Source organism: Dipodomys merriami, unplaced genomic scaffold, assembly GCF_024711535.1.
Source record: "Dipodomys merriami isolate MVZ:Mamm:240054 unplaced genomic scaffold, mDipMer1.0.p SCAF_21, whole genome shotgun sequence".
NCBI classification, from domain to species: Eukaryota; Metazoa; Chordata; class Mammalia; order Rodentia; family Heteromyidae; genus Dipodomys; species Dipodomys merriami.
The window spans coordinates 3374365-3497079 of record NW_027203493.1 but is presented as its reverse complement, the minus strand read 5'-3'; the positions used below and the strand labels follow the sequence as shown (position 1 = coordinate 3497079).

Genomic DNA, 122715 nt, shown 5'->3' with positions numbered 1-122715 from the left:
AGCCTGGGTGCTGTCCCTTAGCTTTTTTGCTCAAGGCTGGTGCTCTACCACTTGAGCCAGAGCGCCTCTTCTGGCTTATTTGGTGGATCATTGGAGATGAAGAGTCTTGCACAGTTTTCTGGATGTATTCCATAAGAAAAAGCAGTCTTGGGGGCTGGGAAGGTGGCTCAGTGGTAGTTTATTCTTTTAACTTTGACAGAAGATTCCCATTTCTCACGTGGCTGGCTGGTCACACACAATACAGATAATAGTTACCACTGCAGTAAAAAAGCAAAGGATTCCAGGAAATGCCAATACTATATGCAAAACAGAAGCACTTGACTTTGACAGTAAAGACTGCTTTTTCTTTTTCTTTTTTTTTTTTTTTTTTTTTTTTTGGTCCGGTTGTGGGGCCTGAACTCTGGGCCTGGGCGCTGTCCCTCAGCTCTTCAGCTCAAGGCTAGCATTCTACCACTTGAGCCACAGCGCCACTTCTGGCTTTTTTCTTTTTGCTTATGTAGTACTGAGGAATCTAACCCAGGGCTTCATGCCTGCTAGGCAAACACACTCTACTGCTAAGCCACTTTCCCAGCCCTAAACTTAATAAGATTAAAGAATAGCCTCCTTGCAGTTGCTGGTGGCTCATACCTGTAATCCTAGCTACTCAGGAGGCTGAGATCTGAGGATCACGGTTCAAGGCTAGCCCGGGCAGGAAAGTCCATGGACTCTTATCTCCATTAGTCCACTAGAAAACCAGAAGTGGCGCTGTAGCTCAATTGGTAGAGCGCTCACCTTGAGCTGAAGAGAGCAAGGACAGTGCCCAAGCCCAGAGTTCAAGCCCCCATGACTGACAAAAAAAAAAAAAAAAAAAAAGAAAAAGAAAAAGAAAAGAATAGCCTCCTTTCTAAGCGTTGGTAATCAATTGCACTTAGAATGTGAGCCTAACTCCTGGACAAGGAGGGATGGTTTGGATTGGGATAAAAGCCTAAGAAACTGCCCTGCCCTGTGTGCCTGCCTAGCTCTGGGTAGTGTAACAGTATTGCACCTTTTTCGCAAAAGCAAATTACCTTCACAAAATCTCCTGTATCTCTTATATGTCTATTCCTTTCTGACACCAGAGAGTCATTGTGTGTTTCCAACACTTCAAATCTTTTTGTTTTGGGGGGGGGGGGTCTGGTCCTGGGACCTGAACTCTGGGCCTGGGCGCTGTCCCTCAGCTCTTCAGCTCAAGGCTAGCACTCTACCACTTGAACCACAGCGCCACTTCCGGCTTTTTTCTTTTTGCTTATGTGGTGCTGAGGAATCGAACCCAGGGCCTCAGGCATGCAAGGCAAGCGCTCTACCACTGAGCCACCTTCCCAGCCCCAATACTTCAAATCTTGATCCTCAGATCTCAGCCTTCTGAGTATCTAGGATTAGAGGCATAAGCCACTGGCACCTGGCCTTCATTTAAAACAACAACAAAAACCCCACAAAAACCCTCATTAAAGATAGCATTAATATTAGTGCCACCTGCAGAAGTGTCATGAGAAGCTGGACGTAAACACGTAGAAGGCACTCAGTGAATGTTGGGGTCTTCCCCCACCCCTGCTTTTGGTTTGGCTCATCCACCTCCCAGAATCCACAGCTCAGACTTCCTCTGAATCCACCAAGTGATAGATCTATTTGAAAAAGCGGTACTACTTTTTTACTGCTTAAACTAGCAGATCTTGCTGGTGGCTGATACGCGTAATCCTAGCTACTCAGGAGGCTGAGATCTGAGGATCGCAGTTCAAAGCCAGCCCAGACAGGAAAGTCCATGAGACTCTTATCTCCAATTAACCATCACAATGTCAGAAGTGGAACTGTTGCTCAAGTGGTAGAGCGCTAGGCCTTGAGCATGCTCAAGGTCCTGAGTTCAAGCCCCAGGACTGGCACAAAAACAAATAAAAATAGAAGTAGATGTGATGTACCTAGCAGTTTCTTCAATGTACCAAGGAAGGTTAGAGGTCAGTCCTGCAAAAAAAGGATTGCAGAATATCAGGGCTTCATTAGATCATCTGAGAGAACCCCCTTGTGTTGTCAGATTCTGCAAATAAAACAGAATGTTCCCTTAAATTTACACGGCAGATATTTAACAGCAAATCATTCTATTCTAAGACTGCGTGGGATAAACTTAGACCAAAGTTTGTTGCTGTTGTTTCTAATGTAACTGGGCTTCTTGTATTTTATCTGGCCACTCTGAGAGTACAGCCAAGTACCAGTCAGTAGGCAAGTAAACTTGCCAGGGTCTCAGCAGAAAGCTGAGTCCCCCGGCCAGGGGTGTTGTGGCACTCCAGAACAAACACAAAACACACTTCAGCTTTCAGAGTTTGTGTTGAAGGTATTGGTTATTCTGGGGGTGTTGGTTGTTTTGTTTCAAATTTTTTTCCCATTCTGGGGTTTGAACCTAGGGCTCAAGTTTTATCTTAAGGCAAATGCTTAGTAAACAATAAACCTCCAATTTCCTTTTTGTTATACAAAAGCAAAAAAAAACCCCACTGGTTACATGTATCTCTAAGAGAAAAATCAGAGTACCATCCTCCAGAGACTTGGGGGTGGAGGGAGGGGACAGAGGTTAGCACTTTAGAGAGGCTTTAGTTCCAAGTCCAAGCTAATCTCCCAAGTGCTGCTGACTGTGAGCCAGACATTTATTTCACTGCTCTAAGTCCTGGTTTATCAATTGGACCCAATGAGGCCTGTTTCCAAAAAGAGACTACAACTGCCAACCCACCAAGACCAGTGATTCCGGAAAAGGGCATTCCCCTCAACGGAGCACATGTTTGTGATCCTGCTGGTATAATCCTGACACAGAAGTCAGGACACAGGAGGGAGTGTGGTTTGCTTCGGACTCAGTAGCTGCACCTCAAGTCTTCCTTCACCCCTCAGCAGGACTGGGGGGTGGAGGGCTTGGAGGGCAATTCCTAGGCCAGGAATGGCCAAAGCCTGTCCACTGGGTCCTGTTCCCTCCTGATTTACAGGAATTCACACCACTGATCGATCAATCATTCTTAATTTGTAACTGGGCCGTGTCCTGAGCCAGCCAATAGCTAAGGCTGCCCCCCATCCCCCACACTCACTGACCCCATTGGACTGTCCACTCTGTCTGCCCAGAAGCTGCCTGGTGACCAGAGTTGGGCTCAGGTTGGCTGCTGGGGGTGGGAACAGGTACTATGGTGTCCCTTTTAATATCTCTGCACTTGATACAAACTTACTTCCACTTGAGGCCCTCTCCCTCCTCCCCCTGCCCTCTCCTCCTCCCTCAGAGCTGTTGTGCGGGGTGGGGGGGCGCCCCCCATAGGCCACCCCTCCCTACTGCTCAGTCCTTATTGTTTGCCTAAGGAAGGACCCCCTCCCAGCCACCCCCTCCCCCTGCCTCCCATGATGGAACAGATGGACAGAGTCCCTGGCCAGGAGGGAGAAGATGAGCCAGACCCTGACGGGAAAAAGGGAAGCAGTTTGGGGAAAACAAAACAGAAGAACAGAAGGTGGAGCCAGGGAGAAGGGGGTGGGAATTCGCTGACAAGGGCTGAGACCCGGAAAGGAATGGGGGCGGACCCCGAGATGAGGTGGAGGCCTCCTCTTCTCCCGCCCCCCCCAACCTCCCCAGCTCTGGGGACCTCTGCTGCCTCTGACACAGGCTGGCTTTGCAGGCCGGCCGTGGCTGACTTTGCCTCCCAGATGGCCTCCAGGCTAACCCGGCTGACCCTCCTTCTGCTGTGGCTGCTTCTGGCTGAGGTAAGGGGCCCCCTCCCGGGTGGGGGAAATTGGAAGGTTAACCCTTGAGGCTCCGAGGAGTGAGGGGAGTTCCTCTTGGGGATTTGGCCAAGAGAGAGTGTGTGGGGGGGGGCCCTCCTGCATTCACAGGTGTGGAAAATTGAGGGGCTGAGATAGGTTCTGTCTGGTGGGTACACTAGCTGGGTGGCCTCCGAATAATCATTTCTCCCAGGCTCCTTGTCTTGGTCTATAGAAAAGAGAATAAATTGACCCCTACCCTGTCCACCAGCTAGGCTTAGCAAAAAGATCCCAGAGGGCAGAGCTGAGCAAAAGCCAGGGGGTGTTACAAAGGACAGTCTCAGTGACAGGCTTTGCAGATTGGGGTTGGGGGGCGGTGAGGGACTGTGAGAAACAGGTATTGGTACCAGATACAGTGGGGGATGGAGGGGGGGGTGGAGGTCCCAGTGGTGTCCAGGCCATGGATAAAAAGTATGGGGGGGGGGGACCATTTGCTGGTTGCTGGTGGCTCTCCCCTATAATTCTGAGCTAGCTACTCAGGAGGCTAAGATCTGAGTATCAAGGTTTGAAGCCAACCCTGGAAGACAAATCTAAGCGACCTGTGTCTCCGATTAAGCAGGAAAAACCCAGAAGCGCTGGTATGGCTTTGAGCGAATAAGCAGAGGAAGAGAGGCCCTGAGTTCAAACCCCAGGACCTGTGTGCACAGATGTATGCAAGTGTGCACGTGCACACACACACACACACACACACACACACACACACACACACACAGAGGAGGAGCCCAGGAGAAAGATGAAAGCTTGTTCCCCTGAGTTCTTAGTATGTGTTCTGTGTGTAAGCTGGCCTCCTCAGACCTCTAGAAAGTAGTTACAATGCAGTTATGAGCAAGGAGGAATTAAAATCAGAGACCTTTTCCTCCCATTTCTGTGAAACCTCAGACTTTATATGTTTTAGACTCAATTTTCCCATTTGCAAAATGGGGCTAATAAGGTGGTTTCTCGTGGGGGAAACTGACATTTGGGACGGATATTTTGCCCAAGAGGGACTGTCCTCTACGGTGTCAGATACCTGGTAGTATCTCTGGTCTTCATCTCTGGCCCCCCTGTTAGCTTTTTGTAACATCTTCCCTCCTCCTTCAGGGTCTTGGAGCCACCAAAACTGTCTCCAGATATTGCTGTGTGTTCTTTGGGAATCAAAATTGTCACTCAGAGCCAATGGTCTATATCAATTTTTCTCAGCCTCCTCCATATCCTTCCCTCCCTTTGTCTGTCCTTCTTTTGGGAAGGGCAATTGTTTTCAATATCCATTAGTGGATTACAACATACAATGTGAAAATTCACATGTCTATATGTCTGTATTGGCCAAGCAAGTAAATCAAGTCAGTTATATGTTTTTTGTAGGGGTGGGTACAGGGTCTTGAACTCTGATCCGTGCACTCTTGGTTGGCTTTTTTGCTCAGGCTGGTGCTTTGTTATCTGAATCATACCTACATTTCCAGCTTTTTATAGGTTACTTGGAGATAAAATTTGGCGGGGGGTGCGGGGGGGTGGTGGAATTTATTTCCCCAAGCCAGCTTCACCCTTGATCCTCAGACTTCAGCCTCTGGGAATAGCTAGGATTCTAGGATTACAGGGATGAGCCACCAGCACCCAGTAAATCAGGGAAGTATTTCCAAGAAAGCAACTTCCTGGTATGGAAGTGGTAGCTAAGGCAGGACTGCAAGTTCAGGACCAACCTGATCTCCATCATGAGTTCTACTCCAAGGTCTTGCCTTAAAAAAGGGAAGAGGGAGGAGGAGGAAAAAGAGAGAGAGAGACAGACAGACAGACAGACAGACAGAGAACTGCAGAGATCTGCAGAGACAGAGAGAAAAGAACAATGTCCTAAGTATTAGAAACTGGACAAAGGTAATCCCTTTTCACTCCTCCACCTTCTGCAAAGAATATCCCCCTCCAGCACTGGGTGGTCTCAGGCCCCCCCAGAAAGCCAGATTACACATCTTCTTTTTCTTGCCTTGCTTTGTGTTTGAGAAGACTTTCACTCAGTAAGAAAATGAAATCCAGTTTCTGTCTTTCGTGTGTGTGTGTGTGTGTGTGTATGTGTGTGTGTGTGTGTGTGCGCGTGCACGCGCGCCAGTACTGGGATTTGAACTCAGGACCTCATACTCTTGCTTTTTTCGTCAAGACTGGGGCTCTACCACTTGAGCCACAGCCCCACTGAAACCCACTGTCTTAAACCACAGGATAGAGCCTCCTCAATTCCAAATGCTACCAGCCAGAGTCCCAAGGATCCAGAGAGCACTCAGGAAGAAAACGATGGCGTCATCTTAGAGAGAAATGTCTTCCAGAGTCTTCCCACTCTATCCACTCAACACATCATGGAGTCTTCTACCGGTCCAACAACTGAGCAGCCAACAACTGACTCAACAAGCACATCCACAACTGACTCAGCCACTGAAATTACAACTGATACCACGATTGAACCCACCAACCAGTCCTTTACCCAGTACACCCAGCCAACTACCCAGTTTCCCCCAGACTCCCCGAGCCAGCCCACCTGCCCAGAGCCTGTTACTCTCTGTTCTGAGTGGGACATGGATTCAGCGAAGGCTACATTGGGGGAGGCCTTAACTGATTTCTCCTTGAAGCTCTACCATGCCTTCTCCGCCACCAAGAACACTGAAACCAACATGGCCTTTTCCCCATTCAGCATCGCCAGTCTCCTCACTCAGGTCCTACTTGGTAAGACTTTGACCTCTGTCTAGGTCATAGATCCCATAATTTCACCAACTTGACTTCAGACACTTGAGCCATACCTCCACGTCTAGGTTTTTGCTGGTTAATTGGTGATAAGAGTCTCATAGACTTTCCTGCCTGGGCTGGCTTTGAACTGCGATCCACAGATCACAACCTCCTGAGTAGCTAGATGTGAGCCACCAGCCTTAGTTCATTTTTCATTTATTTTCATTTAGAGACTAGCTTTAGTACTTTCTGAAAAATTTTTAAAAGCTTGTGTATATAAAATGTTACATATTAAATGGATGGACCTAGAACAAATCATGTTAAGTGCAGTGAGTCAAGCTCAGAGAGACAAATGGTACGTGTTTTGTCTCATATGTGGAATCTAAATCCATAATACACTGGACATTATAAATTATACAAGACTTTAGACATTCACACACAGTGAGACTAAATGAGGATACTTTTAGGAGAGGATCACAAAGGTGCAATGCCTATGTGCATCTGATCATATAAAATAATATTTATTGAAATGAACTCCAGGAAATAGAAATAAGAGGGTTTTTTCTTTTCAAAGGATTTTTTATTGTCAAGGGGATGTACAAAGGGGTTACAGTTACATAAGTAAGGTAATAAGTACACCAAACTTGTTACTCCTTCCCTTATTTTGCTCCTACTTTCCCTCCTCCACCCCTTATCCCCCCAAAGAGATTTTTCCTATTAAAAAATAAATAAAAAAGGCTGGGCACCAGGGCCTCACGCCTGTAATCGTAGCTACTCAGGAGGCTGAGATGTGAGCATTGCTGTTCAAAGTGAGTTTGGGCAGAAAGGTCTGTGAGACTCTTATCTCCAATTAACCACCAGAAAACCGGAAGTGGTGCTGTGGCTTAAGTGGTAGAGTGCTAGCCTTGAACTGAAGAGCTGAGGGACAGCGCCCAGGCCCAGAGTTGAAGCCCCATGACAAAACAAAACAACAACAATCAAAAGCTTACATTATTTAATACAGTGAATTAACCCTGCACAAATAGGGAAACAAATTAACATTTCTTGACTGATATGGCTATTCATTTCTGTATAATGCGAACTCAACATAATAAAGGAGGATGCTGTTTCCAAAGTTGACAGCTCAGTTTAAATTTCCAAAAATTGAAATTATATGTATTCATATTTATCTTTATATGAGAAAACCAATAATAGCACTGTGTGTGCATGAATAGCAACAACAGCTTCTCCAGTTTCTCCAGCCATCTGAACAAAATTGTAGACATATCTAGCACATCAATTAGCAAATAAAGAAAAAGAGAAAGGAAAAAGAAAAAAAGAACACACCAGAAATAGCAAGGTTCTTCTCAACTGTCATCTGGAAAGAAAACATTCTACAGCAACATAATTTAAAAACAGATCTGAAGCCAGTTGTCTTGGCTTACACCTATAGTCCTAGCTACTCAGGAGGCTGAGATATGAGGATCAGGTTCAAAGCCAGCCTAGGCAGAAAAGTCCCCATGGGACTCTTTTTTTTTTTTTTTTTTTTGGTCAGTTGTGGGGCCTGAACTCTGGACCTGAGCGCTGCCCCTCAGCTCTTCAGCTCAAGGCTAGCGTCCTACCACTTGAGCCACAGTACCACTTCTGGCTTTCTTCTGCTTATGTGGTGCTAAGGAATTGAACCCAGGGTCTCATGCATGTGAGGCAAGCACTCTACCACTGAGCCACCTTCCCAGCCCCCCATGGAACTCTTATCTCCACAAGAAAACCAGCAGTAGTGCTGTGGCTCAAAGTGGTAGAGTTTGTTAGTCTTGAGCAAAGGAGCTCAGGGACAGTGCCCAGGCCCTGAGTTCAAGCACCATGACTGACAAAAAAAAAAGATAACCTAACATTTTATAGTATATTATAAAACAAATATAAGGTATTTTTACACTAGAGGATTTGATAGATCGTGATTTATTTATTTATTTTTGGGTCCGGTCATGGGGCCTGAACTCTGGGCCTGGGCGCTGTCCCTCAGCTCTTCAGCTCAAGGCTAGCGCTCTACCACTTGAGCCACAGCGCCACTTTCGGCTTTTTTCATTTTGCTTATGTGGTGCTGAGGAATCGAACCCAGGGCCTCAGGCATGCAAGGCAAGTGCTCTACCACTGAGCCACCTTCCCAGCCCCTATTTATTTTTTTAGCAGTTGTGCAGCCTGAACTCGGCCTGGGCGCTGTCTCTGAGCTCTTCAGCTCAAGGCTAACACTCTACCACTTGAGCCACAACACCACTTCTTGCTTATGTGGTGCTGAGGAATTGAACCCAGGGCCTCTACCCCTAAGCCACTTTCCCAGCCCCGCCCCTCTTGTATCTGATATATATATGCACACTATCTTCCAAGAGAAAACTTCCTGCTCTGATGATCTCTGATCCCCGCATGACTGGGAACCTCCTCCATGTAAGCCAGATTTTCCACCTTACTCCCAAGTGATGGGTGCCTTGCTTCTCCTCCTCCTCTCTGTCCTTTGTTGCAGGGGCTGGGGACAGCACCAAGAGCAACCTGGAAAATGTCCTCTCCTACCCCAAGGACTTTGCCTGTGTGCACCAGGCCCTGAAGGCCTTCATGTCCAAAGGTGTCAGCTCCGTCTCTCAGATCTTCCACAGCCCAGGTGAGTGTCAGGGAAGGCCGCAGCCAAGGAGGGGCTTCCTGAGAATATTCTCCCAGAAGTCAGAGAGTCTTTGCAATTCTCTGGGGAAGACAGGACAGAGAGCTGAGTCGGGGGGTGGGGGTAAGGGCAGCTGAGGGCCTTGGCAGAAGTGCCAGATGGCTCCAGGAACTGGACTGCCCTCTACAGGACACCTGGGCAAGTCCTTGTCTACAACTACTCCTTTTAGAATAAGAATGTCCTTGTGTGTGTATTAGCAGATAGAACTAGGTGGCTAGAGAACTAGAAACATTATATGGCTTGAGAACTAGAAACATTAAAAAAAAAAATTGGGGAGTATGTGCCAGTACTAGAACTTGAACTCAAGACCTGAATGCTGTCCCTTAGTCTTTTCATTCATGGTTAGGTCTCTACCAGTTAAGCCACAGCTACACTTCTGGCTTTTTGGTGGTTTAATTGGAGATAAGAGTCTCATGGGCTTTCCTGCCAGGGTTGGCTTTGAACCTCTCAATCTTCAGATCTCAGCCTCCTGTGTTGCAAGGATTACAAGTGTGAGTCACTGGTGCCTGGCTAAAAAAAACAACTTTTTATAGTGCTCACTTGTAGATTGAGTCTTAGGACTCTCATTCTTTGTACTTTGGAGTTGAATGACACCATTACCATTTACATGTGTCATGCTATTAACTTGATAATAAGGTGTGGTGTTCACCGGAGTTAGTGTCCAGAGCCACGGGTCCAGTGCCCCCAGTCTTAAAGCTTGTTCTTGGAAGGAGTGGAGACATGCAAGGGCCTTATGCCTCCTTCTCTTTACCCACCACTCAGACCTGGCCATAAGGGACACCTTTGTGAATATCTCTCAGAGCCTGTATGGCAGCAGCCCCAGAGTCCTGAGCAATGACAGTGATGCCAACCTGGAGCTCATCAACACATGGGTGGCTGAGAACACCAACCACAAGATCAGCCAGCTGCTCGACAGCCTGCCCTCCGACACCCGCCTGGTCCTACTCAACGCTGTCTATCTGAGTGGTAAGGGAGATCTCAGCCCGGTAGTATGCTCCCCCCGAGGGCTTCCTCTCCTGTCAGCTTCAAGTCCATCCACCCCCAAGTTCAGTGCGCCTGTTCAAGGCATCCCCAAGCACCTGTCCCACACATTTGAGAACGGGACTCCTTACTCCTCAGTACCCTTTCTTTCCTCCCTTACATCTCTCTTTCTCTTTCTTTCTCTCCCTCTCTCTTCCCTTTAGCCAAGTGGAAGAAAGCATTTGGCCAAAAGAAAAAGATGGAGACCTTCCATGTCAAAAACTCTGTGATACAAGTGGCAATGATGAGTAGCAAGAAATACCCTGTGGCTCATTTTACTGACTCAACTTTGCAGGCCAAGGTAAATTTCTGACTCACCTCACTCCCATTTTAGATCTAGCAGAATGTCTCCTTCTTGCTATGGTCCCCTTATTTGGTGGTATACTCTTAGAAATTTACTATTTCTGTTCCTTCCATGTGTGTTGCCACTGTTAATCTTTTCTCCTCCATTCTCCAGCCTTGACTAAGGCAAGGATTCATCTCTGCTGCAATTTGATGCAAAACAAAGTGAACCACTAGTGCCCAGCTGTATGTAGAACTTAAAGCATTCATTGTGCCCTGCGGAATAAACTCTATTTAGGCTCTGTCATCAGGGACCCCATGTTCACCCTTCCAAGTTAATTCCTGTTTCCAACCCGCTTCTCTGGGCCATGTCTCCAGATTCTCAACAATGGTTTTGTGTTAGTTCATTTCTTTGTTGCCTAATTGAATCCAGAATTCTTCTATGTTCTTCCTGACCATTTTTCAACTTCAACCATAATGTAATTTAATGATAGTCTGATGTCTTATTAGACTACGGTTTCTCAGTCTTAACACTGACATTCACCATAGAGTGAGGGGCCCTATGCATTGTAGAATTTACCTTCACTCTTCTTTTTTTTTTTTTTTGTCGGTCATGGGGCTTGAACTCTGGACCTGGGCACTGTCCCTGAGCTCTTCAGCTCAAGGCACATGCTCTACCACTTGAGCCACAGAGCCACTTCCAGTTTTCTGGTGGTTAATTGGAGAGGAGAGTCTCACGGTCTCTCCTGCCCGGGCTGGCTTTGAACCATGATCCTCAGATCTCAACCTCCTGAGTAGCTAGAATTACAGGCTTGAGCCACCAGCGCCTGGCTTTTTGTTGTTGTTGTTGTTGTTTTTGTTTTTTTTTTGTCAGTCGAGGGGTTTGAACTCTGGGCCTGAGCACTGTCCCTCAGATCTTCAGCTCAAGGCTAGCACTCTACCACTTGAGCCACAGTGCTACTTCCGGTTTTCTAGTGGTTTATTGGAGATAAGAATCGTACAGACTTTCCTGCCCAGGCTGGCTTTGAACTGGGATCCTCAGATCTCAGCCTCCTGAGTAGCTAGGATTACCGGTGTGAGTGAGATTACACTAGTGAGTGTCCAGTCACTCTTGTTCTACTGGATGGAGGCCAGTAGCCCTGGAACCCCACCACCACCATATAGCAGGCGAATGCCTGCTGTCCCTGAAACAGAACCATGGGTCCTGCACTTCTTAAGTACTTTTTGGCCATCAGTTGAAAACCTTGCTGATGGCAAATTGGAAAGACAGGCTAAGATCAGCATACTATGAGACTGACACACTAAAGAAACTGGTACTTAATCTCATGAACCATCAGAAGTTTTTAAAGGGAGGGACTGGGAAGATGGCTCAGTGGTAGAGTGCTTACCTTGCATGCCTGAGGCCCTGGGTTCGATTCCTCAGCACCACATAAGCAAAAAGAAAAAAGCCGGAAGTGGAGCTGTGGCTCAAGTGGTAGAACAGAGTGCATGAGGTTGTTCAAATTTTTATAATTTATCTTAATTATGAGTCAGCTTAACTATTTACTCAAGAGCCAAAAACAATTAAAAGCTGTTTGGGGACACTGGTTACTACATACAGGACATACATATTTGAGCTGAAGAGCTGAGGGACAGTGCCCAGGCCCAGAGTTCAGGCCCCACACCGGACCCCAAAAAAAAAACGTTTTTAAAGGGAGTTTGGCAGGGCGGTTCATGCCTGTTATCCTAGGTACTCAGGAGGCTAAGATTGAGAAGAGTGAGACTGAAGGCCAGCGGGGATAAAGTTCTCAAGATCTCATCTCACCTTAACAGAAAAAGCTTGATAGCGATGCTGGTAATCCCAATTATGGAGGGAAGTATAAATAGGAAGATTGTAGTGTAAGCTGGTCCCAGCAAAAACAGAAAAAGAAAAACTCTATTTCAAAAAATAACAAAAGATGGGCTGGGAAGGTGGCTCAGTAGTAGAGCGCTTGCCTTGCATGCCTGAGGCCCTTGGTTTCAATTCCTCAGCACCACATAAGCAAAAAGAAAAAAGCCGGAAGTGGCGCTGTGGCTCAAGTGGTAGAGCACTAGCCTTGAGCTGAAGAGCTGAGGGACAGCACCCAAGCCCAGAGTTCAGGCCCCACAACCGGACCAAAAAAAAATAACAAAAGCATAAAGCCCTGGAGATAGTGTAAGTGGTACAGTACCTGCCTATGAAGTGTGAGTTCAAGCTCTAGTACCGCTCCCTCCTCTCCTGCCCCCAAAAATAGGTTTTTGAAGAGACTAATAACTCTGATGACACATACAGGTTGTATATTTCATAACTAACACTTTTGGGTAGAAGAGAATAGGACCCAGCAACCACCTCTCTGGCTATGATTACATAGCTAGTACATGGCAGTGAGCGACCAATCAGAAATGTGTACTTGTTCTTCTGTGTCTCCCCAGCACAGTTAGACATCACTTTTCAGTTGGACTAAGTTAGCATCCCCATTTCAGAGAAAGTCACACAGCTAGGCCAGGTCTGGCCGCTGGTTGTTGGACTAGGATAAGCCGAAGGACAGCCCTGGTACACTGAGGGTAGAGATCCAGAGAGTTCTGGGGTAAAAAGACTGCAAAAGCCCATTTCTTATTCCCTAGGTGGGGCAGCTGCAGCTCTCTCACAACCTGAGCTTTGTGATCATGGTGCCCCAGAACCTGAGATACCATCTGGAAGACATGGAGCAGGCTCTTAGCCCCGCTGTGTTCAAGGCCATCATGAAGAAGCTGGAGCTGTCCAAGTTCCAGCCCACATACCTGATGATGCCCCGCATCAAAGTGAAGAGCAGTCAAGATATGCTGTCGATCATGGAGAAATTGGGTGAGCCCTGGCAGTTTGTGGGCGATCTTAGGTCATCAGAGGAAAGGGGGGGTGGGAGAGACCTTAAAATGCAATTTGCATTCTTCTGTAATCCCAAATTATCTCACAAACCTATGATCTAGGGAGCCAGGGCTCACACCTGTAATCCTAGCTATGTAAAAGGCTGAGATCTAGGGGCTGGGAATGTGCCTTTGTTTTTGCCTAGCATGCATGAAGCTCTGGGTTCGATTCCCCAGTACCACATAAACAGAAAAAGCCAGAAGGGGAGATGTGGCTCAAGTGGTAGAGTGCTAGCCTTGAACAAAAGAAGCTCAGGGACAGTGCCCAGGCCCTGAGTTCAAGCTTCAAGACTGGAAAAAAAAAAAAAAAGAAAAGAAAAGAAGCTGAGATCTAAGGATTGTGGTTCAAAGCCAGCCCAGGCAGGAAAGTATTTGAGACTTTTTCCAATGAACCACAAAAAGCTGGAAGCAGAGCTGTGGCTCAAGTTGTAGAGTGCTAGCCAGCCTTGAGCAATGCTAAGGGACAGCACCTACTGCTCAGTACTGGCACACAGATGCACACAAGTCCTAAACACACACACACACACACACACACACACACACACACACACACACACAGATTAAAAATAGAAATGCTGCCGGGTGCTGGTGGCTCACGCCTGTAATCCTAGCTACTCAGGAGGCTGAGATCTGAGGATCGCAGTTCAAAGCCAGCCCGGGCAGGAGAGACCGTGAGACTCCTATCTCCAATAAACCACCAGAAAACCGGAAGTGGCGCTGTAGCTCAAGTGGTAGAGCGCTCGCTTTGAGCTGAAGAGCTGAGGGACAGCGCCCAGGCCCAGAGTTCAAGCCCCACGGCCGACAAAAAAAAAAAATACAAATGCTGCAGGGCACCACTGGTGTACACCTATAATCCTAGCTATTCAGGAGGCTGAGATTTGAGGATTGCAGTTCAAAGCCAGCCTGTGCAGGAAAGTCTCTTCTCTCCAATAAACCACCAGAAAACCGGAAGTAGTGCTGTGGCTCAAGTGATAGAGTGCTAGCCTTCAGCTGAAATGCTGAGGGACAGCACACAGGTCCAGAGTTCAGGCCCCACAACCATCCAAAAAAAAAAAAGTGCTATAATTTCATTGGATAATTGAGGAAACTGAGACACTTTTATGTTACTCTTAAGCTACTTAATGGCAAACCAGAAGACCAGCCTAGATCTCCAGATCTCTTGGCTGCTTCCACTGTGATTCACATAGATCCTAAGAAAGGTGACCAAGATGGCTGCAGATGCTCCTACCCCAGCCACCTTCACGGAAGTCCACCATCCTGTGGAAAATGCGAGAAGCCAGCTGGTTAAGAGGGTCAGAAGGCTTCTGTGTTTTGGACAGACAACAGAGGCTCCATTCCCTAACCTTTGACCTTGTGTCTGGATCTATCACTTCATTTCCTGTTATGAAACTTGACTGCCTGACACATGATCTCATTTCCTAGGATAGGGCATCTGTGTAGGAAAAACAAGCCGTTTTTCTCTACACTCCAATTTTAATATTTCTGGTGTTGTTTTTCCCACCCCCAAGCGATTCTCCACAGATGCAAGACTCAGTGTCTACAATTTGATTTAATATAAGCCCAGAAAGAGTCTCTTCATTAGAGGAAAAACTATTTCATACAAAGGACTTGGAAGTTGAATGTTAGGGACCAGGCCCAAAGACTAAATATTAAAACAAAAGACGCTAAGGAAAATTATAAGGATTTTAGCTACTTTTCTCAGGAATTGCAAGCTGATTATTTTACTACTTCACAGCATCAGGGCCCGCATGATCTCCGATTCTGTCTATCTACAGAGAGCATCAGATCTTATAGTTAAAGGGTTCACACCATTCTGCTATGAATCAAACATCCCCACAACTCTCTCTTAGGGTTCAATCTTTGCTAGTATGGCTGACCAAACTCAGAGAAACTCTCATTTACTAGCTTATTACATAATTAAGTATAAGATAAACAGATTAAGAGATTTGGCAAGATTTTTCTTTTGGCAGGACTGGGATTTTGAACTCATGGCCTTATTTACTAAGCAAGTGCTCTACCACTTGAAACACACCCCCAGCCCTTTTTTTCCCTTTCATTTATTTTTCCAGTGTCAGCCTTGGACCATGATCTTTCTACTTCTGCCTCCCACATGGCTGATAGTACTGGCCTAACCTATTACACCTGGCTTTTTGTTTTTAAGCTAAGGACTCAGTAAGTTTTATGTTCAGGCTTACCTCAAACAGTGATCCTTCCATCTTCCCCTCCCAGGTAGCTAGGATTACTGGTGTGTACTACCAAACTCTGCAGAAGGCAAAATCTTAAAGTCTCCTGATACAATTCTCTCAGCCTGTGCATGTCTTCACCAACTGGAAGCCTTTCAAAGAGGCTTTTTTTTTTTGGGGGGGGGGTCCGGTCATGGGGCCTGAACTCTGGGCCTGGGCGCTGTCCCTCAGCTCTTCAGCTCAAGGCTAGCGCTCTACCACTTGAGCCACCGCGCCACTTCCGGCTTTTTTCTTTTTGCTTATGTGGTGCTGAGGAATCGAACCCAGGGCCTAAGGCATGCAAGGCAAGCACTCTACCACTGAGCCACCTTCCCAGCCCTCCAAGAGGCTTTACCACACAGGTGTGATTGATTACTGATACCCTACTGCTCCTCTAACCTCCAGAGGGGACGTAGGCAGGGCTGAAAGTTCCCAGCTTCTCATCACGACTTGGCCCTTCTGGAGATCAGACCCCATCCAGGAGCCCACCAACAATCAGTTTCAAAGGATTTGGGGGTAGCTGGGTAGCTCTTGCCTGTAAAACTAGCTGCTCAGGAGGCTGAAATCTGAAGATCATGGTTCAAAGCCATCCCAGGCAGGAAAAGTCCATGAGACTTGTATCTCCAATTAACTACCAGAAAACCAGAAATGGAGCTGTGGCTCGAAGTGGTAGAGTGCTAGCCTTGAGCCAAAGAGCTTAGGAACAGCTCCCAAGCCCTGATTTCAAGCCCTATCACTGAAAGAAGAAGAGGAGGAGGAAGGGGAGGAAGCTCAGAGATAGCACCCAGGCCCTGAGTTCTGACACACACACACACACACACACACACACACGCACACGCACACACGCGCACACGCACACAACTTTGAGTGTAGTGTTAGGCACCAGGCTCAAAGACCAAATATTACAACTAAAGATGCTAATAAAATGACATTGGTTTTAGGTATTCCTTATTAGTAATTTGGGCACAGACCAATATACATACATTTCATTATTACACAGCTTCACACCCTGGGTATGATCTCATTCTCTAACACATGACCTATCTCTAATAGATTTCGTCTCTTCCAAGGTCCTTGAGACAAGGAATCAATGACATCATTTTTCAGAGATATTTGGGAAGTGGGTGGGGTAAGGCCCTCACCTCTTTTTGAGAGTGGTGTTTAGAGCCAAGTGCTTTTGACTCACCTCTGGAATCCTAGCTACTCAGGAGGCTGAGATCTGAGGATCACAATTCAAAGCGATCCCAGGCAGGAAAATCTGTGAGACTTTTGTCTGTAAATAACCAGCAAAGCCAGGTACCAGTGGTTCATACCTATAATCCTAGCTACTCAGGGGGCTGAGATCTAAGGATCATGGTCCAAAGCCAGCCTGGGCAGAAAAGTCCAATGAGATTCATCTCCAATTAACCTCCAGAAAACTGGAAGTGGTGCTGTGGCTCAACTGGTAGAGTGCTAGCCTTGAGTTGAAGAGCTGAGGGACAGTGCCCAGGCCCAGAGTTCAAGACCCATGACTGACCAAAACAAACAAAGAAACAACAACAAAAAAAATTAAGGGACAGTGCCTAGATGCTAAGTTTAAGCTGCAGTGGGTGGGTATGTGAGGGAGAGAGAGAGAGCAACACAGACACACACACAGAGAGAGAGAGAGAGAGAGAGAGAGGAGGAGGAGGAGGAGGAGGAGTTTGGGCCTACTGAAATAGGATTCCCACTACCAAATGAGGAAAAGGAAGAAAGCATAGGAACTCAAGATTAGCTCAGAAAATTGAAAACAAAGGTCTCATCAATTCTGTGTCCTGGTCTCTAACTCTCGTTTCTCTTTGCTTTGGGACTAGAATTCTTTGACTTTACTTACGACCTCAACCTGTGCGGGCTGACAGAGGACCCAGACCTTCAGGTGTCGGCGATGCAGCACCAGTCAGTGGTGGAGCTGACGGAGACAGGTGTGGAGTCATCTGCAGCTACTGCCATCTCTGTGGCCCGCAACCTGTTGACCTTCGAGGTGCAGCAACCCTTCCTCTTCCTGCTGTGGGATCAGGAGCACAAGTTCCCCGTCTTCATGGGAAGAGTGTATGACCCTAGGGTCTGAGACCTGCCAGGCGAGGGCACATCCTGCCACCACCCAAGCATCAGCTGACCTGGCTATAGCAGTCCTGGTGACAGTCCTGCTACTGCCTGCCCTGGGCTTGTCCCCAGCTGCCTCCCACTTGAGGAGCTCGCTTAGAGTCTGACAAAGGGGTCTGTTTTACTCAGTAATCCTCACGGCCCTATGATGCTCTTCGGACCACTTTTGCAGCTTTTGTTGGTTCAAGTTCACCACACTCTACAAATAAAACCTGCAGACTATGACTTCTGAATTCACTTGCCTTTGTTTGGTAGCTGCCTTGAAATCAGAGGTCAAGAGCTATCACGTTTCTTGTATCAGCCAGCTATTGCAGTGTAATAAGTTGTTCTTCACTGAATGGCTTAAAACAGCCATCTTAGCCAGGCACTGGTGGCTCACACTTGTAATCCTTGCTACTCAGGAGACTGAGATCTGAGGATCCAGGTTCCAAGCCAGCCCTTGGTAGACAAACCGGGAGACCCCTATCTTCAAGTAACCAGCAAAAAGCCAAAATTGGAAGTGGCTCATGTAGTAGAGCACTAGCCTTGAGTGGACAAAGCCAAGCAAGAGCATGAGGCTATGAATTCAAGCTTTAGTACCAGAACCAAAAGAGAAGAAAGAAGGAAGGGAGGAAGGAGAGAGAGAGAGAGAGAGAGAGAAAGAGAGAGGTAGGGACAGAGAGAGAGAGAGAAAGCAGCAATCTTTTATTCTGTCACCTAAGTCTCAGGATTGACCGGGGGCCTTGCTGATCTGGGCTGAGTCTAGCTGTGCCTTCCTGGGTACATGCAGTCATCTGTCATAGTTATCTAGCTGGTTGGGAGAGGAGGGGCTGACAGGCCTTTGATGATCTCAGCTGGCACTGCTTGGCCGTCCTCCATGTCTCCTACATCCTCCCACCAGGCTAGCCTGCCATGGCAGGGTTCCAAGAATGGAATCAGAAAGGCAAAGCCTCTTTTTCATATGTCCATTTGCCTCAAATTTACCATTGAGCCACCAGGCAAAGCAAATGACATGGCCCAAACTTTAGTGTGAGAGCAAAATGGTATACCAGAGTGACAGGGTCATACTTACCATCCGTCACACCCCAGGCCCTGCGCAGCACCGTGACTGTAGCAACAGTAAATCTTCACATGACTGAGGATTTACAGAGGCATTCTGCTAAGTTTTATTGACATTTCATCCTGTCAGTAACTTTAGAGGACAACAATTCAGGTTGTTCAAAGTCTTGTTCAAAATCATATCGAGCTAGGATTCGAAAACAAACTCTATGACTCTTTTTTTTTTTTAATTATTGCTATTATAAAGGTGATGTACAGAGGGGTTGCAGTTACATGTCAGATAAAGAATACATTTCTCTTTAGACAATGTCACCTCCTCCCTTGCTCTCTCCCAGTGTTGTGTTTCCCTCCTGTCCCCACCCACAAGTGGTCTAGTTCATTTTCAACATCGTGTCTAGTGAGTAACACAGCTGCGTTTGTTCCCCTTGGTCCTTCTAGTTGCACGATCTCTGTGACTCTTACATGGACATACATAGCTATGGTCTTCTCTCTTTTCTTTTCTATCTTAAAATCTTAACCTCTGTTTTTCATGTGGGTCCTGGGACTTGAACTCAGGGTATGTCCCTTAGCTTTTTCTCTCAAGGCTGGTGCTCTACCACTTGAGCCACACTTCCATTTCTGGTGTGTGTGTGTGTGTGTGTGTGTGTGTGTGTGTGTGTGTGTGTGTGTGTGTGTGTGTGTGTGTGTGTGTGTGTGTGTGTGTGTGTGTAAAACTGGAGATAATAGTCTCTAGGATTTGTTTACCTGGGCTGGCTATGAACAAAGATCCTAAGATCTTAGCCTCCCGAGTAGCAAGCTAAGATCATAGACATGAGCCACCAGCATCTGACCCTGTGTTTTGATTGAGGTGAAGATAAACTGAGGGAAGAAAGCCGGGCGCTGGTGGCTCACGCCTGTAATCCTAGCTACTCAGGAGGCTGAGATCTGAGGATCGAGGTTCAAAGCCAGCCCGGGCAGGAGAGACCGTGAGACTCCTATCTCCAATAAACCACCAGAAAACCGGAAGTGGCGCTGTAGCTCAAGTGGTAGAGCGCTCGCCTTGAGCTGAAGAGCTGAGGGACAGCTCCCAGGCCCAGAGTTCAAGCCCCACGACCGACAAAAAAAAAAAAAAAAAAAAAAAAAAACTGAGGGAAGAAAAAAAAAAACTAAGTGAGGGAAATCCTTGCTATGCTTCATACTGTCATTCATCTACCACCAACTCGCTCCTGGTCTCTACTTCACATACTGGCTCCTTGTTGCAAGGCAAGCTAAGTAGGCAAAATCTCAGAAGGCCAGGTTCCAAGTTAGATGTTCCCCTTGCAGTTCATCTTTCAGCCAAGGTTGAGAAGCAGACTTGAGCCAGAGTTCTGGGTGCCATGGAAAAATCACTGCTTCAGCACTGTTCGCAATAGCTAGGATATGGAAACAACCTAGATGCCCCACCACAGATGAATGGATCCAAAAATTGTGGTATCTATACACAATGGAATATTATGCAGCCATTAGAAATGACAAAATAATGGCATTTGCAGGGAAATGGATGGAGCTAGAAGGAATCATGTTGAGCGAGGTAAGCCAAGAACAAAGAGGCAAACAGTACATGGTCTCCCTGATAAGTGGATGATAAATCCAAAATGTTAGGTGATATGAGAAAACTAACAGGACTTAAGAAACAAAGAACTCCCACTCATCTGGTTGAACCACTACCAAATATCCCCATGCTGCTGATCACATATATGGTATATAACATGTGAGCACCGTTATATATTACAGACTGTGATAGACAATTTGCTCCAGGAAAGTTAGAATGAACTTGTGACTTTAAATGAGCATCATTATTCCACAATACTGTGAACTTCCGGAAATTAAGTAATCACTTAATCACAATCAAAAAAAAAAAAAAAAAGAACCTTGGGGAAGGGAGGGAGGGAGGGGATGGTAGGGGGAAAACAATGGAGGGGGTAACAATGTTCAAGAGGAAGTGTACTCATTACCTCACTCATGTAACTGTAACCCTCTGTATAGTATCTTTACAATAAAAAAATTAAAAAAAAAATCACTGCTTCACACCAGACTTGGGTGGAAGCGATCACTACATGCTCACTACACTCAAGTTCTGCAGAGAAACAGAGTCAACAGCAAATGCACTGATATATACAAAGAGACTTCTTTTGGTCAGTCCTGGGGCTTAAACTCTGGGCCTGGGCTCTGTCCCTCAGCTCTTCAGCTCAAGGCTAGCACTCCACCACTTGAGCCACAGAACCACTTCTGCCTTTTCCTGTTTATGTGGTGCCAACCCAGGGCTTCATGCATGACAGGCAAGCACTCTACCACTGAGCCACCTTCCCAGACCCAAAGAGACTTATTATTAGGGATTTTCTCACCTAATTACTGTGGCAAAGACCTTGCAATCTACCATCGTTAAGCTGGAGGCTCAAGATAATGCAGTCCAAAGCCAGAGGCCTGAGAACCAGAGGAACCAATGGTATAAGTCCTGGTTCAAGTTGATCTGGAAGTTAGGAGACTGGAAACTTGGTTAAAGGTTAAAACTTGGACTGAAAACTAGATTAAAGGTCAGTAGAGGAAGCACTCAGCTTCCTCTGTCTTTTGGTACTATCCAGGCCCTTGATCAATGGAATGAGGCCACAGATTAGTGAGGGCCATCTTTTATACTCAATCTGACTCAAATGCTAATTTTGTTATTGTAGTTCTGATACTGAGGTTTGAACTAAAGACCTGGGCATTGTCCCTTAGCTTTTTTTGCTCAAGTCTGGTGCTCTGCCACTTGAGTCACAACTCCATTTCTGGTTTTTTGCTGGTAAATGGCAGTTGAGTCTTATGGCTTATGTAGGCACTTGCATAGGTTTTTTTTTTATATATATTTTTATTGTAAAGATACTGTACAGAGGAATTAAAGTTAAATGAGCAAGGTAATGAGTGCATTTCCTATTGAGCATTGTTACTTCTTCCTTTGTTTTTCCCCTACCATCCTTTCCCTCCCTACCGCCCAAACTCCTCCCTCACCCCCTCAAATTGTAAAGTTCGTTTTCAACATAGTGTCTTGTACATCTCATTGTTACAATGGATGGGTCAACCTATATCCTTATTTAAGCATTTTGTTATTTCCCTTCCCCCCTCCCCAAATTAGAAAAATGTACATACAAGATGCAGGGCACCGGAATCAAATACAGTGAAAACAGGGGTTATATTATGGGGGAAGAACATACCAAAGGAAAAACATCACATAGTACATTATAAATACATTAAAAACAACAGCAAGAAAGATAAAACCACTTGTGTCCCTATCTTGGGGTTCATTTCACTTAACATCATCTTTTTTTTTTGGTAGGTCATGGGTCCTGAACTCTGGGCCTGGGCGCTGTCCTTCAGCTCTTCAGCTCAAGGCTAGTGCTCTACCACTTGAGCCACAGCGCCACTTGTGGCTTTTTCTGCTTATGTGGTGCCAAGGAATCAAACCCAGGGCCTCATGCACGCAAGGCAAGCGCTCTACCACTGAGCCACCTTCCAGCCCTTAACATCATCTTATATGGTCATATGTAACTTTTGACCTTTTCTGCTTGTCCTAGACATATACTAGTTATTGCAAATAAGGGATCTTGCATAGCTCTTGTGCCTTGATGGCCTGGAGTCAGTTAACTGGCTGCTCCATGGAGACCTCTCACTTTCCAGGAAGCTAGTCTGGTCTTATTCCTGTGGAGGCTGCATAAATCCTAGAAAATGAGAGGAAGCATGCAAGACCTCTTGAATATCAAGCTAGGAAATAATGCAACATCATTTTTACCTCATTCTGTTGGCCTATGTTACTCAACAGACAAGCTCAGATTCAAGTACGATCCATGTAGTAAAGAAAAAACCTAGGCTAGGTGCTAATATTCAAATCTGTAATCCTAGCTCCTTAGGAGGCTGAGATCTGAGGATCTGAGTTCAAAGCCAGCCCAGGGAGAGAAATTCAAGAGACTCTTATCTCCAGTTAACCAGCAAAAAGCTGTAAGTGGAGGCATGGCTCAAATGGTAGAGTGCTAGCCTTGAAGGAGAAAAGCTAAGTGAGAGCACTGAGGCCCTGAGTTCAAGCCCCAGTACTGGAACACACACACACACACACACACACACACACATCTTCAAATCTACTCTGCAAAGGGCATGAATATAAGAAAACAACAATAAGAATGGTAAGCATGATGCCTACCTTTGGTCCTCAGCTCCACCCAAACCTGAGCTTCTGCCCTGGAGTTCCGTCATACAGCTGGCCCCTCCCTCTCTCTGCCCAGACCCACCTGAGCTCCCATCTACCTCACTTCCTACCTCTCAGACCCTGCTGCCACCTAGATAGTGAAGGCAGCCATGTGTTCTCTCTCCGGGACAAATATGGCTCCTCTAATAAGCCTTGTAATAATCTTTCTCCTGTGCCTGTCTGCCTCCATGTGGTCCCCTGGGATGGATGTTTCGGATCCTTTCAAGAATAATTGTGGGCTGGGAAGGCAGCTTAATGGTAGAGTGCTTGCCTGGCATGCATAAAGCCCTGGGTTCAGTTCCTAAGTACCATATACACAGAAAAAGCCAGAAGTGCTACCGTGGCTCAAGTGGTAAAGTGCTAGTCTTGAACAAAAACAGCTCAGGGACAGTGGCCAGGCTCTAAGTTCAAGCCCCAGGACTGGCCAAAAATAAAAATAATCGTGTCCACATAAAAAAAATAATTCACTATGACCAGGTAGGCTTCATCCCAGAGACACAGGGATGGTTTAACATACGTAAGTCAATAAATGTAATCCAACATATCAACAGAGCCAAGGTCAAGAATCACATGATTATTGCTACAGATGCAGAAAAGGCCTTTGACAAAATTCAACATTCATTCATGCTAAAAGCTCTGGAGAAAATAGGAATAGAAGGAACATTTCTAAAAACAATAAAAGCCATTTATGACAGACCAATAGCCAATATTATACTTAATGGGGAAAAGCTACAACCAATTCTCCTAAAATCAGGAACAAGGCAAGGATGCCCACTGTCTCCACTCCTCTTCAATATAGTCCTAGAACCCTTAGCCAGGGCAATAAGGCAAGAAAAAGACATTAAAGGGATCCGCATAGGAAAAGAAGAAGTTAAACTATCCCTTTTTGCAGACGACATGATACTATACCTCCAAGATCCCAAAAACTCCATCCCCAAACTCTTAGAAATCATAAATCACTTTGGCAAAATAGCAGGATACAAAATAAACCCACAAAAATCAGTTGCCTTCCTATACACTGATAATGTACAGGAAAAGAGGGAAATAAAGGGAGCAACCCCATTCACAATAACCTCCCGAAAAATAAAATATTTAGGAATTAACCTAACCAAAGATGTAAAAGAACTATTTAATGAGAACTATAAAAAGTTAAAGAAAGAAATTGCAGAAGACACTAGGAAATGGAAAGACCTCCCATGCTCCTGGATAGGCCGACTTAATATAGTAAAGATGGTAATACTTCCAAAACTAATATACAAATTCAACGCAATTCCTATTAAAATCCCAATGACGTACATCTCTGAAATACAGAAAACAGTCCAAAAATTCATATGGAACAACAAAAGACCTAGAATAGCCAAAACAATTCTAGGGGATAAAGACAATATGGGAGGGCTATCCATGCCGAACTTCAAACTCTACTACAGAGCTATAATAACAAAGACAGCATGGTACTGGCACAAAAACAGACCCGAAGACCAATGGAACAGAATAGAAGATCCAGAAATAAATCCACAGGCCTACAGCCAGCTGATATTCGACAAAGGAGCCAAAGACATACAATGGAAGAAACACAGCCTCTTCAACCGCTGGTGCTGGGAAAACTGGGCAGCCACATGCAGAAAACTAAAAGTGGACCCCAGCCTATCACCATGCACCAACATCAACTCAAAATGGATTAAAGACCTTAACATTAAACCTGAATCTCTGAAACTACTGCAGGACAGAGTAGGAGAGACACTTGAACTAATAGGCACAGGAAGGAACTTCCTGAACAGAGTCCCAGGGTCACAACAAATTGGAGAGAGACTCGACAAATGGGACTACCTTAAAATAAAAAGCTTCTGCACAGATAAAGCTATCACAACCAAGCTAGAAAGACAACCAACTAATTGGGAAAAAATATTTACCAGCAATATATCAGACAAGGGGTTAACATCCTGTATATACAGGGAACTCAAGAAACTAATCCCTCCCAAACCTAACAAACCAATTACTAAATGGGCAAGGGAACTAAAGAGGGACTTCTCAAATGAAGAAATAAAAATGGCAAAGAAACACATGAGGAAATGTTCATCATCCCTGGTGGTGAAGGAAATGCAAATAAAGACAACCCTGAGATACCACCTTACCCCAGTCAGAATGTCCCACATCCACAAATCAGCCAACGACAAATGCTGGAGGGGATGTGGAGAACGAGGAACGCTATTACACTGCTGGTGGGAATGTACACTCATACAACCACTTTGGAAAGCAGTCTGGAGGGTCCTTAGAAAGCTAAAGATTGACCTCCCTTACGACCCAGTCATACCACTTCTAGGCATCTACCCTGAACAACAGGAACCAATATACAAGGACACGTGCACCTCCATGTTTATTGCAGCACTGTTCACAATAGCTAGGATATGGAAACAACCTAGATGCCCCACCACAGATGAATGGATCCAAAAATTGTGGTATCTATACACAATGGAATATTATGCAGCCATTAGAAATGACAAAATAATGGCATTTGCAGGGAAATGGATGGAGCTAGAAGGAATCATGTTGAGCGAGGTAAGCCAAGAACGAAGAGACAAACAGTACATGGTCTCCCTGATAAGCAGATGATAAATCCAAAATGTTAGGTGATATGACAAAACTAACAGGACTTAAGAAACAAAGAACTCCCACTCATCTGGTTGAACCACTACTAAATATCCCCATGCTGCTGATCACGTGTATGGTATATAACATATGAACACCGTTATATATTACAGACTGTGATAGACAATTTGCTCCAAGAAAGTTAGAATGAACGTGTGACTTTAAATGAGCATCATTATTCCACAATACTGTGAATTTCCGGAAATTAAGTAATCACTTAATCACAATCAAAAAAAAAAAAAAAAAAAAAGAACCTTGGGGAAGGGAGGGAGGGAGGGGATGGTAGGGAGAAAACAATGGAGGGGGTAACAATGTTCAAGAGGAAGTGTACTCATTACCCCACTCATGTAACTGTAACCCTCTGTATAGAATCTTTACAATAAAAAAATTAAAAAAAATAAAAAAAAAAAGAAAATGAAAAAAAAAAATATGAAAAAAAAAATAAATAATCGTGTCTCCAGTCTACCTGAGTGGTCTTACATATTTGTAGAGAATACTATTAGCCACTTTCCCTAGACTTGCTGTTCTGAGTTTTTCCTCAAAGAGCTAAGGGGCTTCTTGCCTACATTAGAATATTAGGATATTCTAATATTAGAATATTAGAATAACATTATTTCTTGCAGTTTCAAGTTACTATCTCTCTTCCTTTTTTCTATGTCTGTAGCATATTTAACAACTCCTAATTCCTCCACTAGCATGTGTCTTTCTTGAAAAAGATACTCAGATATACACCTGTGCAGTATAGGCACGGTCTTCTATGTTGGCAACCCATTTCTAGTGATTCTCTGTCCCCAAACTACATACCTAAGAATCCCCAAGGATAAGGTTTCTCTTGCAGTTAGTCATCTTGCCACTTGATGGTGCTGTTGAAGCTTTGTCCTGCATAGCCTCATGGACTTTGCTCTTCCTTTGAGAGACTTCCAAAAGGCCCAGATTCTTCTTTCCTTCCCTCCTTCCTTCCCTCCCTCCTCCCTTTTTCTTCCTTTCCTCCCCTCCTCCCTCCTTCCCTCCCTCTGGTTCTCTGCCTTCCCTTCTTCCTCCTTTTGTCTCTCTTCTTTCCTCCTCCTCCTCCTCCTCCTGTTCCTCCTCCTCTTCTACCACCTCCTCTTCCTCCTCTTCCTCCTTCTCCTCCTCCTCCCTCCTCCTCCTCCTCCTCCTTCTTCTCTTTTGTGCTGGTCCTCAGGTGTGAACTCAAGGGCGTAGACACTGTCCCTGAGTTTTTATGCTCAAAGCTATCACTTGAACCACAGCTCCACTTCTGGCTTTTTGGTGGTTAATAAGAGAGATAAGAGTTTCACAGACTTTCCTGCCCAAGCTGGCTCAAAATCCCAATCCTCAGATCTCAGCCTCCTGAGTATCTAGGATTACAAGCGTGAGCCACCAGCACCCAACTTCATCCACCAATTTTGAAATTTTGCAATAGCCAGGCACTGGTGGCTCATATCTATAATCCTAGCTACTCAGGAGGCTGAGGTCTATAGATCGTGGTTCGAAACCAGCCTGGGCAAGAATGTCTATGAGACTCTTATCTCCAATAAACTACTCAAAAAAGTTGGAAGTGGCACTATGGCTCACGTGGTAGAGCACTTACCTTGAGTAAAAGGAGCTCAGGGACAGGGATCAGGCCCTGAGTTCAAGCCTCAGGATTGGCAAAAAGAAAAAAAAGCAATTTTGCAGTCTTCAAAGATTTAGGGAGATTTGTAACCTTTCAAATTTATAGGATTAAAATGTATACAATTTATAATTATGTAAATTTTACATAATAAATATATGCAATATATTTTTAATTCAAATATATTTTGAACTACAATTATTACAACAGAAACAGCAACTACCCAACATGTTGTAAGCATTTACCATGCTGTCAGGCAGTGCTAGAAATGAGCTATATGTAATGATTAATATTAGGTGCCAGTTTGATGGGATCAAGAGATTATTTCTGGATATGTCTGTGAGGGTGTTTCCAGAGGAGACTGGTATGTAAGTCAGTGGCACCAACCAATTTTTGGTTAGGGACATAGATAAAATTAAAAAGTGTAGGAGAAGCTGGGCACTGATGGCTCTTGCCTGTAATCTTAACTACTCAGGAGGCTGAGCTCTTAGGGTCAAAATTCAAAATGAGCCCAGGCAGAAATATCCAGGAGACTCCTGGATTTCTAATCAACCAGGAGAAAAGCCAGACCTGAGATGTGTTTCAAGTGGTTTAGTGCCAGCCAGGAGCAAAAACGCCAAAAGAGTATGACTCCTTGAGTGCAAGCCTTGATGCTGGCATTCTAAAACAAAAACAAAAACAAAAAAAAAGGTAAAGAAGACAAAGTAGATGGTCAGAGTCAGCCCTTCAGTCATTCTTCCCATCCCTCCTACCCCTTCCTCCTGGACTCGTGTCACATTTCCCACTTCCTGGATCACACATGTCCATGGAGTATTCTGCCTGTACCTGTTCCTCCTACCTTTTCCCACTCATCTATTGTCCTCCCTAAACCCTCACTGCCCAAACTTGGTTTCAGCTTATTTTTTTTTCCCCATGCAAGCACTAAACTCTGCTACTACCGCGCAGAGTAAGACACTCCTAAGTTAACTGCTTGGCATGCTGTGATAGTTATTTGGCTTTTTGTCACAGTGTTTTTAGCATACCTAACTTCCAGGACAAAGCTATTGATTTTGGAGCGGCTTTTTGGCACAGACACCGTAACTTAATGAACTCTGAGATAACATCAATCTGGGATTCAGAAAAATGTTTAAAATGACTGTGCTGAATTTTTAAAATCACACCATTAATATTATATCATTGTTATGATTTACATGAACAACACCTTGGCTCACGTGACCTGAGCTATCTCTCATTGCGGCTAATATACTGTGCCTTTAGTAATAACTGTGATTATACACTGTATGATTCTACTCATCCATCTTTTTTTTACAAAGCCTGTCATAGGACTTAAACTCAGACCTGGACACTGTCCCTGAGCTTTTTTGCTCAAGGGTTGTACTCTATTACTTGAGCCAGAGCTCTATTTCTGGCTTTTTAGTACTTACTTGTAGATAAGAGTCTCACAGGAACTTTTCTGCCTGGGCTGACTTCAACCCATGATCCTCAGATCTCAGCCTCCGGAGAAGTTAGGATTACAGACATGAATCACTGGTGCCCAGTGTAAGTTGTATAAATTTTATATAATAAATAAGGTCATATATCATTAAGACTTCATAATTTCAAAATTACTGAATGGAGCTGGGAACCAGTGGCTCAGGCCTGTAATCTTAGCTACTCTGAGATATAAAGATCTTGGTTCAAAGCCAGCCCAGGCAGAAAAGTCCCCGTGAAACTCTTATATCCAATTAACCACTCAAAAACCAGAAGTGGTGCTGTGGTTCAAAGTGGTAGAGTAGTAGCCTTGAACTGAAGAGCTCAGGGACAGCCCCCAAGCCCAGGGTTCAAGCCCCACGACTGCCAAAAAAATGTTGGGTACCAGTGGTTCATGCCTGCAATCTTAGCTGCTGGGTAAGATCTGAGGGACAAAAAAAAAAAAAAAAGATCTGAGGGACAATGATTCAAAGCCACCTAGGATAAAAAGTCTGTGAGCCTCTTATTGTTACCAGCAAAATGCCAGAAGTGGATGTGTGGCTCAAGTGCTAGAGTAGCACCCTTAAGCCAAAAAGCTAAAGAAGAATGCTCAGCCCTGAGTTCAAACCCCCAGTACCTGCACAAAAAAAGGTGAGGGGCGGGGGAGAAGAAGAGAAAGAAAAGCAGGAGGAAGAGCAAGATTGTGGAGATTAAAGGTAAGACACTAAAACTGGATTTGAGTAAGCTGAGCCCGTCTCTAAGACTTTTCTCTCTCTCTCTTTCATAGACATTTTATTAGTCAATAATCTTTGTTCCAACAGAATTCCAACAGAATCTGACATAAGAAGGAACTTGGCTTACACAACCAATTCTTGGACTTTAGCTGTAGGCACTGCCTTATCAGATTCTGCAGCGATGTCTTCTCCATCTCATGCCTCTGCTTCTCTTAAGTATGTTGTCACTCTAGGCAGATTCTCCCACACGTGGCAGCAGACATCGCTGCTGGCAGGCAGTGTGCTTTCCTTTACTGATGTTAGTATTCCTGGACCTGCTACTTCCCCCAAAGAACATCTCAAGCCCAGTTATGGTTGATTTTAACTGGTTACGCACCCTTGATTGTCCACTATACTTATAAATCATTGTAATCAATCATTATGATTTAATTAGTAAAGTCTTATGAGATTGGCAGCCTTTAAGATCGCACCGAGTGATTCTGTTGCATAGTATTCTGATTCTTGTGTATTTCTCTCTTTTTGAGTAACTTTTTTTTGGGGGGGGGAGGGGCCCGGTCGTGAGGCCTGAACTCTGGGCCTGGGCGCTGTCCCTCAGCTCAAGGCTCTACCACTTGAGCCACAGCGCCACTTCCGGCTTATTTCTTTTTGCTTATGTGGTGCTGAGGAGTCAAACCCAGGGCCTCATGGATGCAAGGCAAGCGCTCTACCACTGAGCCACCTTCCCAGCCCCTTGAGTAACTTATTTTTAATCAATAGTACTCTGTCAGTGCTGAGGGGTTGTCACTTGCATGATTAACACTTGCATCAGAATAGCAGGCTCTCTTTCTTGTTGGCTTGGATGATGCCAGTGTCAATGAGAGCGAGCACAAAGAACTTCAGCTAGCAACTACCCAACAAAACAAAACAAAACCAAGGCCATCAGTCTAACCACAGCCCTGGAAGAATTGAATCTTGCTCCAAACTGTGAAAATAAACTTGAAAACAGAGCTTTTCTCCCTTCAAGCCCAGCCCTGATTGCAGCTTCATGAGAAGCTATGATAAGAAGACCCAGCTAAGCCTTGGCCAGATTTCTGAGCCACAGAAACTCTAAGAAAAATACATGTGTGTGGTTTGAAGCCACTAAAGTTTTGGACTAATTGTTGCATAGACAATTAATACATCACAGCTGAATAACTGTCTGTGCAGGGGCAGGTGAGGACAACTCTCCTGTGGAATGGAAGGCAAAGCAAAAGGAAGGTGTAGCCACCAGAAGCAGGGGTGGTGGTGGTGGTGGTGGTGGTGGTGGTGGTGGTGGTGGTGGTGGTAGAATCTTGTCAGGCAAAATCAGCAGCTGTTCACACACCTGTCTGAGAATATCAGAAGACAGCTACAAATACATACAGAGCTATAGACCCGATTCATGACTAAGCAATAGTACGGAATTGTGTAAGAATGGATGAACTGTCCACCAAAAAGAGAACAGTCCAGGGCAGACCTCTTGGGAACAGAGACAATTAAAGTGCAGATAGAAGAAGAGATAAAAGGGGCTGGGAAGGTGGCTCAGTGGTAGAGCACTTGCTTTGACCTGAAGAGCTGAGAGACAGCGCCCAAGCCGAGAGTTCAGGCCCACGACTGGAACCAAAAAAGAAAAAAAAAAAAAAAAGAAGAAGAAGAAGAGATAAAAGGAATAGGTGAAGGCAGAGGTAGAGGAAGGTTTGTGTTTGATGTTAGACAAATTCAGTTTGGCTGGTAAGAGATGTATCTGAGGAATCCCAGCCTTCGGTTAGACATTAGTTGTAATCCTAGTTACTCAAGAGACTGAGATCTAAGGATCACACCTTGAAACCCATTCAGGCAGGAAAGTCCAATAAGTCTCTTATCAGTGCTGTGACTCCAGCAGAAGAGTACAACAACATCCTAATGCTGATGGTGCACACTAGCTATCACAGCTACTCACAGGGCTAATAACTAGAGATCCAGGTCAACCTGGGCAGAAAAAAAATCTGTCAGACTTCATCTCCAATAAAACAATCAGCAAAAAACCAAATTGGAGTTGTGATTCAAGTGGTAGAGTACCAGCCTTGAGCATGCAAGCCAAGTGAGAGATGATGAAATGAGACAATTAGTTATTCAGATCTCATCATTGCACATTGTAAACACATTACTGAACTTTTCCACACCGTACCACATACATAGGTACGATCATCAGGTGTGGATTAAGAATAAACAAAACTAAGTAAATAGGTAAGGTTACAAAGGAGAAATTCAGGGAGTGGACTAGCATCACAAAGTGTTTTGCAACAGGTTGTGTCCTTCTGTGAACATCTGATTTCATCTCAGTTGCTTTTTCTAAAGTCCTCAGATCATTCTGGGATAACAAGACCTAAACCTGCTCGTGAATTAGATGCATGCCAGGCTTCTGAAAAGAACCAGATAGTAAGTACTCTAGGCTTTGGCTAGCCATATGGTCTCTGTTGCAATCACTCAACTCTGCCATTGTGGTGCCTGCAGAAGCATCCAGGGCAATACATCAACAAGTGAGTACAGCAGGGTTCTGGTGAACTTTATGTTCCCAAAGACAGGCAGAGGCAAGAGTTGGCCCTTGGGCTTGGCTGACCCTTGCCCCAGGCTCATGGAAGGGAGGTGTAAACACAGGAACTAGGGCACTTGCTGTAGCCAGGTTAGGATCTAGACCTCAGGGAAAGGACATTCCTGGGAGAGCAGTTTCTTGCATCAATTTGGACATTGGTTACCATGAGAGTCCTCTCTATGTACCTGCCTCTCCTCATCCACTGGGAGCATCCTGGGACCAGTCATGTATCCCAATGATGATACTGAAATTTCCCACATCGTCAGTTCCCAACACATGAACATTTGTGAGAGAAGCACGGTAGTAAAGATGAAGGCACTGGTCTGGGAATGTGGTTTAGTGGTAGAGTGCTTGCCTTGCATGCATGAAGCCCTGGGTTCGATTTCTCGCCACCACATAAACAGAAAAAGCCGGAAGTGGCACTGTAGCTCAAGTGGTAGAGTGCTACCCTTGAGCAAAAAGTAGCTCAGGGACAGAGCTCAGGGGCTGAGTTCAAGCCCCAGGACTGGCAAAAAAGAAAAAAAGTTGAAAGACTCCTTACTGAGGAAGGAGGGGAAATTAAAAGAGGCCTCCATAGAGAACTCTAGCAGTGAGTCAGGAGTCTTGTTAGACATCAGTTACTCCACTGATGTATAAACAGAGAGGCAACCCTTCCTCCCAGTCCTCCGATGGTGAGACCATCTGTTTAAAACCATGGAGATTAATGAGAAGACTGAGAGTGGATGCAGCCAGGTGCATTCTGAAACTCTGGTAGGAGGAGAGAAGAATGTGGAGGTGGAGTAGGGTGGCTAGGAGCCAAGTAGCTCTTTGGTACATTTCTTTTGCACTCCCATAACAGGTTGGACCGTATCTAGTTGTTCGTGGCTTCCATTTCAGAATCTTTCCTGAGAAGGGAAAGAGTCAATTAGATGACTGCCTGCCTCGATGTCCCCTTCCTTCCTTCCTTCTGTGGACATCTGATTTCATCTCAGTTATCTTTTCTAAAGTCTTCAGATCATTCTGGGATAACAAGACCTAAACCTACCTTCCTTCCTTCCTTCCTTCCTTCCTTCCTTCCTTCCTTGCCTTCCTTCCTTCCTTCCTTGACTCTTTCCTGAGATTGTGAGTGGAAAAGGAAGCCCCTGTGCAGCTCATGCTGGACACTGAGGATCCAAAGTCAGAAGACTCAACCAGGAAGGACCAGAAGAGTCTACCCTCTCATGGAGTCCACCCCACTGTAGGGAAAGATGCTTGTAGACCCCAGATCAGGGGCCTGAAGGCTAAGATAAATGCAGGAGAGAACAGAAAGTAGAGGCACTGGGGCTGTTCCATGGAACGGGTGGGAGGTATGTCTTGGTAAGAATAAGGGGATGAGTAAAATGTCTTTGGAGTTGAGTAATGTCGACAGGAATGTGCTCAAAACCTCCACAATCTGTCTTAGCCTGCCTGTCCATTCCTCCCTTTATACTTCCTAGTTCCAGGTGAATTTCTAGCCAATCCTGAATGCATCCTGCCATTTTCCCACCTCTCAAGCCTTTATGCTGCTCCCTTTCTTTGGCATGTCCTGGCCCTCCTTCTTCCCATCTTCTTGCGTCTGTGTGTGTGTAAAATACTAGGGCTTGAACTTGAGCTCTCCTTTAGGCTTTTCACTCAAGGTTTTTCATTGGATTCACACCTCCATTTCCAGCTTTTCGCTGATTAATCAGAGAGAAAGACTCTCACAACTTTGTCTACGGCAGCTGTCCTTGAACCTTGATCCTCCGATCTCAGCCTCCTGAGTAAATGGGATTCCTGGTGTGAGTCACTAGTGCCCAGCTTCTTGTGTTCTAATCCTTTCTTTTTTTTTCTATCCAGTCTCAGATGCTACTTCCCTCAGGGAAACCTCTTGGACTCCATCTCCCAATGGGAGAAAGCCTTTCCTCTTGTGACCTCTTTGCCTGTCTCTCTCAACAGAAAAGTGACATGGCATTCTCATCTGGGAATATGTAAGTATTGGAGGCAGAAGCTATTTCCCAGGCAGTTCCTTGTCTTCCTGTAATCCACAGTACAGGACTGAGGGTGGAAGCCAGGCTGGACAGGAAAGTCTTTGAGACTCTTATCTCCAATGAACCACCAAAAAGCTGGAAGTGGAGCTGTGGCTCAAGTGGCAGAGTGCTAGCTTTGAGCACAAAAGCTTAGGGCCATCCCCAGCCCCACAGCTAAGAAAAATGTCATAAAGAAAGGCCTTTTGGTCAAGTAACATACACTAATAAAAATTTTACAGTACAAAATTTTCTTCAAAGGAGAACACTGAGGCTCAGGGAAGAGACATGACCTCTCCAAGCTTGTTATGGGCAGATCTGGGTCTAGCATCACCGTAACCCTACTCCCAGCCTGCCTCGATGTCCCCTTCCTTCCCTCCTTCCTTCCTTCCTTGACTCTGGCCTCCCTGGAGCTCAGGGCTCACGGTCCACCGGGCCCAGGCCGAGGGGGAGGGGAGCAGGGCTGGACGGAGGGGATGTTTGTGACTGAGGCGAGCTCCAGATGCAGCACATTCCTGGTCGGGTCAGGCCTGCCCGGAGGCGCACTCGGGGAATTAGCTACTCTGCAGAGATCCTGCTGTCTTCTTTCAGGAGTTGCCCCGCATGGTGCCCAACCCAAGGGGATGGGGCAGGGAGGCTCTCGCGTGCCTTGGCTGAGACGAGGAAGGCTGTGAGGGTTTATTTGGTCAAAGAAGAGTTTGGAGCCTGGCAGGAAATTGCCACCCCCCCCTCTTTTTTACATCTCTGCCGAGGGTCTCGGAGTCCAGCCACGCCGGGCATCTGGAAACCGATCGGGCCAGCCCAACCCAGGCGTAGCATTTGGCGGGAATTAGATCTGCCTTCACCTGCAGCCTTGTGGGGGTGGGGGGGGAGGGAGGGGAGGGGAAGGGGAGGGGAGGGGGCCATCCTGGAGTGTGTGGGTGGGGGTGGGGGGGATTGTAAGGGTTGAGAGGCCAGGGGAGGGGGCGCCCAAGAGCGCCCTGACCCGGCGGGCGGGAGGAAGGGAGGGATTGGGGAAGGGGTGGGGGGAACGGGGCGGGGAGAGGGGGGGAGAGGGGAGCCCGGCAGCCAATGGGAGGGAGGATCTCCTTTCAAAAGGGTGAGCCCGCAGCCAATGGGAGCGCGGGGGAGCGGATCCTGCTCACTCCATTCAAGAATCCCAAGTATTCAAGATGGACGGCAGGGAGTGTGGAAGGAGAAAAAGGGGGCGAGGGGGAGAAGAGCGAGATCGGCGGAGGACGCGGGCGACGCGGCCAGCCAGACCCGGAGCTCGGGGTCCCGGACGACGGACGGAGGGGCGCACGGGCGCGGGGCGGGGGTCGGGCGAGGGAGGGGGTGGGGGCGAGGGGGACCCCGAGCCTGGCTGGGGGAGAGGGGCTGGCGGGGTGCGGGAGAGGGCGTGAGAGGGAGATCGGGCCGGGGATCGCCCGGGAAGGAGGTGGCAGGCAGAGGAACGTGAGGAGGAGCCCCGTGGGGGTACCGTGACTCCCCAAAGGGTAAACGCCGCCGATTCTCGGCTTTATTCTCTTGGCGAGGGTGGTCCGGGCGCCCTCCCTCCCCTCCCTCTCCCCCCCTCTGCATTCTCCGCCGAACACAGACATCCTCTCATTGATTTCCTTCCCCAGCCGTGTTCTTCTGGGGGGACGGGGGTGCCCCGGCTTGGCCTTTCTCAGGTGGGCCTGTCACGCTCCGGCGGGGGGCGTGGTGGGGTGGGGGTGGGGTGGGCTCCGGGTACGGCCGAGGCCGGGAGACCGGTGTGGGGTGCCTGGGGTCTGTGTGGGCGGGGGGGGGGGTGTGGAGCCACGCGGGGACCGGGGAGGGGGGCCGGGGCTGGGGGGGCAGCGCAGGGAGTTTTGAACCTCCCAGAACTTGGCAGGGCGTGAGCCGGTGTCTGGGAGTGAGACTGGCTGCTGGGCGGTGCTTGTGGGGTGCTGGGGGGGGTGCGCCGCCCTCCCGCCAGTTCTCGTCTTTGGGGTGACTGATGAGTGTAGGGCTGGGAGTTTGTGGGTGCACGCACGTGGGGGGGGGTGTGTACGGGCCGGCCTCGAGGTGTGTGTCGGGGTGTGTGTGTGTGCACAGTTGGGTGTGGGGGGAGAGCGCCCCTCACCCCACACTTTATCCAGCTGCCTCTCTTCTTCGTCCCTTTCACCGAACAGGGCATTCAGGACCCTCCTGGTCTCCACCTCCCGGTCGCCATGGCTGCGGGGAGGGGGGAGGGGGGAGGAGACGGTTGGAGCCAGCCCTCCCTCCTGCCCCTGCTGCTCCAGCTCAACCCCCCCCCCACCTGCCCTTTCTCTCCCTTCCACAGGCTGGGCCCCATCCCCTGCTGCTCTGGAGGGGGGGGGCAAGGGGGCAGGGGCCGGAAGATGGTGGCCAATGAGGAGGGGGGAGAGGGGAGAACTTGAGCCAGGGCCTCCCCTCCCCCATTTCCTCCCCTGTCTCTACACCAGCTTTCTGGAAGGAGCTGGTGGGGAGGGGAGGGGTAGGGGTGATGGCTCCTGGGCCCGAGGTGGGGGAGGGGTCCTGCTGGCTGGTGAGTCACGGGGGCCCCCACTCCTGAGGAATGAGTTGTGGGGTTGGGGAGGGATGGAGCTGAGAGACTCCGAGGGTCCCTGTTTCTTCTCCCCTTCACTCCTTCACTCCCCGCGAGGAGAGATCTGGGGAATAATTGTCCCGAGCTTTCTGGGTCGCCCGGTCTTGGCCCCTCTGCCTCCTGTTGGCCGGCTGCATTTCCAAGCAGGCTTGCCCAACCCCAGGAGCAGAAAGGCCAGGCTGCTGACCTTAGCCAGGCCTTGGTTTCCGTCCATTACCACTGTGCACTCTGTGCAGTGAGGCCCAAGCTTTTCAGATTTACAGGAAAAACTCGGCCTGGGAAGGCGAGAGAGAACTTCCGACTCCTTCCTGAGTGTGCGGGGAGAAGGCCAGGGGGAAAAGCCCAGAGCTCCCCAGTGGAATTCTGTCCGCCATTTCTCAGGCTGGCTGTGGAGGGGAGAGGCCGAAGTCTCCCGGTGGCTCTTCCATGGCCTGGGAAGATTGCATGGACCAGGGCACAGAGGGATCATCCTTTGGCCTCTTCTTGGGTTGCATTTGGGGTCACCAGGTCAGACCTGTACCTGACTTTCTGGGAATGGTGGCTCTAGCTGGAATGTTGGAATGTGTCGCGCTGGAGCTGTGCATGGCTCTGAGCTTTTAAACGACCAAGTGTCCTTCCAGGATTGGCATCTGGCTTCAGATTTCAGTCAGTCGCTATTGTCCTGGGATTAATGTCCTGTACTGGGGTAGACTGGGGGAAAACTGTTCAGTCTTAGTTCAGTTGTTGAGTCAGCAAACTGGATAGAAACCTCAGTTTGTAATCCCACTCCCAATGGAAGATTATCTGCATTACAGTACAAGAGAAGAAATTATTCTTACCATTTTGCTTAATGCCAAATCTGTAAGTTGCTTTGAAAACCTCAGGAGAGGTCAAGTATGGCTTAAGTTGCTTTCACCCCTGCTACCTAGAAGCTTCTTTCTTCTGCCTAGGGACCTGTAACTATACTTCCTCATTCTCTGATCTTAGAGGTGCATCTCCTCTTAAGATTATCACCTTGAAACATTATTGAAAGTTACAAGGAAGCCAGGTACCAGTGGCTCATGCCTATCTGACTCAGGAGGGTAAGATCTGAAGATTGAAGTTCAAAGCCAGCCCAGGCAGGAACATTCATGAGATTAATCTCCAAGTTAACCACCGAAAAGCTAGAAGTAGAGCTGTGGCTCAAGTGGTCAGGCATTAGCTTTGAGCAAAAAGAAGCTCAAGGTCAGTGGTAGGGCCCTGAGTTCAAGCCCTAAGACCAGCATTTAAAAAAGAAAACAGAAAGTTAGGGTCTTGGTGGAAAGCTTTCTTCTAGAAAGACTGGTGATAGACATGCAAATCTAGAGAGGGAAAAAAAGAGCTCCTGAAGGTAGCCCTCAGACTCTTGAGATTTTTACTAGTTACTTCCCAGTATCCCTTCAAAGACATGTGAATTTCCTGGGAAGAAGGGTGGATTAACACTAGAATGGAAGAGGAGAGAGAAGGTTGTACTGAAGAAGGTGCAAAGGCGCGCTGTGAGCTGGGTGGGCCAGGGTCTGGGAGAAGGGGTGAGGAGGCGGGGCCGGCATGTCTCTGCTGCTGGCCAGAGCTCTTTTCACATTGTGCTACTGTCTACACCTGTCACGAGCAGTGCAATGTTAAAAGGGCATTGGCCAGGTAGTGCTACCCAGCGCCAGCTGCCTCCTCAGCATTGCCATTTCTCCTCCTAGCTGGGCACCCGTCAGCTGCCTTGGTGGGGACTTGGGGAAGTCTTGGTTGTGCTAGCAAAATAGCTCCCCTGTATACAGCCACTTGTGTGTACAGGGCCTATGCTAAGCATTGCATAGGATGTGAACCCTCTTTTCTTTGACAGATGGCATTCCCATTTGACAGATGAGAAGACTGAGGGACAGAAGGTTTAAGCAGATTGGCTGAGGTTTTTTTTTTTTCACTTTTACGTTAAGCGTAACCCTGTTACTCACCCTCTTTTTGGAGGCCTGTCTAGAGAGATGGGAGTTAAGATCCTCTTAGGGGAAGATCTAGATGAGAGAGGGAAGGAAGAGGGTGGAAGTTCTGGTGCCATCTGCTGGTCATATAAAGGTATCATGAAGTCTTGAGTCTAAGGATAAAGGATAGTGGCAGGTTGTGGCAGAGGACTGGGCTCCTGGGCACAGTTTACTCTAGAAAGTGGGTGGAGAGGTATGTGGTGGGGGAGTCATGAGTCCTCAGAGAAGGATTTTGTGATAGAAGGGGGGTCCTCAGGAAGTGAAAAGGGTTGCTCAAAAAAAGAAAAAAAGCTTCCCCAGGAGGGAAAGACCCATGGTACACCACCCCCATACCTGCAACTCCTCCCTGGCTTTTGGAACATGGAAGGAGGTCTCCTTTCTTGCCTTCACTTGCAACCCTCAGCACAACTCCTCTTGGGCACAAGGAATTTGATAGTGAGCTTTCTTAAGAGCAGACCTATCTGGACACCTAAGAGTTGGATCGCCCGGTGCTGATGGATCACATCTCTAATCCGAGCTGCACAGGAGGTTAAGATCTGAGGATTTCAGTTCAGAACCAGGTCAGGCAAAAAAGTTCGTGAGACTTTTATCTCCAAAAGTCAAAGGTGGAGGTGTGGCTCAAGTGGTAAAGCACCAGCCAGCCTTGAGTGAAAAACCCAAGTGAGAGCAGGAAACTTGGGTTCAAGCCCTAGTGCTGGCACACAGAAATCAGAAAAGAAAATGACTTTAACAAATTGTCTCCTGTAGAGTCCAAGTAACCCTCTTAGAACTGGAGACCCCTCAGTAGACGGAGAGGCATATTTGGGAACTTTCAAGAAGTGGCTAGGTTTTTGTAGGGCTGAAACTAGGGGATAGATCAACATCCCCTAGCCTCAGTCCTCAGAAGAGTGATGTGTCATCCAGACGTGCTCTTCTCCCCTTTTCCTTCCCTCACCTGCGTGATATCCAGGTCTCTGTCCTGTCTAGATAGTCTCCTTTCTGATGCAGACAGCACCATTTAAGGGCTCTTTATAACTCCAGTCTCTTGAACAGACTTGATACAAGAATTTTCCCTGTCTACTTAGGCTGAAATGTAAGCTCTTTCCAGTTTAACTTTGGGGGTAAGAGAGGGCTACTAGGGCTTGAGTGCAGGGTCTAGCCCTCTTTTTTTTTTTTTTTTTTGCCAGCTCTGGGGCTTGAACTCAGGGCCTGGGCTCCGTCCCTGAGCTTCTCTGTGCTCAAGACTCTACCACTTGAGCCACGGTGCTACTTCTGGCTTTTTCTGTTGATGTGGTCCTGAGGAATCGAGCACAGGGCTTCACGAACTACCTATTAAGTCACATTTCCAGCCCCTGCCTGGGCCCTCTTATTTGCTTTTTTGCTCGACTGGTGATCAACCACTTAAGCCGCGCTTCCATTTCTGGCTTTTTTGGTGGTTAATTGGCAACAAGAGTCTCATGCACTTTCCTTGCCCAGGCAGGGCATCATTGAGCCCTCATCCTCTGATCTCAGCTAGGATTACAGGTGTGAGCTACCAGCACCTGGCCAAAAGATCTCTGATGTGTCCAGTCCCCTTCATCAATGGTAGGTGCCTCTCAAACAGGAATTTCACAGCACTGCCTCCAAAATGCCCATTGTGTCACAGGGCTAACACGAACAATGCCACCTTCAGCTGTTTTCCACTTCCACCCGCCTTGACCAAAAGATTCTCCTTTTAGCCTTTAAGTGTATCTCTGAGCCAACCAGAATATCATGGAACCAAGGGAGATAAAAGGGGGCTCAACGGGACTTGAAGGAAGCCCTTATTTTGAGATGAGTGAGTGCTTTAGCTTGAAAACTTAAAAATCCCATCCTTTAGACAAAGCCAAACATAACCAGTCTTAGTGAGACCTGAAGTGGTGGAGCCACCTGTGAAGTGACTGCTGCCCCCTAGTGGTGTAGAAGAGACAGGCCCTCATGGTTGCTGGCAAACTGGGGGGACAGTATTGGGTGCATACAACAAGGAAAGTCAGAACAGCTCCTCACGGGTGCTTTCCCCCTTTTTATTAAAAATAGAGCCAAACACTTTATGTATCATACAAAAGTTTCATTCGCTGGTGGCAGCCACGGGAAAGGCCCCAGTACCACTGAAGATCCACCTCCCCACCCAGGGAGCAGTGCTTGGGCCTTGGAGAAAGCCCCAAGAAGACTGCCTTCTGGCAACAGCCAGCAAAGGGGTGGGGCTGTTCCAGAGCGGCCTTCCCCACCCCACCCAATGGCAAAGGTTAGATACTCCAAAGTGCTTCTTTAGTGCCAAGGTAAACTAATAAGTAGAGTGAAATGAAACCCCTGTAATTTTTACTTTCCAGGGCCTGGGATTTGGGTCTTTACTTCCACCCATCCCCCTCCCCCACACACCTGAGTCCTTTCTCCAAAATCAAAGATGGGGGAGGGGGGGCTGGAAAGCTGACCGACCCCTCCCTCAGATCCTCAGATTTTGGGTCTCCTTCCTGGTCTAGTCTAGTTGGTCTCTTGGTGTCTGAGGCCAAAATTTTACTTCAGAGCCTAAGATCTCTTTTCTCTCTGCTAATCAATGGCTTGGGATCTTCTAGCCTCAGCACCCAATATTCATCTTGTTCTTTTTTTTTTCCTCCCCCTTCCTAAGGTCCTTTCTGCCTGAATTCACTCCCTGCCATCACTTCTACCAGGCCTTAGGAACAAGGGACTACCACCATTTCCTCTCCCCAGTTCTGGGTTTCTCTGACCGCTGCCCACTTCCTCCTATGCCTTGAACACCCCTGGGGTTCTACCAGACCCCTGTGCCAATGGGGTCCTGGGAGTAATGTAGAGGCAGGGAAGGCGTTGGTTGGAGCCGGGTTTTTCCCCCAGGGGTGGGGCAGTACTCATGCTGGTATGGACTGCTGGGCAGGGCCGTGGGGCAGGTGTGTGAGGAGGGTGGGGCATGCGGAGGAAGGGCATGGCCTGCCTGAGCCCCTCAGTCCCAGCCGTTGTCCTTCACCATGTGTGACATCTCAATGATGTATTTCCCTTCTTTGTATTTCTGGCTTGTCTCAAAAGCTTGTTCCTGATGGAGAGGGAAGCAGTGGGCATAGGACAAAGCGGGTCCCCGCAGCTCCCACAACCACCGCCCACATAGGCCAGCCCAGTTCCGAGTTCCCTCTGGACCTTGAGAAGACCTGACAAAGACCTGACATGCTCAGTGGGGCCTGGGCTGGCCACTTTTTAAAGATGGCCCGTTTTCCTTCTACCCAAGGAAGTACTTACGTATTTCCAACCCAGCGTGGTCTTGCAGCTTTCGCAGAAAATGTCAGCTACCGAGTGGAGCCCCGTGAGCAGGAGGCGCTGTTCCGCTGGCCCACAGCCCACGTTGACCCTGTCTCAGGAAACAGGAAGGACGCAGCACCCAGTAGGGTTGCTCTGGTCAGTCTAGTCCCCAGACAGACCCAAAGGACTCTCATCTAGAGAGAGGTAGAGCCAGGCCTGGTGGCTCATGCCTGTAATCCTTACAACTTGGAAACCTGAAATCTGAGGATTGTGGTTTGAAGCCAAACCAGGCAGACAAATTCAAAAGACTCTTATCTCCAATTAATTAGCAAAAAAGCTGGAAGTGGAGGTGTGACTCAAGTGGTAGGGTACCAGCAATTGAGAAAAATAAAACAAAAACCAAGCTAGTCAGGCATTGATGGCTCATACTAGTAAGCCTCACTGCTCAAGAGGCTGAGATCTGAGGATTACAGTTCCTTGAGACTCTTATCTCCAATTAGCTAACCAAAAAAAAAAAAAAAAAGCCAGAAATGATGATGTGGCCCAAAGTGGTAGAGCATTAGCTTTGAGCACAAAAGTTCAGGGACAGCACACACACACACACACACACACACACACACACACACCTGAGTTAAAGGTGAGTTGTAAGTTTGAGCCCCAGTACTGGCACAAGAAGAAAAAAAAGAAGAGCACTAGAAGCTGCTTCCTCCGGCAGTCCACCGTTTTATAACTAGTGCCTGGGTCTTTTTTTTTTTTTAGTGTTTTGATTTCAGTACTACCCAAACAACCCACAGAACTGCAGGCTGATGTTCCTGAACCCCTTTGCAAAAGAGGAGACAAGGTCTGAGAGGACTTGAACGCCCACCCCCTTTCCCCACAGAGGAAACGTGGTCACACGCACAAGCACACACACATACCACCCATACACACGAAGAAAGAGGTAGACTCACACGGAGTTAAACAGGTAGGCTCGGCCATGGCTCCCTTGGAAGGACTGTGGAGACATAGGACAGACAATGACCACTGGGCAGCCCCCCACCCACTGCCTGAGCTAGCCCCCAGCTGAGGTGTGTTGGGGGTGGGGTGGGGAGAGAGGTGCATTCCTGCCTCACCCCCAGCCTGCTGAGAGAAAGGCGGGGAGTGGAAGGTTCCCCGGGCTTCAGCATACCTTGGAAATAAGCTCATCGTGTTTGGCCAGATGTGCGCGGCAGTGGACGCAGCTGTACGTGCGGTGGCAGCGGGGCAGGTAGCTTCGGAACGTCTTGGTGGGTAGACAGGCAGGGGCTGGGCCGGGGTCGCAGCTGGGCATGACGGGTTGAAGCACGATGCCCTGGCGGGCTGGAGGGGCTGGTGCTGTGCAGCCCCCACAGAGCCGGTCGCAGGTGAAGCAGCGGAGCAGGTTGGCTAGAGCCGTGTTTCAGGGCAGGAGAAATGTGGGGGGGCTGCCCGGCCAGGGCCCCCCCAGACGAGAACCAGATAGAAATGGAAGTGATCTAGGAAGACAGGGAAAGGGCATCAAGGAGTTGTGACCTCATGAGGTAACTGGGGTGGGGGGGAGAGGGAGCTCAGATCACCTCTGTCTCTGCCTCCCCCATGGCTACCTCGGTTTCCTCCTGTTCCCATCTCCATGGCTCTGGAGTCTCATTCTGCCTCTCTCTCTCTCTCTCTCTCTCTCTCTCTCTCTCTCTCTCTCTCTCTCTCTCTCTCTCTCTCTCTCTCTCTCTCTCTCTCTCTGGGAGGTAGTAGCCTCCACCATTTTCCACTGAGAACAGCCCGCTGGCACCATTGCTACCTTCTAGGGCTCTCCTGTGTTCGCTCTTCCATGAGGATCTGCACCCCAAAGCCCAGGTAGGCCCCTGTGCCTCAGGGCTTTTTCCAAGTCAGAGCTGCCCCTGTGAGATGCTTTCTTCTTTTCTTTTTTTATGACATCCATTTACAATTCAATTTGATCCTGAAGAAACTTCAAGGGGAGTGAGGACAGGGGCCGTGTTGTAGGTATACGCACTCTGCTTTAGCCTGCACCTTGGGCTGGGTCCTGGGATACACGAGAACTTTATAGAGGTCTCCTTCAGTTCCAAAGACCTCTTTTGTGGCTGCTCCTCTAGCCTGCATCCTGGGCTACTGTTCGTGGCTGACGTGGGGGAGCCTGTGTCTTCTCAACCTTCTGGACCATTTGTTCTGTCTTCTGTCTCTCTCCTCTACTCTCTCTCCTTTCTCTTTCTTTCTCTCTCGGGACTATTTACTTGCCCCATTAATAACAGGCACCCAACCCTAAGAGAGAAAATATCTCTTCCTTGGTCAAATCTGCCAACTGGACCAATGGGAAATGAACAGCACATCAGAGCAGGCAGACTCCAGAGCTGTGTGTATAGTATATCCACAGTAAGCAACAGAAACGAGCAAATCCACAGTAAGCAACGGAAAAGGGGCGATGGGGGGGGGGGGGAAAGCAAGCTCCTTATTTTTAAAGGCTGTGCTTTAGGGCATAAGTTAGGTGAAGGAAATGTTTCTCTCTCCCAGGAGCTAGGTCAAAACAGCTGTCTGAAGAGAAAATGACTGCTAGGTTCTGATTAGCAATCTTGAGGAAGACGTTGGCCCCGTGCTGTCCAATCCAAAGTGGCGGAGGTCCTGGACGCAGAGGATACGCAGGGAGGGGTGCTCTGGGGGCTCTGATAAGCAGGTGAGGCACTGCTGGCTCTTTCATGGGGCCTCCTGCCCTTGGGGGTGGGGTCACCCAAGTCTCCTCCAAAGATGTCATCCGGGTCTTCTGGCCATGTTAGATGCCCCCCCCCCCCGGGAGGGGGGCAGAGAAGGAAGCGTGGCTTTGGTTGCCAGGGCAAACAGGCTCCCCCTGTACCCCGTGAGTACAAGCGCCCTGGCTGCTCCATTCTTCTCCTGGGTCCCCAGGCAGTCTCTCCACAAAAAAAAAAAAAAAAAAAAAACACAACACAGCAACGACAACAAGCATCTTCAGTTCCAGGTCCTCTCCCCCTGGCTGGGTCCCAAGCAGAGACACCTTGGGCTGAATTCAGGGTGACATTGGGGTTCTGGCTGCAAGAAATGGGTCCTCCTCGAGAGGAGATGACAGGTGAGCATCTACCACATACCTCCTTGAAAAAAGTCCTGCTTTGGAGGGCTGGGAGGTGAGAACCAGTTAAGGCCCCCCGCCCCTCCCCCCTCTCTCCCTCTCTCTCTCCCTCTCTCCCTCTCTCCCTCTCTCCCTCCCTCTCTCTCTCTCTCTCTCTCTCTCTCTCTCTCTCTCTCTCTCTCTCTCTCTCTCTCTCTCTCTCTCTCTCTCGCTTGCTCCTTCCCCAGCTTCCATCTGTCACGCCTCCCTCCTTCTCCCCTGGTTCCTAGTCTAGCTCAGGAGAGGCTGCAAAGAAAGAAAAAGGCTAGGAAAATCACAGAAGGGAGAGTAGGGCTCATTTCTTTTCTCATCTCTGATCACAAGGGAAAAGCAAATGGGCAAATGATTGCGGGGGGGGGGATAAAAGTGAGCCCCAGTGTGAGCTGAGGCTGTCTGTACTGGGGAGGGGGGTAGGAAAGACTGACAGGATGGACGGATGGACTGACAGCTGACAGCAGAGGTTGGGAGGTAGAAGCTGAAGGAACCAGGTATGAAGCCCCAATGCATTTCCGGTGGGGAAAAGCAGGCGGGGGGGGGGAGGGGTTGGGGGACACCTGCGCTCACAATACATGTTCTGTTCTACTCTAAGGTTTCACCCCTCCGGGGCTGGTATTTTCAGTATGGTATGGTCCAGATAATTAGCAGCGGCAGCTAGCTCCCAGGGCGGGCTTTGGGGGTCTGTACCAGCAGCAAAACAATAAACACTGATGCCTGATGCTGTAGCCAATGATGCCAGGAAAGAAGTGCGGGAATCATTATGGGAGCTTGGTGAAGGATGGCGGAGCTGAGAGAGAGAGAGAGAGAGGAGAGAGAGAGAGAGAGAGAGAGAGAGAGAGAGAGAGAGAGAGAGAGAGAGAGAGAGAGGAGAGCAGCAGAGCAGAGGCAGCGGGGAGGGGGAAGGGAGGACAAAGGGTGGATGAATAATGCTTTTTTGCGAAGAAGAGAAAACAACACACAGCAGGAAGAGGAAATTTGCAAAAGGAAGGAAAAAAAATTGATTGGGAGAAGGGCTGCCCCCCTCACCTTGAAGTCTGCTCCAGAGATCTCCGTCTATCTCTCTCTCTCTGTCTCTCTCTGTCTCAATCTCCCAATCTCTCTGCTCACTCTTCTCTCTTCTCTTTTCAGCTCCTTCAAGGGGGAAAGGGGTTGGAGGGCGTTGGAGGGGGAGGGTCGTTAGGGGTTCGAGATTGGGGCTGCGAGGCTGGGCAGCTGCTGGAGGGGCCAGAGGGTGCCCCTGGTTCTGTACCTCGGTCTGTGGGTGAATGTGGCCGTGTGTTGTGGAACTGCATCATAACACTGTGAGTCATCCGTTCCCCCCCCCACCCCCCCCACCTCCCACGTCAGAGCAGGGCTGGGAGACACAGGAGGCGGGTTGGGAGGGAAGGAGGGGACAGGCATCCAGGGACCAAGCTTTGGGGGAGTGATAAAAGGGAGGAGGTGGGCAGAAGAGGGGGTTGGGGGGGGGGAGCTGAGGAGAAGCCAGAGGAGAAGCAGGATGTGAAGTGGCGGTGTCTTGGTGTTACCAAGGAGAGAGAGAACTCTAGGGAAGGACAGGACTGGGAAGGATAGAGGGAAGGAGATAGCTAGACTGGTGTAGTGAGAAGTGGATACAGAGAGCCAGGAAGGGTGTGATTGTATACACACACACACTCACAATTTAACAGAATACATTTTTTTTTTTTTACTGCAGCTCAGATACCAGCCTTTACAGAAGGAAAAGAAGGCTATCCTAATTGTCATAGATGGCAAAAGGTGCTCCCAAACTGTTATTTGTACCAGACACCCTAACTTCCAAGGCTCAGTTGTATTCCTGAAGCAATCACTGATCACATCGGACATCTGGTATGTAGAAATCCCTTAACAGTTGCCTTCAAACTGTTTCACAAATGGAGATACTTACATAAGGTGCTGTAAACTTTTTTTTCCCCTCTTTTTCCTTTTCTGCCAGCCCTGGGGCTTGAAGTCAGGTCCTGGATGCTGTCCCTTAGCTTTTTTGCTCAAGGCTGGTGCTTTTCCACTGCTCAAGGCAAAAACTACACTTTTGCCTTTTTGGTGGGAAATTGGGGTTAAAAGTCTCATAAAGTAGCCCGGTGCAAGTGGCTCATGCCTGTAATCCCAACTACTCAGGAGGTGGAGCTCTGAAGGTTGAAGTCACCTGGGTACTGTCGCTCACGCCTGCTCAAGGCAAGCATCTACCACTTGAGCCACAATGCCACTTCTGCCTTTTTTCTTTTTGAGTAATTATTGGAAATGAGTGTCATAGAGTTTCCTGCCCGGGCTGGCTTCGAACTGCAATTCTCAGATCTCAGCCTTCTAAGTAGCTAGGATTACAGGCATGAGCCACCAGCGCCAGGCTGAGCACTAGTCTTGATCACAAAGAGGCTCAGGGACAGGACCCAGGCCCTGAGTTCAAGCCCCACAACTGATTTAAAAAAAATGGTTCTGGGGATACAGGTAAAATAACAATACACAATTTGAGTATTTTGAAGACAGCACCATTAGTTTGAAACTGAGAAAAAGATCTGGGTAAAGAAAGAAGAAAGGGCTGAGCACTGGGGGCTCAGGCCTGTAAGCCATCCTAGCTACTCTGAGAACAGTGGTTCAAAACCATCCCTGGCAGAAAACTAACCAGCCAACTAACCAGCCAAGAGCTACAAGTAGAGCTGTGTCTTCAACGGTAGATCGCCAACCTTGAATGAAAAAGCAAGTGCAAGTGCTAGGCCCTGAATTCAAATTCCAGTAGTGGCATACACACAAGGAAGAAGAGGAGGAGGAGAAGGGGAAAGAGGAGGAGGAAGAGGGGAAGATGTCCGGCTAGCAGAGGATTTGAAGATACTGTTAAGGGGGAAAAAAAAGAAGATAAATTAGCTTTTAGGACAGTGATTTAAAGTTTGAAACAGTCAAGTTTCAGCTGGCGGGGAGACTGAGCACATATGAGAACAGAGTTCTCTGGAGGTGGAGTGAAGGTGTCAGGAGTACTCAGTGAAAGACTGAAGGTGAGGAGAAAGCATAGGTAAGCACAGATATATCTAAATAAAAATGATTTTTCTGGTCATTGGGAGAAATTGCCTCAAAGGAGACATGGTGGAGGTGAAGAAAAAGAGCAGACCTAGGAAATAGGGTATATGGAAGCTGGGAAGGATGAACTCAAGAAGGAAATTTGCAAAGGGAAGTATGGAAGTGAAAGTTTGAAGCATGGTAAGAGCAGAGAGCCAATAATTAATTTTAAAAAATGCATGCGGGGACTGGGAAGGTGGCTCAGTGGTAGAGTGCTTGCCCTGCATGCATGAGGCCCTGGTTTCGATTCCTCAGCACCACATAGGCAGAAAAAGCCGGAAGTGGTGCTGTGGCTCTAGTGGTAGAGTGCTAGCCTTGAGCTGAAGAGCTCAGGGACAGCGCTCAGGCCTAGAGTTCAATCTCCATGACCAACAAAACAAAAACAAAAACAAACAAACAAACAAAAAACAAAACCCCACAAATGCATGAACAGTGACTGAATGAAATACTAAGTCTGAGACCAGTGGCTCACACCTGTAATCCTACCTCCTCAGGAGGTTGAGATCTGAGGATTGTCATTGAAGCCAGCCTGAACAGAAGAGTCTGTGAAACTTACTGTAAGGTCCATTCCTGGATGGCGAGCAGACCCCGCCCAGTACCTGCATTACCCAGGCCACTGGTACACCTGGAAGAGGTCACACGGATCTGATGTGGCCACACCTTTCTCCCACCTGGTCCCACCTCCTCTTACCTGGTCCCAATTCCCTTTACCTGGACACACCTTTCCCCGCCCCTATCCTAGATAAGGCCTAGGCCAGGCCCGGATGCTCTCTTTCCCAGGTATTTCCCAGGTCTCTTCCAGGTCTTTCCCAGCTGCGTGGAGGGCCAACATGGCCTGGTGCCAGCCCGAATGATGAATAAACCTACCCCTTATCTGAATACCATGTGTGTGGTGCTGTTCTTACTTGGCCAGCTCTTTTTAAAAACCTAACACTTGCCTCCAATTAATCAGCAAAAAGCCTAAAGTAGAGCTGTGGCTCAAGTGGTAGAGCACTAACCTTGAGCAGAAAAAATTTAAGGAATACCGCCCTAGTACCAACATAAAAAAATTAAAATTAGGTGGAGATTCCAATTATAGTAACTACTGAACAGGATTCGTGTAGGGATTAAATGACTTTACAGATGTAAACCCCATAAAACAGTATCTAGCATCTAATCCTATATAACTGTTGTCATAACTGGACTCAAGACTCCCTAACCCAATTTCCTTCCTAAATGAAATTGGAGATAATAACGCTGATTTCCCAGGGTGCAGTGAAACAAGATATCTGAAAAGCCTTAAAAGTTATATCTAAATGAATGATATTGTAATAGCCTCCCTCTTGCCTATATTAAACTTGCTGACATCAGATATTTTCTCTAACCATGGGTATAGTATTTAGTGATTTATGTACATCATTCCAGCCATTTTCAAAACAATTTTAAGAGGCCATGTACCATTCTTATCATCATCTTACAGACAAGAAATGACTCAAGAGAAATGAAACCTGTGGTTGGTCCAGTCACACTAAGCAAACAATATAAATCTAAGTTCATGAAATGATTATAGACATGGTCGAACCTGTTGAGATAAATGATTGACACTGTATAAAATGTCAGAGATTTATGGGGAGATGTCAGGGAACGAGGGAGAGAAAGAGTCCCTTATAAAAACCTCAACTTGGGCTAGAATGTGGGTTAGTGGTAGAATGCTTCCCTACCATGCATGAGGCCCTGGGTTCGATTCCTCAGTGCCACGTAAACAAAATAATAATAATAATAATAATAATAATAATATATAAAAAATCTCGACTCAGTGGGAGAAAGATTGATGAGTAATGACTGAGTTATCAGTAACTGGAAGAAATAATAGGACTTTTATTTTCCTTTACTATAGGAAAAAGTTTATTGGTGCCTTCCATGTGCCCAGCACCGTGTACAAAACTCTTTTCCTGCACTTTCAATACCTCTAGGTTTTCTTCTGCCCAAAGGCAGTTTTGCTCATTTCCCCACTTCCTGGCTTGCGTTCCACACAAGTTGGACATGGTAAGACCTCGCGCCTCCATCACGTTCTGACCGCCCTTCGCTTTCCTGGACAGCAGGTGGATGGAGCGAGGCCCAGCATCCTACGCGCAGGCAGGATGGGCGTGTCTGTCACGCCTCCGCCCTCCCCTCACCCGCGTGCGTCACCGTGACGTCGACACCGCGTCCACCGCCGGAGTCACGCGCACAATGCCTAAACTACAACTCCCAGAAGGCTAAGCGGCGACGCCTATCCACCCACCCTCCCACCCTCCCCGCCCTCGCGCGGCAGCTCCGGCGCGACTACAAATCCCAAGAACCAACGCGCTCGAGTCGCCTCTTTCTACTGCGCCAGAGCGGAAGTCCGCTTATTTCCGGCGTGCAGTTTGTACCGGCGCGGTTTGTAGTTAGGCTGAGTTCCGGTGCCGGACGACTTTTGGTACAAGTGATTTGTGCAGGTAAGATGATGAGCTCCAGAATGTTGCCTCCCTGAGGCCTGGGCAGATTTTGGTTGTACGTGGGGTGATTGGATCTAGACCTGCGGTTCAGGATCGGAAACAATTCCTCACCTTTCGTGTGTGTGTGTGTGTGTGTGTGTGTGTGTGTGTTTAAATCTTACCAAGTGCTTGTTTCCCCCTCCCACAGACCCTCTGTGGGCAGTGTTCTTCAGAAGTGGAAGTGAGGAAGGGCTAGGGCCACTCGACTGACAGCTGAGAAAAAGGTTCAGAGAAATGATTGTCGATACGACTTGGAGTTGCTGGCTAGATCTCCAAGTTTTTGTGAGGCCCAACTTGATGTCCTCGGCTTCTCATTCACATTGCTGACGTCTTTGTGGGGCTTAACTCAAGGCTGCATGCGCTCACTTGTCCTTGTTCCTTGTCCCTGGAGGCTGGTGCTCTACCACTTGAGCCACTGCGCCCTCAGATCTCAGTCTTCTGAGTAGCTGGGATTACAGGTGTGAGCCACTTCCCCCTCCTCCCCCTCACGGGTTGCAAGTGTCTTTTTTTTTGGGGGGGGGTCCGGTCATGGGGCCTGAACTCTGGGCCTGGGCGCTGCCCCTCAGCTCTTCAGCTCAAGGCTAGCGCTCTACCACTTGAGCCACAGTGCCACTTCCGGCTTTTTTCTTTTTGCTTATGTGATGCTGAGGAATTGAACCCAGGGCCTCATGCATGCAAGGCAAGTGCTCTACCACTGAGCCAACTTCCCAACCCCAAGTGTCCTTTTCTTTTTTTTTTTTTTTAAATTTAATTTTAATTTTTATTTTTTGTGAACATACTGTACAGAGGGCTTACAATTACATGGGCAAGATAATGAGTACATTTCTTATCAAGCATTGCAGCCTCCTCCTTTGTTTACCCTTCACATCCCTTCCCAGCCTCCCCCCCCCCCCCCACAAGTGTCCTTTTCTTAAGAGTTGGTGAGTGAACATCAGTTGCCTTTTCTCCAGCTGCGTATGTCCACAGCGTGATGGGGTCATAAAGATGTGATAATCAAGTCTCCCATTAATCTAGGGTTTTTCCATATTTACTCGGTATTTACTGAGGTGCCTACAGTCAGTTTTTCAAGTGCTATTCTAGGAACTGGTGATACCGTAGAAAACAAGAAATGCCTGACCCCTTCTAGTGGAGACAGTAAGTATGTAGTCAGACAGTTGGTAATAAGCAGAGAGAAAATGTTAAGGGAAAGCATCCATTGGGACATTTTGAGCAGTGGCCTCACTTTTGTTCTCTTATGATCTGTTGTTTGTGTTCTAGACACAGTAGCCGCGTAGGAAAGATGGGAGAAGAATCCAATGATGATAAGAAGCCAACGACTAAATTTGAACTGGAGCGAGAAACAGAACTTCGCTTTGAGGTGGAGGCATCTCAGTCAGTTCAATTGGAGTTGTTGGTGGGCATGGCAGAGATCTTTGGCACAGAACTGACCCGAAACAAGAAATTTACTTTTGATGCTGGTGCCAAGGTGGCAGTTTTCACTTGGCATGGCTGTTCTCTGCAGTTGAGTGGTCGCACGGAGGTGGCGTATGTCTCTAAGGACACTCCTATGTTGCTTTACCTCAACACTCACACAGCCTTGGAGCAGATGCGGAGGCAGGCAGAAAAGGAAGAGGAGCGGGGCCCACGAGTGATGGTGGTGGGCCCCACCGATGTGGGCAAGTCTACAGTTTGCCGCCTGCTGCTCAATTATGCAGTGCGTCTGGGGCGTCGCCCTACTTATGTGGAGCTGGATGTAGGCCAGGGCTCTGTGTCCATCCCTGGTACCATGGGGGCCCTTTACATTGAGCGGCCAGCAGATGTTGAAGAAGGTTTCTCCATCCAGGCCCCTCTGGTCTATCATTTTGGCTCCACCACTCCTGGCACCAACATCAAGCTTTATAACAAGGTGAGAGTTAAGCCAAGGCTCAGGTGGATAGCAGGGTGGCTAATCAGGATAGGATGCTTAAACTGCAGAGACAGGTTTAAACTGCAAATACAGGCTCAGAGGGCCACTCTGAGGCCTTATTCTAAGCAATTTATTAAATGTCTACATAGGATGTCAAACAGGAAGCAGAAACAACGTAAGATTAAATCCACTCTCTACTGTGTGAAAACCACAGGCATTAAAAATACCATTTTTCTGTGGTGGCATGGTGCCTGTAATCCCATCTAAAGGGAGGCCGGGATGAGAGGATCATGAGTTGGAGGCCCCCTGCAGCTATATAGCAAGACATGTCTTAAAAAAAATCAAGGCTGGGGCTGGGAAGGTGGCTCAGTGGTAGAGCGCTTGCCTTGCATGCATGAGGCCCTGGGTTCGATCCTCAGCACCACATAAGCAAAAAGAAAAAAGCCGGAAGTGGCGCTGTAGCTCAAGTGGTAGAGCGCTAGCCTTGAGCTGAAGAGCTGAAGGACAGTGCCCAGGCCCAGAGTTCAGGCCCCACGACTGGACCCAAAAAAAAAAAAAAAATCAAGGCTGCTGGATGTTGGTGCCTCACACCTGTAATCCTAGCTACTCAGCAGGCTGAGATCTGAGGATTGAGGTTCAAAGCCAGCCTTGGAAGAAAAGTCCATGAGACTTAATCTCCAGTAAACAAAGAAAAAGCTGCAAGGGGTAGAGGAGCACTAGTCCTGAATAAAAAGAAGCTTAGGAATAGCACCCAGGCCCTCAGTTCAAGCCTCATACTGACCCCCTGTTTGCCTCCCAACCCCCCCCCCCCCAAATAAAGGGTAAACAAGGCACCAGTGGCTCATGCCTGTAATCCTAGCTACTTAGGAGGATGAGATCTGAGGATCATGATTCAAAGCCAGTCCAAGTAGGAAAGTCGATGAGACTAATCTTGAATTAACCACCAGAAATCTGGAAGTGGTCCTGTGGTTCAAGTAGTGGAGCACTAGCCTTGAGCTCTGAAGAGCTCAGGGACAGTGCCCAGGGCCCAGAGCTCAAGCCCCACGACTGACAAATTTTTTTTTTTTTTTTTTTGGGGGTCCGGTCATGGGGCCTGAACTCTGGGCCTGGGTGCTGTCCCTCAGCTCTTCAGCTCAAGGCTAGCGCTCTGCCACTTGAGCCACAGTGCCACTCCCGGCTTTTTTCTTTTTGCTTATGTGGTGCTGAGGAATCGAACCCAGGGCCTCATGCATGCAAGGCAAGCGCTCTACCACTGAGGCACCTTCCCAGCCCACAACTGACAAATTTTTTAAAAAAGGCTAAACAAAATGAAAGAACACCTACAAAAAATAATTTTGAGTTAATTGAATGCTCAGGCAGGAACATTGAGAAGTTGAAGACAGGTGGGCTTATATAGTGAAACTCTTATAAAAGCAAACAAAATACATGGGCTGAGTCTGAAGAGTATCTATGTGAGGGTCTGGGTTAGATCCCCAACTCTGCATAAAAACTTACTTTTCTTATACCCAATACCCTTTATATGAAATCATCTTATTTCATTTTGTGGTTCTCATCATTCTTTTTCAGATTACATCACGCTTAGCAGATGTGTTCAACCAAAGGTGTGAAGTGAACCGAAGGGCATCTGTGAGTGGCTGTGTCATTAATACCTGTGGCTGGGTCAAGGGCTCTGGTTACCAGGCCTTGGTGCATGCAGCTTCAGCTTTTGAAGTGGATGTGGTTGTGGTTCTGGATCAAGAACGACTGTACAATGAACTGAAACGGGACCTGCCTCACTTCGTACGCACCGTACTGCTCCCTAAGTCTGGGGGTGTGGTAGAGCGCTCCAAGGACTTCAGGCGGGAATGTAGGGATGAACGTATCCGCGAGTATTTCTACGGATTCCGGGGCTGTTTTTATCCTCATGCCTTTAATGTCAAATTTTCAGATGTGAAAATTTATAAAGTGGGGGCACCCACCATCCCAGACTCCTGTTTACCTTTAGGCATGTCTCAGGAAGACAATCAGCTCAAGCTGGTACCTGTTACACCTGGCAGAGATATGGTGCACCATCTACTGAGTGTTAGCACTGCTGAGGGCACAGAAGAGAACCTTTCTGAGACAAGTGTGGCTGGCTTCATTGTGGTGACCAGTGTGGATCTGGAGCATCAGGTGTTTACTGTCCTGTCTCCAGCCCCCCGCCCACTGCCAAAGAACTTCCTCCTTATCATGGATATCCGATTCATGGATCTCAAGTAGAAATCAGCACAAAGCCTTGTATTCCAGGGCATAGAGATCTTCTAGCCATCACCAAGAGCAGATGGACTGAGATGATGATGATCTGAGAGACCAGCTGACTAGAAAACTGGATTCACTTACTATTTTCTTAGATCACTTAGGTTGTTACTTTGAACACTGGAGATCTCCATTTTTTTCTCTGCTACCATATGGATATATATATATTTTTTATCATTTTATAACCTATATATAGGACTTGCTGATTCATTTATCCAGGATGAAAGTGAATTAAATGGACTCCCTCCAATAAATTTACAACTTAAAAATATTTTAATATATGGTTGTCATATCATGTTAGTTGGTATAATTTTAAAATGTTTAATTCTTCCCCTAAATAATATGCAAATCCTATGATTTATTGCTAAAAATCCTTAAGGGAGGGGAATGCCAAGCTTCTACTTATGAGCCAAGTGAGTTTTCATGATTGTTCCTTTTTGCTGTGCCCTTGGGTGATAAATCATTACAGTGCCGGGGTTAATAAGAGGAGTTAAGGATAATCTTGGGATGAGTTTAAGATCTAGTTTCCTCCCTGTTGCATTATCTTTCCAAGTCCTAAGTCAAAGTGTATCTCAAACCTTTAGGTGGCTTATAAGAAAAGAAATTGAAGAGGAAATATAAAGAGCTGAAGCTTTAGCTGTAGTTCAGTGGCAAAATGCTTTTGGCTAGCATGCTCAAGGCCCAGGGTTTCCTCCCTTCCCCCCACCCCCCCAATACAAATATCTAATACATGTTAAATGTCATTTCCTTTTTATTGTGTATGGTATGGGGTTTCAACTCAAGGCTTTCAGGCTGCTTGTCTTGCTTGGTTGGCACTCTAGCATTTTAGCCATACTCCTACTCTGGCATTTTGCTGCATAATTGAAGATAGAATCTCTTTGACTTTTCTCTCCTCCAAACCTCAGTCCTTCAAATCTCAGCTTCTTGAGTAGCTAGGATTAAAAGTGTGAGCCACTGGTGCCCTGATTCTTTTGTTTTCGTTTTGTGCTGATCTTGGGACTTGAACTAAGGAACCGAGTGCTGTCCCTGAGCCTGTGTTGAGGCACAATGCCATTTCTGGCCTTCTCTGAGTACAGTAGTTTATTAGTGATAAGAGCCTCATAAGCCACTTTGAACTGCAATCCTCAGACTTCTGAGTAGCTGGGATCACAGGTATGAACCATGGCCTCCTGCAGTATTTACATTTTAAAAACCAAAAAAAGTCATTGTTGGTTTAAATGCCATACAGGGCATTTTTCTTTGATGAGGTGAGCTAAAAGTGACTCTGTGGCTTGTCATTTGTAATCATGAGAAAATAAAAGCAAAAGGAATTTGAAAAAAGTACAAACTGCACTTTAAAAGTATCAGCCATATGCTGGTGGCTCAAGACTGTAATTCTAGCTTTTCAGGAGGCTGAGATGTGAGGTTCGCAGTCTGAAGTCAGCCTGGGCAGGAAAGTCCGTGAGACTTATTTCCAATTAATGACAGAAAAAGCTGGATATGGCGCTGTAGCTCAAGTGGTAAAGTGTTGGCCTTGAGCAAAAGGAGTTTAGGTACATTTCCCAGGCCTAGAGTTCCAGCCCCAGGACTGGCAAATAAATAAAATAAAAAACCAGGTATTACTTGATCTCTACATCAAAGTTTAATTCTAGCATAATGTTTTAAATATCCTTTTGTCTTAGTCTACATTTCACTCTGGACTACTTTTCAAAAGAGATTGGCAGTTTAAGTCTTTTTTTTTTTGGGTCCAGTCGTGGGGCCTGAACTCTGGGCCTGGGCGTTACCCCTTAGCTCTTCAGCTCAAGGCTAGTGTTCTACCACTTGAACCACAGTGCCACTTCTGGCTTTTTTCTTTTTGCTTATGTGTTGCTGAGGAATCAAACCCAGGGTCTCATGCATGCAAGGCAAGCACTCTACCACTGAGCCACCTTCCCAGCCCCAGTTTAAGTCTTTTTTAAAAACAACTTTTTTAAAGTTATAGAAGTGTTACAAGTTACTAAGTTAGGTAACATTTGCATATTTTGAGTGAGTTTTGCTGGGGGAAATTTTCTGAACCCCCTGAGCAGTTTAACTCTTATGCTCTACTAATAGATCCTTTCCACAATATACTTCTCATGGTAATACAAGAATATGTATCTAAACCTTTGGATAATGACTTTCAGTGCTCATCTAGCTAAAACAAGCTGGCAACCCAGTTGTCTAAGGTTCCCAATAACCCAGAGATGTTTGGTACCTCTTTAGCCAACCAGGCCTTTTCTCTTTAACACTGTCCAGCCAAAAGACATCCCTATTAGCCAGGTGCCAGTGGTTCAGGCTTGTAATCCTATCTACTCAGGAGGCTGCTATCGGGGGATTGCAGTTAAAAGACAGCTGGGACAAGAAAAGTGTGAGACTCTTATCTCCAATTAGTCATTAAAAAGCTGGAAATAGAAGTGTGGCTTAAGTGGTAGAACACCAGTCTTGAGTGGGAAAGCCAAGGGAGAGTTATAGGCCTTGACTTGAAGCCCCCCCCCCCAAAAAAAAATATCTGGGAGAAGGGCAGCATTGGTGAATAGAGAATGAAGGAGAAAGATAGTATTGTAGGATTGTCACCAGGGACGGGATGAATTTGAGAGGGATACTGTGTGCATGTATTAAAGGTCACAATGAAACCCTCCCCTCCCCCCCTTGTACAACTAATGTGTACTAACTAAAAATGCCTTGTTTGTGGAATGGAGGAAATGAAGAAAATTTAAAATCCAAGAAAAATATCCAGGAGGAAAATAGCATTGGACTTCATGTAGGAAACATGACTTCCAAGTAGAAAAAACTACAGAAATTATCCTATCTCAAATCTATACTTCATCTGATCTCAAAGTTTAAAAAAAGAAAAAAATATGTTGCAGTCCACGGTGGATTGAAGTTGGTAGCAAGAATGAAGTAGAACTGTTAATATAGAACATTTCGGAGAAGGAGCCAGACTAGACCATAGAACACAGAAGGAAAATTTTTTTTGTTTGTTTTTGTTTTTGCTAAAGTATCAGCACTAGTTAAGCCATCAGCATTTGAAACCAGACGTGAGAATACAGGGTTCAGGCCATGAGGGGCCTCGGACTTCTGAAGTAGCTGGTAGGCCGCTTTTTTTTTTTTTTTTTAAGGATTACTTATGTAAGAGGGCTGCTTTCAAAAGAGAAATGACCAGGAGCTGAAAAAGGAGAGAAAGTGGTTCTGCTGCAGGGTTCACAGCAGTCTTGGGCTAATGAGGGCGAAATGGATGGCTGCGATCTAGGGAGCGCTAGCAGCTCGCCAGGGACAGGAGCTATTCCAGTAGACCTTGGCAGCCGGTATTCCGCCAAGGGGAGGAGGTCAGGGAGGCGGGCGGCCATTCTGGTGTAGCAGGGGACCGCCACTCATCTCGGATTGCAGGGAGATCTCGAGGCTGGCGCTGCGGCTCCAGGGCCCTCCTTTTTCGTTTTCCTCACCAGCCCCGGGCAGGACCTCTGCTCTACACACCGGCTCTTCTAGGCCGGCGCCCCCTCCCTGTAGTGGCCGATCTCAGACTACTCCATCACCCAGGGATTCGGTGGGACCAGGGAACTTGCCCGTCTGAAGACTTCTCCAGCAAAACTATTTTAAATAAAGTTTTAGCCATTAAAAAAGAAAAAGAAAAAAGGGGGCGGAGGGAAGCCAATTTACTCCCACACTATTGGTCAGCGCTTGAAGGGACGAAGCAGGAAGACGAGGAGACCTGGCGTTGATTGGTTAGGTTAGAAGTCAGTCTGGACCATACCACTCTCTATTCGGAGGGGGTGTCGTAAACTCGAGAAGGCAGCCGCTTGCTTCTGAGTACTCCCAGGTTGTACACGTATAATCTTCTTCCAAAAGTTTCTGCTCGGATATAGGAGAAATAGAAAATAAGACCAGGAGGCCTCGCCTGGCCATTGCCTCACTCGCGACCCCTGCGTAGTTGGCCAGTCCTCCTCCTCCAGGTCGTCTGCGAAACCCGGCGGTCTTACGCGCGCGCTCCCGCGATCCTCTCCCCCCCTCCCCACCGCGTACGTATGGGCGGGCGCTGTGCTCCCCGCAGCCACTCAAAACGCGAGGTCGCCGCGGTCGCTCGGGTTCGCGCGCACGCCCCAGAGCGGCGTGGGGGTGGGGGTTGTGGGTGAATGGGTGTGTGAGCGGGGGCGGGCGCGGCGGCGCCAGCCGCATGAATGAGAGGAACGTGCCCCGCGCGAGACGTCGCGCGCTCCCGAGCTAGCGAGCCAATGGGATTGCCGAAAGGGCCCGAGACCCGGCACTGAGGCAACGGCCGCGCGCCGGCTCGAAGACGAGCGTCGGCGGGCCGGGAGCGCGCGGGAGCGGGGCGGGCGTGGAGCGTGCGGGGGCCGCGCGCTGCCTCTGCGAGGCCGGACGGCACTGCCGGGAGGCGGCGGCGGCGGCGGCGGCGGCAGCGGCGGCGACGACAACGACGGCGGTGGTGACGGAGGGGGGGTGAGTACCGGAGACACCGGCCCCTGCGGAACCGGAAGTGCTGGGACACTGAGGTGGGAGGGGAGAGTGACCTCTAGGGAAGGGGGACCAAGGAGGGAGAAGAGGTTAAGGCCCCATCCCTGCCCCCCCCCCGGGGGCCGGGGTTATCCGACCGACTGCGGCGGCGGGACCCGAGGGCCCCGAGACAGACGGCGAGCGGAGATCGCTGACCCAAGGGCCGCCTGGAGTCGGAGCGGGCTGCCCGGCTCCTGACCGGGTCCGAGGCCGGGACCTGGCACCTCGCCGCCGTTCCTTGGACCCCCCGGCCCGAGGGGTGACCCGCCGCAGCCCGCTCCCGGCGTCCTGATGGGTCCTGCCGGGCCCCGGCGCTGTCCGTTCCGTCCTTTCCGGCACCGCGGTGGTCACCTCTGCCCCGTGGCGTGGAGGCTCCCGCGCCCCAGCCCCGCTTCCCCTCGGCCCCCTCGGCGGCGGCTCCAGCCTCTTTACCTGCTCCCTCCTCCCCACCCGCTTCCTCCTCCGGCCCCCCCCCCCCCCCCCCCCGGGCTGCCGGCTCCCTGAGCCCAGGACCTCGTACTTTTCTTTTTTAAACGAGCAGAGCTTGTGTGGGGTGTCTGCCCGTCATTTCACCGACGGGAAGAATCTGTCCGTCGGGCAGGGAGGTGAAAGTGTTTTTATCTCCTTTGGCCCACTGAAGATCCTGAAATGGGAAGTTAAAGAAAGTGACGTAAAGTTCCTGCCAGCAGTTGTTGTAGAATCAAGTCCGTGTTAAGTATATCCCATGTTGTAGACGTTTTTCCAGTCCCCCCCCCCCCCACTTGGTTAGTGTCCAGTTTTTGTACTGGTTAAATCTTGATTTGCATCTCCATCCTGTTATCCCAGTATCCCTCTGCTCTGTATCAAATCTTATTTTCACCTATTAACCTCCCTCCTTAATGTTTATATGTAAGAACTATATTTCCATGTACTTTGGCAACTCAATCTCTTATGACAATGTCATTTACACTAAACTCTAGATGTGGACTATTCCATGTCACCTTTATTACTATGTATTCCAGTTTGCTGTACTATTAACAATAATTTATCTCAGCAAGAGTGTTCTGCTCATGCTTATTTACTCCTTTAAGGAAGTACTCATACAATCTCATTAAAGACTTCAAACTACCTTTCCTGTATTTTCTATTTCCATCCTGTAGTTTCCTCCCTGCCTAAATAAGTCCTACCCACTCTTGTACACTTTACTGATAGGCGTCCATCAGAGTGTGACTGATGAACCACACTCACCCTTTTGGTCTTATCTACAGTACATCCTCTTGCTAAGTAACACTTGTGTGTGTATTTATACCCAATAAATTGTTAGGTTTTTGTCCCTTGTAATGTCTGTCCTCTGAACAGCTCAGATGCCGAATCTCCTCTGTATGCCAGTATTGTACTCCAACATTGTACGGCCTTCCATGACTGTCTTAGTATGGCAATATTAGCCTGGGTACCTTTTTTTTCCTATTGAAAGCATAATCCAAAATAGTATATGGTTCAAAATGATATCCTGACAGTAGTAGTGTCAGGATTACACTACTTTAAGTAGTGTAAGTTCCCATCTTCTGTAATTTTGGGGGTTGAGGGAAACATTTAATAGTACTGTCTATAGACCAAGACTTTGCTTCCTCTTTGTTAAAAGTTACTTAAGTCTAAACATAGAAAGTTGAACTTTGTTTCCTATAAGACACTGAGATATAACCATAGAATCAGGGACTAAAGAGGATCTATCTTTTTTAGGATGCTAACAATTTCTTGTAATCTCTGGGACTTCATTCTAATATTGCTGTTTGGCCTTCTGAAATCCTATTAAGGAGAGATGCTGAATCTTGAAGGAAGGCGCCTGTATTCATGTCACAGGTGAGAGAGGAAGTGATAAATTTCAGAGCATGTTTATTTTTTGCTATCTGGACTTGCTGGTGTTTTCAGTATCTACCTTTGATATTAGACTGCTTGAGAGGAATAAAACTTTTCAAGTTCTCATAGGCACCAGAGAATCCTAGCTATTCAGGAGGCTGAGATCTGAGGATCTAGGTTTGAAGCCAGCCTGGGCTGGAAAGTCTGTGAGACTCTTAATCTCCAATTATCACCCCCCCCCAAACAAAACAAAACAAAACAAAAACCAGAAGTGATGCTGTGGCTTAGGTGGTATAATGCTAGTTATGAGCAGAAAAAGTTCAGGAACAGTGCTCAGGTACTGAGTTCAAGCTCCAGATCTGCCACACACACAAGAAAAAACAAACTTTTCAAGTTCTAATTTAAGTAAAATATTGGTCTGTAGATTCTAAATTCTATCATTGGGTTTGTGGTATAGTGGATGAGAATGAGGTAGAAAGGGATTGTGTCAGCAAAGGGGCATGTGAACCTGGCTGCTGGTGATTCAGAAGAATGCCTCAGGCAGTCTCCAACCTTCAATTTTACCTAGTTGGATAAGGGACTCTGTCACCAGATAATGTGAGAAAAGTGCTTTGAGATCACCAGATGAAAAGCATCTTATAAAATCAAGGTGCCAGTGTTATTTTACTACTATTGTCAACAGAAATAATTGTTACTCTTAATCATACTGTGTTAGGCGGGGCTCAATTTACTTCCTAATAGGCCATTGTAGAAATTTAAAAAAACTATTGAATTGGAAAGAAAAGGACCAACTTCTATGTTGTTGTTTTTCATAGAGGGCATTTTACCTTTGAGAAGATTATTTCTTGTCCAGGTCCCTTTATAGATAATCCCAGGAGACCAGAAATTTAACTTCTGCCTCTTAGGGTTATAGCTAAATAAAGAGTAAGAAAAAGAGACAGATATAAGATTTTCTGCCCTACTTTTGAGGTTACATTTTCATGTAGCAACAAATACTCTCTTTGTCCAACGAGAAATCCTAGCTCTAGAATTGCCCTTTACTGCTGTGCTTTTTTTGAAAAGAATATATATTCTTGGCCTTTGTTGCTGTTCTTTTGTGTCAGGTAAGATGGGTTCTGTATGAGAACTAGACCTTTGATGACTTGAGGCCAGATAAAGCCATATTTTCCTTCTTCCAATCTTAGGAGCACTCAGAGAGGTAAAGGGTTTTAAATCAGTTTTCCTCCATATTCAGAGGTCTTTCCACTTTATGTGTAAGTGGAATGGAAAAATAATCTTTTCTTTCAAAAGACACTTTTTCAGAGTAGCCTGTGGGATTGAATTTCAGCCTTCATCTTTTTTTTTTTTTTCCCTCGTCGGTTGTGGGGCTTGAACTCTGGGCCTGGGCGCTGTCCCTCAGCTCTTCAGCTCAAGGCTAGCACTCTACCACTTGAGCCACAGCCCCATTCCGGGTTTTCTGGTAGCTAATTGGAGATAAGAGTCTCACAGACTTTCTTGCCCAGGCTGGCTTTGAACTGTGATCCTCCTATCTCAGCCTCCAGAGTAGCTAGGATTACAGGCATGAGCCATCTGCACCTGGCTAGCCTTTGTCTTCTTAAGAAATGCTTTGAAAAATTTCTTTGATCAAGATATTTAATTTTCTCCAGGTGAAGCACTATAATCCAGTGGAACTCTCGGCATCCAGGAAGTCCAGGAGAGAAGCAAAAAGCTCAGAGATATTGACTAACCTGGAAGCTGGAACATCATTGGAACTTTGCTTTTTTTATCCACATTAATTTTTTCAAGCATCAAGTGGAACTTTTTCATCTTACTCTGCTTACTGAGAAGAACATGGCTTCAAGGATTTTAACTTTCCCTTTAGTTTTGCATGAACTCTATAGGGAACGGAGCCCTTAAAAGGTTTGAGAAGAAGAAGAAGAGATTGAAGACAGACAAGTTTGCTGTTTCCGTTTTCTCTCCTCCTTCAAAGAAAAGGATTTACAACTGGACTGTGGAACAGCTGTTGTCCAGCCTTGGCCATCAAGAGAGAAATAAATAAAATTAACTACTGTTGCCAGACTACAAGCACTGGTGAAGATAAGGTGTGAGAGACTGCCTAAAAGGAGCAAGGACTGCAGTAAAAACAGCTTCTCTTTAAAGCTAGAAGGAGCTCCAGGTCCCTCCTTGGATTAAAATAGAAACACAGGGCACACCTCTTTTAGGTGCAGCTCTTATTTTGTGGCAGTGTGGTAGCTGTTGGAGGTACTATTGTATCTCCTCAGAAAAGAAGTTGTCCTTGCTTGAAGTTTTCTGCCCTACCCTGATATTCTTTCCTTTTGAATACCTGCCTTCATCCATGAGCTATATCTTGGTCTGTCTGACTGTCCGTGTTATCTACCTGCAACGATTTGCATGTGTTCAGCCTATTGTTTGTCTTCAATTCTTAAACTGTACAAGTTGTATTTCTTAACCTCCCCTTCTGCTTTGTTCTGGGGTGGTGGTTTTTCATCATTTGAAATCACCTTTCCCCCTCCCATGTGCTTTCCTTCATTTGAGATCTTCTGACTTTCAGTTTTATTTGGGAGGGGGAAGGGTGATAATTTAAATTTCTCCGTTTTCCCTAGTTTCTTTCCTTTCTGTTGTTTCCCTCATCCCATTTTCTTGTCTGTTCTGCCTCTGTGGGTCTGGGCTATGCGGCAGGGAAGATCTCCCATCAGAGCTCCAACATGCCCTCAGAGTCTGCAAAGAGATTCAAACCCAGCAAGTATGTCCCGGTCTCAGCAGCCGCCATCTTTTTAGTGGGAGCTACAACACTCTTCTTTGCCTTTACGTGAGTTTTCTCCCAGTAGTGGTATTTGGGGGGAGGAGGTGTGTGTTTGAGGGAGCACCCTGTGGGCGGGGAGGACTGTTTTCTTGTGAGTTTTGCTAGTTACTTGCAAAGCCCGAGTGATTGAGCACACTTGATTTCTGATCCAGGTGAACCCCAAACCAGAGACATGTAAAAAAGTGAGAATGTCCTATCCTTTTAGCATTGTTATAAATTATACTCTGTTGAACCTTCTACTTTCCCCTTCCTCCCTTCCTTTGGAATCATGGATGTTTTCATATTTTTCTGCCCAACTCCATTAGGTGATCCTAAACTAGGGAGGACGAACAGAGAAACCTTCAGAGTGGTTTGAAGCAGTGTAAGCAATCAGTTCTATGAGAGGAGAACCAGAGTGGACTTCAGTCTTTTATATAGTAGTGGCTCTTCCCTAGGATGTCTGAACCTTGAGTCTGAGATTGTGCAGACCGAGTACTGAAGAGTTTCAGAACTGATTTATAAACTATACGCACTGCTGAGACCAATTTGACTTTTCATGTTCCAATTTTTTTCTCTGAACTCTTAAAAGCTAAAGCCTGGAGAAGGGAAGGCAAGTGGGAAAGAACAGCTTTATTTAGGAAGAGTCCTAAAAGAGTCCCTTTATGATAGTAAAGGGAATTGGAGTACTTTTCCTATTTGTGGGTCTAGCTGGATAAACTGGTTGGCATTAGAAGATTTTCCACTTTCAAGAATCTAGGACTTGCATCATTCTCATCTGGAATCTTAACACCTTGTTCATCTAGTTGTTACTAGAAGAGGAGACGGATGATTTGCCCTTTCTCTCATCTCCAGTATTGTACCTATCAGCTGCCTGGCAAGCATCTTTGTTGTTACTACTTTGTAAATGAACCCGTTCCAAGCTTCCGAGCCTTGTACTGTTGTGTCATTGAGTTAGCACTCTGGTTACAGCTCTTGGAACAACTAGAGCATGTCAGATCTGGGAAGTTCATCTTGACAAGGTTCAGGCTCACACCTAATTGTGAGGTACTGTTGAGAGCAACAGTTTTGCTGGAAGAGGAAGAAAACTGAAGTGGTAGGAAATTAAAGAAGTTTGGGCTCATTGAAATAAGAATTGTTGGGATTGTGAGATGGGAACAGTTACATAGAAAGTAAATCTGAGCTTCCAAGAGCTTCAAGTGTCAAAGGGTTTTTTTTTTTTCCAAGTCAAGGCCGTGCTATGTAGCCTAGCCCATGCTGGCCTTGAACTCTTCAAGAGTCCTCCTGTTCCTCTTCCTGAGTGTTGGAATTAGAGGTGTGTCCACTACTGTGTCAGCTTGCCAAAAGGCATTCTAAAAGATGTGGGCTGCCTGGCTGAGTCAACAAAATGCTGACTAGATATATCTCTAGGTTTTTGTTGTTTTGTTTTTTCACATAAGAGTCTTACTGTAGCTCAGGTTGTCCTCAAACGTATAATCTTCCTGCCTCCATCTTTCAGGTGTTTATCTAATCTTGTCTTTTAAACAAGGAAACAATGAATCACTACCTAATGCATGGATATCACTCTGCTTCCTATTTTCCTCTTCTGAACTGTAGAAGTCACAGACTTTTGGTCCCTAGCTAAGCAGTCTGAGCATCCTTGCCAGATCCCTCAAGAATCTAGAGAGAGCCTTGCTGGTTTTCTTTCTTTACCTTCTCTTCCTTCATTATTTTTTTTCTCCTTTTTAGCTCAGTATGTTCAGTATTTTATTCTTTGTTCATTGGTTACAAAAAGTCTCAGAACTTGTTTTGGTTTTGCCATTATGCCAGTATGCATACTAAAAAATTTAACCAAAGTATAGTCATGGCGTAGTATCCTTGTAGCACTTGTGGTACTAGATCAGGAGTGGTATGTACTAGATCAATTTGATACCCTTAGACCTGATTGGTTGAGGAGGATCTATTTTATTTTGAAAGCCAAGTATTTGGAGAAGCTAAAATCTTCAAGGAAGTGTTTTCTCTCTTTCAAGCTGTTCTTGAGATAGAACATGTAGAATCCTTATTCCTAATTTGTTAATCTGGAACCAGTGAACTGCTTGGCTGGTTATACCAGTTTGCCCACAAAGAGTTGCTCTGACATAGACATAGGCATTTTCTCAGCTGATAATTGAAGCTATTTAACCTACTTTCTCATTCTCTGGTGCCAGTACAGTAGAGGGCTTCCTTATTTTATTGTCTCTCAGCCCCTTGAAAAAAGATTTTGGAGAAACTTATTGAGTCTATTTGGAATTTAGAAGAGCCTTATATCTGAAGTTCTTCCTGGCATTAGTTTCCACAGGATCAATTTTTTTTTAAGTTGCTTTTTCTCCTTAAGGTCTTACCTGTTTACTTTGTGAAGTCATAAATACCTATTTACCTTACCATATATGTATCACCTAATTTTCAGTATCCCTGATAGTCCTATCTCATTTCTATCTGACCAAAGTGTCTCTTGAAGCTTGTATATGGGCTGAGGCATTCAGCTTCTTAAGGTCTGTTTCTCCCCATGGAGGGGAGGAACCTTTTGAGGTTCAGTTCCTTGGAGAATACCATTTAAAACCATACAGGCATAAAAAGCTTGAGTTTCAAATGGAGAGGCAAAAGAGAGGCTCTTTTAGAGCAGCTCCTATATAGGGCCTTGACTCTGCAACTACTCTGTTATCCTGTTCTCTTCACTAGGCTACCAGTAACTACTCTTACATCAGTCAGTCTATACCCCAGGTAATTACTGTGGAACCTAGAGGAGTAGGAGGAAGAATCCCTTTCAGTTGGCAGACATAATTAGTGGAGGCATGTAGGCTACAACTAATTAGAACAATTTACCCTCCATGTTTCTTTGTCAAGTAAGGAAAGCAGTGAGCGGAAGAATTACCAATTGGGCTTGTTTGTCAAAGAAATAGTGATCTTCTGCTCTCGAGAATTCAGCCATTGAGACCCTCTCCACAGAGCTCTATCTAGTCCCATTCAGTCAATGAATTTGTCCAGTACTAAAACTAAGCAGGAGTGGTGTGGCTCTTGTCTGAATCATTTACCTCCTCACTGTGACAGAGGATCTGTTAAAATAATCCACCCTTCCCAGTTAGGTCCTGACTCCATATTTAAAATCATGCATCTTGGTTTTCTATCATGGTTTAGTCTTTGTGAACAGCAGGGATAATGCTAACTAAGGGTAGTCATACTGTTTAGGCCTTGGGATACTGATTTTGGTAAAGTCTACTAATCTTTGTGGAGCTTAGTTCTTCTCTATGAGGAAGTTGACCTAGAGGAGTTTATTTAAGCATCCTGATCCTTTTGTACATAATATCTTAATGTGGAACTCTATGAGACAAAAATTAGAACTGCTGTGGTTCACATGAAGCTTCATGGAGCTCTAGTAACTTGATGATGGTCTCCTCTTTGCCTTCCTGCGGTACCTGGACCTTCGTTGGGCTCTTGACAACATTGTCTGAAATCACAAAGTTAATCTTTTCTAAAGTTTCCTGTAGCTGTGAGTTTGTCCATTTTTACAGTTGAGGGAGCCAGTAGGAAAAAGATCTCTGGCTCAAATAGTCCTTTCAAGGGTAGGATTAAAAATCAGAGTAGTCTGGAAAGAACTCCACATGGGTGTGACCAGTGTTCCAGCTGTGGTACATCTTGCTTGCGTTCGGTTTCTGCCTCTGGCCCCTTCCAGCTCTTTTTAGAGTTGGGCAACCTCAGTGGCTCTCTTTTCTTTTTTTCCCCCCTCACAGCTGTAGAGGTGTTAGCACCTGATTTGAGTGGGAGCAGCCTTGTGATCTAGGGCATTAACTGAGTAGTGCTTTTTCCTTTCCTTCCCACATGGTTTTCTCATCTAGAATAAGTGCCCAGGCCCTACCTACATAGAGCGTTCAGCTGCCAGAAAGTCCAGGTTATAGAGGCACCACCAAAAAAAAAAAAGTGTTTTAAGAGAAACTTACCCACCTATAGAGGGAGAAAATGTTTTCCCATCTTGAAGAAAGCAGTCCTAGATGAAGATTGCTATGGGCAGGAAATAGGGCATTATTCCAGCCTGTTTCATCAACAAAAACCACTAGTCATCTGCTCAGCTAATATACTTGGCATGGGTGGAATGTATAGACCTATTCTTGAGGAGATTAGTGCCTCTGTTTTAAATGTCCTTGAATCACTGGGACCTCAGGGGAAGTAGAATTAAGGTTGATAGTGGAGCTGAGTAATAATTGATGGGGTGATGATATATATGAGTGGTAATTGATGGTGGTAGTGATATATATATACATTTATATACACAAACACACACTTATATATCTGTTTGTGTTCTATCCAGTAAATGCTCTGTACTAAGCCAGCTGACTTAAAAAGAATTCTATTATCTTTTCAGACAGTCTCCTTTATTTTCATATTCCTAGTGTGCAGCTGTGTAAGAAGCCTGACAGTTTGCTGTGGATTACGTAAGGATACTAACCGAAACATTAATGGAGACAGGGTACTTTTTCTTCCCAGGAACTTAACTGTAACTGGAAGTGTTAAGGAGGCCTAGGGAACAGGATTTTGAGAATGTGGATATTGAAACCCCTTTCACAATTTGATTTGGCCTTGGAAACTGCACTGAATGGTGGGCAGAAGAACCTGTTCTACTTGGGATGGTTTAGGTCTGGAAATCCCATCAATGAGTCAGTTGCCTTTCTGAGCGAAGGCCACTCCCTAAGTTGTTCTGCTCTATGATTATTGCTATAGGCTGAGGACAGGCCCCAACAACTCTTGGCCGCATCTCCCTCCATCAAAGAACAGATTCAGACAGGCCACTTAGGGTGGTCACCAGGAATCTGGTAGAGCACCAAAGCAATGGAAAGTCTTTTCTAGGCAAGCAGAATATGGGATGTGATATGAATAAGCTGTGCTCACACATGTCTTTCCTTGGTAAAGTGTTTCCTCAACTAGAGTACTAAGGTTAGAAGCAGTAGGCCCCAGTGTAGGAGCAAATACTGTTCACAATGTTATTTGTGTCACTTGTAGATTCTGCCATCGTAGGGATATCAACTTTATTTTTATCAGCTGGTATTGGAATTAAGTTCCAGGATTACACACATAGCTGGGATAGGTTTTTATCAAGAAGGCTGTAGGGGTAAAGTTCATCATTCAGGAAAAGGTTGGCATAATACCCAAGATACTGGGTGAGTTTTGTTTAGAAATGAAACTGAATCAAGAGTGGATCAGAAAGATCATTCTTACTTTAGATTCCTTGTGTGGGGGAAGGCAGCTTTGCTTCTTTTGTTTAGAAGCTCAAGAAGCCACAGTGGCCGGTTGTAGGAATTTTAAGTCATGGCACCATCATGTTCTAAGGATTTAATTTTATTTTTCCCTTCTAATTATCTTCCCAGCTGTAGGAGTGAAGTGAGTCACCCTTTCTCTTCTTCCCCAGGCGGAAATTGAATCGACTGCTTAGTCCTAGGGAGGGGCTGTGACCTGGATGACTGGTTTTCAGTTTCTCCCCCTCCCTCTCTCCCTCCTGAGGAACCTGGGAGGTCAGGCTTTGGGGTGGGACTATGTAGGGACTCTTTGTATTCTACCTCAAGCCATTGCAAGGTATGGGAATCTCTTTTATGAACCAAAGAACTCACCGAAGAGGAGATGTTATTTGAAGTTAGTGTAGGCATGACGGAAGATCTGTTGTGTATTTGAAATTCGTCTCCACTCTAGCTTCATTACTTCGTTCCCCAATTAGGTACTGTCCTATCAGGTGAAGCACAGAGTTGGCTAGTTATTTATTATCTTAAAAGCAACACACATAGTATTAAATTGAAAAAAATGAATGGTTGAATGGAATTTGGAAAAATGGTGGTTGTAGAAATTTGTGATATGCTTTGTGAAGTTTAGTCTCTTATCTTTGGCTTATTTGTATCTTGTTACTGGGCCCAGTGCTTCCAGACTCTCCTTGATCACTATTTAGGGCTATGCTTTTCATTTGGGTGGGGACATATCTTTCTTGACAGCATACAGGACTACTGTGGATTAGTTCTCTAGATTCACAAGCTAATTTCTTCCACTCACCCCTGCCTCTCTTTGATGAACTTTTCCTTTCTTCCGACTGGCTCAGATTAAGGAAGACAAGGACAGATGTTGTCCTGATTCTGGAGATTAAGTTCTCAACCACAAAGTAGATTAGGGTATTTAACTACTATCTTGTAGTTCTTACTGAGCTGAGACTGAAGAGGGCAGGTGATACTACTGACAAAGTAAGATTCACATCAGAAGTTCTGAAACTTTAGACTTCTAGGAAATTAGCAGAAAAAAGGAAGTGCTAAAGAAGCCCTTCTACTAGAACTCACATCCTGAACTAACTAACTGGAGCTTAATCCTTGACAGGAGTACTTTTTTTTTGAGGGAGGGGGAGTCAAGGAAAAGTTGTCTAAAGCATGCCTCTTGATTTGAATATTATAGAACACTGGATATGTTTTGTCAGTCATTTTTCCTATAAGATTTTAGGGCTTCTTTGATCTGATATTCTCTGTTTCTTCCTCCCTCACTCCTTCATTCCATTTTAGATATGTGTATGTAAGAGGGTTTTGTTTCTCTCTCTGTTTTTTTTTTTTTTGTTTTTTATTAGTCCTGGAGCTTGAACTCAGGGTCTGGACACTGTTTTGCTCAAGGCTAGTGAACTTACCACTTGATCCACAGCTCTACTTTCGGCTTTTTGATGATTAATTGGAGATAAGAGTCTCATGGACTTTGTTGCCCAGGCTGGCTTTGAATCATTGATCTTCAGATCTCAGCTTCCTAGGATGATGAACCATTAGTGTCCAGATGATTATTTTTCAGACTAGGCTGTTCTTGAACTCAGAATCCTGCCTCACTCAGCGTGTGTGTGTGTGTGTGTGTGTGTGTGTGTGTGTGTGTGTGTGTGTGTGTGTGTGTGTGTGTGTGTGTGTGTGTGTGTGTGTGTGTGTGTGTGTGTGTGTGTGTGTGTGTGTGTGTGTGTGTGTGTGTGTGTGTGTGTGTTCTTGGTTGTGGGGCTTGAACTCAGGGCCTCAGTGCTGTCCCTGAACATTTTTGCACAAAGCTAGCACTCTACCACTGTGAGCTACAGCACCACTTCTGGTTTTCTGGCGGTTAATTGAGATGAGTCTTACAGACTTTCCAGCTTGGCTGGCTTTGAACTGTAAGTCCTCAGATTTCAGCCTCCTGAGTAGCTAGGACCTTAGGCATGAGCCACCAGCTCCTCAGCTGCTGCTTTTTTTTCTGCCCCTCAGCTTTTTTGTTGTTGTTGTTTTGTTTTATTTTGGTGGGTCGTGGGGCTTGAACTCTGGGCTTGGGTGCTGTCCCTGTGCTCTTCAGCTCAAGGCGAGCGCGCTACCTCTTAGCCACAGTGCCACTTCCAGTTTTCTAGTGGTTTATTGGAGATAAGAGTCTCATGGACTTCCTGCCTGGACTGGCTTTGAACTGTGATCCTCAGAGCTCAGCCTCCTGAGTAGCTAGGATTACAGGTGTGAGCCACCGGCGCTGGGCTTCCCCTCAGCTTTTTAAGAGCTGGAATTGTCAGCACGTGCCACATGCCCAGCTTAGTTCTCTGTCTTGATGACCATGCTTATTTGTGTTTAAAAAAAATTTCTCATGCTTATAATCCTGGCTACTCAGGAGGCTGATATCTGGGGATCACAGTTTGAAGGCAGCTTGAGCAGAAAAAAATCTGAGAAACTTTTGTCTCCAGTTAATTAGCAAAAAAAAGCCAGAAATGCAGGTGTTGCTCAAGTAGTAGTAGAGTGCCAGCCTTGAGCAAGAAGGGCAAGAAGGCCCTGAGTTTAAGTCAGGAATCAATCTCTCTTTCCCTCTCTCTCTCTCACTCTCTCTCTCTCACACTCACACACACTTCCCAACCTTGAAAAGTCTCCAGTTGAGTAAAAATTTCAAGAATACTTAACACAGCAAAGAATTCCAGACAGTTGAATAAGATTGAAAGCCAGCTGGAAAGGAGTAGGGGAGTCAGAGAAGCAGGTGGTATCTCAAGCTTTGGGCCAGTGTGCAGGTCAGTGGGACATGGCTGGAATCCAAGAACCTGGGGCTGCTCCAGAAAAGGCAGTGTAGCTGGTGTCAGTTACATAGTCCCTAGTTCTCATGTCTGGTTAGTAAGGAGATGAGGACACATTCCAAAACATGGAAATACCCACAAAGGAAGAATGAATCTGAGTAACACAGACAGATGAAAAGGGTTAATATTGAACAGATACCAATACCTTGATCCAAAAAAAGTCATTTTGTGGGAAATTGAGCCACTTGGGAAGAATTGTGTAATAAGTTGGCATGACAAAGGTAAACTACATGTTGGGGTCTATGTCTACAGAGTTTTGTGAGTAAAACTGGTGTGCAGTATATTACAGACAGATCCTCATTTTCTTGTGTGCACAGGTGTCCAGGACTGAGCCTGTATGTGTCACCTGCAGTGCCCATCTACAATGCAATTATGTTCCTCTTTGTGTTGGCCAACTTCAGCATGGCCACCTTTATGGACCCAGGGATTTTCCCTCGAGGTAAGATCTCCCTCTCTACTCTCTTGAAAGCTCTTTGACACCTTTGAAAAATGATTATTTGGGGCTGGGCCCCAGTGGCTCACACCTGTCATCCTAGCTACTCAGGAGGCTGAGATCTGAGGATCATGGTTCAAAGCCAGCCCAGGCAGGAAAGTCTACGAGACTCTTATCTCTGGTTAACCACCAGAATATTGGATATGACGCTGTGGCTCAGAATGGTAGAGTGCTGCTAGGGGATAGTGCCCAAGCCCCATGACCAACCGAAAAACAATGGGAACTGGAGGTGAGGTGTGTTTCAGGTGGTAGAGTGCCCACCTTGTGAAACAGCTGAGTGGGAAAACAAGGACCTGAGTTCGGAATTATTTGGGTAGCCAGATGCTGATGGTTCATGCCTGTAATGCTAGAACTGGAGATGGCAGTTCAAAGCTAGCCCGGGCAGGAAAATCCATTAGACTATTTCCAACTAAACACCAAAAAGCCAGAAGTGGAACTGTAGCTCAAGTGGTAGAGTGCTGCTCTTGCGCATGAAAAGCTCAGGAATAGCCTTGAGTTGAGGCCCCAGGACCAGCACAAAAATGAAAATTATTTGGGCAAACACAATTGGCTGTTAGGATCCTAGGAATCCTAGGATTATGGGATACTTTTTTTAGTGTGATGACAAAAATCAGGTTAAGGTCTTCAGGAATATATGTCATAGCTTTGAGTCATTTTGTTTACTTTTTGGTCAAATCTTTGGTTTTCAGTTATTCAGCAGAAATTTCTTTAGAGCAGGTGGGGATCCAAGTATTGTGGTTCATACCTGAAATCCTCAGCCTCAGGAGGCTGAGCCTCAGAGGATTGTGAGTTCCAGGCTAGCCTGAGCTTTATAGCAAGGTGCTATGTAAACCCAAGGCTGAGGATGAGCTCAGTGCTAGTCTAGAATACACAGTCATGGGTGTGATCCCCAGCACTGTAAGCACTGTAAGTAAGTCTGACATGACAGTTGTAACAGCGTGATGTAACTAGATGAAGGCATGAACAAGATTTTGTGAGAAAATAAGGGTGCAATTGTATCTGGTCTGGGAAATTAAGGAAATACTTCCAGAGTAAGACTTCACTCACTAGAAGGTGGAAGGGTGAAGTTTTATACAAAAGTAGCAGCATGTACAGAAGTTTGCTATGAAATGGTGAACTCTCTGGAGTTGGAGGTTATTATGCATGGAGGACCAAAAGGGGCAGGACATAAGCCCAGACCAAATTGTGATGGAATTTATATTAATTAAATATTTAATGCTCAAGTAAATAGATTATACTTCCTTTTCAAGAAGTTTTCAAATGTAGAAATCAGGGAATCAGAGTTTGCTTTACAAAAAATAATTCTGTGAGATTAGAAAGTATTTGGATGGCTGGGGGTAGTGATCAAACCAGATAAAAACTCAAGTCAAGGGAAGATTTACAGATTTTCCAGAAGTAGATTGGACGAAATTATTCATGACAGCTCATTGTGACAGAGCTGTCCAGTGAGCTGTCCAGAGTGAAAAAAGGCTACTGCCACTCTGCCCTGATTGTTTTCATTCTCTTCTGATGGCAGAAGCCCAGCAGGGTTGGGCCTGATTAATACTTGGATGAGAGAAGGAAGTTAATTGTCTAAATACAGTTTCAGAGTTCTGTGAAGTTAAGTTGAATGGGGGTTGAACTCAAGCAAGGCCTGGGCACTGTTGTTTAGCTTTGTTGCTCAAAGCTAGCACACTAGCAGTTCCACCGCTGGCTTTTATGGTAATTAATTGGAAATGAGTATCATGGATTTTTCTGCCTGGGCTGAACTGTCATCTTCAGATCTCAGCCTAATGAAAAGCTAGGATTATAGTCATGAGCCACTGACACATGGCTGTGTTGTTGTTGCTTTTTTTGGGGGGGGGTGGGGGGATGGTTGTGGGTCTTGAACTCTGGGCCTGGGCGCTGTCCCTCAGCTCTTCAGCTCAAGGCTAGTGCTCTACCACTTAAGCTATAGTGCCACTTCCAGCTTTTTCTGCTTATGTGGTGCTGAGGAATTGAACCCAGGGCTTCATGCATGCAAGGCAAGCACTCTACCACTGAGCCACCTTCCCAGCCCTTATTTTTATTTTTTTAAGATGCTGTCTCACTGATTAGTCCAAGCAGGGTTGAAACTCACTATGTAGCCAGGCTGGTCTTGAATTTATAATCTCCTACCTTGTCCTCCTGAATACTCAGATTTCAGAAATGTTACTATGTTCAATAAAAAAGAAATTTTAATAAGGTGTGTGTGTGTGTGTGTGTGTGTGTGTGTGTGTGTGTGTGTGTGTGTGTGTGTGTGTGTGTGTGTGTGTGTGTTATATTTAGGGACTATTAACAAAAAGGTTACCTGTAATTTCACAAACCAGAGATAATAGTTGTTATACAGTGGTATATACTTCCTTCTATATGAATTAGATGAATTTAATAAGAGTAGGGGAAGCCATTTGGGGACATATGATTTTGTGGAGGAGGGGAGTGTATAATTTCTGTTTTCTTTGTTTGTTTGTTTGTTTTGTTTTCATTCTGTTTCTAGACCTTGAACTCAGGGTCTGGTTAAAGTGTTGACAGTTAATTGGAGATAAGAGTCTCATGGATTTTACCTGCCTGGCTAGCTTTGATCCTCAGATCTCAGCCCCCTAAGTGGGTAGTTGTTGTTTAACTGATTTTTTTTCCTCTTTCTAGCTGAGGAGGATGAAGACAAAGAAGATGATTTCCGTGCTCCTCTTTACAAAACAGTTGAGATCAAAGGTATCCAAGTGCGGATGAAATGGTGTGCCACCTGCCGTTTCTACCGTCCTCCTCGATGTTCCCACTGCAGTGTCTGTGATAACTGTGTGGAGGTAAGACCCAGTACCTCATGAAGTCTTCTTATCTCTGGCAAAGATTCTCAGCCTTGGATGAAAGGCAGTCCTGGTGAACTGCTGAAACAGCATGGTGTAGCTCAATCGAAAGGTGTTAGCAAAAAAGTGCATATGTGGGTCAGAGCATGAGTACTTTATAATTACAGCAGGGAAACTTTGACCTCAAGTAGATATAAGCTTTGCTAACACTCAAGATTTAAATTTCCAGCCTCCTATCTGCTTTTTTTTTTTTTGTTGTTGTTGTTGTTGTTCTTGGGCTTAAACTCAGGGCCTAGGCACTAGCTCTGAGCTTTTTTGCTCAAGGCAAAAACTCTCTACCACTTTGAGCCACAGCTCCACCTTCAGTCTTTTGGTTAATTCAAAGTAAGAGTCTCATAGACTTTCTTGACTGGGCTGGCTTCGAACCTGGATCCTCAATCTCAGCCTCCTTAGCTAGGATTATAGGCACTAGCCGATCCCATTGGCACTTGGCTTCTGTTAATCTTTTTTGATTATTGGTCCTGCCTTTGTGTTATCTCCTGCTTCCAGAAATCAAATTGGACTTTAGCCTTCCTCGTTGTCCTTTTGCATCCTTGTCTTTTTAGCCCTTTTCTCAGCACATACACACTCACCTGTAGGCTGTTGCTTGCCTGGTTTTCTTGCTAAAAGCTCATTTCTCCAAAATTGTGAGTGTTTTGTAAAGAAATCTTTCAGTATTCATCTTTTTAGAGTTCCTGAGTTATGTAGGATAAACTTTTGAAAACTTGATCTTTGACCAATTTCTGGAAAGTTTTTTTTTTTTTTTTCAAAAACCGCTATTGGGCGGGGCGCTGGTGGCTCACGCCTGTAATCCTAGCTACTCAGGAGGCTGAGATCTGAGCATCACAGTTCAAAGCCATCCCAGGCAGGAAAGTCCGTGAGACTCTTCTCTCCAATAAGCCACTAGAAAACCGGAAGTGGTGCTGTAGCTCAAGGGGTAGAGCGCTCGGCTTGAGCTGAAGAGCTGCAGGGACAGCGCCCAAGCCCTGAGTTCAAGCCCCACGACTGACCAAGAAAACCCCCAAAAACGCTATTGCCTGTTTTTAATTTTGTAACTACATGAACATGATCATTAATTACTAAAAGTAAGGTCTAATGCTGCGGAGTAAGGAAGCTTCTCATACTGTCTCTTTTGCTCCTAGGAATTTGATCATCACTGCCCCTGGGTGAACAACTGTATTGGTCGCCGAAACTACCGTTATTTCTTCCTCTTCCTCCTTTCCCTGACAGCCCACATTATGGGTGTGTTTGGCTTTGGCCTCCTTTATGTCCTCTACCACATAGAGGAACTCTCAGGGGTCCGCACGGCTGTCACGTATCCTTTAAGGCCATTGGAGTGTGGGATTGAGGCGGGAAGGAAAGAAAAACTGAGTCCTGTAGTAGGGAAGGTGAAAAGGGTATGGTCATTTGGGGTTGGGAAAGGCAAGATAGCATTGCTTTGTTCTCCTTGACTGTTTGGCATCAGAATGGCAGTGATGTGTGTGGCTGGCTTATTCTTCATCCCAGTAGCTGGCCTCACCGGATTTCATGTGGTGCTGGTGGCCAGGGGACGCACAACTAATGAACAGGTACAGGGAGAAGTGATAGGAGACCCCTGAAGAGCAGGGTCATGTCTCAAGCCCTCAGATCATTGTGTTGCATAATGCTCTGACAAATAGAGGCTTAATGAATACTTTATATGATAATTCAGAGATTAGTGGTATGGGTTGAGATATACCTAAGTCCTCAAATAAGAAGATAAAACTAGACATGGAGGGAGGTACCTACAATTCCAGCACTCAGAAGGATTGACAGGCCAGGCACCTGTGGCTCATATGTGCAATCCTAGTTACTCAGGATGCTGAGATCTGAGGATCATTGTTCTAAGCCAGCCCAGGCAGGAAAGTCCATGAGACTCTTATCTCCAGTAAACCACTTAGAAAACCAGAAGTGGCGTGTGGCTCAAGTGGTAGAGCACTCGCCTTGAGCTGAAGAGCTGAGGGATAGTGGCCAGGCCCAGAGTTCAAGCCCCACGACCGACAAAAGTAAAAAAAAAAAAAACAGGATTGACAGTTTGAGGCCAACCTGGACTCAAGGAAAGGCAAAGAGGAAAGTGAAAGGGAAAAAACAAAATATGAGAAAGAGGCTGTTTCTCATTTAACAAATCTTTACTGAATGCACACTGTATACTAGAAGACAGTCTAGGCTGAGTTATGGGAGTAGTAAGAGTTGGGTCAGGGCTTGAAAAATTTACAATATTGCTAATATGAAAAGACTTTTTGTGTGTGCCATAAATAGTAATCTTAATTATTTAGGTTTTTTTTTTTTTTCTTGCCAGTTTTGGGGCTTGAACTCAGCCTGGACACTGTCCCTTAGCTTCTTTTGCCTAAGGCTAACACTCTACTCCTTGAGCCACTGGGCCACTTCTGGCCTTTTCTGTTTATGTGGTACTGAGGAATCAAACCCAGGGCTTCATGCATGCTAGGCAAGGACTCTACCACTAAGGCACATCCCAGCCCAATTTAGTCTTACACAGCCATGTACTTGTGGATTTTTAAGTAACCAACTGTGGAATACACTCAGGGAAAAATTGCATCTGTACTTAAAATGTGGTCTTTATTTCCTCATCATTATTCCTTAAGCAGTACACTGTATATATAAAAATGTAATGTATGCATATATACATATATTTATATAACATGCTATATCAGGTAGAAAAGGTAGCATAAGTCTTCTAGAGTGATTTAGAATAGATAGCTGTGCATACATTATATGCAAATGCTGTGCCATTTTATTTAAGGAACTTGAACTGTGGATTATTTTACTGTTATTCAGAAAGCTACTTATGGACTGGAGGCATGGTTCAAGTGGTAGAGTGTAAACCATGAGCAAGAAAGTGGTATCTTTTTTTTTTTTTTTTTTTTTGGTCGGTCGTGGGGCTTGAACTCTGGGCCTGGGCGCTGTCCTTCAGCTCTTCAGCTCAAGGCGAGCGCTCTACCACTTGAGCTACAGCGCCACTTCCGGTTTTCTGGTGGTTTATTGGAGATAGGAGTCTCACGGTCTCTCCTGCCCGGGCTGGCTTTGAACCGCGATCCTCAGATCTCAGCCTCCTGAGTAGCTAGGATTACAGGCATGAGCCACCAGCGCCCGGCAAGGGTTGGTTTTTTTTTTTTTTGTTTGGGTTTTTTTTAACTGTATTTTTTTTGTCTTTTCTTTTTTGGTACTGGGGATCGAACCCAGGACGTTGCACTTGCTAGGCAAGCGCTTTGCCACTGAGCTACATCCCAGCCCGAAAGTGGTATCTTGAGACCCTGAGTTCAAGTCTCAGTAGCAGCAAACACATACAAAAAATTCTGAATTAGATGATTCATAACTGTAAATCCTAGCCTACTTGGGAAGCTGAGATTTGAGGATCATGGTTAAAAGCTGCCAGGGGCAGAAAAGTCCTCCAGACTCTTATTGACAATTAACAGACAAAAAAATCCAGGCTGGAGAAATGACTTGGGAGGTAGAACAATCCAACCATGAGCAGAAAAAGCTAAGCTGGAGAGTAAGGCCTTAAGTTCAGGCCCCAATACTTTAAAAAAAAAAAAAAAAAAGGCAAGCCGGGCGCCAGTGGCTCATGCCTGTAATCCTAGCTACTCAGGAGGCTGAGATCTGAGGATCGTGGTTCAAAGCCTGTCCGGTCAGGAAACTCCGTGAGACTCTAATCTCCAGTAAACCTCCAGAAAACTGGAAGTGGTGCTGTGGCTCAAATGCTCGCCTTGTGCTGAAGAGCACAGGGGTAGCTTCAGGCCCAGAGTTCAAGCCCCCACTACTGAACCAAAAAAAAAAAAAGCTATTTACTCAATTTATATGAGGAAACAGATGTTTAGGGCCACTAGACAAGCTACCCATGAGGTAGATTTAGGATTTGAACTGAGGACCCTGACTGTAGAGTCCTTTTTCTTAGTCATTACATGTATAAGCTTTGAGAGTGGATACACAGTAATTTCCTACTTGTTTACATTTTGGGAGGTCAAGATCCCAGAACAGAACTGTGACTTCATTTTTTACCTCTTTCTAGGTTACGGGTAAATTCCGGGGAGGTGTGAACCCCTTCACCAATGGCTGTTGTAACAATGTGAGCCGTGTACTCTGCAGTTCTCCAGCACCTAGGTATGCCTACCTACCCCTTTTGACACTTGGTTAAATTTTTATCTCCTTTGGGCTTCATCTGCCATTTAGGAAGGGGTTTCTCTAGAACAGTAAGTGCTGCAAGTGAGAGACATGCCCAGACTTTGGTGTGGACCCTGTGAGTTCAACTGATATTCCTCATGTATTATGGCTAACCTCCTTGAGAGTTGAAGATGAATGAGATACACTTCAGAATGCCTTGGGCACCTATGCATATCACAGTCTAGTCTTACTACAGATCTTCATGTAATTAAATTTGTTTGGTGCTAACTTTTTCACTAGCCTGATAGAACTTCCTTTTGGTGCTGTTTATCACTGAACCATCCACACCCCACCACAGGATTGTTTCTTATATTTGTAAAAATGTTTCATACATAATAGGGCTTTAGTAGATGTTTTGAACTAACTAAAGTCTTTTCTCCTTTTTTTTTTTTTGCCAGTCCTGGGGCTTGAACTCAGGGTCTGGGCACTGTCCCTGAGCTGCTTTTGCTCAAGGCTAGCACTCTACCACTTGAGTCCCAGCATCACTTCTGGCTTTTTCTGTGTATGCGGTACTGGGGAATTGAACCCTGTGCATCATGCATGCTAGGCAAGCACTCTACCAGTAAGCCACATTCCTAGCCCTTGTCTTTTCATTTTTGATACCAGGTATTTGGGAAGACCAAAGAAAGAGAAGACAATTGTAATCAGACCTCCTTTCCTTCGACCAGAAGTGTCGGATGGGCAGATAACTGTGAAGATCATGGATAATGGCATCCAGGGAGAGCTGAGGAGAACTAAAGTGAGGAATTGGGTAACTTGGAGAAATTTCACCCGTGCAAAGAAATGGAAACTTGCAGTTACTTTATATCTTTTAGGAGCGCTTCCTAATTCACGTGACTTACACACAGATCATTTTTCTCCATTATATTTAAGTTCAGTGACCACAGACATAGAGTACATTCTCGTGACTTCCTCAGACTGAACAAGATGCAGATGAAAGAAGCTCAACAGAGTTGTTGCTTGTAATGAACAAATTAGTGGTAGAAATTAAGCTTTTATTGGAAACTTTTATCTCACAAGTGTTGTCTTCCAGTGCCAGTTTAGAAATATACGATTGATTCATCAGTACCTTTGCCAGTTAAATAATTTGAATTGTCATACTGCCCAGTTTTTCAAGTCTGGATCTCTCTTTACCCCTCATTTATCTAGTCTAAGGGAAGCCTGGAGATAACAGAAAGCCAGTCTGCAGATGCAGAACCTCCACCTCCTCCTAAGCCAGACCTGAGCCGTTACACAGGGCTGCGAACACACCTCAGCCTGGCTACTAATGAGGGTAGGTGCCCTATTGATCTTCGAGGTCCTAGAACTAGAAGGCAAAAGGTAGGTCTAAGAAGATGGGCAAGGCCTGCCCAAGAATACCCAGCAGGTGCTTTTTTGGGTAACTTGAGGAGGGGTGCCTTGTAGCAGTTGGCATTGAATTGCACTTTTGTCGGGGTAGTTGTTAACCTTAGACCCGATAATTTCCTGGAGTATTTTGTGCATTAAGTTTGCTAACACTGAGCTCTAAATTTGTATAAGTAGGGTTTTTTTGTTTTTTGGGATTTTTTTTGTTGTTGTTGGTAATGGGCTTGAGCTCTGCCTGGGTGCTGTCCCTAAGTTCTTCAGCTCAAGGCAAGGGTCAAGCACAGTGCCAGTTAAGAGTTTTCTGGTGGTTAATTTGGAGATAAGACTCTCAAAGACTTTCCTTCCTGGCTGGGCTGGATTTGAACCACGATCCTCAGATCTCAGCCTTCTGAGTAGTTAAGATTACAGGTGTGAGCCACTGGCATTCAGCTGATTTAAGTAGTTATGGTTTCATGTTTCCCAGACTTTTCCTTTCGCTGAGTATGTTTGTTGTGATTTATCCTTCCCCTGTATTTTAGGCAGATTAAGAGAATTTCTTGTAAAGTAGTGCCCCCTGAGCCTTTTTTTTCCCCCCCTGCAGATAGCAGCCTCTTGGGCAAGGACAGCCCCCCCACACCTACCATGTACAAATACCGGCCAGGATACAGTAGTAGCAGTACATCAGCCGCCATGCCTCATTCCTCCAGCGCCAAGGTATTGTGTACTCTAAGTAGGGTTATAACATATGTCAACCCTTGGGAAAAAGAAGCTGCGTAGGAAGAAGCAGAAGGGAAGATAAGAAAACCAAGGGCATTTTATGAGTTTGACATTAGTGGAATTGAATTTCTGTGATAGTGTGTTCATCAAAGAAGGAAGAACATATTATAGTAGATAAGAGGATTAATTATTGTAATCTGACTTTAAAACCATGATGTGCAAGTGCCTTATTCTCTCTAGCCATCATTTCCTGCATCTTCAAATGAGATATTATTTATTCCACCTTACAGATTTACTTACAGTTTTTTGTTTTCAGTCCTGGGGCTTGAACTCCGGGCCTGGATCCTGCTCCTGAACTTCTTTTGCTCAAGGCTAGCACTGTACTACTTGAGCCACAGGGCACTTTTTTTGTTGTTGATCATGGCTTGAACTCTGGGCTTGGGTGCTGTTCCTGCGCTCTTCAACTCAAAGCAAACACTCCACCACTTGAGCCACTGCACCACTTCCAGTTTTCTAGTGGTTTATTGGAGATAAAAGAGTCTCACGGACTTCCTGCCCAGGCTGGCTTTGAATCACAATCCTCAGATCTCAGTCTCCAGAATAGCTAGGATTACAGGTGTGAGCCACTGGTGCCCGGCACCTTTTTTTTTTTTTTTTTTTTTTAAATGTAGCTCAAGCTGACCTTGAATTTGAAATCTTCTTGCCTCAACTTCCTAAGTGCTGATATTACAGCTGGCTCTAATTCTTTTGGGCTGTGGGGTTTATAACAAGGGGACCATTAAGAATCTGCTTTATCAAAGAAAGCTGCTCAAAAGCCAGCACTAAATGCAGGTAGAGCTAAGAAATATTGGTCATCTTTGTTATGTATTCATTTTTCAAATAAAACTGAAAATACTGTAGTAACAAAGAATCTGCTTTACTTCCTCAGTTGAGTCGTGGGGACAGCTTGAAGGAACCAACCTCAATTGCAGAAAGCAGCCGTCATCCCAGCTACCGCTCAGAGCCCAGCTTGGAGCCAGAGAGCTTCCGTTCACCCACCTTTGGCAAAAGCTTTCACTTCGATCCACTCTCCAGCGGCTCACGCTCATCCAGTCTCAAGTCAGCCCAGGGTACAGGCTTTGAGCTGGGCCAGTTGCAGTCCATTCGTTCAGAGGGTACCACCTCCACCTCCTATAAAAGCCTGGCCAACCAGACACGCAATGGAAGCCTCTCTTATGACAGTTTACTCACTCCTTCAGACAGCCCTGATTTTGAGTCAGTACAGGCAGGGCCTGAGCCAGATCCACCTTTAGGCTACACTTCTCCCTTCCTGTCAGCCCGGCTGGCCCAGCAGCGGGAAGCTGAGAGGCACCCACGTTTGGTGCCATCCGGCCCAGCACACCGAGAGCCCTCACCAGTCCGTTATGACAATCTGTCACGCCACATTGTGGCCTCCCTCCAGGAACGAGAGAAGCTGCTACGTCAGTCGCCCCCACTCACAGGCCGTGAGGAAGAACCAGCCTTGGGGGACTCGGGGATTCAGTCAACACCAGGCTCAGGCCATGCCCCTCGTACTAGTTCCTCCTCAGATGATTCAAAGAGATCACCCTTGGGCAAGACTCCACTGGGACGCCCAGCTGTACCCCGTTTTGGCAAACCGGATGGGCTAAGGAGCCGCGGATTAGGCTCCCCTGAACCAGGCCCAACTGCCCCATACCTGGGCCGATCGATGTCTTACAGCAGCCAAAAAGCTCCACCTGGTGTCTCAGAGACAGAGGAAGTGGCCTTGCAGCCATTACTGACACCCAAGTAAGTATGATCCCATCCTGGTCCTTAGCCAACTTAAAATTTGAGGTACCACTCAGCAAAATGTATTTGGGCTTTCCTTGTATAATCTGTGGGTGGTGGGCCAAAGGGTATTTTCTTTTTTTGTTGTTGTTGGTTGTGGGGCTTGAACTCTGGGCCTGGGCACTGTCCCTCAGCTCTTTAGCTCTAGGCAAATGCTCTACCACTTGAGCCACAGTGCCACTTCTGTTTTTCTGAGTGGTTTATTGGAGATAAGAATCTCAGTTTCCTGCCCAAGCTGACTTTGAACTGAGATCCTAAGATCTCAGCCTCCTAATTAGCTAGGATTATCGGGTGAGCCACTGACTCCCTGCTCCAAAGGGTATTCATGAACTTATTTTTACTCAGCTAACCTGAAGGTGAATACTCCCCCTTAATGCTATCTCCTTTAAAGAATTATCTGCCTGAAGGTAAGTGTGAGAGAGCTACTAGTAGTTAGAAATACATTGTGGAAATAGGGCATCAGCCAGGTTTTCAGTGTTAATAAAACAAAAGCGACTGTTTGGGTAACCACATTGTAAACACTCTTTGGCTGTGCTTTGTGCCCTTTTTCCTGACACTTATCTCTTGTTTTCTTACCAGAGATGAAGTACAGCTCAAGACCGCCTACAGCAAATCCAATGGGCAGCCCAAGAGTATAGGCTCAGCCTCCCCTGGCCCAGGCCAGCCACCTCTGAGTAGCCCCACAAGGGGAGGAGTGAAGAAGGTGTCAGGGGTGGGAGGCACCACTTATGAGATTTCTGTGTGAGCCTTTGGCTCTCCTTCCCCATGCCTCTGTTCCTACACCAAAGGGCCCCGGGTGGCCACCTTCCTTCCCTCAAGGGGCTCCCTCCCCTGCATGGACATTTTTAAACCACCGATTCCAAGAGGATGCCACGGGGTCGGGGAGTTGGAGATTGGGGCTCTGAGACCGGGGTAGCAACCCCTATTACCTTTTAAGACCTTCCCTTCCCTTATTAATCCCTGGACCAGACTCAGTGGACATTTGTGCAATTGCTCGCTCTGGAGGGTACCAGATCATTTTTAAACCAGAAATAATTTTTTTTATTATTGTTACGGATTCTATTTTTTTCCTCTTATGCGTTACCAGGTGTGTGTGTGTACATATACATATATATACATATATATGTATGTATATAATAAATATCAAAGAAATTATATATCTATCTTGGGATGGGATATATAGATGAGGGATATATGTATGTATATACACAGGCACACACACACACACACATATGCACACACGCACAAAAGGAGGGGGAATTTTGCTCTTCCTTTTCCTCAGACCAGCAGGAAATAAGGGAGAGACATTGAAGTCTTCCTTTTTTCCCATGGTTCCTTCTTTCGTCCCAGTAACCAACTAAGGAAATAGCACCTCCTGTTGGTGCTAGTGATTGAGGAAGAAACCTGGGAAGCAGTGAGTCTGGGGTCTTGATCAGATGTGGGAAGCACTTGGAGAGGAGGGTTGGTTTTCTAGGCTCATAGGCATCTAGTTTCCCCAGGAAAGGGGTTGCAGCTCTGTGGCAGGTGGAGGTGGTGGGGATCAGGAAGAGAGCTTGGCCTAGTTTAAGAAGTAATATTGGATAATCCTCCATTCTTGGGGGGAAAAGATTAGGGTGGGCTTCTTCAGTGAGCCCCTCAAAGCTTTCCTGTGGCTTACATTGTTAGCATGATTTTAAAATCCAAGGCCAGGAGAGAAGAATAAAAAAAAAAAGCAATATTTTTCATCATATGCCAAAAATGGGATAGAGAGAAGGAGTGGCAAGCCTAGGCCCCTCCGATTGTCCCTTGGGGGTTACCCCTCAGCCCACCTAAGTATGGTGCTGGGTAGAGGGGGTACCTGGGTTCTAACCTCTAAGTAAGGGAAGACCCCAGCCTCTATACAGAGGCCCTTTATTTTTTATTCTGATTAGCCATTTTAAACCAACAAGGAATAAAAAGAAATCCTGATCTAATCAGCCTCCCCTGGCTTGTGTTGTTTGTCTGGTTAAGGCAGGGTGAACTGGTGGGAAGTGAGCACACACAGAAACCTGTAAGCTTCTCTGCTGCCACCTCATCTTTAAGGCAGAAAATAATGAAAACTAACTAAAAACAACAGGTCTTGTTTTAACTTGAGTAATTTAATTAAGAAATTCCTGAATGTTTTATAACCATGAAAACATGTCAAAGCATAGAGAACTTTAAACTTGTTTCAGTTGTTCGTTAATTTTGTCTCCACAAAGTAATAAGGCTCCTTTTGGGTATAGCCAAGGATGACTGGCTATGGGCAGCACTCTTCTATTTGTTAAAAGCAAAGGTTTGTACCCTTACTTTAAATAGGCATCCTCAGAAACACAATCTCAGGAAACTGGCCAGAACCCTTTGTATTCCATAGAGCTAACGTATAAACTCATACTCTGAAGTCCTAGATTAAAAGGAGCTGAACAAGTGGCTTTCTGCCCATGTACTTGGGAAAAGCCAGAGCACATAGCAACATGTATTAACAGTCCTGTAGAAAATTTAAAGTCAGATTACATTACTTCATGTTTCCCTGCGTATGTTTTCTGCTACTTAGCCTGCTCCAAAAACTAAAGGAATCTATTTTACATTTTCATTGCTACCTCAGGCTGCTGCTTTTGATGCTGTCTTAGAAGTTTAGAAACACTTTCACAACCTTAAGTATTTTCATTGTCTGAATTAAAGAATAAGGCAGGTTGGATGTTCTTTACAAAGACAAGAGCATTTATCTTTGGTTGCCAGAGGTTCAATCCAGTCTTAGGCTTCTGACCTAAGAACCAATCTTGTTGATAAATACTGGTAAGTTGGTGCTTTTTGATTTGACTATTCTGCTTCAACACAGAGTTTACCTAGAACACAACTCAGTCTTCACTGGATCAGCTCTTCAGGTGTGGACCCTGGAAATCATCCAGGTGCCTGGCTCTCAACGTGGGCAGTGTGTTATGTGTCTGCTTGGAAAAGTAATGTCAAGCTCTGCCTTTGGAACCATGTCTCCAGTCTCACTTGGTTGCTTCCCTGCTTGCTAATGAGATACTGTAGTGACAAGACCCAAATCAAGTTAGCAATGCTTTGTCTTAACCCTGACTCGCATAGAAAGGCACTTACCTCTTAACAGGCAGCCACACTTCAGCCAGTTTGATAAATACAAAAAAAAAAATTTTTTTTTTCAACGAAAATCCCTAACAAGTCCTGAAATCAGACAAATAGCACAAAAGAGGAAAGAAATAGCTTCCTGGGAGAGGAAAAAAATGTCCATGAGAAAGCCAACTGGCTGAGCCTTTCAAAACCATTGCCTTCTAGTATGTATTGATCTTGACCTCAATCAAGCACAGCAGGAGCTGGCAGAGCTCTGTCCCAGCTGCTAGGTTCCCCCAAGGCAGTGTCCCAGAGCCTGGGAGACAGCTTTTGTCAGCAGGTTCAGTACAGCAGGAAAAGTCATCCTGGCAAAGTCCAGTGGTTCTATTAGCGGAGACTGCTACTGCTGCTGGCCTGGGAGCTGCCCATACCTGGGTGGTCTGGACTATGTCGGTTCTGGGAAGAGAGGAAGAAGGTATTAGAAAATGTAGGAACTAGCCTTGGTCAGTTCTGCACAAGAAAAACGCCAACTTGGGGCTGGGAAGGTGGCTCAGTGGTAGAGTGCTTGCTTTGCATGCCTGAGGCCCTGGGTTCGATTCCTCAGCACCACATAAGCAAAAAGTAAAAAAGCCGGAAGTGGCGCTGTGGCTCAAGTGGTAGAGCGCTAGCCTTGAGCTGAAGAGCTGAGGGACAGTGCCCAGGCCCAGAGTTCAGGCCCCACGACCGGACCACAAAAAAAAAAAAAGAAAAAAACGCCAACTTGCTGTGGGTTTTCAGTACTGAGTCCCTCTTAAGGCAAAGGACCATTTAAGGGTGAGAGGGAAACTCACTGCGCTGTAGCAGTAGGCTTCCACCCTACCTTCTTTTTCTTCTTCTCTTTCTTCTTCTTCTTCCGTTCAGGATCCTCTTCTTTTTTCTTTTTCTTCTTCTTGTGATCCGAATCGGATGGTGTTTCTGTAGGAAATAGATGCCTATCACCTATACAGCTGAAAATCCTCTGCTGCTATATAGACTCAAAATTCTGCAGGATAATCTCATGTCAGCACAACTGCTTTTTTCCAGATGGATAGAAAGGATACAGAGGTTTAAAGATAACAAACAAAAAAGGATACTAAGATGCTGTCAAAACCTCTGTGCCAAGTCCCTAGATGCTGTCAAAACCTCAGTGCCAAGTCCCTACTTGCCTAAGAGACTCCAATATGCCAGTCCCTTATACAGGAGGACTTGGGAGTTCAGGGCTTCTAAAAGATACTTAGCTGCATTTAAGTGGAAGACTAGGGCAGACAGTATTCTTGCTATGAACAGAACTGCTTCTTACCTGGGGGGACAGGATCCTGGGTACGGCTCTGTTTGTGCTTATGCTTATTCTTCTTGGGAGGCTGAATATGCATCAGACGACACTGTTCTGGCAACTGAAGGAACCAAAGGAAGGTCTAGGTGAGTCTCTACTCATCTGGAGATCCTATGCAGAAATCTATTCTCAGTAAATTACCAAGGAACAGACTTGGACAGAAAGCCACCTCCATGCTTTTTAGGCCTCCCCATTTGCCACCTTCCTCCCCAATAGGGGACTCACCGGGCCAGTGTGGAGGCGGAAGCCAGACAGCATGGTCCCTGTGATAGGATTAAAAGAACCACCAAGAATAGGAGGCTTCTCAATGAGGGAGCGGAGGCTGCTGTTATCATGGGAACCAGGCAGATCAATCATCCCTGGCAGGTCAGGCAGAAAGTTACTTAGCTTCTCCTTCACCTTCTTTCCACAGAACTTATTATAGTCATGTTCCAGTTTGTAGTGTGTGATCAGGTTGGTGCTGCCTGTCAACTCTGTGCTACCTAGAGAACACACAGAATTAAAAAGTCAGTACCAAGAGAAGAGATTCTTTTTTTGTCATTGATCTGGAGGGACAGTGAAGGACTGTAACCTAAATAGAAAAGTGGAAGTATTACAAAACTTTAAATTGACTTGCACAATAAGAAACTGAGCAAAAAATAAATGCAGGTGAACATACCCTAATATGAAAAGTGAAACTTAGAAACTTGGAATCTGCAATTCTTTGAAATCAAGCTTATTGAGCTCCTACATCATACAGCTTTTATGACTCACACCTGAAACCTGAAGCTAATTGAGTAGCCAAGTTATCCTTTGGGAGGATCATGGTTTAAGGTCAGCCCATACCAAAAGCAAGTGAAACCCCATCTCATCTGCCTCTTATGTGTGTGGTATGCACAGGCCTGTCATACCAGCTGTAGGAGGTCCATGCCAGCCTGCACAAAATCACAAGACCCTATCTCAAAAATAAAACATGGCTGGCATTGGTGGCTCACAGCTGTAATCCTAACAGGAGGCTGAGATCTGAGGATAGCAGTTTGAAGCCAGCCAGATAGGAAACTGTGAGACTGTGAGATTCTTATCTCCAATTAAGCACCACCTCCACCCCCCACCCCCCCCAACCAAAAAAAAAAAAAAAAGAGCTGGAAGTAGAACTGCGGCTCAAGTGGGAGAATGCTAGCCATGTGTGAAAAACCTCAGGGACCGCGCTTAAGCCCTAGCCCCAGAACTGGTACCCCCAGCCTCCAAAAAAGCTGGGGGAATGGGGGCAGTGACTAGAGGCATGGGTCAGGTGGCAGAGCACCTACCTAGCAAGCACCTAGTACACCCACACAATTTTCGAACAATCTGAATTTCAGATTTTCAAATTAGGGATGTTCACCTGGGAAAAATCTGCAAGTATTCCAAAATCTGAAAAACCCTAAAATCTGAAACACGTCTGGTCCTCTGCATTTCAGACAGGGGACAATCCAACAGTAATACATAATGAGCCTGAAAGAGTGGGCACGCTGGCCACCCTAGCACTCAGGAGGCCTGGGATTTCAAGGGCAGCCTGGGCTACACTGTGAGACCCTGTCTCCCTCACTTCCCATCAGAGATGTAATAAACACAAAAAATATAATACTAGAGAATGGAGGAATGGGAAAAGAAGGCAAAAGTCCAAGTAGGCAGAGATGGACACTGCTCTAGCTCATGGAAACACCTAAGAGTAGATTCTCCTTAGACTAATCAGAACAACTTATGTGACACAACTGAACAGTGTTCTGAGCATTTTTCATCAAATACTCTAGTGAGTTGGACACCAGTGGCTCACAGCTATAATCCTAGCTTCTCAGAAAGCTGAGGTTTAAGGATCAGGATTGGAAGGAAAGTCTCTGTGACTTATCTCAAATTAACCATACAAAAGCTGGAAAGGTGTGGCTCAAGTGGTAAAAAGCCATCCTTGAGGGAAAAAGATCAGGGACATTGCCCTGGCACTGACTTCAAGCCCTAATACTGGAACAAATAAAAAAAAGATACATATTAATGCATTATTGATATATAATATGGCTGACTTATTTTATTTCTTATTTTTATTTTTTTTGGGTCCAGTTGTGGGGCCTGAACTCTGGGCCTGGGCGCTGTCCCTCAGCTCTTCAGCTCAAGGCTAGCGCTCTACCATTTGAGCCACAGCGCCACTTCCGGCTTTTTTCTTTTTGCTTATGTGGTGTTGAGGAATCGAACCCAGGGCCTCAGGCATGCAAGGCAAGCGCTCTACCACTGAGCCACCTTCCCAGCCCCGGCTGACTTATTTACAAAGAATATAAACTTACCAGTAAAGAACTAATGAGGAGGGGTAAAAATATCCAATCTACTTCATCAATAATTATGGGCACACAAGGTACAAATGACAAAAGTGGCTGTTTATAATCATTTACTTGGGGAAAAACCAAGATTCTGAGATGTAAACCCCTGGACTGCATAGACAATGGGCTGGGAAGGTGGCTCAGTGGTAGAGCGCTTGCCTTGCATGCCTCAGGCCCTGGTTCAATTCCTCAGCACCACATAAGAAAAAAGAAAAAAAGCCGGAAGTGGCGCTGTGGCTCAAGTGGTAGAGCGCTAGCCTTGAGCTGAAGAGCTGAGGGACAGTGCCCAGGCCAGAGTTCAGGCCCCATGACCAGACCCCCCAAAAAAAAAAAAAAAAAAAGACAATGTTTTGTTCATGTGTTGTTAGTGAAAATGTGGTACACACATTACTCAAATATTTATTACCAAGTACTTTTCCTCTATGTGTATAGTTGTTTCCTTTTTTTTTGTGCTGCTACTGGGGCTTGAACTTAGGGCCTTGTGCTCTTGCTTAAGTGTTTACACTCAGGGCTAACATTCTACCATTTGCGCCACAGTACCACTTCTGGTTTTCTGGTGGTTAATTGGAAATAAGAGTCTCATGGACTTTCCTGCCCAGGCTGGCTTTGAACTGAGATCCTCAGATCTCAGCCTCCTGAGCAGGTAGGAGGATTACAGGCATGAGCCACCAGCACCCAGCTTACTTCCGGTTTTTTGGTGGTTAATTGGAGATTCAGAGTTTCACAGACTTCCTGCCTAACTTCAAACCTTGGTCCTCAGATCTCAAGTCTCCAGAGTAACTAGGATTACAGGATTGAGCCACTGGTACAGAGATCCAGATGTTTTTAGAAGGCAATATTCCTCAACTCAAAAAATCTCAACGGGACTGAGAATATATGGTGTGTTTGACTACTATGTGGAAGGTGCTGGGTTAATATCCAGCATCATTAAAAAAAAATACAGAAAGGAAGAAAGAAAGAAAGAAAGCTAGAAAGAAATGGCTCACTCCTATAATCCTAACTATTCAGGAGGGTGAGATCTGAGGATCAAGATTCAAAGCTAGCCTGGGCAGTAAAGTCTAGGAGACTCTTATCTCCAATTGACGACAAAAAAGTTGAGCTGTGGCTCAAGTGGTAGAGCAATGGCCTTGAGCATAAAAGCTCAGAACCGTGTCCTGAGTTCAAGCCCCAGCACCAGCATAACAAACAACAACAATAATAACCCCAAGAAAAAAAGTCATGATTATAAGCCACATTTGCACATCCTTAATTAAAATAAGCTTCTTAGAAATTAAAGACCAGGCTCATTAATCTATCTCCCCTTCTCATCACGTTTCCCACTCCCATCATGCCTAGCATTTGCTCAGAAAAGATGTATTTGTCAACTGGTTGATATAAAATCAATGAGAAGCCGGGCGCTGGTGGCTCACGCCTGTAATCCTAGCTACTCAGGAGGCTGAGATCTGAGGATCGAGGTTCAAAGCCAGCCCGGGCAGGAGAGACCGTGAGACTCCTATCTCCAATAAACCACTAGAAAACCGGAAGTGGCGCTGTAGCTCAAGTGGTAGAGCGCTTGCCTTGAGCTGAAGAGCTGAGGGACAGTGCCAGGCCCAGAGTTCAAGCCCCACACCGCCAAGAAAAAAAAAAAATCAATAAGAAGAAGGTAAGGCAAAATAAAGATTAAAGAAATTGCTAGTGGATACCAATCACCAAAAAAAACCCCCCAGAACCCCCCCCCAAAAGCCACTCTCTTTATACTTATGTGATTGTTTGTTTTCACTTTTTTTTTTTTGGGGGGGGTCAGTTGTGGGGCTTGAACTCTGGGCCTGGGCGCCGTCCCTCAACTCTTCAGCTTAAGGCAAGCGCTCTACTACTTGAGCTACAGCGCCACTTCCGGTTTCCTAGTGGTTTATTGCAGATAGGAGTCTCACAGTCTTTCCTGCCCGGGCTGGCTTTGAACCTCGATCCTCAGATCTCAGCCTCCTGAGTAGCTAGGATTACAGGCGTGAGCCACTGGCGCACGGCTTGTTTTTACTTACAAAGTACAGAAAGCAAATCCTATCTCATAGGACTGTTTTGTTTTGTTTTTTTTCTTTTTTTCCCCTTGGTGCCAGAACTGGGGCTTGAACTCAAGTCCTGGGTGCTATACCTTAGCTTTTTCTGCTTAAGGCTGGCATTCTACCAACCTGAGCCACACAGCTCCATTTCCTCCTTTGGGGGATGATTAATTGGAGATAAGAGTCTCACAGACCTTCCTGTCTTGGTCTGACTTCAAATGATAATCTTCAGATCTCAACCTCCACAGTACCTAGGATTGCAGGCATGACCCACCAATGTCCAGGGACCTGTGTTTCTAAATAGTATCACACATCAATCATCAGTGTGTTGCAAACTTCCAAGTACTTTTCTAATAGTTATTTCCTTTCAGTCATGATGTGCCAGTAAAGCTTGGGATGAATGAAAAGGTACCTTAGAGACTTACCAGGTCTAAAACAAGTTTCTAGCTCCTTGAACTTAATTCTGCGTCTTCCTAGCCTCCCTTAGACTTCCATCCCCAAAAATATTCCTGCTGAAATCTTATACGTCATTCTCAATTCCTCTTTCTCTTTTATTTCTATCAATTCTTCATTCCTGTCAGCTGTTCCTGTGATATGTATCCTGCAACACTTCTTCACTGCTAAGACCTAGTTGAAACCAGCAATTCTTTCTGCTTGAATAATTTGAATAAATGATTGTTAAAATGGCTTATGTTAATTGGTCTGTGTTAAAATAGCTTCTCTCTGGATTCGATTTTTGTGTGTGCCAGTCCTGAGGCTTGAACTCTGAGCTTTTGTGCTCAAGGCTAGCATTACAGCTAGCACTCCAGCTCCACTTCTAGCTTTTTGGTGACTAACTGGAGATAACAGTTTCATGGACTTTCCTGCTCATGCTGGCTTTGAATGGAGATTCTCAGATCTCAGCCTCCTGAGTAGTTAGGATTATATGAGCCACTGGCTTCCTTTGGACTTTAAATGCTTTATAAAGACCTCTGCTTTTCCTGTGTACTTTATCTAGAAGTCTTCACTGGGATCTAATGGATTTTCTGAACCTCAGATATCACAATCTTTTTGTCCCAACAGGACTTCTGATCTTTTTTTCTTGATCCAGAACTGTCTGTTCCTCTTAGTTTATGCTCAGTTTTCAGTCAAGTGTTATCTACTGGGAGAAAGTTGTGATCATTCTAGGTTAAAATAGTTCTGCACCTTCAACTATTTATTATGTTTTCTTTTCATGTTATTAAACCAATATCGGATTTATATTGCTTACACCTCTACTGCTGACAAGAAAACTTCAAATGGTCAGCATCTTATCAGTCTTGTCACATTTAACAATGCTTGGATCATATAGTGGTAAGTAAATACAGTGGTAAATAACAGCTTGCTGTGCTGGTAATTGCATTCAAAGCCTCGGACACACCAGGTAGAGTTTGACCTAAGCCAGCCCCTCCTCCCCAATAACGAAAGAATTTGGTTCGATTGTAATCCCTTCTCTGAAGAGAAGAACGGTTAAGTCCTTGGTAAGGTAGGCAATTTGTCCCAAACAAATTGTGGAAGACGAACCTAAAACCTCTCTAGTGGGCCACTGGTGGCTTACACCTGTTACAAGAGGCTGAGATACGAGGATCGCGGTTCAAAGCCAGCTGGGGCTTGATATTCTTATGTCCAATTAACAACCCCTTCCCTTCCCCCAGCAAAAACTGAAGTGAAGCTGTGACTCAAGTGGTAGGGAGCTAGCCTTGAGCAAAAGAAGCTTAGGGTCACTGTCCAGGCCCTGAGTTCAAGCCCCAGTACTAACACAGGAAAAAAAAAAAAAACACCCCAAAACCCAAAACCCGGATCTCTCAAGTTCTAAACTCAATCACGGATTCTATTTTTAGGTAGTCACAAAATAACAAACGTCAGTGACGGGGCCCAGGTTTAGTGAAAGACAATATTCCGGGGATGTTCACCAGACCCGTGGAACCCAGGAGGTTAAATGATCCCTTAATCCTAACCTTCCGATTTAGAACTTGTTGCCTAGGTTACCTCTGTACCCCCTCGCGGCAGACCGATAGCCACGCCCACAACCTGATAGCTCTAATACGATTGGCTGGCTTCGGCCAGGCCTAGTACTCACCTGGCAGTTCCCTCATGAGGTAGAAAGGGCCACAACCTGCCGTAGATTTATCTGCTCCCGGAGGGGCCGCAGTCGCGGCTGGGGGCGGGGCCGCCCCAGGCCCTCCACCCGGAGGAGGAGGAGGCGGGGGTGGAGGCTTCCCAGGTCCGAAGCCGAGCGCAGTGGGAGGCGGTGGGGGGTCGGCTTGAGCTCCGAACAGCGCCGTGAAATTCTCCATCGTCCCCTCGGCCCTGGCGCTGTCTCGGTGTCTGGCGTTAGTGATTTTCATTGGACAGTCCTCTCATCACGTGCCGCCCACTTCCTTCAAGGGACGCCTGTGATTGGATACTTCAGACTGCACCTTCTCTCTTCCTGCAACTATTTCCGTCGCTCGGTGAGAACGTTCCGGAAGTGCTCGCTAACCGTCCCTTCGCTGAAAAACACCCAATCGAATGACTCAGTTGGACTAGCGACTGGTAGATCGTCCAATAAACGATCAAATCCCCCTTGGCAGGCTGGGCCTACCACAGCAGCCCATCAAAATCACTTCCGGGTTCGGAACCGGTGCTTCTGAGATTTGACCCAATAGAAACCTTCATAAGTGAAGGAGGCGGAGCCAGACCTACAGACGCCGGACAGCGGCAGGGCCGCCGGGGCCTGGAAGATGGCGGTTCTGGCACCTCTCATTGCTCTCATCTATTCCGTGCCGCGGCTTTCACGATGGCTGGCTCGTCCTTACTGCCTTCTGTCTGCCCTGCTCTCTGCTGCCTTCCTTCTCGTGAGGAAGCTACCGCCGCTGTGCAACGGTCTCCCTACCCAACGCGAAGATGGCAACCCGTGTGACTTTGACTGGGTGAGCGCCCCCTGGCTCCGTATCCCGCGACCTTGACTGAGCCTCCCGGGGCTCGCTTTTCTGTAGACACCGTGGGATCTTATTTCTTTAGGGGTACTTGTGCCAGCCCTGGGGTTTGAACTCAGAGCCTGGCGCTCTCCCTGAGCATTTTCACGCAAGGCTAGCGCTCTACCGCCTGACCCACAGCTCCGCCAGAGCCCGTTCATTGGAGATAAAAGTCTTATGGACGTTCCTTCCTGGGCTGGCTTCAAACCACGATCATCACATCCCAGCTTCCTGTGCAGTTAGGATGACAGGTGGGAGCTAACGGTGCCCAGCTAGTAGATAGTTTTTGTTTTCCTGGATAATTGATGATAACTGATTAAACGTGGTGATCGGGAACTTAAGAGAATGAGGTAAATAACATTGGTTTTAAGAAGGGGAGAGGAGCCCGGTGCCGGTGACTCTTGCCTGTCATCCTAGCTACTCAGGAGGCCGAGATCTGAGGATTGCGGTTCAAAGTCAGACGGAGCAAGAAAGTCCATGAGACTCTTATCTCCAATAAACCACTAGAAAACCGCAAGTGGTGCTGTGGCTCAAGTGGTAGAGGCTAGCCCTGAGCTGAAGAGCTGAGGGACAGCGCCCAGGCCCAGAGTTCAAGACCCACGACTGACAAAAAAAAGAAGAAGGGGAGAGGGCTGGGAAGGTAGCTTAGTGGTAGAGTGCTTGCCTAGTATGCATGAAGCCCTGGGTTCGATTCCTCAGTACCTCATCAACAGAAAAAGCCAGAAGTGGCATTGTGGCTCATGTGGTAGAGTGCTACCCTTGAGCAAAAGAAGTTTCAGGGACAATGCTCAGGACAGGTCCTGAGTTCAAGCCCCAGGCCTGGCAAAGATAAGTACATAAATAAAAAGAAGGGGAGAGGATAGAGAGTTGTAAAATGGTTGAGATTAATTTGGATACATTTATACATGTGTGGAAATGTCACATGGAACTTAATGTGCAACCAATGTATGCTCATTTAAAATTTTTCTCCCAAAAGATTCAAATTATATGTTACACACCATGATGTGTGCCTATAGCCCCAACTACTTAGAAGGCTGAGGGTGAAGGATCATCATTTCAACCTTAGAGTTTGAGATCAACTTGGGCAACATAGACCTTGTTGGCCCTGAAGAGGGAAGAGCAGAGATCCAAACTATAGTAGCACCCAAAGGTGCATTACTCCAGAGATTTCAAGAGTTTCAGAAGTGGTATGACACAGTATGATAATGCTATTGTGGTTGAGTTAAAGTGGATAATACAGTGGAATGGATATAGGTATGGGGTGCCATTTGTAATCCCAGCAGAAGGATCACAAATTAACTGCCAGTCTAAGATTTATGGCAAGACATTATCTCAAAAGACCAAAACAAAAAACGAGGATGTGGGTATAGCTCAGTAGTAGAGTACTAATCCATCCCCAGCATTAGAAAACAAAGTGGAAACAAAAGCATCTTTATGTGTGAAGGTTATTTTAGCCAGCTGGGCACTGGTGGCTCATGCCTATAATCCTATGTACAGGGTGAGATCTGAGGGTGGAGGTTCAAAGAGCAGGAAAGTCCATGAGACTGTAATTCTAGTTTGTCACAAAAAAATCCAGAAGTAGAGCTCTGTCTCAAGTTGTAGAGCACTAGCTAGCTTTGAGCAAAAACAATTAGTAGCACTTAGAAATAGTGTTTAGTCAAGAAAACCTGTTTAATATGGTGGTACATGGCTGTAATCCCAGTGTTTAGGAGGTAGAGACAGGAGGATTGGGAGTTGGAGTGAGGCTAGCCTGAGCCACATATGAGATCCTGGCTCAAAAATGGAAAAGAGATGGGCTGGGAAGGTGGCTCCATGGTAGAGCGCTTGCCTTGCATGCATGAGGCCCTGGGTTCGATTCCTCAGCACCACATAAGCAGGAAAAAAAAAAAAAGCCAGAAGTGGTGCTGTGAGTCAAGTGGTAGAGAGCTAGCCTTGAGCTGAAGAGCTGAGGGACAGCGCCCAGGCCCAGAGTTCAGGCCCCATGACCGGACCCCCCCCAAAAAAATAAGGAAAAGAGAGCCTGGTGCCAAGGGCTCACATCTGTAATCTTAGCTACTCTGGAGGCTGAGATCTGAGCATTTCAGTTTTGAAGCCAGCCCAGGCAGAAGAGTCACCATGAGACTTACCTCAATTTGAGCTGTGGCTCAAATAGTAGAGTGCTAGCTTTGAGCACAAAGAGGCTCAGAGACAGTGCCCAGGCCCTGAGTTCAAGCTCTAAGACTGACAAAAAAACAAAACAAACAAACAAAAAAACAGAAAAGAAAAGCAAAATGGAAAGCATGGAGAGAGAGAGAAAGAAACCAAAGCTCAGGGGTTAAGTGATTTGCCTGTCCCTTCTGACCTGTTTTCCCCACTACACCCTAGCCAACTCCAGTTCCTTCTTTATTATCACCATTCCCTATTTGGATCTCTGTTGTCTTATTCCATATTTGGATCACTTACCCCCTTTTTTCCCTATCAGCTCTGTTTGATGCATTCCTGTTACTGATTTTGTTCCAGAGAGAAGTAGAGATCCTGATGTTTCTCAGCGCCATTGTGATGATGAAGAATAGAAGATCCAGTAAGTCTAATCTTTTTCTTAGTCTATCAGACTAAGACCTAATGCCCTCTGGAAGTGCTTTCTTTTTGTCATTAGAAGGAAATTATTTGCTGAACATAGACCTACACTGTATGCGAAGGCTGAATTTGTTCTTGAGTCCTATCCCATACATCCCTCTCCTATGTCAGCCTGACCTATGGTATCTCTCTGTTTCAGTCACCGTGGAGCAACATGTAGGCAACATCTTCATGTTTAGTAAAGTGGCAAATGCAATTCTTTTCTTCCGCCTGGATATTCGAATGGGACTTCTTTACATCACACTCTGCATAGGTGAGGAAACTTGCCTTTATTATATGAGTTCTTCACAAAGAACTTTATTATATGAATTCTTTGACAAAAGACTTAATTGGACCAAGTTCCTACTCAAAACAGTTTCTCTCTCTCTTTTCATTTCATTATCTTTATTTTTCTTCTTTTCTTTTTTTCCCCAGTCCTGGGGTTTGAACTCAAGGTGTGGGTGCTGCCCTTGAGCTTCTTTTGCTCAAGGCTAGCACAATACCACTTGAGCTGCAGCTCCACTTCTGGCTTTTTTGGTAGTTTATTTATTTATTTTTTTTTTTTTTGTCGGTCGTGGGGCTTGAACTCTGGGCCTGGGCGTTGTCCCTTAGCTCTTCAGCTCAAGGCGAGCGCTCTACCACTTGAGCTACAGCGCCACTTCCGGTTTTCTGGTGGTTTTATTGGAGATAGGAGTCTCACGGTCTCTCCTGCCCGGGCTGGCTTTGAACCGTGATCCTCAGATCTCAGCCTCCTGAGTAGCTAGGATTACAGGCGTGAGCCACCAGCGCCCGGCTTTGGTAGTTTATTGGAGATAAGATCCTCACAGATTTTACTTCCTGGGCTGGTTTTGAACCTTGAGCCTCAGATCCCAGCCTCCTGAGTAGCTAAGTTTACACACATGAGCCACTGGTGCCTGGCTTTATTATTATACTTAAGTAATTGTACAAAGGAGTTGCCATTTAGCAAAGTGGTTTATGGATACAATATATCTTGATCAATGTCACCCCTTTCATCATTCTCACTCCACCCTTCCCTTCACTGTTCTTAATTTTCGAGGATATACATTGGATTCTAGTCTGCATTTTTCCCCTCTTCTCTTTGCTCATCAATCCTTTTCCCCTTGACCTACCCTACCCATTTCGAGAACTAACACCTGATTCTTTAAGAGGAAGGGACTGTGGGGGGGGGGGAGGGGTGTCAATTGTGGGGCTTGCACTCAGGGTCTGGGCACTGTCCCTGAGCCTCTTTGTGCTCAAGCTAGTGCTCTACCACTTGAGCCACAGCACCACTACCAGTTTTTGAGTGGTTTATTGGAGATAAGAGTCTCATAAGGGCTTTTCTGCTGGGGCTGGCTTTGAACCTCGATCCTCAGATCTCAGCCTCCTGAGTAGCTAGGATTACAGGCATGAGCCACCAGTGCCTGGTTTGAAAGTATAGATTCTTTAGTGACTTAAATTCTTGAGATGGTCTAAAAGTAAATCCTCTAAGTAAGGCCTAGCTTTTCCCTCTGACATCTTTTTTTCTGTATTCAGTGTTTCTGATGACCTGCAAACCTCCTCTGTATATGGGCCCTGAGTACATCAAATACTTCAGTGATAAAACCATCGATGTAAGTGTTCTTCCTGCCTTTTAGTTCTTGGGTCCTTGGTTTGTAATTTTTGTGCGTTCTGCTCACTAGGAATAAACATAGTACTTTCAAATGGAAGTCAGAGGTATAATGGTTCATTGTGGGAGCTAGGGGAGAAGGGGAGCTGGGATAAGAAATTTGAGTATAAGATTTGAATAGTTCCAGATGCCTAGGTGATCCAGTCTACTGTTTATTCCATTTGTGTGGCAGGAAGAACTGGAGCGGGACAAGAAGGTCACTTGGATTGTGGAGTTCTTTGCCAATTGGTCTAATGATTGCCAGTCATTTGCTCCCATCTACGCTGACCTCTCCCTCAAGTGAGTGGATAGAGAGAGGGATGGTGGAACTTGAAATGTTCTTCCCTGTCACTTTTGGCTGTGGTTTTGCACCTTGCAACCAAAGATGTTTTTCTCTCTTATCCTGAGATACCTCTATTTCTACTCATCTTGATCCATTGTTTCTTTTTTAGTATGTTAATAATATATTCTTAGGTACAATTGCACAGGCCTAAATTTTGGGAAAGTGGATGTCGGACGCTACACTGATGTTAGTACACGGTATGTAAAGAGCTGGGGGCAGAGGGTCAGCGGGGATGTGCTTTGAGCAATGTATACAAGTGTACTAAGATTCCTTTCTGGACCTTGTAGTTACAGAGTGAGCATATCACCCCTCACTAAACAACTCCCCACCCTGATCCTGTTCCAAGGTGGCAAGGAGGTAATGCGGCGGCCACAGATTGACAAGAAAGGACGAGCTGTCTCTTGGACCTTCTCTGAGGTATGCTGAAGTGGTCTGGAAAAGGGAAGAATAGTGGACTTTAAGCCTAACCTAGGTTTGATTCCCAGCTCTGCCATTTGCTTAGTATTGTGAGGATCTAGACTAGTTACTAGACCTCACTATTCATTTACTTAGAAAATTTATGTTACGTGCCATCTTTCTAGTAGTCTGGAACAGTTAATAGTAAAGATCACTAAGCCAGGCATGGTGGCACACTTTAATCCAAGCATTCTGGAGGCTGAGAGAGGAGAATCGTGAGTTCAGTAATAGCTGGAATACATAGTTCCTGGCCAGCTTCAGCTACATAATAAGCGTGCCCCCCACACTTACCCCTGGTCTGGAAAAAAAAAAAAAAAACTAAAACAAAACAAAAACAAGATTCAGTCTCTAAGGCCCCTAAAAGTTCCTTTAGTAACTTGGAAACAGTAACCTGGCTCACAGAATTGCTTTACAGTTGCATGTAGGTATCGTTATAATTGTTAGCATTTTAGTTGTCTTTCCTGGATACTTGAAGAAGAGGAACGATTAGGGCAGATTTCCTCCCTTGTTCCTAGACTGTAACTACATATTTGCTTCTCAAGCTCAGAGCCAAGGTCTTCCAACCTAAATTCTGATGTATGTGTCTCTTTTACATAGGAGAATGTGATTCGTGAATTTAACTTGAATGAGCTCTACCATCGAGCCAAGAAGCTATCAAAGGGTGGAGACCAGGTCCCCGAGGAGGAGGAGCCCAAGGCCTCCACTCCTACCACAGTGCCATGTAGAGAAAGCAAGAAGGACAAGTAGGATCTCTTCAGTGGCTTTGCATCTTCTGTCAATTCCTGGCACCTTGGAGGCTGAGCTCCTGTGGTACACAACTCTTGGCCTAAGGCCACAGCCTTTTATTTGTTTCTCTTGTTTGGCTGTTCTTGGGTAGGGCAGGTACTGTTTCTGATTTTAAAGAGGCTGATGGGGGAACTTGTTGAGGACCCTACTGGAAGGCCTGCCCAGCTTGCCAAGACTTTGAGATCTCATGGAGAAGGAAATGGGTTCCCACTAAGTTAGGTCAGTGTGTAAAAGCTACCCACCCCTCAGGATATCACCAGTCTGTGGTTTCATTGTTTTCTCCTAGTGGACCTGCTCAGCCAAGGCTAGACTAAACCCTAATGCTAGGTGGCCAGAATATAGAACACTAAGCACCCTTGCTTTCCTTAGGCCTTTGTGGCTTGCTCTGTGGCATTAAAAATATTTAAGCCTAAATTTGTCAGTAATCCCAAGAAGAAACCTTTAACCACAGAGTTTTCATCTTTGAAAATAGTATTGATCAAGCCCTCTGTTAGGAGGGGGTTCAGAGGAAGGGGAATTTTGCATAATAAAGAAAGTGGGATTGTCTTTTGAGTCTTATGTTTCTCAGCAATACATGTCCAGCCCTTTCCTGTGTTTCCATTGAGCTATACACTTCCAACCCTTTGTTCCCCATTATTTTTTACTTATTTTGGAGCGGAAATGTTACCAGTGGGTGTTCACAGAGGTGAAGATTCCAGATTCTTTTTTTTCTCTTTTGTCGGTTATGGGGCTTGAACTCTGGGCTTGGGTGCTGTCCCTCAGCTCTACCACTTGAGCTACAGTGCCACTTCTGGTTTTCTGGTGGTTTTTGGAGATAAGAGTTTCACAGACTTTCCTGCCCAGGCTGGCTTTGAACTGCGATCCTCAGATCTCAGTCTCCTAAGTAGCTAGGATTACAGGCGTGAGCCACTGGCACCTGGCTAGATTCCAGATTCTTGACAACAAAGAACTGAATAAAGACACACACAAGGGCCAGGAATATGAGTTAGTGGTAGAGTGCTTGCCTAGCATGCATGAAGCCCTGGGTTTGATTCCTAGGTACCACATAAACAGAAAAGGCCAGAAGTGGTACTGTGGCTCAAGTGGTAGAATGCTAGCCTTGAGCAAAAGAAGCTTAGAGACAGAGCTCAGGCCCTGAGTTCAAGCCCCAGAAGTGGCGTGCCCTCTCCCCCCCAAAAAAAGACAAAAATGCAATGTGGTGAAGCAAGGAGTTTAGTAGAAAAATATTTCCTGCTCCCCACGCAGGAAATGGGAGTTAAAAACTCAAAATGACAAAACGCTAACTTCCGCCTTTGTTTCTGAGCTAGGGGAATACACGTGTTCTTAAGGTCCAGCAACCCCTAACCCTTAAGCATTCCTTCTGGGTAGCCCAGATGAGTGTTACCTAGTATTCCAAAATACGGAGATGTCTCTGGGCCTACAGTCTGCCCGTTTAGGGATGTCAAATTACCATTCAAAAAGATTAGGCAAGTTCCTTTGTGTCATCACTGTCCTTATAATATAGCATTTAAGTGGAAGAAAGTTTAAACTACTTTGTTGCTTCCTGGTTCCAACTTCTTGAGAACTGGCCCTCTTATTTACTGAAAATAATATAATTTCCCTGTCTCCTCACTTCATTTCTTCTCCCACCCCGCCTCACACTTTGGACCCTTTTAATCTTAAAAGGAGGTGCAGAGGGAAGAGAAAGAAGAGGGAAGAGAAAGACCTCCTAGGTGTCCCCTGGGGCTGACAGGAGAGGGGGTGGTTTCAGCCTGCTGATCCTTAGAGAAGGATCTTTCTGCCTCCGCACCGGAGGGTCTGGGGCTTGAAGCACCTGCTACTCCACCCAAATGCGCTTTTTTTTTTTTTTAACCGTTCTCTATTACAAATGTGTCTTGGCTGGGCGCCTAATTCCTAACAAGGAAGGACAGACACTGCCCGCTTCGTTTGGGATTGATCTACGGGCCGCCGAGGGGAGGGCTTTGCGGGACGGCGGAGGTACAAAGAACTCGGAGAGCTGGCGGTCGCATTGCAGACCCGCCCCCAGACTTGAACGGGGCGGACGCTGCGCTCGGAGCCGCCGCGGCCCCGCCCCGCGCCGGCCGCGTGGTGGCGCCCGGAAGTCCCGCCCTCGGCGCGCGTGGCCGCCCGGGCCCCTTCTCCGCTCCCCTGGAGGCGGTGTGGCTGCGGGAGCTGGGGCTCTGCTCCGCGCTCGGGCCCGGCACCGGCTGAGCCCGCGGGTGTTCCCCCAGCAGCCGCACCCCTCGTCAGCCCGGCTCCGGGCCGTGTCGTAGGCGCCATGGCCCCTCGCGGGAGGAAGCGCAAGGCCGAGGCGGCGGAGGTGGAAGCGGCGGATAAGCGGGGGAAGGCGGCGGAGGAGGTGGAGGCGGCGCCGGAGGCGGAGGTCGTCATCGAGCATTGGTGAGGCGCCTGGAGAGGCGCGGGGGGCGGCGGGGGCCGGCGGCGGGGTCCCCGGGTCCGGGCCCCGTTTCCCACCGCGCGCTCTCCCCCCACCCAGCACGAGCTGACGGGTGTACGGGCGCCACGCCGAGGCCGTGCGCCAGGCGCTGCGCCGGGCGGCCCCCGCGCTGCCGGTGAAGCTGAACCCCGCCAAGCCCCGCCGGGGCAGCTTCGAGGTGACGCTGCGGCGCCCGGACGGCAGCAGTGAGTGGGGCAGCACCCGGGAAGCGGGAGTTTCCGGCCCGAGGCCGCGGGGGAGGCGCGTGCGGCGCTCCCAGTGACTGTTTTCGTTTGGGTCCGCTCCTAGGCGCCCAGCTCTGGACTGGGATTAAGAAGGGGCCTCCGCGCAAACTCAAATTTCCGGATCCAGGAGAGGTGGTGGAGGAACTGAAGAAGTGCCGCGCCTAAGGCGGCCTCCTGCCGAGGTTTGAAACGGGAGACGCGGGGTTCCCTTGGGGAGTCTGCCCGGATGGGACACCCTCTAACAAAGAGGCCTTTGAGGAACGCCGCCCTGCCTGGCACCTCCTCCTGTTGTGCGGCCGCTCGAGCTAGGCCGTGCCATAGTGACGGCCATGAGCTGCCTTTCGGAAGTGCCCTGTGTCCTCTGCGGATACTGACTGACCAGACTTGAATTTGTTTGAGTATTCATTTTTTTCGAATTCCTGATGGTTAATTCCTTGAATCCCCTAGAAATATTACTGGCCTTCCATGAGTTAAACGCCCTGTTTGACATATGCTTTTTTACTTGCGTTAGTGACTTTTCCCTTTTACTGGCAGATCTTTCTTGTTACTTCACCTGCACCTACCCTAAAACTCTTCTGGTTTTTATTCCTAATGTGTTACCTGTCCCATGTGATAACCCCGAAGGAATCACAATACTCCACTCTTAGCCAACAAGCATTTGACTCTCTGTATTCTGTGCATCATTTGGGGGTTTGGCGGGTGGCCTGGCACTTGGGTATAATTGAACTGTGGGGGAGGATACAGTCCCTGAGTTCTGGGTTTGAACTCAAGCCTTCTTGGTCTTTGGCTGCCTGGACACCTTCCTTAACATTTCCCTTTTCCTTTTTGCAGCTTTCAGTCCCTGATGTGTTGGAGCATTTATGACGGGACATGGCCAAAACTTCAGTCATGTACCTGAAATCATGGTTCCTTCAGCTCTAGAAATGATGGCTCAGTTATGAGGTAGCTCTCCAGTGAGGCATTGTAAAAGTGTTTGGATTTAGTTTAATAAAAGCTGAAATAAAAGTATCCTGAGTAGAATTTAAATTTGATGTGAAGGGATGGATGGCGCCATCCACGTGGGATTGGTGGGTCTTGCATTTTTCAGAGTGCAGAGTACCATTTAGCCTGGAACTCACTGGGTCTCTGGTAAAGCATGCAAAATACTTGTAAAAACCGGAAACACATCCAGGTGCTCACTGACTGAAGTCAGCCTGGGAAGAAAAGTCTCCGATTCCATCTCCAATTAACCAAGGGAAAAAAGCAAGACTGGAGATGTGTCTCATGTGGTACAGCACCAGCTGTGAGCAAGAAAGCCCAATGAGAACAGGAGGCCCTGAATTTAAGCACCTGGCAAACAACAACAACAAAACCCTATGGGAGCAAAGTAACTGGTAACTTTTTTTTTTTTTTAAGGGAGGAAGGATTGTCTTCCGGAGATATCAACTAGACTTCTGTATTGGCATTGAATAAGCCCACAAACATTGTATGCTGGGCCATGTCCCTCTCATTCACTTATTGTTCATCTTCATGCCTTCTGGAACATGGTTTTTAAAGCTAACCCTACTGAGAGTTTTCTTGATTGATTTTTGCAATGACTAGATACTGGTCTTGGCTGTTACCTATAACACACTCCACTTGGGGACCATACAGTTTTATTATTTCACTTGTCTTGTCAAAACTGAAAGATTGCAAAGAAATAGTTCAAGTTCATAATTTTCTACATATATTATTACTACTTGACTTCTACCTGTGGAGGGGAGAAAGGGACTTACAAAGAGCCAAGGTACACTTGCCTCTGTGCTAAGAGGAGAAGGCATGTGCTAGTTTGCCAGTAAGTCTTTTTGCTGGTCAACATTTCCACTCTCCCGGGGCCCCTAACCTGCCCTCCCACCTCTGCTACGTTAGTATATCTACTTCTGTTTCTGACTCTGAGGAAGGGTCAGGCCGTACAGAGGGAATGCCAATGGGCTCCAGCCTCTCATCTGCTGTCCAGTCCACCACATCAATCTCTTCCTCTTCAGGGCTGGTCGGGTGTGAGCCTAGCAGCTCAGAGTTACCAAATACTTCTTTGCCCACTTCGGGAGCAGGGTACAACACCTCATTCATAGTTAAGGACATGTCTAGCCCAGTCTCTGCCCAGTTGGAGCATGGAGGTGAGAGGTTCCCATAAGACCTTTGTGGCGGGTCAGAGGAGTGGATGTGGAGCAGTTTATCTCCCTGACCATCCAGTGGCTGGGAGTTGGCAATTTCAAGGTGTGGAGTCCAGGAGCCTCCCACAGAAAGAACCTCTCCTTCACTCACCTCAGAGGGCATGACAAAGGGGCTCAGGGGCTCAGCTGGCTCTTTGTTTTCACCAACAGGTTCTTTTTCCAGTCCTGTGAGCTCCCTGGGCCAGAGTTCCATGTCTGGCAAACACCATTCTTCCCCTTGGATCCAGTCCTTTCCTGTTTCTGTCAGGTGATAGCTGGGGGTCCTACAGCCCTCAGCCCCAGGACTCTGGAGGGACTCCCCAGGTGGTTCAATGTCTGAGCCACATAGCATGAAGTCCAGGATCTCTTCCAGTTCACTGGTGGCTGCGGCACCTGTGATTCGGTACTCCTCAGCTTCGCAGGGTTGCCCCAGCAGCGTCGTGTCAAATGCATAGGGTTCTCTGCAGTCAATATTCAGCACAGGTTCTTTCCCTAACAGCTCTGGACTGGATGCAAACTCAGGCTTCATCACAGCATGGTCTGGGGACTGGCTGGCAGACAGAAGTATGTCTTGTAGCCCAGGCCCCTCGGGGGAGTCCTGACACAGTTCTATTCTGGCAGGTAACATTTCCTGCTCATTAATTGATGATGACTGAGTTCCTGGAGGTTCTTCCAAGTCTCCTCTGGGTTCTGGAAGCTGGGGGCTATTTTGAGAGTTTTTGAGGGGAGGCTCTTGTACCACTTCCCAGCAGGTCCCATTGACAATCTTCCTAAGTTTCACGATCCCAATCTGCCCTTCCTCTGCTGGGTCTAAGTTGGATGCTCTGACTTCAGGGCTCCGCTTCTTGCACCCACCTGTCCCAAGACCAGATGGATTTGGAGTGCTCTGCAGAGGACTAACTTTTCCTGGTTTCGTCTTGTCCTCTCCCTGCACTTCTTTACTCACACTCCTCTGCCGCCAAAGACGCCGGCCAGGGGCTGTGGGCACTGAGCTGGGTCCACTTAAAATGTTGGAAGGTTTTGATGCAGGGACATCAGGAGATAGCTTTGAGCGACTTAGCCTGATCTTTCTGGGCAACAGGCGCTCATCCACAGAGGGATATAAGCTGGGAGGGGAAAGTGTTGTGGAACCAAGGACAGGGTCATTCTTGTTCTCCTTAGGCCCCTGGCTGTGGCTTGATGGAGAAGAGCTTTTTTCTTGCGGAGAAGGACAGACTCTGGCCTTCCTTTTGAGCAGAGGAGCATCAGACAAGTTCTCTGCATTTGGCAGGTTGCTTTCTTCCTGGAGCTCCTCCTCCTTCCCTAGGGACTTCAACTTCACTGCCCCAAGAGGACAGGGAGACTGGGTAACAGGCAATGGAGTTCGAGGGCGGCGGCTGGGTGCCACCACTCTGGCAGAGATTGGTGCTGGACTTGGTGGCTGTAAACACTCTCGGTTCAGTCTTCGGCCCTGTGGAGCCTTCACTAACTTTCCACCTTCTAGCTGAAGGGTTTCCAGCTCAGATACACGGAGCTGACGGGCAGCAGAAAGCACATCTTGGGCTTCTTCTCGAGATACTTCCATCTCTGAGGTATACAGGAAGTCTACCAGCTTCCTAAGTGTCCTGATTTTCAGGCCCCCCAGCTCCAGCACCACCTTCCGACCCTGAATTGGCCTTTCTCTCTCCAGGCGTTCTGTGAAGAAGGGGCTGCAAGCTGACAGGATGCAGCAGTGAGCTGGTACTGCCTCACCTGGGGACAAAACACATGTTTTTCTTATACAGACTGGCATGTTCATAAACTATACACAGACCACCACCCATCCCCCCCCCAAAAAAAAACTGACCCCTCTGTGGAATTTCAATGAAAAGAAAATGATTCCTTTTGCCTGCCTGGGACCTACCAATAATTTTTGCTAACTAACTTGATTTTTTCCCCCTCTCAAACCCACTTTATTCAGCACTAAAATCCTGAACCACAGGGTTGGGGCAGGTCAGACTAAGTCCTCACACTCAAGGCCAGGGAAATCCTGGAGAAAATGGTCACCCACTGAGGTGTTATCCCTGAAAAAGTGAGTCTAAACATACCTGCATCTATAATCCCTGAACTCATTTCTGACCACCTGTGCTGGTCTTTCATCCCTGGGACTAGATAATCTACACACAACAATGCTGCAGGCAACCATACTACTGCTACATCACAAGTTTTGTGAAATTCACTTACTGGAGAAAATATGAAGCGAGGAGAAGCCAAAGATACAGCAAGGTGACGCACCAGAGTGGCCTGGTGATGCCTGGGGGAGGAACTAACTCGATTTTTCGTCCTCTAAAACCTAGCTTACATCATTACCTTCAGAAAGCCTTTCTTTAGCCCACTGCAAGCTTTGGTTAAGTGTTCCTGAGCACATAGAGGTCCTCTAGCTATTACAACCCTTACCATGTCCACTATTACACTGAAAGCTCTGTCTTACTCACTGAAGTATTTCCAGTACTTGCCTCAAAGTGGGTATAAAAGAACAGGTAAAGAGTTCTAAGTAAAGCCAACCAAGCTCAAAAACAAAACAAAATCAAGATTCCATCTAGGCACTAGTGGTTCACTTCTGTAATTCTAGCTACTCAGGAGGCTAAGATCTCAGGATCCCAGTTTGAAGCTAGCTCAGGCAGAAAAGTCCCTAAGATTCTTCAATTAACCAGCAAAAAGGCAGAAGCGGAGCTGTGGCTCAAGTAGTAGAATGTCATTCTTGAGACTAAATGCTTAAGGGACAGCTCCCAGGCTCTGAGTTCAAGCCCAGTACCACCATAAACAAAAAAGAAAATTAAGATTTTTTTTCCACCAAAAGATTTGTGTGTGTGTTTGAATCTTGAATTCAGGGCCTTGTGTTCTCGCTTGGTTTTTTCACTCAAGGCTAATGCATTACCACTTCTAGCCACAGCTCCACTTCCAGTGTTCTGGTGGTTAACTGGAGAAAAGAGTCTCACTAACTTTTCTGCCTGGGCAGGCTCTGAACTACTATCCTCAGATCTCACCCTCTTGAGGAGGTAGGTTACAGGGATGAGCCACTAGTGCTAGACTTTCAAAGATTTATTAGCATGTATTGTACAAGTATGAAGGAGGTTCCTTGTGACATCTTCATAAATACATTGGACCCCTCTCAAACTCACCCTCATGACTACTTCTTGCAACAACTTCAACTGTGCTCATACATGCATATTAAGTACTGTGTACTGCTTGCTGAATGAATTTTGTTGACTCATTGAGAGTTCAAAGAACTATACAGCAGCAGCTTATGGGTCTAACTTGAGGGAAGGTGGAGGACAATCGGTTCAGTTCAAGCTAATTTTCATTTCAGAGACACTTCCCACATACTCATAGTTCTTTCCATGGTTTCAATTACCAAAACATCAATGATGACTCCCAAATCCATATCTCTATGTAGACATCTTTCCTGAGATACCAAACATGTTACAACCTGCATGTCTTCATGGATGTCCCACCAGCACCTCCAATACAATCTTCCTAGAAAATAAATATCACTAGGAGTGGTGGTAATAGCAGTACTCAGGAGGTGAGGCTGGAGGGTTCAAAGTTCAAGCTTTGAGAGACTGTCTCAAAATACCAAATAAAGCCAGGTGCCAGAGGCTCTCACTTGTAATCCTAGCTATTGGGAGGCTGAGATCTGAGGACTGCACTTTGAAGCCAGTCCAGGCAGGAAAGTCTTTGAGACTCTTATTTCAAATTACCTACCAAAAAGACAGAACTAGACTGTGGCGTCAGTAGTAGAGTGCTAAGCATGAGCACAAAAGTTCAAGGACAGTGTCCAAGCTCTGAGTTCAAGCCCCAGGACTGGCACAAAAATTAAAAAATAAAAAGACTGGCTCACACCTGTAATTCTGGCTACTTAGAAGGCTGAGATCTAAGAGTGAGATTCGAAGCCAGCCCAGATAGAAAAGTCCCCAAGATTCTTTTTGCTTGTTTTGCCAGACCTGGGGCTTGAACTCAGGGCCTGGGTATTGTCCTGAGCTGCTTTTTTTGCTCAAGGCTAGCACTCTACCACTTGAGCCACAGTGCCACTTCTGGCTTTTTTTGTTTATGTGGTACTGAGGAATCAAACCTATGGCTTCATGCATACTAGGCAAGCAATCTATCACTAAGCCACATTCCCAGCCCCAAGTCCCCAAGATTCTTATCTCCAACTAACCAGTAAAAAGCCAGAAGTGGAGCTATGGGTCAAGCAATAGAACACTAGCATTGAGCAAAAAAGCTAACAGAAAGCAAAAGGCCTAGTGTTCAAGTCCAGTATCAGCATAAAAAAAGAAAAAGCTTTTATTCCCTTCCATACCTCCAAGTCTCCCTACTATCTACATCAAATAAGGTACTGTATTAATTCAGTTATCAAAGCCCCAAAACTAGAAGTCATCGGATAGTCCCTTACCTCCAATATCTAATGACATATCAGTTTTACAAATGACCAATTCTTCTTGAGTCCTTATATGTGCAACCTGGCATTGTTCTAAGGGTTTTACTGGTATTAATTCATTGATTCTTTTTTGTTGTTGTTGGTCATGGAGCTTGAACTCTGAGCCTGGGCACTGTCCCTCAGCTCTTCAGCTCAAGGCTAGTACTCTACCACTTGAGCCAGAGCATCACTTTGGCTTTTTCTGTTTATGTGGTACTGAGGAACCGAACCCAGGGCATCATGCATGCTAGGCAAACACTTTACCATTGAGCCACCTTCCCAGCTCAATTAATTGATTCTTTACTGCAACCTTGTAAAATACCTAATGGTACTGTAAGTTACTGAACAGGCAAAGTTAAGTAACATGCCCACACTTACACAGTAAGTAGCAGAAACAAGATTTGAAGCCAGAGGGTATACTACAAAGTCTATGCTCTCATGGTGAACAAATGATAAATTCTCATCAATATCTATTCTCTCCTAGTTTATAAAGTGGCTTTCTACCTGAGCTCAATACCATCCAATAATTCTCATACAGCCTGAATGTCATTTCTAAAGTGGGAATATGAACCTGACCCACTTAAAGCTATTCTGTAGTTTCCAGTGTCATAAGACAAACACCTACTTCCTTTATATGACACTGTAGACCTAACATGATTGCTCATGTCTACAGCCACCTCCAGTCAATAAACATGTAACCTGTGTTTAGGCCAGATGAAGTATTCACAACCCCCAAGTCCATCTCTCTCTCTGTCCATGTTCTCTCTCTCCAGAAAAACCTTTTCTGAACCGGGTGCCAGTGGCTCATGCCTGAAATCTAGCTACTCAGGAGGCTGAGATCCGAGGATCGAGTTTCAAAGCCAGCCTGGGCAGTAAAGTGTGTGAGACTCTTTATCACCAAGAAAACTACCAAAAAAAAAAGCCAGAAGTGGCGCTGTGGCTCAAGTGGTAGAACACTCGCCTTGAGCTGAAGAGCTCAGAGACAGCAAAAAAGCCGTGGCTCAGCTCAAGTGGTAGAGCGCTACCCTGGAGCTTAGAGCCCAAGCCCAGAGTTCAAGTCCCGGAAGGCAAAAGAAAGAAAAACCTTTTTGTACTTCCTTCTCCTGCTGTTTGTCCTTTAAATCTCACTTTAGAGATTATTTCCTCCAAGGAAAGTTGTTTAACCTTGTTCCTCAGGCTCCCCAAGTCTGTGAAGAATTCTTTACTTTTGTGCTCCTATTGCAACCGACATTTGCCAATTATACTTTTAATATACTGCAGTTACTTGAGTGCATTGACTATTTGAATATCATCCTTAGGAGAAGGGACTTTATCTATGAATGAGCTAGCACAATGTTTAACTTACAACAGACAACTGATGCGTTGTTTGTTTTTATTTTTGTGGGTCATGACCTTAAACTCAGGGCCTGCACACTGTCCCTGAGCTTTTTTGCTCAAGGCTAGTGCCCTAACACTTTCAGCCACAGCACCACTTCGTTTTCTGGCGGTTAACTGGAAAGTCCCACGGACTTTCCTGCCCCAGCTGGCTTTACACCATGAGCCTCCTGAATAACTAGGATTATAGTGTGAGCCACCAGCGCCTAGCTCTGATGTCTATTTTGAATCAGAAAGTTAATCTGGGTTCTACACTTACTAAGAAAACCAATTCACTTATCTGTAGAAATAGAATCAAATGATAGTGATTATCTCACAAAACTGTCAGATTCAAATCAGACACAAAACTATGTATTCTGTTAACTGTATAGTATATTATGTTAGCTATCAAAATCCTTTTATTTAGACATTGGGGTTTGAATTCAGGATGCTGTGCTACCTGGGTCATGCCTCGTGTGCGTGCGTGCGTGCGTGCGTGCGTGCCTGTGTGTGTGTTACCAATACTGGGACTTTATTCAGCTCTCTTGATATTCTACCACTTGAGACATACCTCATGATTACAGATATGAGCCAACATTCCCAGCTTGATTTTTTTTTTTTTTTGTTAGTTGTGAGGCCTGAACTCTGGGCCTGGGCGCTTTCCCTTAGCTCTTCAGATCAAGGCTAGCACTCTACCACTTGAGCCACAACACCACTTCTGGTTTTTTCTGCTTATGTGCTACTGAGGAATCAAACCCAGGGCCTCATGCATGCAAGGCAAGCATTCTACCACTGAGTCACCTTCCTAGCCCTTCCCAGCTTACTTTTTAAGAGGAAAAAGTATAGTTATAATTTCACTTTTTTTTTTCCTGCCAGTCCTGGGGTTTAAATTCAAGGTCTGGGTTCTGTCCCTGAGCCTCTCTGTTCTTAGGGCTAGTGCTCTACCACTTGAACCACAGCACTTCTTGCTTTTTCTGTTTATGTGGTTCTGAGGAATAGAACCCAAGGCTTCATGCATGCTAGGCAAGCACTCTACCACTAAGCCATATTACCAGCCCCAATTTCACTTTTTTTGGTGCCAGTACTAGGGCTTGAACTTAGGGCCTGGGTGTTGTCCCACCACTTTTTTTTTTGGTCGGTCGTGAGACTTGAACTCTGGGCTTGGGTGCTGTCCCTCAACTCTTCAACTCAAGGCTAGCACTCTACCGCTTGAGCCACAGCACCACTTCCGGTTTTCAGGTGGCTTATTAGAGATAAGTCTCACGGACTTTCCTGCCTGGGCTGGCTTTGAACTGTGATCCTCAGATCTTAGCCTCCTGAGTAGCTAGGATTACAGGTGTGAGCCACCGGCATCCGGCTTTGTCCCTCAGCTTTTACAGTCAAGACTAGTGCTCCACCACTTGAGTACCAGCTTTCCCTTTTTGTTTGTTTGTTTGTAGTTAACTGGAGACAAGCATCTCAAGGACTTTCTTGCCCAAACTGGCTTCCTTCCATATCTTCAGGTCTCAGCCTCCTGAGTAGCTGGGATAACAGATGTGAGCCACTGGCGCCCAGCACAGTTTCACTTCTGAAAGTAGTAACTGCCCTAGAAACAAACAGCTTTTGACCAGTTTATAGCACTGAAAGGTAATAACCTTCTCCTAATGTTGTCCTTCACACTGGACCTTAACTCATTTTATCTTTTTTTTTTTTTTTTTTTTTTTGGTCCGGTCATGGGGCCTGAACTCTGGGCTGGGGCGCTGTCCCTCAGCTCTTCAGCTCAAGGCTAGCGCTCTACCACTTGAGCCACAGCGCCACTTCCGGCTTTTTTCTGTTTGCTTATGTGGTGCTGAGGAATCAAACCCAGGGCCTCATGCATGCAAGGCAAGCACTCTATCACTGAGCCACCTTCCCAGCCCCAACTCATTTTATCTTGTTCAATGGTGAACTTTCAGTTCAGTTCCCCCCGTCTCTTACCTTCTGCCTGCAGAAGGACATCACAAAACACACCACTCTGCTGCTGGTGATGAAGCTGGAGAAATGCTAACCGGAGGAACCGGGAGTTCCTATACAGGATTTTGGGATTGCCAGAAGAGCACATGTTGGTATTCTGTTAATAAATCTAAGTTTTCATGGATCCTGTGGGAGAGACAATATATTTTAGAGCATGATTAACCTAATTTGTTTTTTGTTTTAGAAACAGAAACTGAATACATGGTTTCATGTTCTTGCTGGGCATTTTTGCTCAATGCTGGTACTTTACCACTTGAACCACAACTCCACTCTTGACTTTTTAAAAGGTTATTATAGGGGCTGTGAATATGGCTTAGTGGTTGAGTGCTTGCCTAGCATGCATGAAGCCCTGAGTTCGATTCCTCTTTACCACATAAGAGAAAAAAGCTGGAAGTGGCTCTGTGGTTCAGGTGGTATAGTGCTAGCCTTGAGCAAAAGAACCTCAGGGACAGTGCCCAGACCCCAAGTTCAAGCCTCAGAACTGGCAAAAAAATGTTATTATAAAGTTTATAAGTTATATACAGAGGGGTTATTGTTACATGAGTCAGGTAAAGAGTATATCTCTTTTTTAATTTAATTTTTTTATTGTTATCAAGGTCATGTACAAAGGGTTACAAAGGTAGAGTACATTTCTTTTTAGACAATATCACCCTTTCCCTTGCTCTGTCCAGGTTTTTGCCTCCCATCCCCACCCACAAGTTGATTAGTTCATTTTCAACATAGTGAGTACGACTGTTGCACCCTTTGTCCCTTATACCCTTCTAAAGACAGAAAAATGAACACAGAAGACAAAACCACAAGAAAACAAAAACAACAAAGAAAAACCTCTTGATTCCATTTCTTGGAGTTTATTTTGATATGATTTTATGTGATCAGAGACATATAGGCATTCTACCTTTTTGTTCCTCTCCTAGGAATATCCTCCTCTGATCTGATTGTATGTGAATGCCTAGAGACCTCTATAATTTATCAAGTCCTGGTATATTTTAGATCCAGCTTCTGCATATGAGAGAAAACATGCACTGTCTATCTCTCTGAGCTTGGCTTACCTCACTTAACATGATTTGTTCTAGGTCCATCCATTTCCCTGCAAATTGCATAATATTACTCTTTCTAATGGCTTATAAAATTCCATTGTGTTTAGGTACCACATTTTTTAAAATCCACTCATCTATTGTAGGGTATCTGGGCTGTTGCCATGACTTGCCTATTATAAACAGTGCAGCAATGAACATGGATGTAAGTGTCTTTATGGTATCCAGGCTTGTGATGTTCTGGTTAGATGCCCAGGAGTGGTATGACTGGGTCATAGCACTTCTGGCTTTTTGTTGGTTAACTGGAGATAAGAATCTCATTAATTTTCCTGCTCAAACTGAATTTGAACTGGGATTCTCAGATCTTAGCATCTCAAGTAGCTAGGATTATAGGTATGAGCTAGTGGGGCCTAGCTTTGATAGAGCAGAGAAATTTTAATAATAAGAAATAATAGTATGAATTGAGGAAACATAAGTCTGTGAGGGAGTTGTGCCAAGTATATCTCAAGAAAGAAGATCAGCTGGTGCTGGTGGCTCACAACTATAATCCTAGCTACTCAGGAGGCTGAGATCTGGGGATCATGGTTCAAAGCCAGCCTGGACAGTAAAGTCCCTAAGACTCATATCTCCAATTAACCACCAGAAATCTAGAAGTGGTGTTGTGGCTCAAAGTGGTAAAGCACTAGCCTTGAGTAAAAAGAGCTCAGGGACAGATTCCAGGCACTGAGTTCAAGTCCATGATGGACAAAAAGAAAAAAAAAAAACAAACAAAAAGGAAAAATAAAGGGCCAGGCACTGGTGGCTCACAGCTGTAATCCTAGCTACTCAGGAAGCCAAGACCTGAGGATCATGGTTCAAAGCCAGACTGGGTGGAAAAGTCTATGAGACTCTTATCTCCAATAAACTATTCAGAGGGCTGGGCATATGGCTTAGTGGTAGAATGACTGCCTAGCATGCATGAAGCCATGGGTTCGATTCCTCAGTACCACATAAACAGAAAGGGACAGAAGTGACACTGTGGCTCAAGTGGTAGAGTGCTAGAATGCTAGCCTTGAGCAACAGCAGCTCAGGGTAAGTGCCCAGGCCAAGTTCAAGCCCCAGCACTGGCAATAAACAAAAAACAAATTACTCAGAGCCAGAAGTGGCACTGTAGCTCAGGTGGTAGAGCGCTAGTCTTGAGCACAAATTGGCTCAGGAACAGTGCCCAGGCCCTGAGTTCAAGCCCCAGGACTGGCACAAAAAAAAAGGAGGAGAGAGAGAGAGAGAGAGAGAGAGAGAGAGAGAGAGAGAGAGAGAGAGAGAGAGAGAGAGAGAGAGAGGCCATCATAGTGTTACATGTGGAAGCTTAGAAATTGATCATATTTGAATCTTGGCTCTATTATTTAATAGTCACAGTGTATAATCTGACATAGGTAACCTAAATTCTGGAAGTCTTGCTTTCCTTATCCATGAAATAAGAGTAACTACTACAATGTTAGTATTTACATAAGAGTACTTACATTGTAGTACTGTTTTCAATGAGTAAAAACAGACAAAATTGCTTAGCACAAAAGTAACTACCATTCTTCAAATGGTAGCTCTTATTTACTATCTTGCTCATTTGTATCAACACTAAGACTCAATTCCTTCTGTACTAAATATTCACTTGCTTCCTGGGCATATCCCAGTTCCACAGGTATTACCCTCAATCCAACATTTTAATAATAAAGCACTGTGTATAAAACTATCTCCAGAAAGTGTGGTGTACTTTCTTTTGTCTGTGCTCACTCTTATCACACTAACCAGTAGAGGGTGCACAATAAAGAGAAGACTGGACTACAGCAGTAAGACAATAAGGATATTGCCACACCTGGTCCAAACTTGTCCTGCTGGGTGCGCTAGAGGTTCACACCTGTAATCCCAGCTACCCAAGAGGCTGAGATCTGAGGATCACTTTTCGAAGCCAGGCCAAGTAGGAAAGTCCTCTTACCTCCAATTAACTACAAAAAGCCAGTAGTGGAGCTGTAGCACAAGTGGTAGATTGCCAACCTTGATGGAAAAGGCGAAGGGAGACACACAAACAAAATGTGGACTTTAGGGCTGAGGCTATAGCTCAGTAGTAGAGGGTTTGTCTAGCATGCACAAGGCCCAGGATTCACTCAGGTGGGGAGGGGGAAGAGTGGCCTTTAGGTCTATTAGATTAATGATCAGACCAATGATGGAGCATTATACTCCTCCCTACACTGAAAATCCTGACATCTGGCCTATTACATCTTTTGCTTTGTTGCACCAGACCCTTCACCTCTCACTGCACAGTTGTATTCCTTTCCTGGCATGAAGTTTTCTGGCAGGTGGCGTTGACAGTCCACTAATTCATGGCAAAACTATCGGTGCAGAAAGAATAGTGGAAAAGGCAAATTAAGATTGGGCAGACTCAGTTCCAATGTGAGTGGAGCAGCTGTTGCAAGGGTCCTGGGGCACGCTTCACAAAACACCAGTGCCTGGCTGTGCCCTGAGACTCAAACCTTAAATATTCTTTGTTTTTATTGTTGGTGGTGGTGATCGTGGGGGTTGAACTCAGGCCTGGGCGCCATCGCTGAGCTCTTTTCCTCAAGGCTGGCATGGTACCATTTGGAACCACAGTGCTACTTTCTCATTTCTGGTGGTTAGTTGGAGATAAGAGTCTCAGGGGCTTTCTTGCCCGGGTTGGCTTCGAACCGCAATCCTCAGATCTCAGCCCCGTGAGTAGCTAGGATTACAGGCGTGAGCCACGGGCGCCAGGCTCTGAAATAGTTTTGCAGCCGGATTTGCTCCTGTTGCGCTCTCCTTCTCGCTCTTGCTCTCTCTGTGCTTGAGACCTCTGTCCAGCCAGCCCCATCTTGCCTCCTTCTAGTATCAACCCAGTGACCAGAGTCTGAGGTTGTGTCTAGAGCCAAGGGAAGGAGGTGCGGGTGTCGGGAAATGAGGGTGTCACTTCAGGCCCTGCAGAGCGGGGTGCCCCCACAGGCTCCATCTCCTGCCCCTCTGGCCCCCTCCCCGGCCCAACTCCTTTGAAGAGAGCCCTTCGGCGCGAAGGTTTCTGGGAATGGAGCGTGGGGATCCCGGAGGCCCGAATCCAGGGGTGGTTCTCACGGCCACCTACGGGGCCACACAAGCTTTGCAGTCGCTCCCTGACGCCCTGGTACCACTGTGGGTTCCAGTCAACTCACTCACATGCACTGGACGATGCTGACACTGAGGGCTTGAGTCCACGCGGCTGACGCCACAGACCGCGCGCGCCGCCACCCTGGCGCACGGTGCGGTGCGTCGCCGGCCCCGACGTCCTTCTTCCTCCGCGGGAGCTCGTCGTAGTCTACGTCTTCCTGAATACGTCATCCCCATTGGCCGAAGTCTTCCGAGACAACCAATCAGAGGAGGAGGAGCACTTTGGGCGGGAGGCTAAGTCTCGAGGGACTTGAGGGCCGAGGGAAGGCTGCGTGGCCTCGGCCGGGGAGAGGTTAGGGGGGTACGGGTCTGCTGGGAAGGGGTTTCCTGTGGGAGCCGTCCACACACTGAAAAGAGGGTCAAGGTGCTCGAATAAGTTGGGACCCATGAAATTTAAGGACATCTCCTGGTTTCTGTTGGAGAGACTGCAGATGACCTTTGGCCCTGGTAAGATGGGCCTAGGCTTCATGGAGGTTTGAGAAGCCTCTGCATAACTGGACTTGCACCTCGTCCCTCCCATCCCTCAGGTGAGGCCAGAGGAACGAGATCTTTGGGCTCATTTCTTGATTAGTCTTTCATTTGTTTTCCTTTTTGGCCTGTCTGGAACTTGAACCCAGGAGTTCGCACCTGCTAGGTAGGTGCTCTGCCACGCGAGCCACACGTACGGCCTTCTGTACTAATTTCCTTTTTCTTTTGGTGCCGGTATTGGGGCTTGAACTCAGGGCCTCGCCTTCATGCTTAGCTTCTTCACTCAAGGCTGCTGCTCTCCCACTTGAGCCACACCTCCATTTGTTGCTTTTTTTTGGTGGTTAATTGGAGATACGCGTCTCATGGACGTTCCTGACTGGGCTGACTTGGAACTGTGATCCTCAGATCTGTCTCCTGAGTAGGTAAGACAGGTTCACAGACTTGCACCTCCAGCACCGGATCCAGTGGTAATTTCTTAATTCAGATATTCACTGAGTCTATTCCAACTCCAACGTCAGAGAACTAGGGTAGGAAGAAAGATGCCTAAGATAAGGAGAACCTGCAAAGAGACCAAATGTAGAGGAGTATGCTCAGATATGTCTTTATCGGTATCTAATGCGTTGCCCCAAAGCTTTTGAAAGGTGGGGATGTAGCTCAGTGGAGAAGGGGAAAAGGGATTTGAGATAGTTGATTGAAATGCTGGTGTGGAGAATGAATTTCCAAGTTTCGTATTTTTCTAGTTTGAAGCTTTTTTTTTTTTTTTTTAAAGTCACAGGGCTTGAACTCAGGGCCTAAGTGCTGTCCCTGAACTTTTACACTCAAGGCTAGTGCTCTGCCAATTTGAGCCACAGTACCACTTCTGGCTTTCTGGTGGATAATTGGAGCTCAGACTCTCATGGGCTTTCCTTCCCGGGCTGGCTTTGAAAAGCGATCCTCAGATCTCAGCCTCTTGGGTAGCTAGGATTACAGGTGTGAGCCACCAGCGCCTGGCCTTTTTTTGTTTTTCCTGATGGTAATAGTGGTGATGGTTGTACTGGTATTGAACTTAGGCTCTTGTGCTTGCTAGGCAGGCAGTCTGTCAGTCTGTCACTTGAGCCATGCCTCCAGTCTGATGAAAAAGGAAACAAGGAACAAAAGAAACTTTTAGTTGCAGTTACCATATTTTTGAAGAGGAAGCAATTTGTGAAATGACATAAAATTTAGCAGGAGGAGGACAGATTTTAGATGTCAGCAGTCATGGCAAACACATGCAGAACAATACTTGTGTGTAGCCTCTGTGTCTCTAAAATATAAATGATTCTGTGCAAGTGTAAGGAAATTGTAAATATTATGTCCTAGAAAATATAAATATTATATCCTATAACTATTATTATTGTTGTTGTTATTATTGTTAGTTGTGGGGCTTGAACTCAGGGCCTGTGTGCTGTCTCTGTGCTTTTTTGCTTAAGGCTAGTGCTCCACCACTTTGAGCCACAGCTTCACTTCTGGTTTTCTGTTGGTTAATTGAGATGACTCTCGTAGACTTTCCTGCCAGGGCTGGCTTTGAATGGCAAACCTCAGATCTCAGCCTCCTGAGTACCTAGGAGCCTAATAGCCTTGTAGCCCAGTTGCCACTAGTGCCTAGCTTTGATTAATTATTTTATGGCTTATTATTTTTTATGATTTATTTATTATTTTTATAATTTTCAGAAAGTGGAGAGAGGACTTAGTTCTTTTTTTTTTTTCTGTTGTCCGTACTAGTGCTTGAACTCAAAGGCTCGGTGCTGTCTGTCCCTTAGTTTTTTGCTCAAGGCTAATACTGTACCACTTGAGCCACAACTCTACTTCCGGCTTTTTATTTGTTTATTTATTTTAATTGAATACCATTACTTGTGTTAGTAGAAATAGAATGATAAATGGCCATTCTCTTCAAGGTTTCAAAAAAAAATGATACACTTTCGCTGGGCACTGGTGGCTCAACCTGTAATCCTAGTTACTCAGGAGGCTGAGATCTGAGGATTGCCATTGGAAATCTGTTCAGACAGGAAAGCCTGTAAGACTCTTTTCTCCAATAAATTACCCAGAAAAAGCCCAAAGTTGCACTGTGGCTCAAGTGGTGGTAGAATGCCAGCCTTGAGCCAAAGAGGCTCAAGGACCCAAGCCCTGAGTTCAAGTACCAGGACAAGGACACAGACACACACACACCAAAAAGAAAAAAAAAGAAAAAAAAAACAACTTTGGACATGTAGCCACCAGAGGGTAGAAAAGAGTAAAAATGCTTTGTATGATAGCCAGGGTTTTTTGAAGTTGAATTTTCCTCATTTCTTCAGTTTATTTTAGAACTAGAATCAGATCTGGTTGTGCTGCTATGTGCCCAGAATCCCAGCACTTCAGGGGCAGAGGAGGAATAGGAGTTCCAGTCCAGCCTGGGCTTCATAGTTAGTTCTCCCTCCCTCCCTCCCTCCCCTTCTCTCTCTCTCTCTATTTCTCTCTATTTCTCCCCACCCCCTCGTTGGTTGTGGGGTTTGAACTCTGGGCCTGCGTGCTGTCCCTCAGCTCTTCAGCTCAAGGATAGCACTCTACCACTGAGCCACAGCCTCACTTCTGGTTTTCTGGTGGTTTATTGGAGATAAGAGTCTCATGGACTTTACTGCCAGGGCTGGCTTTGAACCGTGATCCTCAGATCTCAGCCTCATGAGTAGCAAGGATTAGAGACTGGAGTCACTAGCTCCTGGCCTTCCCATAGATTTTGTTTCTAACATCCTCTCTAGGATGGACCATAAGTCATTGTCATCAGTCTACTTTAAATCTAATGTTAGATAATATTCCATCTGGCATTCTCTTTTTATGTTTTGGTACTGGGGATTAAACTCAGAGCCTGGACCATGTTAAGCATGAACTCAATGACTCAGCTATGTCCCAACTACTATCTTATTTACTTATCTGCTCTTTCATCTCAAAATGTTACAGGAACTTCTCTACTTATCCTTGACATTTCATAGAGAATCTGGCTCACAGCAGGTACTGGAAATAGCTCAAGTAAAATGCACATGCACGTGTGTGTGTGTGTGTGTGTGTGTGTGTGTGTGTGTATGTGTGTGTGTGTGTGTGTGTGTGTGTGTGTGTGTGTGTGTGTCGAGACTTGAAGTCAGGGCCTGTGCACTACACACAGCTTTTTGGCTCAAGGCTAGCATTCTACTACTTGAGCTACAGCTCACTTCTTGATAGTTAGTAGAAGCTAAGAGTCCCACAGACTTTTGGGACTGGGTTTGTTCAAACTATCATCCTAAGATCTCTTCCTCCTGAGTAGATAGGTTTACAGATTGGAGCCACTAGCTCAGGGCTCCTATTGTGTTTTTCAATTAGCATTATATATAGTTTATCTTTGAGTGAGTACTAATGATTGTGATGTTTTATATGGAGACAGTCTAAATTTAAATAACAAGATTATATTTAGATTTTAACATTTTTTTTCACCGTGTACTTACAAATTTCTTTAACTCTAATTTGAATGTTACGAATTCTTTTATGTTACATGATTGGTTCAGGATTATTTAACTACTAAGGAAAGAGCCTTTATTCACTCATTCGGCTGTTATTAAATATGAAATATAAAGCTGGGTGCTGGTGATTCATGTCTGTAAACCTAGCTACTCAGATGCTGAGGTCTGAGGCTCAAGATTTGAAGCCAGTCCAGGCAGGAAAGACTCTTATTTCTAATTACCCGCCAAAAAGTTGCAAGTGTAGCTGTGGCTCAAATGGTATAGCATCAACCTTGAGCAAAAAAAGCCAGGGGAGAGCGAGAGGCCCTGAGTTCAATCGCTGATACCTATGTGTGAGTACACATGCGCATACACACACACACTCACATGCACACAAACTTTTGTATGTTTTAATTCCTGAAATAGCCTTGGGAGAAAGATACATTATTATCCCCATAAAGTTAGGAAAATTGAGCCTCAGAGATATTATATAATTTAGCCAAGGTCACTAGTTGAATGAGAGTGTTTACAGAGGAGTAATTTGAAGCCAGGCAGTCTGACTGCAGAACCTATGCTCTTAACCATATTCTAAGTTATGAAAACTTTATGAAGGTTAATCCGGCAGCAGTCCCCAGGATAGGTTTTAGATTTTACAGTTAGCAAGAAAAAAGAAGCCTTCTAACTCATCATTATCATTCTTATTTAGTAATCAGTGAGTAACTATCAACTATAAAATACTAGTTTTTCTGAGAGTGGTGGCATATACCCATAATTCTAGCAGTTTGTTGGCTCAGGCACAAGGATCATGAGTTCAAGGCCAGACTGGGTTAATGTAGTGAACCCCTGTTCTAAAAAGCCATTGCCCACCAACCAAAACAACAAACAAAAAACAACCCACCCTCAACCCACCATAGCATTTGTTAAGCTTGTTTAAAAACAAACAAACAACCCACACTAACAAAAACCAGCAACTGTCTAAAGATATGTCAAAATATTTTTTGCCTGAAAAGAAGGATACCCTTGTAATCCTTTATTTAGGTCAAATGAAAAAGAATTTATGCTGGGCACTGGTGGCACATCTGTAATCCTAGGTATTCAGGAGGCTGAGATCTGAGGATCACAGTTTGAAACC

The 122715-nt window shown here is 46.1% G+C and overlaps 8 protein-coding genes and 1 long non-coding RNA gene across 13 annotated transcripts; 6 read left to right on the top strand and 3 right to left on the bottom strand.

Annotated features, from left to right (window-relative positions):
• Positions 1-3592: 3592 nt before the first annotated feature.
• Positions 3593-17931, top strand: Serping1 (serpin family G member 1). The gene is made up of 7 exons (XM_070032295.1): positions 3593-3735; positions 5976-6474; positions 8969-9103; positions 9923-10126; positions 10345-10481; positions 13085-13304; positions 17418-17931. Exons 1-7 carry the CDS (start codon positions 3679-3681, stop codon positions 17669-17671), a joined length of 1506 nt encoding a protein of 501 aa, XP_069888396.1. The 5' UTR covers positions 3593-3678; the 3' UTR covers positions 17672-17931.
• Positions 17932-40542: 22611 nt separating this feature from the next.
• Ypel4 (yippee like 4) lies at positions 40543-46203 on the bottom strand. Of its 3 annotated transcripts, XM_070032293.1 has the most exons (6): positions 46159-46190; positions 45936-46040; positions 42954-43278; positions 42736-42779; positions 41786-41894; positions 40543-41585 (listed from the first exon to the last, which is right to left on the bottom strand). In XM_070032293.1, exons 3-6 carry the CDS (start codon positions 43092-43094, stop codon positions 41496-41498), a joined length of 384 nt encoding a protein of 127 aa, XP_069888394.1. In that variant the 5' UTR covers positions 43095-43278; positions 45936-46040; positions 46159-46190; the 3' UTR covers positions 40543-41495. The 3 variants fall into 3 exon arrangements, with proteins under 3 accessions (XP_069888394.1, XP_069888393.1, XP_069888395.1); XM_070032292.1 differs by having other exon boundaries at positions 45936-46203; XM_070032294.1 differs by lacking the exon at positions 45936-46040.
• Positions 44730-48830, top strand: LOC138833880 (uncharacterized). Its single transcript, XR_011373970.1, has 3 exons — positions 44730-44873; positions 46603-46754; positions 48464-48830. It is a non-coding gene; the product is annotated as an uncharacterized lncRNA (long non-coding RNA).
• Positions 48831-50250: 1420 nt separating this feature from the next.
• On the top strand, positions 50251-54897 carry Clp1 (cleavage factor polyribonucleotide kinase subunit 1). Its single transcript, XM_070032291.1, has 3 exons — positions 50251-50428; positions 51725-52352; positions 53919-54897. Exons 2-3 carry the CDS (start codon positions 51747-51749, stop codon positions 54588-54590), a joined length of 1278 nt encoding a protein of 425 aa, XP_069888392.1. The 5' UTR covers positions 50251-50428; positions 51725-51746; the 3' UTR covers positions 54591-54897.
• A 4082-nt stretch (positions 54898-58979) lies between these two features.
• Positions 58980-85176, top strand: Zdhhc5 (zinc finger DHHC-type palmitoyltransferase 5). Of its 3 annotated transcripts, none has more exons than XM_070032285.1 (13): positions 58980-59078; positions 60852-60971; positions 62615-63777; positions 72145-72266; positions 74964-75121; positions 76303-76475; positions 76626-76728; positions 79206-79297; positions 79964-80096; positions 80507-80630; positions 81282-81394; positions 82326-83185; positions 83804-85176. In XM_070032285.1, the coding sequence occupies exons 3-13, from the start codon at positions 63674-63676 to the stop codon at positions 83967-83969; spliced, it is 2148 nt and encodes a 715-aa protein (XP_069888386.1). In that variant the 5' UTR covers positions 58980-59078; positions 60852-60971; positions 62615-63673; the 3' UTR covers positions 83970-85176. The 3 variants fall into 3 exon arrangements, with proteins under 3 accessions (XP_069888386.1, XP_069888388.1, XP_069888387.1); XM_070032286.1 differs by lacking the exon at positions 58980-59078 and adding an exon at positions 59694-59836; XM_070032287.1 differs by lacking the exon at positions 60852-60971 and having other exon boundaries at positions 58987-59078.
• Positions 85177-85224: 48 nt separating this feature from the next.
• On the bottom strand, positions 85225-94373 carry Med19 (mediator complex subunit 19). Its single transcript, XM_070032289.1, has 5 exons — positions 94103-94373; positions 87870-88126; positions 87612-87705; positions 87153-87247; positions 85225-86749 (listed from the first exon to the last, which is right to left on the bottom strand). The coding sequence occupies exons 1-5, from the start codon at positions 94368-94370 to the stop codon at positions 86681-86683; spliced, it is 783 nt and encodes a 260-aa protein (XP_069888390.1). The 5' UTR covers positions 94371-94373; the 3' UTR covers positions 85225-86680.
• A 35-nt stretch (positions 94374-94408) lies between these two features.
• Positions 94409-101350, top strand: Tmx2 (thioredoxin related transmembrane protein 2). Its single transcript, XM_070032288.1, has 8 exons — positions 94409-94934; positions 97479-97539; positions 97735-97848; positions 99108-99184; positions 99413-99519; positions 99694-99759; positions 99850-99979; positions 100616-101350. The coding sequence occupies exons 1-8, from the start codon at positions 94746-94748 to the stop codon at positions 100763-100765; spliced, it is 894 nt and encodes a 297-aa protein (XP_069888389.1). The 5' UTR covers positions 94409-94745; the 3' UTR covers positions 100766-101350.
• Positions 101351-102914: 1564 nt separating this feature from the next.
• Positions 102915-105026, top strand: Selenoh (selenoprotein H). The gene is made up of 4 exons (XM_070032284.1): positions 102915-103204; positions 103302-103447; positions 103551-103668; positions 104318-105026. The coding sequence occupies exons 1-3, from the start codon at positions 103083-103085 to the stop codon at positions 103649-103651; spliced, it is 369 nt and encodes a 122-aa protein (XP_069888385.1). The 5' UTR covers positions 102915-103082; the 3' UTR covers positions 103652-103668; positions 104318-105026.
• A 338-nt stretch (positions 105027-105364) lies between these two features.
• On the bottom strand, positions 105365-113525 carry Btbd18 (BTB domain containing 18). The gene is made up of 2 exons (XM_070031839.1): positions 113402-113525; positions 105365-107388 (listed from the first exon to the last, which is right to left on the bottom strand). Exons 1-2 carry the CDS (start codon positions 113523-113525, stop codon positions 105365-105367), a joined length of 2148 nt encoding a protein of 715 aa, XP_069887940.1.
• Between the last annotated feature and the right edge of the window lie 9190 nt (positions 113526-122715).

Coding starts and splice junctions, on each gene's coding strand:
- Serping1 (XM_070032295.1), top strand. CDS start 3,679: ATGGCCTCCAGGCTAACCCGGCTGACCCTCCTTCTGCTGTGGCTGCTT. Junction 10,127..10,344: donor CAACGCTGTCTATCTGAGTG/GTAAGGGAGATC, acceptor TCTTCCCTTTAG/CCAAGTGGAAGAAAGCATTT. Junction 13,305..17,417: donor GTCGATCATGGAGAAATTGG/GTGAGCCCTGGC, acceptor CTTTGGGACTAG/AATTCTTTGACTTTACTTAC.
- Ypel4 (XM_070032292.1), bottom strand. CDS start 43,094: ATGCCCAGCTGCGACCCCGGCCCAGCCCCTGCCTGTCTACCCACCAAG. Junction 42,780..42,953: donor ACGATGAGCTTATTTCCAAG/GTATGCTGAAGC, acceptor ATGTCTCCACAG/TCCTTCCAAGGGAGCCATGG. Junction 41,895..42,735: donor GCCTACCTGTTTAACTCCGT/GTGAGTCTACCT, acceptor TTCCTGAGACAG/GGTCAACGTGGGCTGTGGGC.
- Clp1 (XM_070032291.1), top strand. CDS start 51,747: ATGGGAGAAGAATCCAATGATGATAAGAAGCCAACGACTAAATTTGAA. Junction 52,353..53,918: donor ACATCAAGCTTTATAACAAG/GTGAGAGTTAAG, acceptor ATTCTTTTTCAG/ATTACATCACGCTTAGCAGA.
- Zdhhc5 (XM_070032285.1), top strand. CDS start 63,674: ATGCCCTCAGAGTCTGCAAAGAGATTCAAACCCAGCAAGTATGTCCCG. Junction 80,097..80,506: donor GAGAGCTGAGGAGAACTAAA/GTGAGGAATTGG, acceptor TCATTTATCTAG/TCTAAGGGAAGCCTGGAGAT. Junction 81,395..82,325: donor CTCATTCCTCCAGCGCCAAG/GTATTGTGTACT, acceptor TTACTTCCTCAG/TTGAGTCGTGGGGACAGCTT.
- Med19 (XM_070032289.1), bottom strand. CDS start 94,370: ATGAAAATCACTAACGCCAGACACCGAGACAGCGCCAGGGCCGAGGGG. Junction 87,706..87,869: donor TCCGCCTCCACACTGGCCCG/GTGAGTCCCCTA, acceptor TGGTTCCTTCAG/TTGCCAGAACAGTGTCGTCT. Junction 87,248..87,611: donor CCAGGATCCTGTCCCCCCAG/GTAAGAAGCAGT, acceptor TATTTCCTACAG/AAACACCATCCGATTCGGAT.
- Tmx2 (XM_070032288.1), top strand. CDS start 94,746: ATGGCGGTTCTGGCACCTCTCATTGCTCTCATCTATTCCGTGCCGCGG. Junction 94,935..97,478: donor ACCCGTGTGACTTTGACTGG/GTGAGCGCCCCC, acceptor ATTTTGTTCCAG/AGAGAAGTAGAGATCCTGAT. Junction 99,520..99,693: donor TACGCTGACCTCTCCCTCAA/GTGAGTGGATAG, acceptor ATATATTCTTAG/GTACAATTGCACAGGCCTAA.
- Btbd18 (XM_070031839.1), bottom strand. CDS start 113,525: ATGTGCTCTTCTGGCAATCCCAAAATCCTGTATAGGAACTCCCGGTTC. Junction 107,389..113,401: donor TGTCCTTCTGCAGGCAGAAG/GTAAGAGACGGG, acceptor TTTTGTCCCCAG/GTGAGGCAGTACCAGCTCAC.